The 144179-nt window shown below is 43.5% G+C and overlaps 1 protein-coding gene across 1 annotated transcript; it reads left to right on the top strand.

The window, feature by feature from the left end:
- The first annotated feature begins 58253 nt into the window (after positions 1-58253).
- Positions 58254-130519, top strand: LOC135932606 (uncharacterized). Its single transcript, XM_065470083.1, has 4 exons — positions 58254-58474; positions 113837-114016; positions 129838-130109; positions 130496-130519. The coding sequence occupies exons 1-4, from the start codon at positions 58258-58260 to the stop codon at positions 130517-130519; spliced, it is 693 nt and encodes a 230-aa protein (XP_065326155.1). The 5' UTR covers positions 58254-58257.
- The last annotated feature ends 13660 nt before the right edge of the window (positions 130520-144179 follow it).

The raw sequence follows: 144179 nt of genomic DNA, 5'->3' as shown, positions 1-144179 counted from the left end.
GTGAGTGACTGGCTGAGGAGGTCAGAGGAGGAGACAACATGCAGAGGTCCAAACCAAACAAGCCAACATGAGAGAGGACAGAGACTCAACGTTTACCCTGCTAAAGCTTTCAAACTGCTGGAGGATGAACAGGTGGACAGCTGATGGGGGAGACCAGGTGTGTCAGCAGGAAGTAAACCTGCCACCTTTGATACAGGAGCTAATATGTCACCTGTCACTGGGCTCTTTATCATGGGCCACTTTTCCATCCACAGCTCTGCAGCGTCTCCATGTCCCACCTGGGGGGTCACACCCCACAGTCTGAGAACCCAAACAGACAGAAAGCAGTGCATCAGACTCGTGTCAAAGTTTACAGCAGAAACAAACATGTTTGCAGCCTGATACACAAACTGTTCGGTGTCTCTTCATAACGCCTGTTTTTATATTAAAGTTTGCATTATTAGGGGCGTGGCCTTTCTGACTGACAGGTGGATGGTGACACAGGTGGCTGTAGCTGCTAGCTTCACCTGAACTGGACCTCTGGACTGTGTTTGTGCTTTTGGAGCATTTTTAATTTGACCAATAACGTGCCTTCTGTGAGGTTACTATAGTAACAGAGCGTGCATGAGGGCGGGGCTCCCTCACAGCTGTCAGCATATATAAAGTCAGTCTTTGGAGTAGTAATTAAAGTGTTTTATTGTGCATGTGTTTAATTATGTAACCTCATTAATCATTATTAGTTAATAAATTACAGCCCTGACATAAGCTCTGATTTCTATTCTAATATCTGTAGGTGTGCATATCATGGTATGTGTATTTATAAGAGAGACGTATTGTAAATACCATACAGTGGAGACACCAGGACAAAGTCATCATTTGTGTTCAAACCTGGGAATAAACGTGATTCTGATCCTGGCATGTCTCTATTTGCCAGATGTGCACAGATGTGTGTTAAAAACAGATGATTTCATGCCTTTAAATTGTGCATCACTGTTACCTATATTATTTGGGTGAGAGCACAGAGAGAGAGAGGAGCACAGAGAGTGGGAGAACGTAAGAGAGGATTACATGAATACAAGAACTATGACCTGTTAACTTGTGTCCAGGTGTGTGCAGTGTCAGTCTGCTGGTCCAGGGTCTGTACTGTAAGTGCTTGATGCTGGGCTGTCTCTCTGTGCAGAGGCAGAAACAACGTTGTGCACATTTTTCATCTTTTCTGCTTTGCTGCAAATCGTTCTTTAACTTTGTTGTAAAAATAATCACAATTGAGCCTTTGACCAAGTTTCATAATTAAAGGCTCTGCCCTGAAACACCACATTAAATAAACATCTGTAGTTATTGATTCTGGCTTATTCTTGGATATCCAGTTAATTATGTTGCTATAGAAACAAACACTGTAGTGTGACATGAGTGAGTTCAGCTCCAAGCAGACACTAAAGTGATTTATATACTTGTTTTCTTCAATTTTAAATTGGAATCCACTGCGTGCGTGATTGGAGCTGATTCCTCCTAAAGCTTAGATCCTGGAGCCGGCCCGGCCCTGCTGTGAAAGTGAAAGTAAACTGGTGATTATGCGTCTTTCTCTGGCTGTGTCTGCAGTCTGTCTGAGGATCAGATTGAACGGGACTTTGACTGCAGGAGGAAGATGGAGTTGATGCCGCTGCTCCTCTTACTCGGTAAGAAAGACGCTCTGATTCTCTGCATGCACACAGACCGATGTCTGCTCTCTGTGTCCTGATCAAACCTCTGCGGCTTTCATGCAGGGCGGATCAAACAGATCAGCCTCCATCAGGTCCTCAGCTTGTTCTGGACTCCACATTTAAAACAAACACCTCTGAGCTCAGTTTACGTTACACACAGACAGGAAACACTTATACTAACGAGGCTAAACACGAGAACCAGTAAGCTATCAGAGACACAGTTAGCTCACATTTTAGCTCCTGGCTGCTCCCCTGCTATCCTCACATCTCGACTTGCTGTGAATGCTTGAATTTTCCTGCGCTTCTCCTTTGAGTTTTATGGTAGTTGTTAATAGAATGTTAAATATAATGTCAGTATTACCTTTTAATTATATAGGTTTACTTATGGTAGAATGCTGCATGTAATCATTTGTGTTTAGAAGTATGTAGTTGATCCTGAAAGAATGCCTCATATTAGGAAGCTTGTGTGATTCCAGAGTGTTCTGGTTTTCACACCCACATCCTGGGAGCATGGGAGAGGTCCTACCTTCTTTTATTGTTTTATGGCAGGATAAAACATATCTATGTCTGTTTTACTCTAAGTGCATTTTGTTTAGATGAACTGCTGGACTTCCAGGCCAGCAGGGTTAGGAAGTCATTTTATGGAAACACACACACACACACACACACACCTAAACATCCACATTCCAATGTAAAGAACAAACACCCACTGATGTATAAATAAAGAACAGGGCAGTGGCATGGCGCGAGTCTCAGAGCCCGCACTTCTGTGCGAGTTCTGTGGCTGCCCTTGCTTGCAAGTAACTAACTGCAGTGTGTTTCTCCTCTCTGATTCTCAACTGAAGAAGTGTTTTAGAATAAATCTCTTGACAGTAGTGCATCTCCTCTCCTGATTATTGCTCGTGTCAAAAGATCAATCAGGCAGTAAATATCTTTTTATCATGTGTTACATGTGTGTGTTGTTTGTGTGTTTCGGAATCTGTGTATGCCAGTTCACCTGTGCAGGGGCTCGGCTGTAATTGGTGGACGGAAGGAACAGCCTGATGTAACTGGCTCCCGCTGTGGACGTAATCTATAAAAAGACGACGAAAGAGCCGCGCTGTGTGGGGGTTGTGGGAAAATTCCTGGGCATTTCCTCTAGTCCAGATGGAGCAGCCGCAGCTATTTTGTTAAATTCGGGCATGTAAGTGAAGTGCGGAGCAAGTAGGGCTGAGCTGCCGAATATTTTGGGAAGCTTTGTTTTCTCCTGTGTTGTTAGATCAGGGAGGTCAGACCGTGTCAATTCTTTTCTTTCTTTTCTTGAAGAGGTCAAAGGGGAACTGAAGTCCAGGTTGGGTTTTATTTGTTGTGTTGGCCTTAGCTCACCCTGAAATCATACACTCCCACTATCGTTGTACTGAGTGCCATTGACGTAAATAAATGATTGTTAAAAGCCCGATGCCGTGGCTGTGTCTGTTTAGGCGTGGGAAGTCGCGGGACACCCCACTCTTGTTGCGGTCCTCCTGAGCCTGTGGTCACAACACATGTGAAAGCTGTTTGAAGCACTGTTACATATCACACTTTATTTATTATAATTCAGTTTTATTTATTTATCACATCACACCAACAGTTTTATACTGTTATTAGACCCCATGATAATACAGAGAGCGGGGCATCTGCAATGCCTGGGGAGAGACAGGACAAAGACAGGCTGTGGAAGAAAGACAGACATTATTGATAAGTAATGATTAGATACAGAGAGGTGTACAAACACAGAGTGAGAGAAGAAGACACACTCATCATGGGAATCCCCCAGCAGGGACGTCCTGGACTGACTTTAGTTAAGAAAGAAAAATGTCAGCCTGTGTTTGTGACATGTGATCAGAGATGATATTGATAGTTGTACATCATCCTTCAGTGTCCTTTCATGTCAACACTGAGCACAGAATTTAAAGTGCTGTAACTACATGTGGAAACTGTTAAGGGTCCGAAATTGAGGACGGGAGTAAAACAATGATGGTCCAGAGAGCATGATCAAACAATTGATTTTAATGAATACACGCAGCGTGGGGAGATGTAAACTTCAGAACATCAGTTATAAATCTCCACCCAAAAATACACTTCAGATTGCTTTTATAATATCAGGGTATTATAACGCCCCCTCTTGCGTTTACAAGCACATAATTTGCATCTTAAGAACATTGTTTGCCTCTTTTACAGACAATGATCCATCTTAAGAGATAAATGAAGACACAGAAGTTCCCCTTTCTGGCATCCTCTTCCAAATATGGTGATGATCTCAGGCCTTTGAGGTCCCCATGGACTTGTCCTCCTTCTGTCACCTGTTGCTAGGCAAACTCAAAAGCAACAAGAAGCTGAATACATTCAGGCCTTTGCTCAGCTACTATTTTACTGTAACAATATACTCAGCATATAAGCTTTTAAGATTATAGATTTAACTCAACGATTTAAAGTGGTTATAACTGCACCTGTAATAAACATGTTAATATGTGATTATGATAACCCCTGTAATGCAAATTATAACATAATGCCAACAGCTTCAATAAATGCTTTGATGAAATGATAATTAATATAATGATAAAGATGATGGTTATGAACAGTAGCAGTAAAATAATTTCTTTAATTCTACTGATGGAGCGCAGTGATGTAACTACAGCACAGCTGATGGTCTGCAGGAGCAGAGAGAGTTTAACCTGTGTCTTCACCTCTGAAGGAAACATGAATCCAAACAGTGTTCCTTCATGTTCTGTACAGACTGTGCTGGATCGGGTTCTGTGGCTACAATAAACACAGTTTTCACAAAGAAAAGTTATCCAGGATCAACGTGCAGTGGTGACAGTGATTCCTGAGATTAGGGACAAAACAGGTTCTAATTTTCTAAAAAAAAAAAAGATTTTTCAAAAATGTATTCACATATTATTGTTACACAAAGTTCAGATTGTCTCAACATGTTTTGGTACAATCTCCCAGGTGTAACATGTTTTCATAATGTACATTTTTGTTGGAGAAGTGTGTAAGCTAGACACATATAATCAGTTTGTAGTCCAGAAAATCTCCCTATGTTGGTCATGCAGAAGATAATTCCGAACATTTGTCCATGAGATATTTGGTATATGTCCCAGGTTCTTCTTGTGTAGACTGGTGATGATGGTTCATTAAGATTAACTAAAACAGCAGCAAATGGTACAAAGCAGACATCTTGGCGTCCTTTTTTCTTCGTTGAAATCTGACATTTGGCCCATGAGGATGAAAAAATTCTACATGACGATCTTGATGCTCTTCATTAACTGTTAAAGCTTTAGGCAGCCATCAGTTTTGGTCATACATGACAACAAGCCAGTCTCCTCTATGAACATCACTTGACCCTACTGTAGTTGTAGTACCATCAGGTGCTCTACTGCGCTCTTTCTCCATTGCTTCCATCAAGATGACCAGAGGACTTTGTTTTGCAACAGCCCTCGAATTCTGATGTTCATCCGGAATCAAAAGAGTAAGCAACTAGACTGAAACACTGACAGATCTTTGGCTCACTGCAGAAACATGTCTGCGATGGATGACATTCCCCTGAGCTAACACTTGATGAATTTATCTTGTTCCTGTAATAGATTTCAAGGGTTGCATGAGTATATTGTTGTAAGACTGGAACTAGTCAGTGGTAACATAGTGTAGCTTGACAATGTATGGCAATCTGACATGAATATCTTTCAGGGCTTGATCCCTGGCTGCTGCATCCTGGTGCTTCGACTCTAAAATTGTGCTGGACCCTGCCTTTTCATGTTTGGTGTAAAACATGGCTGTGTGAAGAGTTATCTGTGGGAAGCTTTGTCCATAATGACAGGATTGCACTTCTCAGATGAATTTACATTTCCAGGCCTCAGACAAGTCAACATACATAATAATTGCTGTTTCATTGCAATTTCTTATCATGTTCCTGTACTCCCTGTTTTGACTTTGAACTAGGTGGAAATGGGTGGTTGTTTCACTTCTTGATTTGTCTTGGTAGACAACCATAAGCTCTGACAGAGTTTGGTGTGAAAATGAGCTCCATCTTCTGTTTGCTCTTTGATACGTTTCCACTGCTTCCACTCCACTTGCGTTGTCGCTTACTCTGGAGGAAGACTTTAATATTTGTTTAGACGTATTGAACAAGTACGTACTATGCAAGATTCATTAGCTGGAGAACAACACACAAGCTGGAATGACTCTTCAAGTTTGCTGGTTGACACAGCTTTGAATGACTTCAGAACCTCATACATCAGTTTTGTATTCTCGTGGTACTGGCATTGTCATGTTGTTTGATCTGACGCTCTAGGCGGTGTGATGTAGAATGGACGCAATGCACAGAAGGATGAATAACTATGTTAAATGTTTGGGTTTTGCTTGCAATAAATGCATTGTGAAGGTATTGCATAATCATTCTTTGACATTTTACTTTTCCTCTGGTGATGGTGTCTTGCTAATCTGTTGTTATTCAAGAATGGTTTTCAAAGAAACTGTGAACACTTGAAGAGATTGTCTGGAGGAAATTAAACATCTTTGCTTTGGTATGTTTTTCTCTCAGTGTTTTGTAACTCTTGCCAAACTTTCGACCCTTGTGCATCATGTGATATTTTTTGAGTATTCTGCCAGATAAAGACGACTTTGTTTAGCTCGTTTGTGAGCATGATGGGGATTTTTTCAGCTCAGAATTCAATGCATGGTGGAAGGGCAGCGCTCGTTTTATTAAAGGCTTTCTGAGTTTACTCCCTTGAATCATTTTCTGTGTTTGGGCTCAGGCTGAATCCTCCATCTTCTCACAGTGAATGGGCCTTCTGCCACACGATGATTCCTGATTTTTTTTTTATACTGGAGATGGTGTTGACAAAAATTCTGGACACGATTTTACTCACTTTAAAATGTACATGAAAATAAATGTTCGATTACATATTTTGATATTATATACATTATTGGCTTAATTACTTCATGACAAGAGCTGTAATTTTAATTTTTACATGACTTTTAATATTTCTTTTAGTATTTAATATTTTCACACCTGTTTCTGGACAATAGACCTTTAAGGTGCTGGTAATGTATTGTACCATTTCAAATGAATATATATGTATAAATGGTATTTGTTGTATAAATATTGCCTTAGTTTGTCTTTCAGTCAGTTGGGTTAACACTTTTATGTATATTTTTAAGCCCAAAATTGATGAATGTTTTGTCTCCTATCTCAAGATTCACTTGGTGAGTGTTCTAACTAGGTGTGCTGTCCATGCTGATTCCTTACTGCTGAACTGTTTAAAGAATTCAGAAACTCTTGAAAACTTGAATTTTTTGTTGGGTCACTTGTCTCTGCAGAAACTCACTAAAGATGTTATGGGATTGTCAAAGAATTGTTTCAGCAGGCAAAGAAAGACACTACTCAAACATGTATATACATGGGTGATCTCAGTGGAGACTCACACTGAGACATCAGTTCCCTCTTTATTTATACACTGCTCCTTCCTAAAATATGTCGGGGCGGCGCCCTTTGTGAGTAAAACCAACTCCTTACAAGGTGATAAGCATGAAACATATGTTCAAACTGTTAAAAATAGTAACTGGTCAAACTTATCTCAGCAAACTCAGCAAGGGGGGGGGGGGGGGGGGGGGGGGGGGGGGGTTCCTGTGGTATTTCCTCATGCAAGCTTTGTCATGAAACACTGTGAAATAAGAGTTTTAAATGAAGCTAAACTATTAAAGTTCTCCTAAGTAAAATAGAGCACAATATACATAAAAATCTTTTAACAAGGATATACACAGGTTATATATTAGTGATAAAAATAGGTGGTCGTGTGTGATGACCTGCTCTGCTCTAATGTCGTTCACATGGGTCTAACTGTCTCACATGCTGTGTGTCCTTCAGGTCCTTTGCAGGTCCAGGTATTCACTGATAGCCTTCCTGTGTTTGTGGTCCTCTTCTCTTTACCGGATTAGTTGGACAGATCACCTGTGCACTGACCTCATCTTTACATTATAAAGACTTTGACCTTTGACCTGATGTCAATGTGCATTTACATCCTCATTCCGTATCACCAACTCACAGCACTGCTTTATGGTTCTGTCCTCAGTTTCCCAGCATGCCTCAGCAGTGGAGGTGTATGAGGGGTCGGAGTCTGTGCATCTGCCCTGTCAGGTACCAGCTGATGTTGCCCTTGAGTCCACAGCAGCAGTGTGGGACCGAGAGGACCATAACAAATAGTTCACGTGCGTCTGCGGAGCAGTGATGATTTTAAAGAACAAAGTATTCGTTACACCAACCGAACATCAATGAGAGCTGATGCTCTGCAGACTGGAGACCTCAGCCTCACTCTAAAGAACCCTACAGTCTCTGACAGTGGAACCTACAAATGCACTGTCCGAAAATTTGGACGAGATCAGAGCAAGACTTATGTAGACCTCAAGGTCACAGGTCAGTGCTGCAGATAAAGGTTGAAGTTTAGAGAAGAAGTGAACTCTGATGTTAATTCATCAAAATCTGTTGCATGATGTTCAGGATGTTTGTGTTTGTGTTGATTACAGTACGTCCTCCTCCAGTCTGGCCCATAGTTCTCTTTGCTCTTCTGGTTCCTGTGGTTCTCCTGGCTGCTGCCTTTGGTGTCTTCATGTATCCCAGATATAAAATGTTGAAGATGAGAAAAGGTGAGTGTGTGACTGTTTGTGTTACAAAATCACACAGGCGTGATTTTGTCTGTGTGGAGAGGCACAGCAGTTGCAGCGGTCCTTAAATGAAACTACAAATGAAACAACAGCTGTTGAATGATCCGTGAGGCTATTTTTGCTAATGCAGGCTATGACTTTTGGTGCTTATTACTTTTATACTTTTTAAAGTATTAAGCTTTTAATGCATTTTCTGTCCCATTGAAATGAATGGAAAACTTCCAAAATTCTACTAAAACTTGCTTGTTTTTGAAACAGTTTTTCAGAGTTTCATGTAAATATTTCTGCGCTTAAGAGTAATATAATAATGGAATAAAATAAGTGCCCAGATTTGAGCCATGTCTAATACTTCATGGGGTGTGCCAGGTGGTTCTGGGACACCAAACACTGAGCAGCATTTAAGCTCCATGTTTTCATAAAATCATCCAAACACAGAGTGTTATTTATTCTTTGATATTATTATTTGAAGAAAAACACCTCAGAAAAATAACACCCTTACGTTAACACTACATGTGATTTGAATTATAATGTTGGAGTGCAGCTTAATATTTTTATTTATTCTTAAAACTCTTATATTGTTCAAAAGTCTTGAGCAACCTATAATTCCTCTGTATTTTGTGTAAGAGAGGCCAGACTTTCACCTAGTTTCTGTTTTTTTTAAAGTACTCTCTGGGTTTTATGAAAGTGTCGCAAAGTTGTTCGTTGGACATTAGCCTCTAGATTTGAAGACTACCATAAAATGCGGTCCATACTACTATGTCAATTCCATAAATTGAAGGTTGTCATATTTTTTATGCTGAAACCTTCAATTTGTTTCAAGGAGGAGAGTTCATGATCTCACAGTTTCCCCAAGATAAATAAGAGGCTGGTATTTTGATGTGTGAGTTTTCATGAATGCAGCTCTGCACGTGAAAGTGTTTCTGACTCAGACAAGAATAAACTAAACTGTCAAGGGTGTGTGACAGAGCAGGTCTGGTGGCCGGCCGTGCGGAAGGCAGTGGGGGCGAGGATACAGTTCAGAAGGCCGGCCACGAGGAAGGCAGCAACACAACTCAGAAGGCGGAGGTCTCTGCACACCGACCCGGACGGTGTGGATGTGTGAGACGAGCAGCATGTGGACATGCGGGCTGAGGAGGACGTGGACATGTGGGCGTGGAAGCCGCAGGACCAGACGAGGCAGGACCAGACAAGGGTGGTGTTGCAGGCGACAGCGTGGAAATCGCATGTGGTGGCGTTGCAGGCAATGGTGTGGGAGCCGCAGATGGTGGAGCAGGTGGTGGCACTGCAGGTGACGACCACAGCTGTCTTGATCACTGGAGCACAAATAGTCAGAGGAGCAGGCTCAGAGAAAACAGTCTTTGTGAGGTTTCTGCTCTGAGTGAACAGAAGAAAAATAGTCCTTTTCAGGCTGGCTGAGCTTCAGGACAACAGAGTCCCCTGGAGGAGCACCCTCCAGTACCCCACCCAGGGACTCCAAGAAGGCTGGGTACTCTGCACTGCCACTCAGTGCATAAGCGCTGATGGTCGGACCTGTTACCCGACCTGGAGGCGCAGGGAACAAACCCTCTTGTCCACTAGGAGAAACCCAACCTACAGGCAGCAAGCCAAGGGGATACCAAGATGCCCACCCCAGACTAAGACAAAGTCCAGACCCTCTCAAGGAGACTGGTTCCAGAGCCCAAGCCGTGCCTTGAGGTGAACCCGACTTTATCTAGCCAGTACCTCTCAACCTCACGCACTAACTCAGGGTCCTTCCCCACCAGAGAGGTGACATTCCATGTCCCTATTGCCAGTCTTGGTCGCCGGGGATCAGTCCGCCAGGGCCTCCTGGCCGCCGCCCGGCACACAATGAATCCGACCTCTACGGTGCCTTCTGCGGGTGGTGGAGCTACAGGAAGATGGGCCCATGGCCCTTTTTCGGGCTGTGCCCTGCTGGGCCCCATAGATTAAGTTCCAGCCACCAGACACTCACCCTCAGGCACCCTCCCCGGGCCTGGCTTCAGGGCAGGGCCTAGTAATCCTAGGTAATCCCGGTAAGGTCCCAGACAACATAGTCCCTGGGATCCCCTGGGACACACAAACACACAAACCCCTCCACCACGATGAGGTAGCGATTCACAGAGGGGTAAAACCCAAAAATTATTGTCAAAAAGATACAGAACACTTTCTAAAATAGATCAATCAATATCCTGCTCTATTGCAAAATGGGAAGCAGACTTATCAGTCAGCTTAGACCAAAACTTCTGGTCTTGGGTATTGTCATGGTCTGCGTGGCAGATGTGGGGATGTGGGGAATGAGGATCCAAACGCAGGACTCTTTATGATGAACAGTACGTTTATTTACAGTGCTGTAAATTGTTCACACAATAAATCCCGCGCTCCCCTGACTCCCGTGTCGTGTCTTCTTCCCAATAAGGCTGTGCCTCAAGCTCTCTGTTCCATGTGTCTGTACTCCCTGTGCTCGCTGCTCTCTGGCTTTCAACGCTCCTCCTGGGGGAAACAATAGAAACAGCTGTCAGGACACTAACTACTGTGAGCATACCCTCACTGAACTTGTCTCTCTAAAAACAGTGATGTGGCGTCTCACTCAACGATCCTGGGTCAGTGGGAGCTCCATCATACTCTTAAATAGCTCCCCCGATGCACCTGATCAGCAGCAGGTGTGTGGCATGGTCTCCATGTGTGGCCAGCCCCTAGCAGGGCCACACCCACCAGGCCTGCAGGTGCCTGTTACCTGGCCTGCAGGAAACAGCCGCGCCTGGTAGCCTTGATGCCCCTAGGTGGTCCGGGGCAGGCTTGGGTTCTGGGGGTGCTCCGCCTCTGGCTGGGTCCCTGGCTAGGCCCTGGGGGCTCGGCTCCTGGTTGGTATGTCGCTGGGGGCTGTGGGTGGGTGCGTGTACGGGGGCCCTGCCCTGGCGCAAGGGGCCTCTGGTCCAGCAGTGGAAATGGGGGCCTCTTCAACTGGCGGAGAGGTTGTCACATCCGTGCAGGAGGTCTTTGCTCTACAGGAGTCCACCTTGCAGGTGGGGGAGAAGCACAGGAGAAGCGGAGAATGAACTCAACCTGGCTGTGTTTTGTCTTATGTAGTCTGGTAGATGATTGGATGATGGGGTGGGTGTAGTTTCCTCTGCGGTGGTCAGATGGGGGGTAGGGCTATGGCTCCCCACACCCTCTAGCAGGTCGTTACATGGATAAATCTTTTGAACTCAGCTCACGCACACAGGTGTACACACGGGTGCTCACAGACATAAACTATATCTTCCTTTGCTGCTTCCTTAAAGCACATTGTGCGGTGTCGGTCCTGCGTGCTGCTCAGTAACATTCAATATTTAGTATTTACTGTTACTTACACGTCTCTAGGTTGTTGCTTTGATCTCTATATTGTGTCGTTCTCTTGTTGTTGGTTTTGTTTTTTCTTCTTTTAATAGGTGATCCAACGGATTTTTGCAGTGTCTTTTCTTACTGTCCTCCCTTCCCCTCCTTTTTCTTTCTTTCTTCCTTTCTGTCTAATTGTTTGTCCAATTTGTGATAACTTAAAATAAAATAAATAAACAATAATAATATAGATCAATCAAGTGGGCCAATATGACATTGACATCTTCTTGAAAAAATTAATCCGTTGGGCAGCCTTCCTGGAGACATCTATATAATATATTTAACGAAATGGTGTTAATAAAGTGTTTATTTATTTATTCTTTCCCACATTTTTCCTGGTTTACTCCCTACATTCAGGTTGAGGAGTTCTATGATGATGATGATGATGATGATGATGATGATGATGATGAGGCCTTGATTGCACAATTGCAAGAAATGATACAGACAGTGTTGGGGAGTAACGGAATACATATACCGCCGTTATGTATTTAAAATACAAAATATGAGTAAATGTACTCCATTGGGGTGGCTGTAGCTCAGGAGGTAGAGCAGGTCACCTACTGATTGGAAGGTTGGTGGTTTGATCCCAGGCTCCTCCAGTCTGCATGCCAAGTATCCTTGGGCAAGATACTAACCCCAAGTTGCTCTCCGATGCATCCATCGGAGTGTGAATGTGGTTAGACAGCAGTTTAGAGACAGTGCTGGTTTTGAGAATGGGTGTGAATGTGGCAAGTTGTATAGAGCGCTTTGAGTAGAATAGCACTATATAAGAATCAGTCCATTTACCATTACAGTTACCGTTTAAAAATGTTGTATTCAGAATACAGTTACTTTGTTGAAATAAATGGATTACACGGCAGTCTTTTCCTGTTCTATAGGTTCAGCTATGCCCTCTCTATTCTTTTGATAATTCCACGCCGGTGTAAACCCAAACAAAACTCGCATTAAGAGATTGAGACACATCTCGTGGCCCATGTCACCTCTACTTGCAGCCCAAATAATGACGTGAAGAAATATTTTTTAAAATTATTATCCATAAAAATAATTTAACCCTTTGAGGTCTACACCAAGAAAAAAAAGCAATGGAAAAATTTTTTTGTTTGCATTTCTTATTGATTTTGGGTGAGTAATAACCACAATCGAATTTTTTTTTTCAATAGGCCATGTAGTTTTTAAAATATTGATCTCTACCAAACTGTTGAGATGTCACTTAATGGTAAAAGTATGAAATGTCATGCAAATACAAAGTACATTAGATAATACAGTTGAAAAAATCAAATAAAGGGCCAAATTATAATATATAATAGCCTATAATATAATATATAATTAAATTAATAACAAAAACTACCCAGGGCATTAGATACAGTTTATTTCTAGTAGCATGCCAGTGACCATTGCTGGTTTTCATTCCATCAAAGGAAAGTATTATATCAAACAACAAAATGCATAGCTTTTTTCATCTGCAAATGTGAAAAATGTGCTACAGCACAAAATACTCACATTCAGGCCACTTCTGATTGAATGCTACTGTGCAAAATCATTTTTGTTTTAAAAACTAAAATAAAAACAGTGCAAATCAAGCACATCTGCTCCTGGTTTTGGTCGTTAGGGTTTTAGGTTGTAGCATTTATTCTGTGGTCTTGGAGAGCTGAATCATGGTTGTCCAACTCTAGATGCTGGCTTGTTAACTTGGTTCAGACACAGCCAGGTGGAAACCTTTTGAGAGCCATCAGTTTCTGGTCCAGTAGGTTGACACATCTCTTGTCAAACCATTTCATTGCAATCAGACCTTCATCATTAATAACAGGCTCCATGGCCCTTCTTCATCAGGTCTTTGTCTGCCATCAGGGGAGCTCCACCGGTGCAGTTTGGTCATACAGTACCAATGCACCTGACACCCAAGGAGGTGTGCAAGTTCTGGACCAAGCTGAAACTTGTGAAGAGCTGAATATCTTTTATGGGTTTACATACTGTTTTTTTTTTTGTTTGTTTGTTTTTACAACTTTGGCCCCTAGAGGTAGCTTCTGTTCCTTTTCACTGAGGGGAGCATTGAAGAATGTAGATCGCCCTTGATTCAGCAGCAAGTCGTGGATGATGCCAGATGAACTTGCTTGTCAGAACAATTTAAAGCCCCACTCATCTGGTTTGTTGGCAATATATTGGTGGAGAGTGCCAGCACTTGTGGCTTCACATGAAACCATGACCTCATACACACTGTGGTTGAAGGTGGATGGTATCATGCCCCAAAATGTATTTTGTAACGTATTCCGTTACGTTACTCAATGAGAGTAACATATTCTGAATACTTTGGATTACTTAATATATTATCAAGCTTTTTTACAACTACATGAATGTACTATTGCTGTGTGATTTATTACTTTTACTGAAGGTTATTCGCCATACCAATACCAACTAGATTTCAAATCTTAATATAAAATGAGTAACATTAGGTGGACATTAGGTAAGGCTGCACTTTTTGCAGTGATCTCGTGTAGAAAACTATTCCGCGCGTTTATATAACAGGTCTGTGGCTCAGAACCGTAAAGACATAAAACAGTAAAGGGACCTCTGGGTAATACGTCGGGTTCATGTCGGGCTCATAGCTGAAAACTAGCTTTACTTTGTTGTCTGGGTCAACTTTGCTTGCGAGAGACAGAGAGAGGCGTTGAAAGGTTTCTCCAACGGAACTTATTGTTTCCGGAGGAAAACACGAACACAGTGTACAGTTGAGTCTTAATAGCTTAGTTACAAATGGGCTCGTCTTGGCTGCTGTGGTTATTATTATATTTACATGCTTCCAGCTCCCGTTTTTGCTCGATGACAGCTCGTACTCTTCCACTCTCCTTTTTCTCCGTCCCTCGCTCACAGACACATAACGGGTATGGCAGTCCATTCTCCCTGCAGCACGGACTACACTGCCCATCAGGCTACATTCTTTATGGCTATGCCTGTAACACTCTGCCTGTTACCTTCATATTAAATAACTTTTTAAATAAAAACTTTAAAAAATATTTCTTCACGTCATTATGTGGGCCGCAAGTAGAGGTGACATGGGCCACAAGATGTGTCTCAATCTCTTAATGCCTATTTTGTTTGGGTTTCCACCGGCGTGGTATTACCAAAAATAGAGAGAGCATAGCCTAACATATGAAACAGGAAACACCGCCACGTAATCCCTTTATTTCAATAAAGTAACTGTATTCTAAATATCACCTTTTGAAACGGTAACTGTAACGGGAATACAGTTACTCATATTTTGTATTTTAAATATGTAACGGTGGTACATGTATTCCGTTACTCCCCAACACTGTGTATAAATAAGCCCCGTGTTTTCTCTCGCTTGTTACTGGTCCGTCCGTGTTTCTCCATGCTGTTCTTCCTGCTGGTCATTTTTCATGTTACATTCAGTCTCCGTCCCCTCATGTTCGGGTTTGTTGTTCAGTTCTTAGTTCAGTTTCTCGCCAGCCTCGCTTTTGGTTGTATGTCACTCTCCTTCAAAAAGAGCTCACTTACATCTCAGCTAGGGCCTGCTTTTTGGGTCCTTCATTCATACCTTAACATGGCTGTGACAGTTGAGCAGAAATTTTAGGCCATCAACTCTAAAAATGTCTTTTTAAAGTGAAACTTATGGATTTTTCTCATGAACGTCATGAGGAGCAGACAAGGACTTTGAGAACCAACATCTTATAGGAGGATCTGTTGGTACATGAAGAGCTCAGAATGTTTCTTCAGTAACTGATGTATTTACAGAGCTCACAGTGTTTGATGGCATTCTTTACTCAGCTGAGGAGTTTTTGGTCCAGGTGTATCTGAGGTGTTAGAACAGCTGTGTTAAAGGAGCAGAAATACAGAAAAGGACCACAGAGAAGCGGAGAACTCAGTGTGGACCTGAAAACAGGATCAAGCTGCCGGTTAAAGAGCAGGGGAGATGATGGAGGATCAACCTCACTCACTGACATCTGTTTGTCTCATTGTTCTCTCCTCAGATTACCCAGTGGAAATGGTGGAGGTGGAACAGGAGGAGAAGTCTGTCCTTTTGCCCTTTAAAGTCACTGAAGAAGATGATATTTCTCAGGACGTCAAAGTGGAGTGGAAACGCAAAAACATGACGGTCCATGTGTATCAGAACAATGAACACCAGCATCTCTTACAGGACCAGGATTACAGAGGTCGCACAGAGATGAATGAAGATCCTCCGAAAACTAAAGAGCTCAGTCTGAAACTGAAAGACCTTCAACTTAGTGACCATGGTGGCTACACCTGCACCGTCTACAACAAGGATGGATACATCCTGCTACAGAAAGTAGTGTTACTAAATATCACAGGTGAGAAAAGCAGCTGTTTGTGCAGCCTCACACATCAACACACAAGCAGTTCAGCTCCAAGTCAGAGAAACACTGAAAACAGGAGCTGCTGGTTACACAGCAGAGGACATGATGGAGGATCAACCTCACTGATGCCTGTCTGTGTTCTTGTTCTGCTGTCAGCTCTGCAGGTGGAGATGGTGGAGGTGACCCAGGGGGAAAAGTCTGTCCTGCTGCCCTTCAGAATCAAAGACGACCTGTCTTTGGATGTAACTCTGCTGTGGAGACGTGAGAATGTGACGGTCCACGCTTATCAGAGAGGCCAGAATCAGCCTGTCTTAATAGGGCAAGATTATGAAGGTCGCACAGAGATGAAGAAAGATCCACTGAACACTAAAGACTTCAGTCTGACCCTGAAACACCTCCGCCTCACTGACAGGGGAGTCTACACCTGCACCGTCCACAACAAGGATGGACACATGCTGCTACGGAAATCAGTGACTCTCAGTGTCAGAGGTGAGAGTAACATCTGTTTGTCCACAGTAACTGAAAACCAGGAGTTGCTGGTTACACAGCAGAGGAGATGATGGAGGATCACAGGAACTGCTGCTGTTTATTAAACATACAAACAGAATCACACATGGTGTAAGGACAGGTTTGGTATTTGGTGGTCAGCAGGTACAGTGCAGGTGTCCTGTTATATTATCAGATATTAAAAAGTTTATGGAACAATAACACTGTTGTAAAGCTAATAAACTCTCTTTGTTATTGATGCTCATCAGGGAAACACACAGACTCTGCAGCCTCCTACTCTCACTGCACTGCAGTTTATACTAATATATATAACACCAAATCACAACAACAGTCACCTCGAGCTGGTCTCTATTGTCAGGTAGAGATAATAGAAATAATAGAAAGCTCTGAGACATCCTCCATGAGTAATGACACTGTTGATTGGTCACTACACACTGATCTGTAATCTGGAACATAACCAGCTCTAGAGCAGGTTAGGTCTACAGCATCTGTTACCATGGTGATTTATCCCAGTAAGACGTGAACACCTCCATCGTACAGAGTGGAGCCTGAAGTTACCTGGATAAGAACACATCCTGTTCATAGTACAGATCTCTGAGGGTTACACAGCAGAGCAGACTCACAGTTTGTGACACAGACACACACAGACCGACTAAATAAACCACAGAGACACTTTAAAAGTCAAAGTGCATCAAAATCACAAACACAATCCAAACCCTGCTGGAGGCAACACAGCACAATAAACACACACAGGGACCATTGAAGGAAGTGGACATGATACAGGGAGGAAGTGAAACTCAGAGTAGAACTATCAAAATAAAACACCACAAAACTGATAAAAAAAAAATCATCACAGCAAGAACAAAGATTTCAGAGGTTATAACAAACACAGAAATCTAAAAATTAATACTTACTTACTTCATAATAACCTTAATAGCTGTAAAAAGAAACTCAAGAATCCCCACAAACCTCAGGGACCATGAAGGAAGCTAAACCTAAATCTAAAAATACATGCGAAGTAAACATTTTAGGTAAGTAAAATCAGTCACTGAAATTAAACTTAATAAAAAGGCCAACACTAAATAAAAACAATGAAAGTATCAAACTATAATAACTGTAGATGATGGAGGATCACCTTCACTGACATCTGTCTGTCTGTCTCACATTCTCCTCTCAGTTCCTGAGGTTCAGATGGTGGAAACAGTTAAAGGGGTTCAGTCTGTCCTGCTGCCATTTACAACTGATATCAAGCTTCAGGACGTCACAGCGGAGTGGAAACATGAAGACAGGAAAGTCCACGTTTATCAGAGAGACCAAAACCAGTCTTACATACAAAGTCGCACAGAAGTGAAGAACGAGCAAATAAAAAATGGAGACCTCAGTCTGACCCTGAAAGACCTCCAACTCACTGACAGTGGAGTCTATACCTGCACCGTCTACAACAAGGATGGACACATGCTGCTACAGAAATCAGTGACTCTCAGTGTCAGAGGTGAGAGTAACATCTGTTTGTCCACATTACAAATCCTCAATGAAAAAGATCCAATCAAACAGCCTGTGATGCATCATGGGAATGTGACATATGTAGAATCAGTGCAGGTTTGCTGTATGTGAGTTGAGCCGTACAGTGCAGGAGAGAGAGGGTGGCACCTGCCTCTGTTTTACAGTCCATGATTGTATAGAAGCTGTTCCAGAGTCAGCTCATGTTCACATATTTATGAAGTCTTACACTGGAAAGTCTGCTGTTGATCTCAGTAAATGAACGGGGTTTCCTCATTCCCTGTACACAGACTGGCAGATGTTGATATAAGAAGATGACGTGGTGCTCTGTAGGAAAACAGAACAAGTCCATCATCAAAGCAGACTGTTTTCTCAGTTTGATATGTAGGACTCTATCATAGTCTAATGTTTGTTTATACAAATATTTCATAATAAATGTTAAAGTTAGGGCACAAATAACCAGCGTGCACTAAGTGAAGAGATTATTTAAACATGCTTGAGGCAGATAGATGATGATAAAAATCTTATCAATTATCTTATGCCAAGTCTCATCTGTAATTTGTTGGCTCAGATCTCTTCCCCATCATTCCCTAAGTGATTGCAATGTGGCCAGCTTGTGATTACTTAACAGCTCATAATCATCACTCATAACTCGCTTAGTGTCTGGTTTAAGATCAAAGATTTTGTCCAAAAGAGACGGAGATGGGCAGGATGGAAAGCAATCAATGTTAGAAACAGCAAAAATACAGAGTTGAAGATACCTAAAAAAATGTGACTGAGGAATCTTGAACTTAGTCACCAATTGTCCAAATGAATAGAAGATATTGTCCATGAAAAGAGCATTCATTGAAGTTACACCGAGCTTTGTCCATATGTTAAATGCCTCGTCCATTAAGGATGACGGAAACATACAATGTCTATGCAGTGATGCAATAAGGAAGAGTTCACTCTGTTTAAAGTGCCTTCTGAGCTGGTACCATAACTTCAGTCAACGACTAACAAGAGGATTTGTGGTAAAGCTTTAGATGTCCTGCTAGAGGTAATCTGGCACACAACAAGGACAACAGGGAGCATCGATTCACTGACAACTTTTCCAGTGTTACCCATGAAAATAAATTATCATGATCTTTTACCCAGTACAATAATGCCCTTATGTTTGATGCCCAGTAATACAACAAAAAATTTGGGAGTGCTAATCCTCCTGGATGCTGTGGTCTTTGTAATATACTCTGTTTTAGCCTAGGTGGCTTTTTGTTGCAAATAAAGGAAGAAATTTGACTATTCAAATTGTTAAAAAAAGACTTTGTTAAAAAAAATGGAAGACATTGGAAAAAAATATTCAAATTTAGGAAATATACTCATCTTGATGATATTTATTCTATCACCCAGCGAAAGAAGATCTCCCATTTTACAAAATCCTCTTTTAGCTTAGACAATAAAGGAAGATAGTTAGTTTTATACAAGTATTTGTGGTTTTGTGTCAGCCAAATACCCAAGTATTTAAACTTGTTATGTATGGGTTTGAAAGGTGCTAAAATAGACGAAAATTCCCCAGTTGTCATACCTATAGGCATTGCCTCGCTCTTCCCAAAATTCACTTTATATCCAGAAATTGTCCCAAATTCCTTAAGTATAACCAAAATTTTGGGGAGGCTATTCGAAGGGTTAGAAATCAGCTAATTGGAAAATCAGACTGAGTGAAAGTGTCTTTCTTTCTCTTTTGACACATGATACTCTACATTTCATAAGAAACAACAGATACAGATGTCCGAAAGTCAGATATGTCTGACACAGGTCAGTAAACAGCTCACAGAGGTTTGTAAATTATTCACAGTAGTCAGTGAACGCATTACTGATGGGTCCATAACTGACATCTTTCTATTTCTGGAAAAGTACAACTTATTCCGACGCAAAATTGTTCTGTGATCATTTTGCTTGACCCTAGCGCAGCCTTCGATACCATTGACCACAAAATCCTACTCAACAGGCTGAAGGTTTTGGCTGGTATATCTGGATCCGCCTTCGACTGGTTTTACTCCTACTTATCAGACAGGACCTTTTCTATTAGGACTGACAGGTTTACCTCTAACATTGCCCCCCTAACCTGCGGAGTACCACAGGGTTCAGTTTTGGGTCCATTATTATTTTCTTTTTACATGCTTCCTTTAGTTGGCATTATTCAATCTTTTAGTGACATTTCTTATCATTTCTATGCCAATGATATTCAGCTGCATATGTCCTTTAAGCCTCATCAGCTGGATAGGCTGTCAACCCTAGTCCAGTGCTTAACTCGTGTTTCTGATTGGCTTTCTAGCAACTACCTTGTGTTAAACACGAACAAAACCGAGACCATGATCATAGCTCCTCCTGAACTACATTTTAAAATCAGTCAGGCTCTTGCCCCTTTCTGTTCTTCTGCCAAGTCAAATATTCGAAATCTGGGAGTAATATTTGATTCCTCTCTGGGCCTGGACTCACCTGTAAAATCTCTGTCTCGTTCCTGTTTCTTTCATCTAAGAAACATTTCTAAACTGCGAAAAATGGTCTCCTTAGCTGAACTGGAAAAAAATTGTTCATGCATTTGTGTCATCGCGTTTAGATTATTGTAATGCCCTGTTTACCAGCTTGGACAAATTATCTCTTTCTCATCTCCAAGCTATACAAAATGCAGCAGCCAGGCTACTAACTCGTTCTAGCAAGCGTGCTCACATTACCCCTATTTTATATTCTTTACATTGGCTCCCAATTGATTTCAGAATTTGTTTTAAAATTCTTGTTTTAACGTACAGAGCACTAAATGGCCAGGCCCCAGATTATTTATCCAAGCTTCTTACAAAATACACTGCTGCTCGTCGTCTCCGCTCACAGACTCAGAGTTTGTTGGTTGTTCCCCGTACACGACTGAAGACAAAAGGGGACAGAGCCATTCAGTCTGTGGCACCAAGGCTGTGGAACAGTCTACCACCACAACTACGTTTGGTTGGCTCTGTGGAATCCTTTAAAAAGTAGTTAAATACATTTCTGTTTAAACAATCCTTCTGTTAATCAACACTTTTTAAATTCTATATTTTTATTTACTTTTAACCTTTTATATTGTGTATGTTGTCTATTTTGTTACTTAACTTTCTGTTTATTTTAATCTTTGTGTACAGCACTTTGTGACAGCCTGTCTATGAAAAGCGCTTAATAAATAACCTTTAATTAATACTTACTTACTTGCTTACTTACTTATTTAGATCCAACAGACATAAAATATTAGTCCAAATAATAATAGCAGTAATCAGTCATCAGGCACATACAACCAATGTCAAGTACTTTGTTTCCATGCTGCCATAAAATGTCATATTCTATTCTGCTTCTCACCAGAGACGCCAGACACAGGTGTCCAAAAGACAGACACGTCTGACGCACGTAAGCAACTTCCTCACAGAGCTTGGTAAACACATCACAGAGTGATTCATGTGACATTAAACTGACACTTTGCAGTCATCAGGCAGCACCTCATAAGTGTTGGTAAATGATTCACAGTGGTCAGTTTCTCCGTCACAGTCTGATCTGTGGCTGACGTTTTATTTCTGTAAAAGTTCTTGGCTCATTACAAGAGAATTGCACAGATTGTACTGTGTACCATCAAAGACAGAAGGAACAGACTGGGTCCTCCATCTTTGTAGTTCCCTATTAAAGAGCTGCTTGTTACACAGCTGATTGGATGATCACACTTACTGATATCTGTCTGTCTTGACATATCGTTTTCAACTCTACATCTCAGAAAAACCATCAGAGGCAGAAGACCAAAATGGAGTCAAGTCTGAAACAGGTCAGGAAACACCTCAAACAGGTTGGTTTTTTCTTCACAGAGTCATGTCCTCTTCCTCCCCCCTTCCTCTGAGTCATGTCCTCTTCCTCCCCCCTTCCTCTGAGTCATGTCCTCTTCCTCCCCCCTTCCTCTGAGTCATGTCCTCTTCCTCCCCCCTTCCTTTTAGTCATGTCCTCTTCCTCTCTCCTTCTTCTGAGTGATGTCCTCTTCCTCTCTACTTCCTGTGACCCTGTTTGTCATGATACTCTGATCAACAGTATCAAGAGCAGAGGTGAGATCCAATATAAACAGAATGGTGTCCTCTCCAGAGTCTGCTGCCATCAAAATATCACTAGACACTCACCACACTCCAGGAAGGGAATCCAGTGAAGGTCTTTACAAAGGGAACTAACAGACAGAACATGGGAAGAGCAAAACTAAAAGCCATCTTCACTTACAAAATGGTTCCACAAACAATCAAGCCATATATGAGAGCCAGACACTACTTTAAAAAGCGGCTGCTGATGATATCATTAGTCAGTGTGTAAAGATCACAGGTTTGTAGAGTTGGAGGCGGGAGTAAAGAGAAAGACCCGCGCTGGAGTACAGACAACAATAAATAAACACAGATAGGAGAGGAGAAAGAGAAACAGAGGGAGAGAAAAGACCAAGCAGTTGGCATCAGCCGAGGAAGAATGAGGGATCATGCATTACCTCTAGTAACACTGTGAGGAACCTTGGAGTCATTTTTGACCAGGACATGTCCTTCAACGCACATATTAAACAAATATGTAAGACTGCTTTCTTCCATTTGTGCAACATCTCTAAAATTAGAAATATCCTGTCTCAGAGTGACGCTGAAAAACTCGTTCATGCATTTATTACTTCAAGGCTGGACTACTGTAATTCTTTATTATCAGGATGTCCTAAAAACTCACTGAAAAGCCTTCAGTTAATCCAAAATGCTGCAGCAAGAGTCCTGACAGGGACTAGAAAGAGAGAGCATGTTTCTCCTGTTTTGGCTTCCCTTCATTGGCTTCCTGTTAAATCCAGAATTGAATTCAAAATCCTGCTCCTCACATACAAGGTCTTAAATAATCAGGCCCCATCTTATCTTAATGACCTTGTAGTGCCATATCACCCTATTAGAGCACTTCGCTCTCGCTCTGCAGGCCTACTTGTTGTTCTTTTATCTTAAAATATAAAGTGTTTTGATGTGACTGTTGTTGTGATTTGTCATTATATAAATAAAATGTAAAATTAAAATTAGTTAAAACAATCTTTTGGCACTTATAAGTAAAAAGACATTCATCACATCATTACCTTTACCAGAAAGAAAAAAAAAAGTACTTTTGCATTAAAACAGAAACAGAGAAACAAATACACAAAATTCTACCCTGCCAGCATAATTAAACTTATAGTTGATTATATTCTCATTATAATTATGCATGATTATCTGCTAGCAACATCACATGTAGATATACTTTGCACCACGTTACGGACAGAAAAGCCTGGATGTTACTTCCTTTGATTCCATGGACTAGATGAAGATGAGCTTGGAGATCTTAATCTCATTGACTCTGCCAGCTTTGTTTTTTATTGTGATTTTATTTGCTGAACTTCTGACTCCTCATGTGATGATGCCCTCCACACTCCTTGTTTTGTTTCATCTTTGTGGATTAATTGGAAAACCCAAAGTGCAGTATTTTACACTCAGCTATCTAAACTGGACAGTGGACCGTTTGATTCATGTACAAACATAGTGACAGACAGCTGCTTTGTCCCTGCAGTCTCTGCTTTTCTCTGTTAACAAATTTCGCACGTGTGGGACTAATAAAGGTTATCTTATCTTATCTTATCTTATCTTATCTTATCTTAATATTGTCCTCATGTCCAGGGATGCTGCAGTCCTTTGGCTCTGCATGATGATCAGGTGTAGACTACCTGAGGGCTGAGTGGGATCACATGACATGGATGAAAGCTTCACTCACTTCTGTGTGAAACTGGAACATGTGATGTTACATGTGTGTCATTATGAAACTAGCCTGGATCCATCTGATGCTCTCTCTGACTCTCCTCTGTCTGCTCCTTCAGGACATCTGGAAAATGTTACTGGATGGGTGAGCCTGAAAATTCACCAGTTGATTGGTTCAAGTGGAGGAAGTGAAGTATGAAGAACAGACCCTCTGTCAGTTTGTCGTGGTTCATACAGTGTAAAGTATGTGATGTAACTTAAACATGAAAATGCAGCTTTGCTTTGCTCTTCCTCTGCTAACAATTGATTAAACTCAGCCAGATGTTTTCCAGCTGTTTCTCTAACATTAGAAGCTCATAATGATGATGATCCAGAGCGTGTTGTTCCTCAGTGCTGCTGTGCTGTTTCCTTGTGTTATGATGGTAGTTGGCTGTTTATATATCTGTGTGCTGAAGCCTGTGGTCTGAGTGTGTTATCCATATCAGTGTGACATTAACTGTAATCTGAATGTATTGTAATGGTTCATTAGAACAAACTTGCTGCATGTATTTATTTATTCATTGAGTATCAAAGTGTTGAACTGTGAGGTAAAAGGGAAACTTTAACCTTCAGTCCTTCTCTGTGTAAAGCTGGTGTCATATGTTGTCTTTATATAAAGTTTTAACATCAGATATACTCGACTGTACATGTTATTCTATGTGTTCTGTAACCATGGGGATAGATGACATGTTTATATAAATGACTTTGTGATGGTTGCTGCTGTGATATGTTGTTGTTTGACCCTCTGCAAACACAAAGACCACCTGTTTGTGTAGATCACTGTCTTCACATTAACCAATAAACGTGTAAATTCTGTATTTTAATCTCTTCTGCTGGAGTTCTTTATGGACATAACTGGAAGCTGATACCAAGAAAGTACTTTGGAACATTCAGCATCGTGTAAGGAGCTTGCAAAGAAAATTGCCTGGACTTCTTTAAGTTTCTTGAAGACGTTTCACCTCTCATCTGAGAAACTTCTTCAGTTCTAAAACAAGTGGTAGAGAGAACCTTCACAGACAACATTCAGCATCATTAATGTTGAGGCAGCCAGGAAGTGTGAATAATAAACTGTACATCGTCGGATTAATGAAAACCATATTACATTCAGAAATGTTCACCTTCTGAAACTCTGTTCATTTATACTCTCAGTACTTGGTTTGGGCTCCAGCACCATGAGTTACTGCATCAGTGTAGCGCAGCATGGAGGAGATCAGCTCCTGCTGAGGAGTCACTGAGGCTCAGGCTGGTCTGACTGTGACCTTCAGCTCATCCAGTGTTTCTCATCTTCATCTTAATAATAACAGATTCTCCGAGGTGTTCAGGTCAGGAGAGCTGGCTGACCAGTCAATCGCAGTAATAAGCTTTTGGTTTAGTGTTTCTGTGAGCAGCTCCTGAGTCTTGCTGGGAAAGGAAATCAGCATCTCCATGAAGTTTGTGAAGAGACTGAAGCATGAAGAGCTCTGAGGTCTCCTGGTAGATATTGTGTGAACTCTGGAACTGTTTAAAGCACAAACCTGCTGGTTTTCTATCTGCTGAGAGGCGTCCCAATGTCTCTGAGACTGTAGAGTCACACTAACAGTCTCTGCAGTGTCAGAGTGAGACAGGGGAAAACTGTTAATTACAAATAAAACACATCATGTATGAGGTGTGTTTATGGATGGAAACGGTGACTAATGGTTTTGTTAACATGGATCAAGTTAAATCACAGTCTGAAGTTCCCACCTTGCAGGTCTTCTCACTTTCATTGATTCAATCAAGTTTGGTTCCAAATCTTTACCAAAAATTTAGATCCTCTGTGTATGTTCCAGGAGTGTGAAAGTCAACGCAATAATTGTACAAAAGAAGCCATAGGAGGACGGCTAAACATGTAAAATAAAGATTACAATGTTATGTCCTTCTGTTGTACTGGAAACAGCAAATGTCACTATTTAAGATTACAATATCCAACACACAGCCAGGAGTCTCACAACAGTAAGTAATATCAGTGTGGTATTTTACTCTGCCCTATGAGAAGTATATGTCTGGTACCTTGGTTTGTTGACTGGGCACTGAGGATGCTACAAACAGAGAAGGGTTTCACTCTGCTTAGACAGGATGGAAGGATGACGGATGGATGGTCAGTACTCTGCGGATCTTGTGTGCTGTATGCCACACTGTACAACACTGTCCTTTATTTCATGTCTGAACCGAACTGTTAAAATTACATTTAGCACAAAATGGAAGAAACCTTGTGTTTGGTTATTTCCTTTTTGTATCTGTATTTCTTGGCAAAAGGTCCTACACTGTAAGAAAGTCTGTTCATTTCCTTTTAAATGGTGCCACAAAAAATGGAGGAACATGATGTTCAGTGATTAGTCCAGATTCTGTCCATGACAGTTGGATTGTACAGTCAAAGTGTGGTGAAGATGCTGTGAATGCTACCACCGGTTGTCTCAGAAGAGAACATCGATCCAAGGTCAGGTCATCACAACAGAGCAAGGGACTCAGCACAGTGTACATACACTCATCATGGCTGTGAATTTCATGGTATGCTTGGGCTTTGTTCCAAGGTGGAACCTTAAAATAAGAAGTGGCTGCACAGGTTTGAATTTATTTTGTCTAATCCACACAAAGTCACAAGTGTGCATGCAGACTCAAACATATACATATACCCCTCCATACATTTGGTTAAATGACCTTTAGAGAATTGCACTTCAACCAGATGCTTTTGGTATCCATCAACAAGATTGTGGCATAAATCTGGCTGCATCACTGGCCACTTCTCTTGGCGTGATTAGTAAAATTTAAAATTATATTTAAATTACAGTGACATTCATGCCCGTGATGAATGTAAACCTCTGACGAGCTTGGAAGTAAAAGTGACTGAACATTTTTAAGTTTCTTGAAGACATTTCACCTCTCGTCCGAGACGTTTAATCCCATCAATACATCCATGAATCTTCTTTGTGGTCCTCTTCTTTCCCTCCTTCCTGGCAGCTCCAGCTTCAACATCCTTTGTCTAATATATCTACTGTCCTTCCTCTCCACTTGCCTCTCTAGCCTAATGTCTCACGTTAAGCATAATTTCACTACTGAACTGATATATGACAATTATGAATAGCATTTGCACAATATATAGCAATTACACTTAGCACAAAAAGTAAGAAAACTTGTGTTTGGTTGGTTGGTTTCCTTCATGTGTAGAGTTGCATGTTGTCCCCATGTCTGTGTGGGACTCCCGCTTCCTCCCACAGTCCAAAGACATGCAGTCAGTGGGGTGAGGTTAACGGGTGATTTTTATGTTGCTTGAATGGCTGTCTGTCTCCATGTGTTAGCCCTGTGAAAGAGACTGATGACCTGTCCTACCCTGCCTCTCATCCAGTGCTAGCTCCACCCCCCTCAACCCTGAATTGGATAAGTGGAAGAAAATGAATGGATGGATTAATGAGAATGAGAGACATTCAATTTCTGGAGGAAGCCAGAGTACATGGAGAGAATATATATATATATATATATATATATATTAGGGGTGCAACGATACACAAAATTCACGGTTCGGTTCGGTTCGATACTTTGGTGTCACGGTTCGATATTTTTTCGATACAAAAAATGTTCATGCCTTTTTAATTTCTCATTTATTAAAATTATAAATATATATTTTAACTCAAAAGTACAGTTTTTAAATGTAATGTTGCTGAAACAACAAAATAATAATAAAAAAACAAAAAAATCTATCTGATCAAGAAATCACTCATCTCTGGAAAAGAGAGTTTATTACAGAGAAATGGCTCTTTCCAAAATAAAAGCTATACTATACCCTTCTTCTGGGGTATATTCTCAGCAGCATATTAAACATATCAGGTCCATAAGGACCATTAGAAGTCATAAACCAGAAGAGCAGAGACATTTTTGAAGAAAATGAATGTTAACAAAGCAGGTAGCAGCTGACGGCAAGCTGCACACACAGGCGCCGTCTTGGATTGAGAAAACTTTAAGCTGATTCTTCCTCAACTTAAATAAACCCTTGATATTAGAGTTTAGTGTTTTAAGGCATCTATTAAAAACAGTCAGTGATGGAGCTGCTTCCTCTCAGTCATTTCAACATCCTCTCTCCTTCCTTTGAGCATGATTATCATGACACCGTGATCAACAGTATCAAAAGCAGAGGTGGGATCCAACATAACCAGAATGGTGTCCTCTCCAGAGTCTGCTGCCATCAAAGTGTCACTAGACACTCACCACACTCCAGAGAGGGAATCCAGTGAAGATCTTTACAAAGGGAACAGACAGAGCACGGGAAGAGCAAAACTAAAAACCATCTTGGTTCAACAAACAATCCAGCCATATGTGACAGCTTTAAAAGTGGCTGCTGATGAGATCATTAGTGAGATTGATTCATATACAAACATAGTGACAGACAGCTGCTTTGTCCCTGCAGTCTCTGCTTTTCTCTGGAATATTGTCCTCATGTCCAGGGATGCTGCAGTCTCTGCACGATGATCAGGTGTAGACCACCTGAGGGCTGAGTGGGATTACACATAACATGAATCCCCCCATATATATATATATATATATATATATATATATATATATATATGTATATATATATATATATATATATATATATGTGTGTGTGTGTATATATATATATATACGCCATCTATAAAAAAATGCTATGAAGATCTGATGAATGTGAGCAGCAACATCTTGTACAAAGACTCCTCATTAGTCACCTGATTGTTTCCCCCAAATGAAATAATGAACGAAGTTCTGCTGCTGTGAAGCATATTTAGACATATTTCAGAGGAATTGTGCTCAGCTACATTTAAAATACCTTCTAACTGTCTGCTTCCATAACAGGATGATTTCCACACTCTCTGAGCCTCTAAAGCATTTATAGATTAAACTGAAAGGTCAGCTAGACCTCAGGACTGAAGGCCTCTGTGATTTTCATCAGTAAACTAAACAGACACAACACCATAAAATTGCTTTTTTTAATCTTTTTTATTTTAGTTTCATGTTCTGACGGCATGTTTTCCATTTCCATTTTGCCAGTTTTTCAGTTTATTCTTCTGAATCCACTTTATCAGTGTTGTCCTCTTAAATGAGCTCGTTCTTATGTGGTGCTTTTCTACTTTAGTAGTGTGCAAGTTGATTTTATGTTCCCAGTATGCTGATAGTGTTAGAGTGGTCCTGTGATATGTAAAAGTGTGACCAAACCTGAAAAGTCTTGTGGACCCAGAGCCAAAAAGAAAGCCAGACAGATCCTTTGAAACAGATGGCAGTCAGTGGCAATAGTGGTGTGTTTTTTTGTACTTTATATTTTAAGACAGTAAAGATTATATTAAAAATAATAATAAAACATGATGCAGGGAGCCCTGAAGCCAAAACAGACGTATGAAGACATTAATGGTCTAAGTAATAATGGTGACCTAAGCAAAAAAAAGACTAAAAAAGAGAAATAAATAACAATTACACAGCAGATACGCTGGCAAATGATTAAGGCCTATACACACAAGTGTGTCATGAAAAAACAACATGAAAGTCAGAATTTTCTGAATTTGTAGTGTGACGTATATAAACATGAACATGTTACGATTTAGTGAAACAGTTGATCTACACAAAAAAGGCACTTTGGACAGAAACGAAGTCGTTATAAAGCGATGATGATCAGGTCCTGTTTTTTCTCAATAAGAAAAGAGATTGTGTGTGTGTACGTGTGTGCACTCCTGTTAGTGTTTTCCTCCTCACTGTTCTCTTGAAGACAGATGACTAACAGCGCTGCTCCTGGTCCCACCCATGCCCCCTCGGTGAAAGTGAAACTGAAAGTAAAGAGGTGTTTGCCGCAGTCTCCGGGAGTGTCTGCTGAGTCACTTCTGTTCTGTCGCTGCTTCATGTGTCTGCAGTCTGGCTGAGCATCAGATTTAACGGGACTTTGCTGCAGGATGAAGATGCTGCTGCTGCTCCTCTTACTCGGTAAGAAAGCTGCTCTGCTCCTGTACAGGTTAAAAGATGTTTCTGTGAGAGCTGTGTGCTGGGTTCAGCCATCTGTACTTTGGGTGACGATCAACATTAATACCATTTTTTTCCAAAGATGATGTTACTGATGCTGATGTTACTGCTCACCTTACTTGTTAAAGCTGCTCTTATTTCTCACACAGTCGAAGATTTCTGTGCATTCTTAGTCAATATGTAGCAGGAGGTGACTGATTTCTGTTCAGTCATCACTGCTGCCACTCCTTATGTGCTTTTAATGCACATTATTTATGAACATAAATGTTTCATTTTTAATTTTAACACTCACATGACATGCTTTATGAACAATGTTATGAACTTTATAAATGATTTCTAGAAACCACGTGGCAAAATGTACATTAAAGCAGAATGCAATGATTTGCAGCTCACATATTTTATTCACAATAGAACAGATTGAAAAATATAGTGGCAGCAGTATGTGTCAAAACAATTATGACAGGGCAACAAAAGGCTGGGAAAGAACAGTAACAGGTCAGTGAAATGATTTTAAAAAGGTAGAGCTTTACAGAAGTAAAAATGGAGGTTGGTGTGGTTGTTAGGACTTTGGATATATCGTCATCTACACTTTATTATGTCATCAAAAGATTCTCACAATCTGGAAAATGTCTGTGTGGAAGGGACGAGACTGAAAATCTGTCACGTCCAAGTGGCCGTGGGGAGTATGGACCCAGATGCAGACAGCACTCAGAGGAAAAGTGTATGAGTGGAATCAGTGCTTTATTTACAGAATGTGTACTGTACAACACAATATTCAGAGACAAATGCGAAACACATAGCGTATTTACTATGAAATGAGAATGAGATTCAATAATCTCCCACAATGAACTTAAACTATGAAACTTAGACTATGCACAAAGCGTGAGCCATAAACTTAGTAGTAGAGTAATTCTAGGAGTCTTATTAGGATACACCATGAGCAGTAACTGTTTTAAGAGTGAGGCTTTAACATATACACAAGTCAAAAACCATGAGCTGAGAGACAGTCCAGAAAACTGTATTCGTTTAGTGAGAGCAGGAGTCGGGGAAACCAGATATCGGGTAACTGTCGGTACAGGAACCCATTAGCGACCGGGAACTGGGACACACAGGCGCTCAGAGTCTCTGTAATGAGAAAGACAGGTGTCAAGCTGGGATTCCAGGTGTTTAATCCAGGAGGAAAACAGGCAATTGTGAACAGTCTTACTTTTATCAGGCGGGGACAGACCATGGAGAGGGGGAGGTGGTCCGGGTGAGCCGTGTGAGTTATCCAGAGCTTTGATCCAAGCTTTCTCTGAGAGTAGGGAAGGGAGCCAATGAACCTGGCAAACAGACCAGCAATGGAGCTGAGAAGTATTATTGCAGGTAGGTAGTGGCGTCTGGAGGATTACTGTGAGCGGAAAGGAAACTCAGGTGAGTACAAGCAATGCTATGAATGCTTTAACATGAAACGGCCTGCACTAACAATCGTTAGCAGACATTCTGGCGAAGAGTGATTGTGAGAGTGAGGAGAGTGAGCACTGGTCTTAAAAAGCCAGCAGCTCAGATTATTCCCAGGTGCAGCCTGTCAACAGTGATGCGGCAGCTCTGCCAAGAGGTGGAAACGCCGGCACTGAGGAAAAAACCCAGCACCCACCCAGACCATGACAAAGTCAATAGTTTATGTCCATGATCTTTGAGCCATGAGGCAGCACTGCATTAAAAACAGGCATGGTTGTGTGATGTAAGTCAGGGTATGGGCTCAGGAGAAGCTGTCATGCAGAACGCATTTGTGAGTATGATTCAGAAACAAACTTAAACTGGACTAAAGCAAAGTGGGAAACTGTTCTGAGGTCAGGAGGTGAGGCTTTTATACCTGGATTGCCATTCTGTATCTCACCATCTGTTACAACATTACAGCACTAACCCGCTTCGTGTTTCTGTCCTCAGTTTCCCAGCATGCATCCGCAGTGGAGGTTTATGAGGGGGAGGAGTCTGTGCTGCTGCCCTGTCAGGTCCCAGATGATGTTGCCAAAGATGCCACAGCAGCAGTGTGGGACCGCAAGGAGCTCAGCATCCCAACAGTTCACGTGCGTCTGCAGAGCGGTGATGATTTTAAAGAACAAAATGATCATTACACCAACCGAACATCAATGTTCGCTGAAGCTCTGCAAACCGGAAACCTCACTCTCACTCTGAAGAACCCGACATTCTCTGACAGTGGAACCTACACCTGCACTACCCGCAAATATGGACGAGATCAGAGCAAGACTTATGTAGACCTCAAGGTGACAGGTCAGTGCTTCAGAGAAAGGTTGCCGGTTAGAGTAAAAGTGAATTCACCACAATGATTTTAAGGTTGTTTGTGTTTGTGTTGATTACAGAACGTCCTCCGCCTCCACCTACTCCTCCTCCAGTCTGGCCCAAAGTTCTCTCAGCTGTCCTGGTTCCTGTGGTTTTCCTGGCTGCTGCCTGTGGTGCCTTCATATTTTATAGATATAGAATGTTAAAGATGAGAAAAGGTGAGTGATTATCAGAATCAGAATCCTTTATTGCCATTAAACATCAGATGTTTGAGTCTGTTTGGGTATTATTAATGTTAATATCTAAACTGAAACTTAATGTGGTAACCATGGTAACCCTGATAATCTTTCACTCAATTATAAGTGATGCTTCAAACCCTCTAATGGTGATAGAAATAGAATGAACTGAAGCTTTTACTGAAGCACTTTTCATGAATCTTATAATTTAATTTCTTCAAAATCAAATACGACAGATTGATCAAATCAGACTGACAAAAGGTCACTTTCTTTTTCCTGAACTCGTTTTCCTTCCTCTGTCCTAAACTTTCATGTTCAGTTCATCAATAAATGTTTGCATGCATAATTATTAAAGCACCAACCAGACGACTCAGCAGGTCATCATGATGCTCATCAGATGCTCCAACATGGAAATGATCCAATAATCAACCTGATTGATGAGCTGCTGGAGAGGCTCCGCCCTCTCAGCCTGATGGAGACTCTTTATAATAACCATCAGTGATAAACAGTAACCTGCTAGTTATCTGAACTTTAGTAAGTACTTATTGTACTGTTACCAATGGAACTATAATAAATGATGTTTAATGCTTTGTTATTACATCAGTATGATTAATGATGTCACAGTGATTATGTCACAGAGACGTCAGAGTGACTCAAACAGTGAGTGGGTCTCAGCAGTGATGTTTGAACTCAAACCTCAGTCGTTCCCAGTGGCGGTCCTAGCCTGTTTGGCGCCCTGGGCGAACACTCCCTGGCCTCTAGCGTCTGTGGAAGTCGCTACACTCCTCCTCTTCTTTTCTCTTTTTTTTTAAACTGAGCACCTGATGGCTTTGATCTTTTCTTGTCCGTCTTGGTTTTAATTTTGCACTCCAGTATGAACACCCATCCACCAACCAGAGGATCACCACAACATAACCTAACAGACCTACACCTTAGTTCACAGATTCGCTTTGTCTAAGGTGTATTTCTGGGATTTTGCACAACCCAGGATTCAGATCATGAACACATAATGGGCTTGGATTTACATCATTATGAATGAAATGTGCTCTATTTGTGAGCAGCAGGTCTCCCTCCCCTTTCCACGGGTTGTGTGTGAGACTTTAAATCAACAAAATATAAAATATACATTTTAAATTGTTATTGATCCCTTTACCCCAAGTCCTAAATTGTATATTTATTTTTTTACTCTTAAATATTTATTGTTTGTTTACTTGCACTGCTGTAACTGGAGCCTCGTCGTCTCGTCTCTCTATATACTGGACTGTATGTAGCAGAGATGACAATAAAGTTTACTTTGACTTCAGCAGCGAGCAGGCGCACCGAGGGCTCTCGCGCTCAGTTTATAGAATTTGGAAAAAACATCGGTGCAAATTATAAGTCTGTATCATGCTGTCTGGTGTTTTCCTGTTGTTGGTTTGTTTTTATTTTGTTTTATTTTGCGAGTTGGTTATTAGATGCTGCTCCAGCCAGCCAGAGAATCCCACCCCCCACCCCCCCCGCCCCGCCCTCTCCTCCCTGTGCCTCAAGCAGCAGGCGCACCACGCAAACGGAGGGCGCCCTTACTCCCAGCAAATGGGTGATAGAAAACCGATCGGTGCCTATGCCATCCCTAATATGCGCTGGCTGATGTCGGGGCAGCATGAGTACGAGCAAATTTATTTATTTATTTTTTGCCCGTGGTGCCGCCCCCACCATGATGCCGCCCTGGGCAACCGCCCGTGTCGCCCGTATGTAAAACCCCTACTGGTCGTTCCCAAAGTAAACCAAGCACCCAGTGAAAGTGAAAGTACGAGAGTTCAAAGAAAGCTGAGCGATGAGACACTCTATGATTCATTACGCCACCTCCATCCACCTACCTGCTTACATGTGCTTTATAAGAACAATCACAAACATTAGAGATGTTTACAAAGGCATTTTTAAACTTGCTAAAGGTCACATTTGTGATGGACTGACATAAAATCTGTTCCCAGTGCTTCACATATAAATTCTTACAGGCTGTTAAAGGCTACAGGAGACTCAAAGGAGCTCTTGTTTTACAGTCTGCTCTAACTCAGTGAATAAAAACTATTCATTCATAATAAATGCTGCTCAGAACAATTTTTAAAGTAACATTTAAAAAGTTAACCAGAGTAAACAAGATTAATTAAACTAACTAATATTTTATTAATGAGTTGTACTCATGTACTGATGTAATGATTGTTAAAATAGTTGGTTTAGTGAATTTTTTTCATATTTTTCTAATAAAGATCATCAGATGCTGATGGAGGACTATGAAAGCAAACCTCTGTGATTTGAAACTCTTTTGGTACACGAAAACCTCGGATATGTTATTTATTGATTTACTTGTAGTACTTAACAGAGCTATGGTAAATATTTGACACTTCAGTCCTTTGTAATCACAGCTCTTCTGCCTCTGGACATCATCAAGTGGAATTAAGACACAGAAACATGATGAAAAGCAGCTTTGATAAAGGAGCAGACACACACAAATTAATGAAAAACCACAGAGAACTAGACACTGATGCTAATACAGGAGTGATGCACTGCTGGTTACACAGCAGAGGAGATGATAGAGGATCAACCTCACTGACATCTGTCTCATTGTTCTGTTTTCAGATTACCCTTTGGAGATGGTGGAGGTGACACAGGAGGAGACGTCTGTCCTGCTGCCTTTTATAATAGCAAAAGATGAACATGTTCCTCAGGACGTCAAAGTGGAGTGGAAACACCAAAACATGACGGTCCATGTGTATCAGAGCAATGAACACCAGCATCGCTTACAGGACCAGTATCACAGAGACCGCACAGAGATGAATGAAGATCCTCTGAGAAATAAAAATTTCAGTCTGAAACTGAAAGACCCCCAACTTAGTGACCATGGTGGCTACACCTGCACCGTCTACAACAAGGATGGATACATCCTGTTACACAAAGTAGTCTCATTAAATGTCACAGGTGAGAAAAGCAGCTGTTTGTGCAGCCTCACACATCAACACACAAGCAGTTCAGCTCCAACTCAGAGAAACACTGAAAACAGGATGAAGAGCTGCTGGTTACACAGCAGAGGACATGATGGAGGATCAACCTCACTGATGTCTGTCTGTTTCATGTTCTGCTGTCAGTTTTCCAGGCAGAGATGGTGGAGGTGACAGAGGTGGAGGAGTCGGTCCTTCTGCCCTTTAAAACCACAGCTGACCTTCAGGACGTCACAGTGCAGTGGACACACAAGAACATGAAGGTCTGTGTGTATCCAAGCTGGAGAGAACAACCAGACACACAGGAGCAGGATTACAGATGTCGCACTGAGATGAATGAAGATCCACTGACAACTAAAGACCTCAGTCTGACCCTGAAAGACCTCCACCTCACTGACAGTGGAGTCTACACCTGCACCATCTACAGCAAGGATGGACACATGCTGCTACAGAAAGTAGTGACTCTCAGTGTCAGAGGTGAGTGTAACATCTGTTTGTCCACATTAAGAGAAAACATGAGCGAAGAGCTGCTGGTTATAAAGCAGAGACAAAAACTCAGCTAAAGAGTAAACAAACAGCTGTTTGCAGAAAGTGCTTAGCGTGTCCACTATCCACTGACACTGAATCCTCACAGAAAAGCATTTCAGCTCCAAGTTTAACATTTCATCTGTTTTATCATTAAGATAATGTTTTCTTACTTCAGTTATTTATTTATTAATTTATTTACTGCTACAAACTGAGATGATCAAACACTGTCAGTAAAACCTGCCATAAACACTGTCATAACACAGAGTCAGTCTGATATCAGTCTGCAACTGATCAGAGTCAAGTTGGCAATTGCATTCAGTCTGTTTGCGATAATACAGCAGTTAACTTTGATAAAGCCTCAAAATTACATATCTGTTGTTGTCTGCATAGACAGCAATTCACATTTAACACAAACTCAACACACACAAGCTCTGGACATCAGTTTAGTCACCACAAGTGACCACTGAGCCATTAGCTTTCTCTGAATTATGACGTAGCTTTGTCAAGCTCAATGTGTCCAGAGTGGGACGACTTTTCAGCTGAGTTGATTTAAAGCAGGTTTTCTCAGTTAATGTTATTTCAGGATGGTGGTGTATGAGATAAGCTCTCTTGTTTATAGTATTAACAGAGTATTTTGGTTCATAAAATACTAATATTATTGGTATTATATTATATTGAGTTTTTCCCCAACCCCTGTAAGGATGATTGCAACCTAAGGTTGAAGGGGCGGTATATTATAAACAATTAAGTTTCATCAAACGACAGTAACCCCTCTGTGAATCTCTATCTAATTATGATAGAGGGCTGTGGGGTTTTGTCCTGAGTGAGGGACCAGAGAAAGAGCGATTCAAAAATCCCCATGAGTGAAAAATCTAGGGAACAGTTTAAACTGCCCAGGAAAGGGTTACCGGGCCTCCACCCTGAAGCCAATCTTTGGAAGGCTGCCTGTGGGTGAGTGCCTAGTTTGGTGGGCCCCTGCACCATCGGGTTGGGAAACAGATCCTGACTGTGATCATTTTTCTATATCTTTAACAACCCTCTTACAGGTGAAATGATAAAATCATGGAAAAGGTTACTTGTGTTTATTTTTTTCAGTGTTACTTCCTCACACTGACACAGAATAATAGGAATAATTTAAAATCATTATTCTCACATACGAATTCATGAACAATGAGCCCCTGTGTTATCTTAAAGATCTCATAGTTACGTTATCCTAACAGAGTGTGTTACTCTCATACTGAATGCTTATTTGTGGTTCATAGAGTTCTTAAAGTCGAACGGGAGACTTTGGACCATTTTCTATGGAACCAGGATTCAGAAGACACACATTGTCTCTACTTTTAAGAGTCGTTAAAATTTCCTTTTTTGTCAAAATTCATACTTAGGGCTGTGAGTTGTGAGTATGATCCATGCAGTGCAGCAGAGAGATGGTGGCTTCTGCTGCCTCTGTGTTCTGATAAGAACCACAAACACTTTATGTAGGCAGAATCATTGTTCCTATGTGGATAACCCTGTGAGAGATTTATAAAGGTCCAAGTGGGTCCAACAAGTGGTAAACAGGCCAGTACAAGAACTCACATATAAAACCACACAGTCTCCTCTGGTCCATCTGTCAGCTCTGTACAGTATAATATTTGGTCGTGTGATTTTAAGGGTTTAATTTTAGTGTTCAGAGAGTTTGAGAGTGTAGTTATTTCTGTTTGGAGGTCAAACTGTGTTCTGAGTGAAGCAGCTGGACATTTATGAAACATCCTGATCAGATGCTGAACCACCTCAGCCGTCCCCTTACAGCCTCTCTGAGCTGCTGAAACCTTCTCTGCTCATTAAATGAGAGAGAATTAAATTGTGAAACAGATGGATGAAGCTTCAGAGTCACTTTGATCTTTCTCACATTTTAAACTGTAAATGTCCCCAGAATGAGCTGGAGGTCATCTCTCAATGAAGCCAACAAAACCACATCATCTGCAACAAGACATGAGATCCTGACACCACCAAACCCAACACCCTCCACCCCTCACTGCACCTAGAAACTCTATCCATAAAAGTGATGAACACAGTCAGTCACAAAGTCAAACAGCAACCAGGAAGAAGTCTGACTGATTACCAGCAGAAAGCTGCACAGCTGTTTGTGCAGCCTCTCACATCAACACACAAGCAGTTCAGCTCCAAGTCAGAGAAACACTGAAAACAGGAGCTGCTGGTTACACAGCAGAGGACAGGAAGGAGGATCAACCTCACTGATGTCTGTCTGTGTTCATGTTCTGCTGTCAGTTCTGCAGGTGGAGATGGTGGAGGTGACCCAGGGGGAAAAGTCTGTCCTTCTGCCCTTCAGAATCAAAGACGACCTGCCTGTGGATGTAACTCTGCTGTGGAGACATGAGAATGTGACGGTCCACACGTATCAGAGAGGCCAGAGTCAGCCTGACATACAAGGGCGCACTGAGATGAACAACGACCCACTGACAACTAAAGACCTCAGTCTGACCCTGAAAGACCTCCACCTCACTGACAGTGGAGTCTACACCTGCACCGTCTACAACAAGGATGGACACATGCTGCTACGGAAATCAGTGACTCTCAGTGTCAGAGGTGAGTGTTACAGCTGTTTGTCCACCGTCCAAAATAGGTATAGATTTATAAGTAACAAAACAGAATTTAGAGACTAAAACTAAGAGTTCACGTAATAAAAGTTAAACAAAAACTAAACATTTACACACAATGAAAACAAAAGTGAAAGAAGCAAAGCAACTCTGGAAACTCACAGAAACTAAACTGAATTCAAAAGAAAAGGCCAACACTAAATAAAAACAATGAAAGTATCAAACTATAATAACTGTAGATGATGGAGGATCACCTTCAATGACATCTGTCTGTCTGTCTCATATTCTCCTCTCAGTTCCTGAGGTTCAGATGGTGGAAACAGTTAAAGGGGTTCAGTCTGTCCTGCTGCCATTTACAACTGATATCAAGCTTCAGGACGTCACAGTGGAGTGGAAACATGAAGACAGGAAAGTTCCACAAGGACGAGCAGAGATGAAGAAAGACCCACTGACAACTGGAGACCTCAGTCTGACCCTGAAAGACCTCCACCTCACTGACAGTGGAGTCTACACCTGCACCGTCTACAACAAGGATGGACACATGCTGCTACAGAAAGCAGTGACTCTCAGTGTCAAAGGTGAGAGTAACATCTGTTTGTCCACATTACAAATCCTCAGTGAAAAAGATCCAATCAAACAGCCTGGGATGCATCATGGGAATGTGACATATGTAGAATCAGTGCAGGTTTGCTGTATGTGAGTTGAGCCGTACAGTGCAGGAGAGAGAGGGTGACTAATGCCTCTGTTTTACAGTCCATGATTGTATAGAAGCTGTTCCAGAGTCAGCTCATGTTCACATATTTATGAAGTCTTACACTGGAAAGTCTGCTGTTGATCTCAGTAATGAACGGGGTTTCCTCATTCCCTGTACACAGACTGGCAGATGTTGATATAAGAAGATGACGTGGTGCTCTGTAGGAAAACAGAACAAGTCCACCATCAGAGCAGACTGTTTTCTCAGTTTGATATGTAGGACTGTGTCACAGTCTAATGTTTATTAATTCCAATATAAATGGTACATGGCCTCTATTTGTATAGCGCTTTACTCAGTCCCTAAGGACCCCAAAGCACTTTACACTACATTCAGTCATTCACACACAGGTGACGGGAAGCTACATTGTAGCCACAGCTGTCCTGGGGCGCACTGACAGAGGCAAGGCTGCCGGACACTGGCGCCACCGGGCCCTCTGACCACCACCAGTAGGCAAACATGGGGTTTGTATCTTGCCCAAAGATATTTGGGATGCAGCCAGGAGGTAGCCTGGGATTGAACCACAGACCTTCTGATTGGTGGCGGACCTGCTCTACCACCTGAGCTACAGCCACCCCTATATGTATACATTTTAAATTGATAGCTCTTTGTGCTCTTTCAGTTTGAGCTTGTTTTATATTTAATGTTGAAGTTATGGCACAAATAACCAGAGAGCTCTAAATGAAGAGAGGATTTGAATCTTTCTTAGGCTGTTTTAGAGGAAAGTCAAATAGGGGAACATATAACGTCTAAAAGAAAATTGAAAACCATAACTAGCGGAACATGGAACTTGGAAATACACTGGGCTGAAAGAAATAGAAGAAATACAGCAGAAGTACATGAAGAAAATTCACTGAGAAGTAGAGTTGATGTTTTGACCAGGACTGAGAGAAATCAGCACTATATATACACACAGAGAAGGGTAATCAGGGGAGTAGAGACAGTTGGGAAAATGAGACACAGATGTAAAAGAACAGATAATAAGATGAGGGAAGTAAAACTCACAGTAAAGAGCAAGGGATGAATAACTATCCAATAAAGCAGGAAGTGAGAAGTGATAACTAAACATGGAAATGCAGACACACAAAAAATGGAACAAGAAACACTGAGAGAAAAACTAAACTCTAATACAACCCAGAACTAAGAAGTAGACTAAAAACACTTAAGAAAAGTACAATTATAAAACATAAACACTAAAAACACACAAATGAAGAACCAAACAGAATATTTAAATAAAAACTTTACAAATGACATGACTGCTAAAAGACTTAAAAACCCTAGGTCAAACAGCTCAAGGCCATGACAAAGATAGACTAACAATCACAAAATTAGGGAAGCATTTCCAACTAATGAAGAAGCCAAAATTATTACTGGCTCATGTAATGAGAGAGAAGAGTCTGATGGTGCACAACATTGTGGGGATGAGGGCTTTGAAGATCCATCTTCTAGTAGCTCATTGGTCCCCAAATCTTATACTCAGTCCTTTAACCGGTACAAGATTTGGATCTATCAAAGGAAGTGTCTGATTTTGTGGGTCTGGCCTCAGTCAGAAAATCTCCTGGCTCCAGGAAGTTCAGACCTGACGTCTCTACAATGAGTCATCTAGATGTAAAGGATGTTGTCTCTCTGACTATGTTCTCCTCTGTTTTCTCTTTAGAGTACCAGCTGGAGATGGTGGAGGTGACACAGGGGAAGGAGTTTGTCCTGCTGCCCTTTCAAATCAAAGAAGGCTTCACCCAGGATGTCAAAGTGGAGTGGAAACACAAAAACAAGATGGTCCATGAGTATCAGATTGGTAAAGACCAGTGTCACTTAAAGGGCCAAGATCAGAAACAGCGCACTGAGATGAAGAAAGACCCACTGAACACTAAAGACCTCAGTCTGACCCTGAAAGACCTCCACCTCACTGACAGTGGAGTCTACACCTGCACCGTCTACAACAAGGATGGACACATGCTGCTACAGAAATCAGTGACTCTCAGTGTCAGAGGTGAGTGTTACAGCTGTTTGTCCACCGTCCAAAATAGGTATAGATTTATAAGTAACAAAACAGAATTTAGAGACTAAAACTAAGAGTTCACGTAATAAAAGTTAAACAAAAACTAAACATTTACACACAATCAAAACAAAAGTGAAAGGAGCAAACCCACTCTGGAAACTCACAGAAACTAAACTGAATTCAAAAGAAAAGGCCAACACTAAATAAAAACAATGAAATATCAAACTATAATAACTGTAGATGATGGAGGATCACCTTCACTGACATCTGTCTGTCTGTCTCATATTCTCCTCTCAGTTCCTGAGGTTCAGATGGTGGAAACAGTCAAAGGGGTTCAGTCTGTCCTGCTGCCATTTACAACTGATATCAAGCTTCAGGACGTCACAGTGGAGTGGAAACATGAAGACAAGAAAGTTCCACAAGGACGAGCAGAGATGAAGAAAGACCCACTGAGAACTGGAGACCTCAGTCTGACCCTGAAAGACCTCCACCTCACTGACAGTGGAGTCTACACCTGCACCGTCTACAACAAGGATGGACACATGCTGCTACAGAAATCAGTGACTCTCAGTGTCAGAGGTGAGAGTAACATCTGTTTGTCCACATTACAAATCCTCAATGAAAAAGATCCAATCAAACAGCCTGTGATGCATCATGGGAATGTGACATATGTAGAATCAGTGCAGGTTTGCTGTATGTGAGTTGAGCCGTACAGTGCAGGAGAGAGAGGGTGGCACCTGCCTCTGTTTTACAGTCCATGATTGTATAGAAGCTGTTCCAGAGTCAGCTCATGTTCACATATTTATGAAGTCTTACACTGGAAAGTCTGCTGTTGATCTCAGTAAATGAATGGGGTTTCCTCATTCCCTGTACACAGACTGGCAGATGTTGATATAAGAAGATGACGTGGTGCTCTGTAGGAAAACAGAACAAGTCCACCATCAAAGCAGACTGTTTTCTCAGTTTGATATGTAGGATTGTGTCACAGTCTAATGTTTATTACTTCCAATATATTTTAAATTGATAGCTCTTTGTGCTCTTTCAGTTTGAGCTTGTTTTATATTTAATGTTGAAGTTATGGCACAAATAACCAGAGAGCTCAAAATGAAGAGAGGATTTGAATCTTTGTTAGGCTGTTTTAGAGGAAAGTCAAATAGGGGAACATATAACGTCTAAAAGAAAATTGAAAACCATAACTAGCGGAACATGGAACTTGGAAATACACTGGGCTGAAAGAAATAGAAGAAATACAGCAGAAGTACATGAAGAAAATTCACTGAGAAGTAGAGTTGATGTTTTGACCAGGACTGAAAGAAATCAGCACTATATATACACACAGAGAAGGGTAATCAGGGGAGTAGAGACAGTTGGGAAAATGAGACACAGATGTAAAAGAACAGATAATAAGATGAGGGAAGTAAAACTCACAGTAAAGAGCAAGGGATGAATAACTATCCAATAAAGCAGGAAGTGAGAAGTGATAACTAAACATGGAAATGCAGACACACAAAAAATGGAACAAGAAACACTGAGAGAAAAACTAAACTCTAATACAACCCAGAACTAAGAAGTAGACTAAAAACACTTAAGAAAAGTACAATTATAAAACATAAATGTAATGTATGTTTGCACTGATTGCCGATCACGCTTCAACTGAGTCGTTCTCGGTCAGAAGGAATGGCACTCCACAGTGACGTAGTTCGAATAACTTTAATAAGGAGGTGGCAGATGACATCAACAGGATGTATAGCGTTGGTGGGGAGGCGATTGCCTTACAGTATTCACATGCAGGTAAAGGGAGTGTGAGTGTGTATATGAGGGTGTGTGTGGTCATCTGTAAACAGAAAGAACAAACATTTGTATTAACCACTATGGATAGCAATGTACCCCTTCTGCAGTACTGTGGGTTTCCAGCGTAATGTTATACAATCTGCCATAACCTCATGGCCACTAGATGGCACCCTAAGACCATAAATGAATTTCTAGCTGGTATATACATTGGCAAACAGGACCTCTACAGATTACAACGATTCAGATAATAAACACAGTAAATAGTTACATCCACCTCCAACCACAATGCTTGACAGTAAGTCGTATATGAATGAAAATGAGATATCAGCTGCAACCAAGGCTGCCTGTAGTAGGCCAAAAAAAACGCAGCTTAGCGATAGCAACGGGACTAGCTTCTTACGTAGCAAATTACACAGATAAAGTCAAACAAGCATCACTCTCATCTTATAATACTCACATGATAAGCACGCACACAGGGTTAACTAACACAGGAATGCAAGTAAAAACGTTAATCCTCCGACACACCTCTCATCTGTGCAGAACTGCGCTGAACACGTTCCCAACCAGAAGTACAGATACCGAGGTGCATCATGGGTAACGTAGTCTAAACCAGTTACAGTGAACAAGCGGACTTTTAACAGCCACCCCTGTATTTGTATGCAAATACACTCATGCTAAAGTCATTCTATTTTGAGACAGTGTCATTTGAGTCCTCAGGAACTTTGGGAAGTTCCACCAGCTTAGTGACCGGGCGAACATAGGTACTGTCTTTAACTTTGACCTCGGCAGCTCGAACAATACCATCAATCCCTGGGAAAACTTTGGAAATGGTACCCACAGGCCAAAGGCCTCTAGGCAGATTAAAGTCCACAATCATAACAGTTTGTCCCACAGCCATGTTGTCAGTGGACTTCCTCCATTTCTGTCGGAGCTGCAGTCCTGGGAGGTAGTTCTGTATGAACCGCTTCCAGAGGTGGTCGCTGATGACCTGACTGTGTCTCCATCTTCTGTTCGAAAGAGTGCCTGAGGGGACGTAAACTGCCTGGGGCAGTGCCGAATTCAATTCAATTCAATTCAATTCAATTTTATTTATATAGCGCCAAATCACAACAAAAGTCGCCTCAAGGCGCTTTATATTGTACTGTAGATAGCACAATAATAAATACAGAGAAAAACCCAACAATCATATGACCCCCTATGAGCAAGCACTTTGGCAACAGTGGGAAGGAAAAAATCCCTTTTAACAGGAAGAAACCTCCGGCAGAACCAGGCTCAGGGAGGGGCGGCCATCTGCTGCGACCGGTTGGGGTGAAAGAAGGAAAACAGGATGAAAGACATGCTGTGGAGGAGAGACAGAAATTAATAACAGATATGATTCGATGCAGAGAGGTCTATTAACACATAGTGAGTGAGAAAGGTGACTGGAAAGGAAAAACTCAATGCATCATGGGAATCCCCGGCAGCCTACATCTATTGCAGCATAACTAAGGGAGGATTCAGGGTCACCTGGTCCAGCCCTAACTATATGCTTTAGCAAAAAGGAAAGTTTTAAGCCTAATCTTGAAAGTAGAGATAGTGTCTGTCTCCCGAATCCAAACTGGAAGCTGGTTCCACAGAAGAGGGGCCTGCAAACTGAAGGCTCTGCCTCCCATTCTACTTTTAAATACCCTAGGAACAACAAGTAGGCCTGCAGAGCGAGAGCAAAGTGCTCTAATAGGGTGATATGGTACTACAAGGTCATTAAGATAAGATGGGGCCTGATTATTTAAGACCTTGTAAGTGAGGAGCAGGATTTTGAATTCAATTCTGGATTTAACAGGAAGCCAATGAAGGGAAGCCAAAACAGGAGAAATATGCTCTCTCTTCCTAGTCCCTGTCAGGACTCTTGCTGCAGCATTTTGGATTAGCTGAAGACTTTTCAGCGAGTTTTTAGGACATCCTGATAATAATGAATTACAGTAGTCCAGCCTGGAAGTAATGAATGCATGAACTAGTTTTTCAGCGTCACTCTGAGACAGGATATTTCTAATTTTAGAGATGTTGCGCAAATGGAAGAAAGCAGTCTTACATATTTGTTTAATATTAGCGTTGAAGGATATGTCCTGGTCAAAAATGACTCCAAGGTTCCTCACAGCATTACTGGAGGCCAAGGTAATGCAATCCAGAGTAAGAATCTGGTTAGATACCATATTTCTAAGATTTTCAGGGCCAAGTACAATAACCTCAGTTTTATCTGAATTAAGAAGCAGAAAGTTAGCGGCCATCCAGGTCTTTATGTCTTTAAGACATTCCTGCAGTTTAACTAATTGGTGTGTGTTACCTGGCTTCATGGATAAATAGAGCTGCGTGTCATCTGCATAGCAGTGAAAATTTATGCTATGTCTTCTAATGATGCTGCCTAAGGGAAGCATGTATAATGTAAATAGAATTGGTCCTAGCACCGAACCCTGAGGAACACCATAATAGACCTTAGTGTGTGAAGAGGACTCTTCATTTACTTGAACAAATTGGAGTCTATTAGATAGATATGATACAAACCACTGCAGCGCAGTACCTGTAATACCTACAGCATGTTCTAATCGCTCTAATAGGATATTATGATCAACGGTATCAAACGCAGCACTAAGGTCTAGCATGACAAGCACAGAGATGAGTCCACTGTTAGAGGCCATAAGAAGATCATTTGTAACCTTCACTAAAGCTGTTTCTGTGCTGTGATGAGCTCTGAAACCTGACTGAAACTCTTCAAATAAGCCATTCCTCTGCAGATGATCTGTTAGCTGTTTGACAACTACTCTTTCAAGGATTTGTGATATGAAAGGAAGGTTGGAGATTGGCCTATAATTAGCTAAGACAGCTGGGTCTAGAGATGGCTTTTTAAGTAAAGGTTTAACTGCAGCCACCTTGAAGGCCTGTGGTACAAAGCCGATTATTAGAGATAGGTTGATCATATTTAAGATTGAAGAATTAATTAATGGCAGGACTTCTTTAAGCAGTGTTGTAGGAATGGGGTCTAAAAGACACGTTGATGGTTTGGAGGAATTAATTATTGAAGTTAACTCAGAAAGATCAATTGGAGAAAAAGAGTAACTTAACATTGATGGTACTAAAAGTAGCTGTAGACAATATTACATCTGTGGGATGATTATTGGTAATTTTTTCTCTAATGATAAAAATTTTATTTCTGAAGAAGTTCATGAAGTCATTACTAGTTAAAGTTAAAGGGATGGTTGGCTCAGTAGAGCTCTGACTGTTTGTCAGCCTGGCTACAGTGCTGAAGAGAACCCTGGGGTTGTTCTTATTTTCTTCAATCAGTGATGAATAGTAAGATGTTCTGGCTTTGCGGAGGGCTTTCTTATAAAGCAGCAAACTATTTCTCCAGACTAAATGATGATCCTCTAAATTTGTGACACGCCATTTCCTCTCCAGCTTACGAGTTATCTGCTTTAGGCTACGTGTTTGAGAATTATACCACGGAGTCAGGTACTTCGGATTTGAGGCCTTAGTTTTCACAGGAGCTACAGTATCCAGAGTCGTACGTAGTGAGGAGGTAAAATTATTAACAAGATAATCGACCTCTGTTGGAGTAGCGTTCAGATAGCTGCCCTGCTCTCTGTTGGTACAGGGCATTGAAGATGATATCAGTGGGCGGATTATATTCTTAAACTTAGTTACAGCACTTTCAGAAAGACATCTACTTTGATAAAGTCTACTCTCCATTGCTGTGTAATCAATTATTGTAAATGTAAATGTTATCAGGAAATGATCAGACAGCAGAGGGTTTTCAGGAAACACTGTTAAATGTTCAGTTTCTATGCCATATGTTAAAACAAGATCTAGAGTGTGATTAAAGTGGTGGGTGGGTTCTTTTACATTTTGAGAGAAGCCAATTGAGTCTAATAACAGATTAAAAGCTGTGTTGAGGCTGTCATTTTTAGCATCTACATGGATGTTAAAATCACCCACAATAATTATTTTATCTGAGCTGAGCACTAAATCAGATAAAAAGTCTGAGAAATCAGAGAGAAACTCTGTGTAAGGCCCAGGTGGACGATAGATGATAACAAGTAAGACTGGTTTCTGAGTTTTACAGCTGGGGTGGACGAGGCTAAGCATCAGGCTTTCAAATGAATTAGAAGTCTGTCTTGGTCTTTCGTTAATTAATAGACTGGTGTGAAAAATTGCTGCCACACTGCCCCCTCGGCCTGTGCTTCGAGGTTTCTGGTAGTTAGAATGACTCGGGGGTGTTGATTCATTTAAACTAACATAATCATCCGGCTGCAACCAGGTTTCTGTAAGGCAGAGTAAATCGATTTGTTGATCAATTATTAAGTCACGTACTAACAGAGACTTGGAGGAGAGAGACCTAATATTTAATAATCCACATTTCACTGTTTTACTCTTTGGTTCAGATGTGGATACTGTATTGTTCTTTCTTTTTGATTTTTTATGTTTAAGTTGTTTATTGCTGGTTTTTGGTTTGTTTTTTGTCTTTTTGGGAGCTGACACAGTCTCAATGGAGATGGGTTTTTGGGGGGGTAGCAGGAGGAGAGAAGCTGCAGAGAGGCGTGTAAGACTGCAACTCTGCTTCCTGGTCCCAACTCTGGATAGTCATATTTTGGGGGCTTTAATAAATTGGTCCATATTTCTAGAAATGAGAGCTGCTCCATCCAAAGTGGGATGGATGCCGTCTCTCCTAACAAGACCAGGTTTCCTCCAGAGGGTTTGCCAATTATCTATGAAGCCCACATTGTTTCTGGAACACCACTCAGACAGCCAGCAATTTAAGGAGAACATGCGGCTAAACATGTCACTCCTGGTCTGATTGGGGAGGGGACCAGAGAAAACTACAGAGTCCGACATTGTTTTGGCAAAGTTACACACCGATTCAATATTGATTTTAGTGACCTCCGATTGGCGTAACCGGGTGTCATTACTGCCGACGTGAATTATGATCTTACTGTATTTACGTTTACCCTTAGCCAGCAGTTTTACATTTCCTTCAATGTCGCCTGCTTTGGCCCCTGGAAGACAATTGACTATGGTTGCTGGTGTCTCTAGCTTCACATGTCTGAGAACAGAATCACCAATTACCAGAGTTTGACCCCCGGCGGGTGTGTCGCCGAGTGGGGAAAAACGGTTAGACACATGAACAGGTTGGTGGTGTACCTGGGGCTTCTGTTTAGGACTATGCTTCCTCCTCACCGTCACCCAGCCGCCCTCTTTCCCCAGCTGCTTGGGGTCTGCCGGGGAACAGCTAGCGGGGCCTACGCTATCTTCGGCTGCACCAGCTGCAGGGGCCTGGCTAGCTACGGATGAATGAAGGGTGCGAAGCCGAGTCTCCAATTCAGTAATCCTGGCCTCCAGAGCTGCAAATATGCTACATTTGTTACAGGTATCATTACTGCTAAAGGAGGCCGAGGAGTAACTAAACATCTGACACAATGAGCAGGAAAGTGCAACAGGGACAGGTGAAGTAGCCATGGTGCTAACGAGTCGGCTACGAGCTAAGCTAAGGTAGCGAAACAGTAAAGAGACAGTGAGTGAATACTTTGGCTATAAATTAGGTAGTGAGCACACAGAAAGGGTGATTTAGATGAAGCACGTTAAGGTTATACTATGAAAAAGGGATGTATCGCAATACAGTTAAAAATTATACATAGAATGCATATATCCATATTTCGCAGACATCAGTATAATCCTACCTTTTCACCCATGTGCCTCAAATGCAAGACAGAAATTGGTACCTTAACTCACAGCTTCTGGTCATGTTTGAAATTGCAAGAATATTGGTCTAATGTGTTATCTGAAATGGAGAAGATTTTCTGTTGTGAATTGGAGATGGACCCTATGTCTCTCATACTGGGCCTCCCCAGCCGGCGGTTAATATCCAAGAATAATAGGAGATTGTACTGTGTTCTCACCTATGCGGCGAGGAAGAATATACTACTCCAATGGATTAATGAAAAAGCACCAACTATTAAAGGTTGGCAAAGAGTAGTGTTGGATCTATTGCCACTGGAATATCTTACATGTGTACTGCATTCAAAAACAGATCAATTCTTTAAGGTGTGGGAACCATACTTGAATTATGTGGAACCTGATGTTTCTAATATTATGTTACAAGGATTCTCTTGAGTGTTCAAATTTCAATGTACTACTGGGACTACAGGTATTGCACTGTATTGTATTCTCTTTTTATTTATTTATTTATTTTTTAGATGGACGTGAGCTGGTGTTTTGTGCTTAGTTGTCAGTTTGTTTATTTGTTTGTTTTTGTTCTGTTTTGTTTATTTGTTTGTTTATGTTTTTAGTTATTTATTTTTGGTTCTGAATTGTATACTTTATTATGTTATGCAATTATGTACTATTTTTGAAAAAGGAAAAAACTAATAAAAAAACAAATTAAAAAAAAGAAAAAAAGAAAAGAAAAAGGGATGTATCAAAAGATTTTTAATTAAATTGCTAAGCAGAAAAGCTACTCGGAAACACCACTGTGAATCATGCTGCCCCAACAAGAGAAGATTTGGTGTGATGGGATCTGGGTCAGCTATGTCACCTGATGCATAGCCAAGCGGTTTTGAGTTCAAAATGCCCTCAACCTCTATTAGAGCTGTGAGTAGGACTTCTTCTGCCACAACTTGGTCCTTCAGGACTACTTGCAGAGCTGACTTCACTGCTCTGATTTCCCTTTCCCAGGCTCCTCCGAAATGAGGAGAGTGTGGGGGATTGAAGCAGAAGTTGATAGTCTGCTTGGGTAGTTGCTGCTTGAGGTCAGGCTCCGTGTTTGACCACCTCTGAAATTGGTTCCTCAATCAGACCACATCTCGTATGGCTTTCCTCGGCGTGCAATAAATCTGCGTAATGACATAAGGAAGGAATCGCTGTCAAGGCTAGTGAGGAGATCCAGGTGTACGCATCTGGTTGTGAGACACTTGTAGATAATTCCCCAGCGTTTCTCTCTTCTACGACCTATCTTTATCAAGTATGGCCCAAAACAGTCTACGCCCGTTGACCAGAACGGGGGCTTATAGAGTCTCAGCCGTGATGAAGGTAAGTCAGCCATTTTGGGTGTAGAAGGTGAGGCGCGCCATCTCCTACAGTCCACACACTGGTGCTGATGTTTCTTAATGGCTTGACGTCCTCTGAGAATCCAATAGGTGCGCCGTATTTCCGCAAATAGCCTCTCTGCACCTGGATGAAGGAGCTGGTCATCATAAGTTTTTATGATGAGCTTGGTCAGGGGATGTTCAGCTGCTAATACGATGGGATGAATACTGTCTGGATCTAAGTCTGCAGCTCGACGGAGGCGGCCTCCGACTCTGATGAGACCGGTAAGACTGTCATATTCAGGGGACAGCACGCTAAGATGGCTGTCTGAGCAGACTGGGTGACTGATCTGGAGGGCTTTGGCCTCCTCTGCGAAGCTGTCAGTCTGAGCTGAGCGAAGCAGCATGGTCTTGGTTTCTAGTTGCGCCGCTGCTGTGATAGCAGTGTCGGCCGCCCCGTGTAGGGTCCGGTATGTAGCACCAATCAGCTCATCTAGCGTGGCATACTGTGTTGGATCCGGTAAGGTCGGGGATACAGAAGCGTGCCCACAGAATGCAGTTTTCCTGAGCTCTGCCTCACTGCATGCCGGGAACTCTGTGGGCAACTTAGGCCAAGTGTCAGCAGTTTGTGACATGAAGGGTGGACCATGTGACCAACAATTGGGGACTGTTAGGTCGGCGAGATGTGGTGATCTCATCAGCGGGATTGAGGTCAGAGGTCACATACCGCCACTGTTCGGGAGATGTCAGCTCCTGTATTTCACAGATTCTAGTCCCCACAAATACCTTATAGCGACAGGAACTAGATTGGATCCACTGCAGCACCGTTGTAGAGTCTGTCCACAGGTAGATCGACTGCAGGAGAATGGTGAGCTCTGCCTAGAGTAATTTGGCCAATTGGGCTCCTGTGAGTGCTGCGCAAAGCTCCAACCGGGGCATTGACACCTGTTTCCGTGGGGCCACTCTGGAGCGAGCCATCAGGAATGATGTGGCGATGGGCAGTTGTTGCTCGATTACTCGAAGATAAGCCACAGCCCCATAAGCCTTTTCTGATGCGTCACAGAATATGTGAGCCTTGTATGTCACATTGCTGGAGTTGTGAGGAGGAGCGTAGCAGCAGGGAAGGGTGACATGCTGAAGGTGTGACAGTTCACCTTCCCACTCAAGCCAGGACTGAAGTAGATTCCCTTCGATGGGCTCATCCCATCCTCTTTCTGTGCTCCACAGGGCCTGCACAATCAGCTTGGCCCTTGTAGTGTAGGGACAAAGATAACCTAGTGGATACTGGGTGGCTAGTACCTTGTACACATTGCGCAGCGTGACCGTGGAGTAGGTTATAGGGCGGTGCTTATATCCCAGGACATCTGTCGGGCAGTGCCAGCTGAGCCCTAATGTTGACTCTTGTGGGTCGAGGCTTTTGAAGTTCAGCCAAAGTTCGCAGCTCTCTGATCTAGCTGAAGCGGGCAGATGAGCAACTACTTCGGGCACGTTGCTCGCCCACTGTTGTATCTCGAATCCTCCTTGAATGAGTAAATCTCTCATCCGGTCAATGAGCTGCTTTGCCTCTTCTGGGTTGGACAGGGACTGTAAACAGTTATCCACATAGAAGGCTGTGTGGACAGAGTCACAGATGTCCTTGTGGGTGTCTTTGTGCTCCCTTGCATGTCTCTGTAGGGCGAAAATAGCACAACAGGGGCTACATGTCGTTCCGAAGGGCAAAACTCTCCACTCATATATGTCTGGAGGCCGGTCAGTTTCACAATCCCTCCACAGAAACCGTAGCAGAGGACAATCCTCTGGGAGCAGCCAAATCTGATGAAACATGGCTTTGATATCTCCACTCACGGCTACAGGGTGTTGGCGGAAGCGGAGTAATACCCCCAGCAGAGTGGGCCCCAAGGGAGGTCCTGGTAAGAGGTAGTGGTTCAGGACGGTCCCCTGAAACTCAAATGAACAGTTGAAGACCACCCTGGCCTTATTGTTGTGATGTACCATGTGGTGGGGTACATACCATGACTCGGAAGAGCTATGTGTCTCATCTGGGCTCAGCTTAACAACATAACCAGAATCTACTAACCTGTGGATCTCCTGGCTGTATGTGAGGGTCAGATCAGGGTTCTTGGCCAGCTTACGTTCGGTAGATCTGAGGAGGCCTTTTACTGCTTCAGGAGAGACACACATGCGTGGAAAGTCCCTTCTTCTCAGCAGCGGAGTGGCGTATCTCTCGACACCATCTACTGGGACTCTGATAGTCTTTGTTACCAACATAGCTACTGCCTCTCTGTCCTCCTTTGACCGTGTGACCTCCTTCTCTGTCCTGTAGGGGGGAGCATCTAGTTGACACAAACGCTTCACATCTTGATGCAGGGCCTCTGCAGGAGAAAGGCACATGTTCAGGCACTGCAGGTCCCTCTCAGATGTAGGCATACTACTGGCCGGCCCCTGGATGGCCCATCCGAGCCTGGTGCAGATGGCTACTGGCCCTTTGGATGACCCCCGAAGGACAGGACGGACAGGGGTGATGAGATGAGCGTTATCTGAGCCAATCAGCACCAAAGGTTGGACCTGGTTAAATCCTTCAAGATGGACATTCTGCAAGTGAAGATACTTCTTCTTCAGCTGTTCAGCTGGACATGACTGCGTAGCTAGACTCAGCTGGTCGGCTGTGAAGGCATGTGTTACTTTGTACCTCACTTTGGGCTTAGCCCTTGGTGACACCTGAAATGAGACAAAGCCTCCCTTCATCTGGATTACATCTCGACGGATAGTTCGCAGTGCGAGTGTTGCTTCCTCCTGCTCCAAACCTAGAGATTTAACTGCCGCAGGAAGCACAACAGTCTTCTCTGAGCCGTCATCAAGCACAGCAAATGTGTCCAGAGATTTGCCACCATGATGTAGTTGAATTGGTACTACTTTAAGCATAACTCGACCTGAGTGACTTGAATAGTCTAGGTAAACCATACTAGTACTCACAGTTAGTATGTTAGGGTCCCGCTTCTTGGCCTCAACCAGGTCATGGAGCACCGACAAATGCTGGTCACCACAGGTGCTGCACGGCTTCTTCAGAGTACACTGCTCTGGAGAATGTTTACGGCCACAGCGCCAGCATTTGGCCTTCTCTGTAATCCAGGTAGCCATAGCTTTGAGGTCTAGCCTTCTGAATCCATCACAGCCATTCAGATAATGCTCTGTCCCTTCGCAGTATGGACAATAAGGTTTGAACTTCTGTCTCTTCTTAGGTTGGACTGTCGGATCTGGAGCTGTAGATTCTCCCTCTTGTTTTAGCTTGGCTTGGGCTGGATTTGGGCCGTAATAGATGGAAGCAGATTTGTTGTGTGGCTTGAGCCCTGCTGAGGCTTTGAGGAGGTTCTTCTCTGGACGTGGCTTGTCAGGGGGCATTTGAGAGGCTTGTCTAGATAGCTGAAGGACTTGGGATTTCTGTTCGAGCCATTCTGAGAAGTCGTACATATTGTACGCTGGCTGCTGCCAGTGCGGATGATCCCCCGGGTGATACAGTACTTGATGAAGCTGTCTCTGTAGTTCAGGGGAAGTTTGGTAAGCAGTCTGTCCACATGTGAACCATAATGGAGCTCACTGGCTGCTACTTCATCCATGGTACTGAGAAGCCCGACCAGGCTGGACACAGACAGGGACAGGTCTCCAATAGCTTGAGAGTCTCCAGTTCTAATAGGGGGGCAGTTTAATATAGTGCTAAGCTCACTTTGGACTAACTGCCTTGGCTGTCCATACCTCTGCTCTAGCGCCGTCATCGCACTAGTGTAGGGAGTGCGGTCGTGAATGTAGCGCTTGACTACCTGTAGGGCACTGGGATGCTCTAGATGATCTAGTAGAACCTGATACTTGTAATCTTCTCCCAGATGAGAATGTGGCCCTAATGTGCTGTCCAGCCCTTTCTTTAATAAGGCGAAGTCACTCTCTCTGCCCGACCTGAAGATCACCAGCTTAGGCTTTGGAATGCCATATGAAGATGCTACCATCATCTCCATCAGGTTTGGTAGAGGCGGTCCTGCTGGGTAAGTTGTGGCAACCTGTGGATTATGGTGTTCAGCAGAGGAAGATGATGAATAGTTACTTCCTGAGGGATAAGGAACATAGTAATTGCCAGTTGGATCAGGCAAAGCTTCAGGATGCAGTATGTTGGGCACAGGGCGATGTGCTTCTGCCCACTGTGATGGCTGGGTCACAGGTTCTGGTGGACGTGAAGGTTGGTAGGTAGGATCAGCAGGACGTGGTGGTTGCTGCAAGTACGCAGGATTAGCTGGATGTCTGGCTTGGAAGACGGGAGCAGCGGGATGTGACGTCTGCTGCAGACTCACTGGGTCCACAGCCTGTGATAGCTGGTGTACTGAAAGATGAGCATGTTGTAGTGGCTGATCAGCTGGGGCTGCAGGATGTAATAGCTGCACCTGGCCTGGCCTGTTTATAAGGAGATGATGTTCCGATCGCTGATATGAGAAGGGTTCAGCAGTGCATCGTCCAGGTCTCCTGAGTGGTGTCGATGCGGCTACATAAGTGGCAGGGTGCAGTACTGGCTGAGTGTGAAGGCTCACTTTACGTGGAGGTGATGGAGCGGATGTTTCCACTGGCGTCAGCATGTTCACAGGTGTTGTGGTGTCCTGCTCTGGGGGTATTACTGGTACAGGTAGTGGCTCTGTGGTATGATGTACCACCTCATTGCTAGGTTGTCGTGGTGCAACTTCTGATATGGAGGAAATATGTTAGGATTGTTCTAACGCTCCTGTTTCTGTGGGAAGAGGACTGCTAGGTTTAGAAGCTTGCTCCAAACGCTCCACCCGCTTTAGTAATGTTCCATGAGTTTCCTCCATAGACACTTGCAGTTGAGTCATGTGTTGGAGGACACTGTTCCAAACTGATTCCATCTTCTGCCATCTCTCTTCCTCTTCATAGTCAGAGCTGCTTGAACTACTTGGAGCTCTAGATGGCTCGGGTGGCTCAGTTAGGTTGTGCTCATAGTCCACCACATGTCCCGGAAGTTTCTTCTCCCGCTTTGGACGGGGGCTACTTGATGCACCTCTATCCTGAGGGTTTGCCATCTCATTAACTCAGCCAAGGCGAATCCGGCTCGAAGGACCACTTGTAATGTATGTTTGCACTGATTGCCGATCACGCTTCAACTGAGTCGTTCTCGGTCAGAAGGAATGGCACTCCACAGCGACGTAGTTCGAATAACTATAATAAGGAGGTGGCAGATGACATCAACAGGATGTACAGCGTTGGTGGGGAGGCGATTGCCTTACAGTATTCACATGCAGGTAAAGGGAGTGTGAGTGTGTATATGAGGGTGTGTGTGGTCATCTGTAAACAGAAAGAACAAACATTTGTATTAACCACTATGGATAGCAATGTACCCCTTCTGCAGTACTGTGGGTTTCCAGCGTAATGTTATACAATCTCCCATAACCTCATGGCCACTAGATGGCACCCTAAGACTATAAATGAATTTCTAGCTGGTATGTACATTGGCAAACAGGACCTCTACAGATTACAACGATTCAGATAATAAACACAGTAAATAGTTACATCCACCTCCAACCACAATGCTTGACAGTAAGTCGTATATGAAATGAGATATCAGCTGCAACCAAGGCTGCCTGTAGTAGGCAAAAAAAACGCAGCTTAGCGATAGCAACGGGACTAGCTTCTTACGTAGCAAATTACACAGATAAAGTCAAACAAGCATCACTCTCATCTTATAATACTCACATGATAAGCACGCACACAGGGTTAACTAACACAGGAATGCAAGTAAAAACGTTAAACGTCCGACACACCTCTCATCTGTGCAGAAATGCGCTGAACACGTTCCCAACCGGAAGTACAGATACCGAGGTGCATCATGGGTAACGTAGTCTAAACCAGTTACAGTGAACAAGTGGACTTTTAAGCCAAATTTTTTACTGGCTCATGTAATGATAGAGAAGAGACTGATGGTGCACAACATTGTGGGGATGAGGGCTTTGAAGATCCATCTTCTAGTAGCTCATCGGTCCCCAAATCTTATACTGAGTCCTTTAACCGGTACAAGATTTGGATCTATCAAAGGAAGTGTCTGATTTTGTGGGTCTGGCCTCAGTCAGAAAATCTCCTGGCTCCAGGAAATTCAGACCTGACGTCTCTACAATGAGTCATCTAGATGTAAAGGATGTTGTCTCTCTGACTATGTTCTCCTCTGTTTTCTCTTTAGAGTACCAGCTGGAGATGGTGGAGGTGACACAGGGGAAGGAGTTTGTCCTGCTGCCCTTTGAAATTAAAGAAGGCTTCACCCAGGATGTCAAAGTGGAGTGGAAACACAAAAACAAGATGGTCCATGAGTATCAGATTGGTAAAGACCAGTGTCACTTAAAGGGCCAAGATCAGAAACAGCGCACTGAGATGAAGAAAGACCCACTGAACACTAAAGACCTCAGTCTGACCCTGAAAGACCTCCACCTCACTGACAGTGGAGTCTACACCTGCACCGTCTACAACAAGGATGGACACATGCTGCTACAGAAAGCAGTGACTCTCAGTGTCAGAGGTGAGAGTAACATCTGTTTGTCCACATTACAAATCCTCAATGAAAAAGATCCAATAGCCTGTGATGCATCATGGGAATGTGACATATGTAGAATCAGTGCAGGTTTGCTGTATGTGAGTTGAGCCATACAGTGCAGGAGAGAGAGGGTGGCTCCTGCCTCTGTTTTACAGTCCATGACTGTATAGAAGCTGTTCCAGAGTCAGCTCATGTTCACATATTTATGAAGTCTTACACTGGAAAGTCTGCTGTTGATCTCAGTAAATGAACGGGGTTTCCTCATTCCCTGTACACAGACTGGCAGATGTTGATATAAGAAGATGACGTGGTGCTCTGTAGGAAAACAGAACAAGTCCACCATCAAAGCAGACTGTTTTCTCAGTTTGATATGTAGGATTGTGTCACAGTCTAATGTTTATTACTTCCAATATATTTTAAATTGATAGCTCTTTGTGCTCTTTCAGTTTGAGCTTGTTTTATATTTAATGTTGAAGTTATGGCACAAATAACCAGAGAGCTCAAAATGAAGAGAGGATTTGAATCTTTGTTAGGCTGTTTTAGAGGAAAGTCAAATAGGGGAACATATAACGTCTAAAAGAAAATTGAAAACCATAACTAGCGGAACATGGAACTTGGAAATACACTGGGCTGAAAGAAATAGAAGAAATACAGCAGAAGTACATGAAGAAAATTCACTGAGAAGTAGAGTTGATGTTTTGACCAGGACTGAAAGAAATCAGCACTATATATACACACAGAGAAGGGTAATCAGGGGAGTAGAGACAGTTGGGAAAATGAGACACAGATGTAAAAGAACAGATAATAAGATGAGGGAAGTAAAACTCACAGTAAAGAGCAAGGGATGAATAACTATCCAATAAAGCAGGAAGTGAGAAGTGATAACTAAACATGGAAATGCAGACACACAAAAAATGGAACAAGAAACACTGAGAGAAAACCTAAACTCTAATACAACCCAGAACTAAGAAGTAGACTAAAAACACTTAAGAAAAGTACAATTATAAAACATAAACACTAAAAACACACAAATGAAGAACCAAACAGAATATTTAAATAAAAACTTTACAAATGACATGACTGCTAAAAGACTTAAAAACCCTAGGTCAAACAGCTCAAGGCCATGACAAAGATAGACTAACAATCACAAAATTAGGGAAGCATTTCCAACTAATGAAGAAGCCAAAATTTTTACTGGCTCATGTAATGAGAGAGAAGAGTCTGATGGTGCACAACATTGTGGGGATGAGGACTTTGAAGATCCATCTTCTAGTAGCTCATCGGTCCCCAAATCTTATACTCAGTCCTTTAACCGGTACAAGATTTGGATCTATCAAAGGAAGTGTCTGATTTTGTGGGTCTGGCCTCAGTCAGAAAATCTCCTGGCCCCAGGAAGTTCAGACCTGACGTCTCTACAATGAGTCATCTAGATGTAAAGGATGTTGTCTCTCTGACTATGTTGTCCTCTGTTTTCTCTTTAGAGTACCAGCTGGAGATGGTGGAGGTGACACAGGGGAAGGAGTTTGTCCTGCTGCCCTTTAAAATCAAAGAAGGCTTCACCCAGGATGTCAAAGTGGAGTGGAAACACAAAAACAAGATGGTCCATGAGTATCAGATTGGTAAAGACCAGTGTCACTTAAAGGGCCAAGATCAGAAACAGCGCACTGAGATGAAGAAAGACCCACTGAACACTAAAGACCTCAGTCTGACCCTGAAAGACCTCCACCTCACTGACAGTGGAGTCTACACCTGCACCGTCTACAACAAGGATGGACACATGCTGCTACAGAAAGCAGTGACTCTCAGTGTCAGAGGTGAGAGTAACATCTGTTTGTCCACATTACAAATCCTCAATGAAAAAGATCCAATAGCCTGTGATGCATCATGGGAATGTGACATATGTAGAATCAGTGCAGGTTTGCTGTATGTGAGTTGAGCCATACAGTGCAGGAGAGAGAGGGTGGCTCCTGCCTCTGTTTTACAGTCCATGACTGTATAGAAGCTGTTCCAGAGTCAGCTCATGTTCACATATTTATGAAGTCTTACACTGGAAAGTCTGCTGTTGATCTCAGTAAATGAACGGGGTTTCCTCATTCCCTGTACACAGACTGGCAGATGTTGATATAAGAAGATGACGTGGTGCTCTGTAGGAAAACAGAACAAGTCCACCATCAAAGCAGACTGTTTTCTCAGTTTGATATGTAGGATTGTGTCACAGTCTAATGTTTATTACTTCCAATATATTTTAAATTGATAGCTCTTTGTGCTCTTTCAGTTTGAGCTTGTTTTATATTTAATGTTGAAGTTATGGCACAAATAACCAGAGAGCTCAAAATGAAGAGAGGATTTGAATCTTTGTTAGGCTGTTTTAGAGGAAAGTCAAATAGGGGAACATATAACGTCTAAAAGAAAATTGAAAACCATAACTAGCGGAACATGGAACTTGGAAATACACTGGGCTGAAAGAAATAGAAGAAATACAGCAGAAGTACATGAAGAAAATTCACTGAGAAGTAGAGTTGATGTTTTGACCAGGACTGAAAGAAATCAGCACTATATATACACACAGAGAAGGGTAATCAGGGGAGTAGAGACAGTTGGGAAAATGAGACACAGATGTAAAAGAACAGATAATAAGATGAGGGAAGTAAAACTCACAGTAAAGAGCAAGGGATGAATAACTATCCAATAAAGCAGGAAGTGAGAAGTGATAACTAAACATGGAAATGCAGACACACAAAAAATGGAACAAGAAACACTGAGAGAAAACCTAAACTCTAATACAACCCAGAACTAAGAAGTAGACTAAAAACACTTAAGAAAAGTACAATTATAAAACATAAACACTAAAAACACACAAATGAAGAACCAAACAGAATATTTAAATAAAAACTTTACAAATGACATGACTGCTAAAAGACTTAAAAACCCTAGGTCAAACAGCTCAAGGCCATGACAAAGATAGACTAACAATCACAAAATTAGGGAAGCATTTCCAACTAATGAAGAAGCCAAAATTTTTACTGGCTCATGTAATGAGAGAGAAGAGTCTGATGGTGCACAACATTGTGGGGATGAGGACTTTGAAGATCCATCTTCTAGTAGCTCATCGGTCCCCAAATCTTATACTCAGTCCTTTAACCGGTACAAGATTTGGATCTATCAAAGGAAGTGTCTGATTTTGTGGGTCTGGCCTCAGTCAGAAAATCTCCTGGCCCCAGGAAGTTCAGACCTGACGTCTCTACAATGAGTCATCTAGATGTAAAGGATGTTGTCTCTCTGACTATGTTGTCCTCTGTTTTCTCTTTAGAGTACCAGCTGGAGATGGTGGAGGTGACACAGGGGAAGGAGTTTGTCCTGCTGCCCTTTAAAATCAAAGAAGGCTTCACCCAGGATGTCAAAGTGGAGTGGAAACACAAAAACAAGATGGTCCATGAGTATCAGATTGGTAAAGACCAGTGTCACTTAAAGGGCCAAGATCAGAAACAGCGCACTGAGATGAAGAAAGACCCACTGAACACTAAAGACCTCAGTCTGACCCTGAAAGACCTCCACCTCACTGACAGTGGAGTCTACACCTGCACCGTCTACAACAAGGATGGACACATGCTGCTACAGAAATCAGTGACTCTCAGTGTCAGAGGTGAGAGTAACATCTGTTTGTCCACATTACAAATCCTCAATGAAAAAGATCCAATCAAACAGCCTGTGATGCATCATGGGAATGTGACATGTGTAGAATCAGTGCAGGTTTGCTGTATGTGAGTTGAGCCGTACAGTGCAGGAGAGAGAGGGTGGCACCTGCCTCTGTTTTACAGTCCATGATTGTATAGAAGCTGTTCCAGAGTCAGCTCATGTTCACATATTTATGAAGTCTTACACTGGAAAGTCTGCTGTTGATCTCAGTAAATGAACGGGGTTTCCTCATTCCCTGTACACAGACTGGCAGATGTTGATATAAGAAGATGACGTGGTGCTCTGTAGGAAAACAGAACAAGTCCACCATCAGAGCAGACTGTTTTCTCAGTTTGATATGTAGGACTGTGTCACAGTCTAATGTTTATTAATTCCAATATATTTTAAATTGATAGCTCTTTGTGCTCTTTCAGTTTGAGCTTGTTTTATATTTAATGTTGAAGTTATGGCACAAATAACCAGAGAGCTCTAAATGAAGAGAGGATTTGAATCTTTCTTAGGCTGTTTTAGAGGAAAGTCAAATAGGGGAACATATAAGGTCTAAAAGAAAATTGAAAACCATAACTAGCGGAACATGGGACTTGGAAATACACTGGGCTGAAAGAAATAGAAGAAATACAGCAGAAGTACATGAAGAAAATTCACTGAGAAGTAGAGTTGATGTTTTGAGCAGGACTGAGAGAAATCAGCACTATATATACACACAGAGAAGGGTAATCAGGGGAGTAGAGACAGTTGGCAAAATGAGACACAGATGTAAAAGAACAGATAATAAGATGAGGGAAGTAAAACTCACAGTAAAGAGCAAGGGATGAATAACTATCCAATAAAGCAGGAAGTGAGAAGTGATAACTAAACATGGAAATGCAGACACACAAAAAATGGAACAAGAAACACTGAGAGAAAAACTAAACTCTAATACAACCCAGAACTAAGAAGTAGACTAAAAACACTTAAGAAAAGTACAATTATTAAACATAAACACTAAAAACACACAAATGAAGAACCAAACAGAATATTTAAATAAAAACTTTACAAATGACATGACTGCTAAAAGACTTAAAAACCCTAGGTCAAAAAGCTCAAGGCCATGACAAAGATAGACTAACAATCACAAAATTAGGGAAGCATTTCCAACTAATGAAGAAGCCAAAATTTTTACTGGCTCATGTAATGAGAGAGAAGAGTCTGATGGTGCACAACATTGTGGGCATGAGGACTTTGAAGATCCATCTTCTAGTAGCTCATCGGTCCCCAAATCTTATACTGAGTCCTTTAACCGGTACAAGATTTGGATCTATCAAAGGAAGTGTCTGATTTTGTGGGTCTGGCCTCAGTCAGAAAATCTCCTGGCTCCAGGAAGTTCAGACCTGACGTCTCTACAATGAGTCATCTAGATGTAAAGGATGTTGTCTCTCTGACTATGTTCTCCTCTGTTTTCTCTTTAGAGTACCAGCTGGAGATGGTGGAGGTGACACAGGGGAAGGAGTTTGTCCTGCTGCCCTTTGAAATTAAAGAAGGCTTCACCCAGGATGTCAAAGTGGAGTGGAAACACAAAAACAAGATGGTACATGAGTATCAGATTGGTAAAGACCAGTGTCACTTAAAGGGCCAAGATCAGAAACAGCGCACTGAGATGAAGAAAGACCCACTGAACACTAAAGACCTCAGTCTGACCCTGAAAGACCTCCACCTCACTGACAGTGGAGTCTACACCTGCACCGTCTACAACAAGGATGGACACATGCTGCTACGGAAATCAGTGACTCTCAGTGTCAGAGGTGAGTGTAACAGCTGTTTGTCCACCGTCCAAATAGGTATAGATTTATAAGTAACAAAAAAGAATTTAGAGACTAAAACTAAGAGTTCACGTAATAAAAGTTAAACAAAAACTAAACATTCTGTCACGGTTCGCCATGGCAGACTGTGGGGGTATGGGGAAAAGGACCCAGGCGCGGAGCTCTGAATAACAACAGTGCGTTTATTTACAGTGTAGTAAATAACGATGTACAATTATTCCCCGTGCTCCCCAAGACTCCCGTGTGTGTCTTCCAGTGGCGTCCGTGTTCGTGCTCCCCGCTGTCGTGACTCTGCACACCCTGTGCGTGCTGTCCTTCCTCTCCACGCTCCTCCTGAGGGGAAAACAATGGAAGCAGCCGTTAGACACTGACCCCTGCGGGCAAACACGATCAGAACTTCCTGCACTAACACACTGACTTGGGAGTCTAACTCAATGATCCCGCGTCGGTGGGAGCTCCAAGACTCTCTTAAGTAGCTCCCCCGATGAGGCCTGATCAGGAGCAGGTGTGTGGCTTCGCGTGTGGCCAGTCCGCCAGCAGGGCCACACCCACCAGGCCTGAAGGCGCCCGCAAACCGGCGCTGGCAGAAACACGTATATACACACACACACACATCCACAAACAGAGAGTAGAGGGGCAGCAACACCAAATATACATACAATAACACAAGTCTATAACTGCTCAGGGATCCTGGGTCGCTCCTACCCAGGACCCTGACAGTACCCCCCCTCTAAGGGTCGGCCCCTGACGACCCAAAACAAAACCAAACAAAAACCACAGCACAACCAACCCAGGGCGGGTGGCGGGGGGGTCCAGGACGGAGGGCCAGAACCAAAACAAGCAAAAACAAGAAAAAACAAACCCTCCCAGGTCACAGTCCCAGAGTCAGACCGCGCATCCCGCAGCCGCACAAAAAAGAAAAACGCCACAAAACAGTCTCAGGCGGCCCATCACAAAGGAGTTCAGGTGGCCTACCTTGGGTACCGTGATGGCAGGTGGACACTTTAGGAGGCCGACCTCGGCGCTGCTCCTCCGGCGGCCTGCCTCGGGTCCGACGGCAACGACGCTGCTCCGGTGAGCAACAGCGAGGAGTGGCATAAGGTCTATGAAGCGCTGATCGCTGACGTGGATGCGCTGGACGTGGATGGCGTGGAGGGCATGCTAGAGGTGGGCGGCGTGGAGGGCGCGCAAGACGTGGAGGTCCCACCGGCACACTGACCTCCAGTTCTGGCTGAGCAGGTCCCTCTGGACATCCGAGCTCCTCTGGCTGCGGCGCGGGTTGCTCCTGCTCGCCACGCTCCTTCCGCTTGCCGAGCTCCTCTGCTGGCAACACTGGTCCCTCCGGCTCGTTGAGGTCCTCCAGCAGCGGCGGCGCTGGCTCCTCAGCTGGTGGCTCGCAAAGCTGCTCCTGCTCCGGCTCCTCAGCTGGTGGCTTGCAGAGCTGCTCCTGCTCCGGCTCCTCAGCTTGTGGCTCGCAGAGCTGCTCCTGCTCCGGCTCCTCAGCTGGTGGCTCGCAGAGCTGCTCCGGCTCCTCAGCTGGTGGCTCGCAGAGCTGCTCCGGCTCCTCAGCTGGTGGCTCGCTGAATGGCTCCTGCTCCGGCTCGATGAGCGGCTCCTGCTCCGACTCCGGCTCGCTGAGCTCCAGCTCCTGCTCCGGCTCCTTGGCTTGTGGCGCGGGCTCCTCCCACTCGCCGAACTCCGGCTCTGGCAGCGCGAGCTCCTCCGGCTCGCTGAGCTCCTGCTCGAGCGGCGCGAGCTCCTCCGGCTCGCTGAGCTCCTCCGGCTCGGGCCGAGCAGGTATGGGTGGCGTTGTAGCAGGAGGCACTGCTACAGATGGTGAAGAGGTGAGCGGTGAGGAGATCGCTGAATGAGGCGACGCTAGTTGTACTGTTGGCTGGTTTACAGCAGCGTCAGCGGCGTCACCATCCACTATAAACAAAGAAGCAGATGGGGTGAGAAATGAAAAAGTGTCCTTATTACTCACCACAACCGGCTCTTGAGATGTCCGGGAAGTCAGCTGCGGTGAGGAACGCCGGCGGCGCGAACGTCGTTTCCGGGTAGACGTCGGGGCCGGCGTGTCAGGCTGTGCATCCACCAGCTGACCGGGCTGGTGAGCAGCCTTAGTAGCTCCCCCGACGAGGCCTGATCAGGAGCAGGTGTGTGGCTTCGGGTGTGGCCAGTCCGCCAGCAGGGCCACACCCACCAGGCCTGAAGGCGCCCGCAAACCGGCGCTGGCAGAAACACGTATATACACACACACACATCCACAAACAGGGAGAAGAGGGGCAGCAACACCAAATATACATACAATAACACAAGTCTATAACTGCTCAGGGATCCTGGGTCGCTCCTACCCAGGATCCCTGACACATTTACACACAATCAAAACAAAAGTGAAAGGAGCAAATCCACTCTGGAAATTCACAGAAACTAAACTGAATTCCAAAGAAAAGGCCAACACTAAATAAAAACAATGAAAGTATCAAACTATAATAACTGTAGATGATGGAGGATCACCTTTACTGACATCTGTCTGTCTGTCTCATATTCTCCTCTCAGTTCCTGAGGTTCAGATGGTGGAAACAGTTAAAGGGGTTCAGTCTGTCCTGCTGCCATTTACAACTGATATCAAGCTTCAGGACGTCACAGCGGAGTGGAAACATGAAGACAAGAAAGTCCACGTTTATCAGGGAGACCAAAACCAGTCTTATATACAAAGTCGCACAGAAGTGAAGAACGAGCAAATAAAAAATGGAGACCTCAGTCTGACCCTGAAAGACCTCCACCTCACTGACAGTGGAGTCTACACCTGCACCGTCTACAACAAGGATGGACACATGCTGCTACAGAAAGCAGTGACTCTCAGTGTCAAAGGTGAGAGTAACATCTGTTTGTCCACATTACAAATCCTCAATGAAAAAGATCCAATCAAACAGCCTGGGATGCATCATGGGAATGTGACATATGTAGAATCAGTGCAGGTTTGCTGTATGTGAGTTGAGCCGTACAGTGCAGGAGAGAGAGGGTGGCTCCTGCCTCTGTTTTACAGTCCATGATTGTATAGAAGCTGTTCCAGAATCAGCTCATGTTCACATATTTATGAAGTCTTACACTGGAAAGTCTGCTGTTGATCTCAGTAAATGAACGGAGTTTCCTCATTCCCTGTACACAGACTGGCAGATGTTGATATAAGAAGATGACGTGGTGCTCTGTAGGAAAACAGAACAAGTCCACCATCAGAGCAGACTGTTTTCTCAGTTTGATATGTAGGACTGTGTCACAGTCTAATGTTTATTAATTCCAATATATTTTAAATTGATAGCTCTTTGTGCTCTTTCAGTTTGAGCTTGTTTTATATTTAATGTTGAAGTTATGGCACAAATAACCAGAGAGCTCTAAATGAAGAGAGGATTTGAATCTTTCTTAGGCTGTTTTGGAGGAAAGTCAAATAGGGGAACATATAACGTCTACAAGAAAATTGAAAACCATAACTAGCGGAACATGGAACTTGAAAGAAATAGAAGAAATACAGCAGAAGTACATGAAGAAAATTCACTGAGAAGTAGAGTTGATGTTTTGAGCAGGACTGAGAGAAATCAGCACTATATATACACACAGAGAAGGGTAATCAGGGGAGTAGAGACAGTTGGGAAAATGAGACACAGATGTAAAAGAACAGATAATAAGATGAGGGAAGTAAAACTCACAGTAAAGAGCAAGGGATGAATAACTATCCAATAAAGCAGGAAGTGAGAAGTGATAACTAAACATGGAAATGCAGACACACAAACAAAAGTCACACAAAAAATGGAACAAGAAACACTGAGAGAAAAACTAAACCCAGAACTAAGAAGTAGACTAAAAACTGATAGGTTTGTAGCATAAACCTATTCACTGGAACGTTCAGGAGAATTTGCTACACGGCAAGAATAAGACACAAGTAGGTAACATTCTTAGTGTTACTCATGCATGAGGAGGCCTGTCTCGAGCCAAATGTCGTTCCAACCACTTAACCTCCGTCAGACTCTCAGCCAGGTTCCCCATAGCACTCCTTTTATTGTGGTTACATGAATATGCATAGGTTCATTAACATATAACATCTTACATAGGTATACATGTGAACAAAGAATACCCTGTGTGTGTGTGTGTGTGTGTGTGTGTGTGTGTATGTGTATGAACCCATAAATGACTTCCTAAACCTGCTGGCCAGCAGTTCATCTAAACAAAATGCACTTAGCCTAAAACAGACATAGATACGTTTATCCTACCATAAAACAATAAGAGAAGGTACGACCTCTCCCATGCTCCTAAAATGTGGGTGTGAAAGCCAGAACACTCTGGAATGCACACAAAGCCTTTTACAGCCTACTGAAGATCACACATCCTATCACTACACAATCGATTATACACCTCTAAGCATATATGGTTAAATATTTCTTAATACAAATTGTTTTGGAGGAAGGAAGGCTCAGGGTTTAAGTAGTCATTATCATGGGCTCATCCGATTAGAATGAGATTAAGCAGTCATCAGTCATTTGCAGGTTTTGTCCTTTTATTGGATAATGGGTAAAGGAAAGACACACATGGACTGCTATCTCTCAGCTGCCGCCCAATGTGGAAGTGAAGAAAGAGTGAGGGGTAGGTGGGTGCAGTCCTTATATAACGAGTGACAGGTGAGTGCAATTAAGGCCAAGCACCACACCCAATCAAAGGTGAGGAAAGGAAACAAGGTGCATCTGTTGAAGTGAATGTGCTGAAAGGTGAGCCTTTACAACAGCCGCCCCCATATTTCTACTGAGAAATATGTTCAAAGGATTAGAGTTGTTCTTTTTCACAAAGCGGGGGCAGAGAAATCAGACATGCTACAGGTCTGATATAGGTTTGGGGGGTCGACCTAGAGGTTGACAACGCAGGCCAGACAGTTCAGGGGGCCGACCATGTAGCCAGCAGTGGCGGCAAAGCAGGTCCAAATGCCAACCGCGTGGGATGCAGCTGCAGGCCCAGACCTGCAGACCGTCGGGCAGTTTTGCAGGTGCTGGGGGCAATTTACGGGACTTAGCAGGGGCAGGACCAGGTGATGCAGGAGCAGGCGGTGCCCTGACCACTGGCGGAATGGCAGCCACAGGTGGTGGAACTGGTGATAGCGGCACTGCCGGTGACGACGTAGGTACTGCTGATGGTAGAGTAGGAGGTGGCTGAATGAATTCAGAGCCATCAACGGACATGAGGATGTGCTGGAGCGGTTCTCCTGAACCTGAACTGGAAGATGTGAACAAACATTGGGCATGCGTGAAACTGCTCTGGGGTTGGAAGTCTGTGATCGGACCTTGAAGTGTCCATCTTAATCGGGTTTTGACTGCTGAAGGAGATCCAAATGGTCCATGTCTAACTGGTGCAACAGGCGTAATAAGGTGGGTATGATCAGAGCCTATGAGCAGTAGTGGAGCTGCTTTGTTAATAAAGGTTAATGGGATACCTTGAAGATGGTTGTATCTCCGTTGAAGAGAGGATACAGGGTAGGTGTGGTCTGAAAGTGCTAAGTGACTTGTAGCGAAGGCATTATTAACTGTGTAAGTTTTCTCTGGATGTGCAATGGGAGAAATCTGGAAACTTACAGAAGAACCTTGAATAGTTTCAACTTCTTGATGGACAGTTCGGAGTGATAATTTTTCAGCTTTCCCAGTTAGGTAGAGATGCTGAGCTGCTGATGTCAGAAGCATGGTGCGTTGGGAGCCATCGTCAAGTACGGCATATGTTTCAAGAGTTCTTTTGCCATTTCGCAGGAGCACTTTCACAACTTTTAATAGTACACTGGGACAGTCACTAGGTTTATCAAAGTACAGTGTCCTCACTACAGGATTAACTTCAGTTCTAGGTCTCTGATTCATCTCACACAGGATCTGTAGATGTCGTCCCATGCAGGTAGCACAGTCTTTTCTCAAATCGCACTTTGCAGCCTGATGAGTTCTTGCACAACGCCAACACCGTTTGTTTCTCTTTATCCAGTTTATTTTCTCATCCTTTGTCTTGTTAATGAACTCAGGGCACTTGCTAATGTGGTGTTCAGGTGAGCAGCAATATGCACATCTTGCCTTAGTCATTATGATGGGTTGTGTTGCCTGTACAGGATCGGATGGATTTGTCCCATGTAATATTGTTGTGAGTGGAGAGGTGTACTTACAGGCAGGTCGTGGCTGGTTAAAGGATGAAACAGGACTGTCCTTTCTTGGTTGACACTTGCATTCCATTTGCAACCAGGACGAGAACAAAGGTAAGTCATACATCATATCTCCTTGTTCCCTGTAAATGTGCCGTTTGAAGCGACTGGAATGCTCTGCGGGCAACTTTTCAAGTAGGCGATCGACATGGGAGCCACAATTTAGTTCTGTCTGTCCTTGATCACCCATAGTGCTAAGCAAACCAACTAAAGCTTGCACACGAAGAGCAAAGTTATCCAGAGTCCGACCATCACCTGCTCTGATAGGAGGAAGCTCCAGTATATTCCGTAGCTCTTTCAATGCTAGCTGTCTTGGTTGCCCATAACGCTCATCAAGGGTTTTGATGGCTTGAGTGTATGGGTCAGGAGCATAGGAAAAGGAAATAGCTAACCGTTTAGCTTGGTCTACTTTCAGATGATCGAGAAGGACATGATATTTAAAGTGCTCTGTCTCATGAGGGTCAAGAAGGTTAGTAAGGGCCATTCGTAACAGCCTATACTGGATTTCATCTTCACTGGTAAGGTCTGGGAAAGAAGGACCCTCAAGCTTATACACGTGTGTTCTAATGCTAGAGGAGTGACCCAAGCTAGCAGTAACAGGTACCAAAGGTTTCTGTTCATGTAAGCCATTGGATGTAGCTGGTTGCTGCTTTACAGGAGGGTGCTGCCTTGGTTCTGGAATGCAAATGAGGGGTTGAGCGGGGTCTTCATCTAGAGGAACAGCAGGTTGAACACATGAAATCTGGTGGGGACCTTGCAGTGGTGTGGCCAGGAAATTAAAAGGAGTCTCGTTTGGTGTAGGAAAAACTGGTCTAGGCAAACCACTTGAAGGAACTGCAGCATCTCATATTGTTGAATTAGGGACAGGAGGGCTAGCAGCCGGAACTGCACCAGAGTGACGGCTAACCTGTGGGGGCTGAGAGGGTGACTGACATGTTGCTGGATCAATCATTGGGAACTGCTCATGTTGCTGATGTGTTTGGGGAATGGCTTGTAAACCGCATACAGAGGATTTGCTTTCATCAGATGAGACAGTGTGAATTGAAGATCTGGAGGAACTGCAAGAATGGGGAGGAGATAATTGAATCATGAGTTGCCTAATCTCCCTCATCGTCATCAGGAGTTCCCTCATCACCTCATCTTGATTGGTGGGTAAAGGAGCAGGGGATGTCTCTGGTTGTCTTTCTGACTCCCCGTCAGGATCCTGCAGCCCATGTGTGTCTGTGTCACTATGCTGGCATTCTGTTTAACTCCCTGTATCACATCTAGCACTTCTACTTCCAGGGTACTGAACGTCATACTGCTGCAGGTGGGTAGGAGGTCGACTATCACGACTGGAACGTCTCAAACCTTCAGTCAATGGCTGCTGTGAATCCATGATGATAACACTACTCCGGCTCGGAGGACCATGTTTTGGAGGAAGGAAGGCTCAGGCTTTAAGTAGTCATCATCATGGGCTCATCCGATTAGAATGAGATTAAGCAGTCATCAGTCATTTGCAGGTTTTGTCCTTTTATTGGATAATGGGTAAAGGAAAGACACACATGGACTGCTATCTCTCAGCTGCCGCCCAATGTGGAAGTGAAGAAAGAGTGAGGGGTAGGTGGGTGCAGTCCTTATATAACGAGTGACAGGTGAGTGCAATTAAGGCCAAGCACCACACCCAATCAAAGGTGAGGAAAGGAAACAAGGTGCATCTGGTGAAGTGAATGTGCTGAAAGGTGAGCCTTTACAACACAAATGACAATAATAAAATCTAAACCCATCATCTCCACCCTGTATTGTCATTTTTTAAGGCTATACGGCGTATATATATATCATCAGCTCTACACCACTTGTCAACATTTTCAGTGCAGGCTTCATTTCATACACACACATTAGCCTTAGCATCCATGTCACTCTGCTGCAACAGTATGTAGTTGGTAAAAGTGTTAGCAATCATTTTATTCACCATCGATCTTACACATGGCAGGATGCAACCTGTAACCAAGCAAAACAACGCCAACAATGTAAGAATGGGAGTCAAAACTTTAAGAACATATTCCACCATGGTCCAGATGTCAACCAGGCTATCCAGCCTTGTGACGCGTCTCCTCCTGATGTGTGGTCCGCCACATATCTCTGCAGAGCAGTTAAGTTCTGCAGTGCTTCATAGATGTCTCCTCCAGTCGTGTATCCATCTGGGATAAACGTACAACATGTCTCTCCAATCAGCTTACACACTCCTCCTTGTGATGCCGTTATGAAGTCCAGGGTCAGCCTATTCTGCAGTACCATCGTTCTGATGGCCTTTTGCTCCTCCGCTAAGGCTGTCCCCAGAGTCTTAGTGAGATTAATGTGTCGCAGTAGGGCATACCGGTTGATCTCCACGTGATCCCGCACCTCTGCAACTCCAATGTTTGGGATCAGACTTTGGAAGAACTTTGCTCCTCCACTCCAAATGCGGAATTCCCGCGGCACTCCAGTGTCTACTGTCACTCCAAAAGAGTTTGGTGAGGCTATATCCACCTCACGCTTCCGTCGGTTGCTAGGGTGATGTTCAACTCTATCCATGAAGAAGATATGATCCGACAACTTCACCAAGGCACATACTCCTCCCCATCCCTCAGGGAGTGATAGATAGGCTTTATGTCCACACATAAAATACCAATCAGCCAACACTCTTGTTCCTTTACTACTCGGCGCTGTCCTCGCACAGCCTGTCCAATTCGACCTCTTTGCTTCTACTGGTATTCTGTAAGCCAGGTTGAACTTGCATTCAGTCCTCCTCAATGTCAAGCTCTCAGCACACTTTGCACTGGTCAGGCATTTCATACACCTGCTCTCATTCTCCAGAGGGCAGTAGGTGTATATCTTTCCACATAAGCGAAGCGGCAGCTCTCCCACTGACAGTGTTCCATTGTTCATCACACACACCGGCAGTTGAGCTGCGTTCAGCTTGTTCAGCAATATTATGTCTGGCAGTGGGTCTGACACTTGAGGCCAGGCCAATAAGTCAGTTCGCCCAGAACAATTCACGTTCAGAAGTGGCGACTTACTCCAGGTTGTTATAACCTCAAGATAAAAATGCTCGGAAACTCAAGTGCCAATTTCAGGTGGTTTACTGACCACTTTTTTAAACAACCACAGCTAGTCGCAACACATACAGGAAACTGTCCCACACATAACATTCCGGCAGGGAGGACCCTGAAAAACCTCTGAAGGTTCCGGGGTGCAACGCCCCCAAACATTCATTAACAACAACACTGTCTATAACACTTCCCTCCCCTTAAGCAAAAACCCACAACATAGTATTATGTATACGTACGAAAAGAGAGGGAGAATTCAACACCACATTATTTTAACAATTCAGTCTTTCCGGGGGCTTGTGCTGCCTCTTTGACCTTCTCAGTCCTGCTGCTGGGTTCTCCAGGCTAGGAGCCTGCTGAGCTCCTGTGGCTGGGTTCGGCTCAGGTGACTTAGATTGCTCCACCAGCCCTTCTGGTGATACTGAAGAACCAATCCCGATCTCAGGGGCTGCTGACACGACTTCCCCTCCGGGTGAACCACTCTGAGGCCCCACAATGTCCACAGCCCTGTTTCCACCATGTGCGTGCGAACCACTCTGAGCCCTCTTCTCAGCTCCGTCCGTGCGGGCTCTCACATGATCCTTGTGCCTGCGAACTCGTCTGCCATCCAATAACTCCACCACAAAAGATACTGGTCCCGAAGTGTGGTGAATGACGCCAGGCAGCCACTGTGAGCCACCCGTAAAGTTTTTGACATACTCCCTGCTTGAAAACACAGCCTCTGGCATGTAGATCATGTCTCACCTTCTGCCCACTTTGTGACTGTGTGACTCTGGCTCCCACATCTGGGCGAAGAAGATCCAGATGAGATCTGGGCTTCCTCCCCATCAGCAACTCTGCTGGGGACAAGCCTGTGGTTGTATGAGGCGTGATGCGATACTGAAACAGGAAACGGCAGAGCCTCTTTTCTATTGAAAGACCTGGCACTTTTTTCAGACTGTCTTTCAGTGTCTCCACGGCGCGCTCCGCTAAGCCATTGGAGGCAGGGTGGTAGGGTGCGGTGCGGATATGTCGGATCCCATTTCTCTCCATAAATTCTTGGAAAACCCCACTTGTGAACGTGGGCCCATTGTCCGTGACCACTGCCTCAGGTAATCCATGGGTTGCAAAGATTCTCCGGAGTGTATCTGTGACAACTGGGGCTGTGATGGTTGGCGTTATGTGGGCATCTAACCATTTTGAATGCGCATCCACCAACACCAGGAACATGTGGCCCAAAAAGGGGCCGGCAAAATCTAGATGAATCCTGGACCATGGACGGCCAGGCCACTCCCATGGGTGGAGTGGGGCAGGTGGTGGCATTTTTTGGTTTGACTGACATTGAGAACAGGCTTTTACCTTGTCTTCCAAGGCACTGTCCATTCCCGGCCACCACACGAATGACCTTGCCAGACTTTTCATTTGAGAAATCCCTGGATGAGCCTCATGCAACACTTCAATGATATGTGACCGACCTGGAGGCGGAACAATGACTCGGGAACCCCACAGGATGCAGCCATCTTGAACATTGAGCTCCTGCTGACGCTTGGCATACGGTTTGAGCTGATCCTGCTCCACTGTTGCTGGCCAGCCCTGCAACAGCCACTGTTTAAGCTGAGATAACTCTGGATCCTGTTCAGTCCATGCTTTGATGTTTTTAGCACAGACCGGAGTGTTCGCCAGCCTGTCCAGCAAAAACACAGTTTCTGGGGGCATGTTCGACTGGTCAGGGACCTCCGGGAGGGGGAGGCGGCTGAAAGCATCTGCATTCGCATTTTCAGGTCCCGCCTTATAAACAATGCGATACTGGTATGCCGACAGTGTTAATGCCCAGCGCTGAACCCGGGCTGAAGCCATGGGTGGGATGCCTTTTGTTTCACTAAAGAGACTCAGGAGGGGCTTATGGTCTGTAACAACAGTAAATGGGCAGCCATACAGGTACTGATGAAATCGTTTCACAGCAAAAACTATTGCTAAGCCTTCCTTCTCAAGCTGTGAATAGCCCTTTTCTGCTGCTGTGAGCGTGCGTGACACATATCCGACCGGTTTCTCTTCCCCCTCTTCCATGCGATGTGAAAGAACAGCTCCTATGCCATACGGGGAGGCATCACAGGACAGGACCACCTCCTTCTCCGGATCAAAATGCACCAGGAGCGGTGCCGATTGTAACAGTTCTTTTATCTGTCTGAAGGCCTTCTCCTGTGCTTGGGACCACCTCCACTGACTGTCTTTGTGCAGTAGCCCATACAGGGGAGCAAGCATGCTGGAGAGGTCAGGCAAAAACTTCCCATAATAGTTCACTAAGCCCAAGAATGATCTTAGTTCAGTTACATTCTTTGGACTCGGGGCTTCCTTTACTGCCCTCACTTTCTCTTCCAGCGGGGACAGGCCCTGAGCAGAGATGCGATGACCCAGGTATGTCACGCTAGGGGCTTGGAAAACACACTTACTGCGCTTCAAACGCAACCCTGCTTCTGAGAGCTTCTTCAACACCTGCTCAAGGTTACGCAGATGCTCCTCTTCTGTTTTACCCGTAACTAAAATGTCATCCAAGTAAACAGCAACACCAGAAATGTTTTGCAGAAGATTGTCCATGGTGCGCTGAAAGATAGCCGGACTGGATGCAACGCCAAACACGAGGTGGTTGTACTTGAACAGCCCCTTGTGTGTGTTTATTGTCACATATTTTTTTGATTCCTCATCCAGCAGCAACTGCTGGTAAGCATGACTCATATCCAACTTTGTGAATGTCTGACCACCTGCCAGTGTGGCAAACAGGTCATCCACTCGAGGCAGAGGGTAGGCGTCGAGCCGAGAGGCTTGGTTTACTGTCAGTTTGTAATCACCGCATATACGCACCCCTCCATCCTCCTTCAACACTGGTACAATCGGGGCTGCCCAGTCCGAGAACTCTATTGGCTCAATGACCCCTATCTTTTGTAGTCTCTCCAACTCCGCTTCCACCTTGGCCTTCATGGCGTATGGTACAGTGCGTGGTTTGAAAAAGCGTGGCCGGGCAAAAGGATCCACACACAGCTTCACAGTGGTGCCCCGGAGAGTGCCCAATTCATTCTTGAACACATCTGCATACCTTCCCAGTAATTCTGCTATTACAGTTACATACCTGATTTCCCTCCAGTTCAGGCGGATTTTCTGCAGAAGGTCACGACCCAGCAGACTAGGCCCCTCCCCTTTCACCACCAGTAGTGTTGCTGCAGCTTCCTGACCCTGATATGCTGCATGCACCTCTATGGCACCAAGCAGGGGAATGCATTCACCCGTGTACTGTCTCAGGCTTATCTCAGTCGCTTGGAGAGCTGGTGCCCCGCCCGAGTGCCACAAGCTGTGGTAGGTGGCTTGGCTGATCACGGAAGCTGAGGCCCCTGTATCCACCTCCATTTGTAGCTCCTTCCCATTTACCTGGATATTGGCATAGATGGGCTCCGCACGGCACTTATCAAAGCCAACCAGATTAAACATGTTGAAAACACCGTCATCCTCCTCATGCGCCATGCTCTGCAGGTGATGTGTGTTTAGTTTGTGTTTTGTCTTCCAGTCCTTCTTTGAGTTCTCCTTAGTGCCCCTGCATTTCTTGGCTAAGTGCCCCTTTTTCTTGCAGTTATGGCAGGTACTGTCTTTGAAAACACAGTCCTTTGCAAAGTGTGCTCCCCCACACTGGTAACACTCCAAAAGCTCCCTCGGTTTTCCCCTCACACTCTGAGATACATGATGCACCTCGGTTGAGTGCATATTGTTGTTAGCTTTCTGAATGTCTTTAGTGTTATTAGCTGCCGTTTCTATTGCCTGAGCAATTTCCAAAGCTTTCTTAAAGTCCAGTGTGGGCTCCCCTAACAACCGACGCTGCATGCCATCATCATTTATACCACACACCAACCTGTCGCGGAGCATGTCATCCAGCATGCCTCCAAATTCACAGTGCTCCGACAGCTGTCTCAGCTCCGTCACATACGCAGCCACCGAAACTCCCGGCTTGCGTGAATGAGTGTGGAATTTGAACTGCTGAACAATCACGGAGGGTTTCGGGCAGTGATGATTTTGCACCAGCGTCACCAGTTCTTTGAAACTGAAGTCCCCGGGTTTCCGAGGCGTCATCAGGTTACGTATCAACTTGTAGGTCCTCGCTCTACACGCACTGAGAAGAACTGACCTTTTTTTCCCTTCGTCCGAAATGTCGTTTGCCAAGAAAAAGTGCTCCAGCCTCTCGGCATATTCAATCCAGTCGCCGTCCCCCTCGGCGAACTCCGTGAGCGATCTGATCGTAGCCATAGATGCGAAGTGGTAGTCCGACGGCAAAATCTATAGCAAAAACTCAAAACTGTCCGCATTCGCCTTTTGTCCTCGTCGCCAAAAAGGTGTTATAACCTCAGAATAAAAATGCTCGGAAACTCAAGTGCCAATTTCAGGACATTTACTGACCACTTTTTTAAACAACCACAGGTAGTCGCAACACATACAGGAAACTGTCCCACACATAACATTCCGGCAGGGAGGACCCTGAAAAACCTCTGAAGGTTCCGGGGTGCAACGCCCCCAAACATATATTAATAACAACACTGTCTATAACACAGGTGATGTTCAGAGGTGTACTATAGTTGGCCTCGGACATGGGGACTGTTGCCAGGATGAGTTGCTAAGCCTAACAGACTCAGCATTTTAATCATCCAGTCTGCTAGTGTGTTTTCTTCTTCTGCTTTATCATTATCGGTACAAAACACTGGAACTCTAAATGGCCTGCCATATATTATTTCAAAGGGAGTTAGGCCATTATCAGCTGGCGTGATTCTCATATACATTTTCACTAGCTCAATGCAGTCTACCCATGTTCTGCCTGTTTCCTCCATTGTCTTCCTGAGTCTCAGTTTTACTGTGCCATTAGTTCTTTCAACCAGCCCTGCACTTTGTGGGTGGTATGAGCAGTGGTTTTTCAGTGTTATCCCCAGATGCTGTGACATTTTCTCAGTTACTTCATTCACAAAATGAGGACCATTGTCACTGTATATAGTCTGGGGGATCCCATGCTCTGGGATCACATTTTTGCATATTGCCTTAGCCACTGAAATAGCATCTGCTTTCTTAGTGGGGACAATTTCTACCCACTTTGAGAACGGGCACACAACTACCAGGCAGTACCTGTAGGTGTTACAGTTAGACAACTCAATGAAATACATATGGATTACTTCAAATGGGTGGCTGGGTCTGGGAAACCTTCCTCTTCTAGGTCTGAGGTTCCCCTGAGCATTATGTTTACAACATATTAAACATACTTTACAAAAATGTTTTGAATAAGCATTGAATCCCAGTGTGAAAAACTGCTGTTCGACTGCTGCCACCATCCCGGCTGTGGAGACATGGCAGAGCCCATGGCTCAAAATTGCAGCAGTCCTATATAAGTTCTTAGGCAATATAGGTTTATCACAAAGATAATAGACATCACCTCTCAGGCTCGCTCCTTTAGTGAGCCACAGCTGCTTCTCAGCTGGAGGTGAATGTGACTGCATGTCTGCTAACACATCATGTGTAATGAGCACAGTTTGCTCCTGAGATGCCAGAATATGAACCCCATGTGTTCCAAGGGCCGCTTCCTTTGCAATTTTATCTGCAAAGGCGTTGCCCAATGCAACAGGGTCAGTGCCACGTGTGTGTGCTGCACATTTACAAACCGAAACTTTACTGGGCAGTAAGACTGCTTTCAACAGGCTCTGTAAAAGTGTTGCATGCTCCACAGGTTTCCCTGTTGATGTTGTCATGCCTCGTCTTGACCACTGAGTGGCAAAGAAATGAAGTATGGCATAGGCATATTGACTGTCTGTATATATAGTCACTGCCTGCCCCTCAGCTGCTTTGCAGGCTTCCGTCAGAGCCACTATCTCAGCTGCTTTGGGAAACATGGAATGCGATAACTGCCCAGCACGGATGACCTGCACATCATCCACAACAGCAAAGCCTGTTTTAGTCTTTCCCTCTGCCGTTTTAAAACTTGAACCATCAACAAACCAAACCTTGCCCTCAGTGAGTGGTATGTCTGTTAAATCACTTCTAGGTTTACACTGTGTTTCCACATGCTCACGACACACATGTGGTGTACCCTCTTCCTCTGTGGGTAACAGTGTAGAGGGATTCAAAGTTGTACACCGCTTAATAGTTATGTGTGGCTGGGAGAGCAACAATGACATTAAAGATAAGTGTCTTGCAGGTGACAAGAATGTCATTTTTGTCTGCAGCAATAAAACATCCACCTCATGTGGAACTAACAGGGTCAAGGGGTGAAACAAAACAATTTCACCAGAACACTTTACGGCTTCAGCAGCTGCACACACAGATCGCACACAGTGAGGTAAGGCACAAGCCACTGAATCCAGCCTCTTAGAATAATAAGCCACTGGCTTCATTCTACCTCCACATTTTTGCGCTAATGTGACCAAGTGGTCGGCGGGGTTATAAAAGAAATAATAAAATGACAACGCCACCTAGGGGAATTTCACCCCCAGGAAATATATGTTTAAGAAAAATAGATAAAAAGGAATAAAAGAGGCCGCACAGATTCAAGGATGCACACTGAGGCAGGTTGGCTCCAATATTAAAACAGTTTTATTTATAGTAAAAGAAATAAAGAATAAAATATTAGAAGAACAAAATGTAGCGTCTTTGTTGACAGTGTCCTAAAAGTACAATAAAATAATCATGGAATTTGGACTTACCAGCAGCCGTGGACCCAAGAGAAAATCACACAAAAAAAAGAGAATCACTGCAGCCCACCCAGTGCTGTACAACAGAAAGTGTGAAAACGACCCGCCACCTGAGGTCCCAGGGCCACTGGCACGTCCTCCGTTCACTGAAATAAAACAGAAAAATACATTAAATGAATAAAAGGACACTGAGCGTCTGGCTCGCTACAGATCATAAAAAACTAAAACACACTTTAATAAAAGAAATCGCACATGCACACACACACACACACACACACACACGAAGGCTTATGCCCCACGGGTCAAACTACCACTCATGCTGGTAGTAATTGTCCAAGCCTCAATCGCAAGGCAGTCTGGCTCCCCACAGGCTGAGACCGGCAACTGAGGCAATTTAAAATTCCCGGCACGACACTCGGGCAAAGGATTGCTTCAGCCCGATCACAGAAGCGTGGGCACACGCAACAGTCCAGAGATAAAATAAAATAAAACCAGGCGAACCAGGAAATGGTAGGCCTACTTAATAAAACCAGTCTCACGAGAAGATAAAACAGAATAAAACAAAATAGACAAAACAAGACCAGACAAGACAAGACAGCAGGCTCCACCGAGGAGGAGCCCTCACAACAACGGCTAGGCAGGCGTCTTGATTCTTCAATTAAGGCTGTGCGAGTTGCCACAGAGGTGAAAGCAGCGATCAAACCCCCAGGACCGGAGGCGCTATACTCTCACTGGTGGGGATCACACGAGCACCTCTCTCCACAACGCCGGAATAAAACAAACTGCCGCGCTGTGGCTGTCATATGATCTACTCTTGCTGATCAGTCCGTCGCAGAGTACCAGCATTTACTGCTGCTTTGCACTGAATGCATGGGAGGAATAATCCAGAGAAACACCGGCTTAGCTTTATACGGACTGATGCCACCCTGCAATCAATATGCAGGTGGGTTCCCAATTAACCTAGTTGTGCAGTGAGAGCGAGCGCAGGAGAGAGCAAGAGCAGTAGAGCGAGCGAGCGAGAGAGAGAAAAGAAAGGCGAGTAGCCCATCCGGCTACACTAACATGGATGTCATAAAATGCCCTTTACAATCAACAGTTTGAACAAAAGGCTTGTTATAATCTGGAAGACCTAGAACTGATGCTCCTGTCAGCATCTGTTTCAGCATGCACAGAGCTTGCTCCCCCTCGGGGGTCCAACTCAGACTTTCTGACATAGCTAAAGGTTTACTGTACATCATATCTAATAATGGCTGCGCAACTTCAGTGTAATGGGGCATCCACGATCGACAGAAATTTAGCAACCCTAGAAATTGTATCATGCGTTTCTTTGTCTCTGGCCTAGGTGCTGCCAAAATAGCTGTTTTCCTCTCTGGATGTATGCTCTTCCCTGCAGCACTAAGCAGATGTCCTAAAAATTTCACTTCTGTCTTTACCCACTGTAGCTTTTAAAGTGAGGCCTTGTTACCTGTTTCAGCTAAGTGAGTTAGCAATGCCAATGATATGGCCCTACAGTTCTGCTCTGAATTGGATGCAATTAAAATGTCATCGACATATACAAACATCTGTGAATGTGATGGAACTACAAAATCAGACAGACAATTTGTAATATTCTGTGTGAAAATTGTAGGACTATCACAAAAACCTTGCGGCAATCTGGTGTATGTGTATTTTTTGCCTTGATACGTGAAACCAAACCAGCCTTGTGAATTCTCATGCACTGGTATGGAAAAGAAAGCATTACTCAAATCCACCACAGTGAAGTGTGTCTTGTCTGGTTTAACCTCCTAGGACCTGCCGTCCACATATGTGGACATCACATTTTTGGTTATTTAGACCAAAATACTCAATTTTGCTCTACATGGGCCTGATATCCACTTACGAGGACATTATACTGCTACTGTTCTATCAAAATTTTAAATGAATATCCTCATTTGTGGCTCTCATTTTTCTTAAAAACAAAAATAAGGTAAAAAAAAAAAAAAATCTGGAAATTCTTTGTTTTTACATTCATCAGGCCCCAATGTGCCCAAATATCAAAGAGAAATTAAAAATGCATGTCGTGGAAGAGTTCGGGTCTTAGGAGGTTAAGCTGGTTTAACAAGGTGTGGGGGTCGGGGACGCATGGAGCTGTACTCTCCACTGCCTGATTTACAGCTCTTAAATCTTGAATCATGCGCCATGACTGTGAATCAGCCTTTCTAACTGGGAAGATGGGTGTGTTACATACTGCCTGTGGAGCTTCAACTAGTATTCCTGCTTTAATCATGTCCTCTATTACTGGTTTAATGCCTTCCACTGCATCAGGCTTCAAGGGATATTGCTTCACTCTTGGCCTAAAAGACGTTTTGGGCTTTATAACTACTGGACTCGCTGTAGTCATTAACCCCACATCAGTCTTCCCAGTAGACCAGAGCTTCTCTGGAACCTGTTTAAGCTCCGGGTGATCTCTGACATCTACAACATATCATTCTGTTGTGTCATTCTCACCCCCCTTTAAATGTGTTTGTGGTGTAGTATGTGTCACCCATCCCAGCGTTTTACGAAAGATGTTGTACTGCATGTATGATTCCTAACCCCCTCCAGCTTGCTGCCACATTCCAACACTCTCCCCCTGCCTCACTAGAGATGCTAAGTCTGTCCACTCAGCCATGCCACTCTTTGTCAGTGAAACATGTGGTGTCTGCCCTGTAAAAAGTTGTTGTGCAGCTTCAGAAAGGATCACACTACATCCAGCCATGGTTTCACCATCAGTATATATTGCTTTTATGGTGATTCTCTGTGGCCCTAATTTCAGCACTTTATCTGTGTAGGCCTCATCAGGCCCAAGCGTGGTCTTAAATCTCAGTGTGACATGCAAGTCTTCTGGCGCCTGTGTGTCGTGGCTGGTTGTCAACATTTCCTCAGCTGCAACTAACAGTTTACAGTTTATTTGATCAGGTCTGGAGGCTGACAGGTCAAGTGTCCAGCAATAATGCAAATCCCCACTGTCCTGATGAACCATTGTCTCAGCAATTTCTCCTTTCCCTGCAGCTATCATCCCAATGGATGTTGGAATTATTGAAATTCCAAGTTTCATCATCATATCTCTTCCCAAGAGGTTCACCGGACAAGTTGGGCACATTACAACTGGACCCTGAGCTGCTTCTCCTGTGGTAGGATCTCTAATCCACACTGGTTTAGAGATTCTATGCTGATTTAACTGACCATTTGCAGACTTCACATAAATTGTGCCACTTGAAGGGTCAACTCCTGACACATGATCTTTTAAAACAGTTTTATCTGCACCTGAATCACACAGAAATTGAACAGTTTTTCCTTGCACAGTCAACGTGCAAACTGGTTTTACTTCTTTCCCTGACAAATTTAACAATACTTCAGTTAAATCTAGAGTCTGAAACACAGGCTGTTGTAAATTCTGGGAAACTAAGGGATCATTTGTACATGTGTGTGTGTTAGCAGTGTCAACAGGTGCTAGTCATTTATTATAATAAGGGTTTCCTGCATCAGGACGTCTATACTCTTCAGGCATGCGATCAGGGCACTCTCTTGCGTGGTGCCCCGTTTCCCCACATGCATAGCATATATCATTCTTTTTGCCACGGTTCCCCCTAAATTGCCATGAGCCCTTATTTCTCCTACTCCTGCCTCTATTTTGCTCTCTTCCAGCCTGTCCCTGAAATAAAATTTCACCTGCTAAAAAGGTAGCGGCCGCAGAACTTTGTGACTTCTTTTTTTTATTTTTAATGACTTCCTGCGCATGGCGGGCCCAGTTCATGCATTCAACGGACCCGTCAGTGTTATGACTAACATTTTGTTTTCTGATGAAATCAGCAATGGGTGAATGAAAGCCATTCATCAAAGCATGTTTTAACTGCTGCTGATATGGGCTGGCCTTCTCCGCACTCTCTTCAAGGCCGCTATGTACTTTGAAAACTTCCTCTAATCTCGCCCTGAATTCATGAACATCCTCTGCTTCTTTCTGCACACCTTGGGCAATTTTGTTGTAATCTACAGAAGCTTTAAAGGTAGTTCTAAGACGCTCATAGACCCCATCAACTTGGCCTTTTAAATTGTCATGGCCATAGGGTAGGATGGTATTACCATCCCTCCCTGTGTAGTTGCCTCGCACCCGAGCCCAGTTATATGTGAGACACTTCCTAAAAGTGGCTTCTGTTTCCTGACCGTTTAAGCGGTACGAGGAGCAGAGTTGCTTGTGTCGGGCGATAAATTCATCAACATTAGTCAACGGGTCTCCTAAACCTTTACATGCCTCTGCACATTCAGATTCAGTCCATGGCCTGTAAACACAAATAACACGGCTTGGGTCACCTGCAACACCAAAATGGGGATTCGCGACCTCCACCATGGGAAAGGTATCTGCTGCATAGACAGGGTAGACAGGTATACCAGCTGCACCCGTCTCATCCCTTTTAGTTTTGGCTCTAGTGTTATAAGGGCTTAAATATTGTGCTGCGGCATCCCCAAACTCCTGTCGCATTCTATCCTCCTCCTCTCTCGCTCTCTTTTCCTGCTCCTGCTTTTCTTCCTCCTCTCTGGCCTCTCTCTCCCTCTCTAATGCTGCTCTACGCTGTTGGTCTCTTAACATCAGCACCACTGAAGTAGACTGCACCGTCTCATCTTCAGGTTTCACAGCTAATGCCTGCAGAGCTGCTCTCTTCGCGTTCCCTGCCTCCTGTCTTTTCTGCGCCTGCTCTAACCACAGTTTAGGGGACGCCAGCTGTAACTCTCTCTCCTGTTTCAATTTCCCTTTTGCACAAGCTGCCTTTACTGTCAACTGCTCTACTAACATTCGATATTGTCCCACAACCAGTTTACCTTCAAAATCATATTTCTTGCGCCAATGTCCTAAATACTTTGTGCTTCTAGGAGCGAATTTCATCATAAACCCTCTGACGCACTCTTGGTTGCTTGGGAACCCATAATAATAACAACAGCTGACGTCACAGACCACGTGTCTGCTCACACCCACTCACACAAACACACTCACACAACAACAACAACATAAAATAGGCCTATTGTCCAGCACAGTCTGGACCCCGCGGAACTTCTCAATGCCTCACAAAGTGGCGGAGGACTCACTACAGTACCTCACAAAGTGGTCTGTACCTATCGCTCCACAAAGTAGCGAAAAACACTGTACTTAGAACCACAAAGTGGCTAAGGGTCAACACACTCACACGGTTATAGAGTCGGGCTCTTCGAACTTACATGGTGTTGCTCATTGCGTGCAGCATCAGTCCCGTCAGATCCCGTCAATCGTCATCCATCGAGGAGAAAAACAGACAGCTAATCCACCGGCCCGATGACGAATTCTCACGCCTCGGGGCTTTGCTGCAGGACCTCTATAAGTCCTGGCCGACGTCAGTCTTGTGGCGTGTCCCTTTTCCCCTCGGTGAACGTCGATTCCAAGGATCCGGCTCAAGAAGGACCAATTAATGATAGGTTTGTAGCATGAACCTATTCACTGGAACGTTCAGGACAATTTGCTACACAGCAAGAATAAGACACAAGTAGGCAACGTCTTTGTGTTACTCATGCATGAGGAGGCCTGTCTGGAGCCAAGTATCGTTCCAACCACTTAACCTCCGTCAGACTCTCAGCCAGGTTCCCCATAGCACTCCTTTTATTGTGGTTACATGAATATGCATAGGTTCATTAACATATAACATCTTACATAGGTATACATGTGAACAAAGAATACCCTGTGTGTGTGTGTGTGTGTGTGTGTGTGTGTGTATATGAACCCATAAATGACTTCCTAAACCTGCTGGCCTGGAAGTCCAGCAGTTCATCTAACCAAATGCAATTAGCCTAAAACAGACATAGATACGTTTATCCTACCATAAAACAATAAGACAAGGTATGACCTCTCCCATGCTCCCAAAATGTGGGTGTGAAAGCCAGAGTGCTCTGGAATGCACACAACGTGTGTCTACAGACTACTAAGGATCAAACCTCTATTAATCTACAACTAATTATAAAACTCTAATACAACCCAGAACTAAGAAGTAGACTAAAAACACTTAAGAAAAGTACAATTATAAAACATAAACACTAAAAACACACAAATGAAGAACCAAACAGAATATTTAAATAAAAACTTACAAATGACATGACTGCTAAAAGACTTAAAAACCCTAGGTCAAACAACTCAAGGCCATGACAAAGATAGACTAACAATCACAAAATTAGGGAAGCATTTCCAACTAATGAAGAAGCCAAAATTTTTACTGGCTCATGTAATGAGAGAGAAGAGTCTGATGGTGCACAACATTGTGGGCATGTGGACTTTGAAGATCCATCTTCTAGTAGCTCATCGGTCCCCAAATCTTATACTGAGTCCTTTAACCGGTACAAGATTTGGATCTATCAAAGGAAGTGTCTGATTTTGTGGGTCTGGCCTCAGTCAGAAAATCTCCTGGCTCCAGGAAGTTCAGACCTGACGTCTCTACAATGAGTCATCTAGATGTAAAGGATGTTGTCTCTCTGACTATGTTCTCCTCTGTTTTCTCTTTAGAGTACCAGCTGGAGATGGTGGAGGTGACACAGGGGAAGGAGTTTGTCCTGCTGCCCTTTAAAATCAAAGAAGGCTTCACCCAGGATGTCAAAGTGGAGTGGAAACACAAAAACAAGATGGTCCATGAGTATCAGATTGGTAAAGACCAGTGTCACTTAAAGGGCCAAGATCAGAAACAGCGCACTGAGATGAAGAAAGACCCACTGAACACTAAAGACCTCAGTCTGACCCTGAAAGACCTCCACCTCACTGACAGTGGAGTCTACACCTGCACCGTCTACAACAAGGATGGACACATGCTGCTACGGAAATCAGTGACTCTCAGTGTCAGAGGTGAGTGTTACAGCTGTTTGTCCACCGTCCAAAATAGGTATAGATTTATAAGTAACCAAAAAGAATTTAGAGACTAAAACTAAGAGTTCACGTAATAAAAGTTAAACAAAAACTAAACATTTACACACAATCAAAACAAAAGTGAAAGGAGCAAACCCACTCTGGAAACTGACAGAAACTAAACTGAATTCAAAAGAAAAGGCCAACGCTAAATAAAAACAATGAAAGTATCAAACTATAATAACTGTAGATGATGGAGGATCACCTTCACTGACGTCTGTCTGTCTGTCTCATATTCTCCTCTCAGTTCCTGAGGTTCAGATGGTGGAAACAGTTAAAGGGGTTCAGTCTGTCCTGCTGCCATTTACAACTGATATCAAGCTTCAGGACGTCACAGCGGAGTGGAAAAATGAAGACAAGAAAGTCCACGTTTATAAGGGAGACCAAAACCAGTCTTACATACAAAGTCGCACAGAAGTGAAGAACGAGCAAATAAAAAATGGAGACCTCAGTCTGACCCTGAAAGACCTCCACCTCACTGACAGTGGAGTCTACACCTGCACCGTCTACAACAAGGATGGACACATGCTGCTACAGAAATCAGTGACTCTCAGTGTCAAAGGTGAGAGTAACATCTGTTTGTCCACATTACAAATCCTCAATGAAAAAGATCCAATCAAACAGCCTGTGATGCATCATGGGAATGTGACATATGTAGAATCAGTGCAGGTTTGCTGTATGTGAGTTGAGCCGTACAGTGCAGGAGAGAGAGGGTGGCTCCTGCAAACTCAAGCCTCAACTCTTGCGACCCGATACCAAATGAATCACAGACTGGTACTGGTCCAGGACCTGGGGGTTGGGGACGGCTGTGCTTGTAGCTTAAGTGAAGCAGCCACATTACTTAACAATATTTTAGCTTCCTTGAATCAAGGAATGGATTCAAGGTGCAAGAGGGAATTCGGCAAGCATGTCCTGTTTCCCCTAAGCTTTTTATATTGGTAACTCAGTTGTTAACACTATTAATCAAAAATTCTAACGACATACAAAGAATATAAATTTTTAATAAAGACTTCAAAATAAGTCAATTCGCAGATGATACATCTATTTTTTTTAAAGAGAAATATGTGGCCGAGAAAACTAAATTTTCTCTAAAGCTTCTCGTTTATCTCTCAGTATCAAAAAATGTGAACTACTCCTAGAGCTGGGCGATATAAGATTTTTTCATATCACGATATGTTTTTTTCATTTCAGGCAATAACGATATATATTACGATATAAGCCAAATAACTATATTTGTAAGATTTAAATGTGCCGTTGCTCACAAGTAAAATGTGAAAGAATTAGCAGCTTGTTTCAATTAAAATATTTATTTCCCCTAATAAGTTCAACAGGGCAGATGTACTTAAGGAACATGAGACTTCAGTTTCAGATAAATAAAGGCAAATATTGCAAACTACACAAAAGGCAGCCGCTAAAGTGTTTAAGTTTCAAAATAGAACAAACAAAACAGACCACTAAATTGTCAATTCCACTTAGAAACAAAATATTAATTCTAAAAATAAATCTTAGGTCGTTTTACAGAAGAACAGACAAAATTGACTAACTTTTGTCAATATCAAATAAACTGAGAACTAAAAGGAAATTCTCAATCTCTCCTTGTTGTATAGCTTAGCTTTTCAAACAGTTTTAACAATTACTTTAGTCTGACAAAAGCCGAATGACGAATTAGCGCTTTCAGTCAGAGATTGAGCATGCACCGCTTTATTGTATTTCCAGACTTGCATTCGGCACAATTTACAGTGCGCGCTACTTTGTTTTTTGTCAGACTTGAAATAGCCGAAATACCTTCACACTACGGAACTTCTGTGGCCCTTCCGTTCGACAAGCTCTCCGGCATTGGAACCATCATCTATTTTTTCTTCGGTAACCTTCGCTCACGCTCTCGGTTGATTTTTCTCTAGTCGGCAAACTCCTTTCCTTCATTACCCGGGCTGCACGGCTGCAAAAACAAATACACAAGTGCGCCTTGGTGCTTGTGCTGTACGTAACAAGTCACGTGACGTGACGCTGCGGCTGTGATTGGTTCGGCTCTGCGCTACTTAATTTGGATTGGCTGTTCTTTTTTTTTTTCTTTTAATAGGACAAGAGAGGTGAGGCCTATCGCAATAGTTTAATTTTTCTATTGAGAAAAAGTTATTTCGCAATACATATCGTTATCGTTTTATCGCCCAGCTCTAACTACTCCCGATTCATACAAGCTCTGACTCCTCAATAGCTTTGGTTAGAGTCCAACCTAAAGTTAAATATATAGGGCTGATAATATCTAAAAAAACCAATTAGCAGAGAAGACACTGATATTTCTAACTGTATCATGGAGATGAAGAAATCACTTAGCCAGTGGTTAACCAGAGACCTCGCTATTATTGGCAGAAACATCCTATCTAAAGCTGAAGGCATCTCCAAATTGATTTATCCTTGTCACTCTCTATATATCTCCTCTAAAAACATTAATAAGGCTAACACAGTTATTTTCAAATTTTTGTGGAGGAATAAAACCCATTACATTGAAACATCTCAGAAAAATATTGTCTAAACTGTCCTCAAAGAGAATATAACAAATTTTGTGAACTGGTCCCACTGCCTCTGCTTCATTTGATTAAAAATGTTATGATATACAATAAGTTCCCATCTGTGCTCCCAAATTTATTGCTAGGGCAATGTCAGCTGTTTGATAAAAATGCAATAATAGATTTATTAGTAGTTTCTTCAAAGACAAAATATTTCATAGTTACAACAGAATGGTTACATTGCATGGTTCTAATTGAGTTATTTCATATACTGGATAAAGCATACTAAAAATTTATGAAATAGCCTATTCTACCTAAAGTTGAAGAAACACTCTTAAAGTAATAAACAAAATTAATCCTGTGGCAGAATTACTAAAAAAGAGATTTGGTTTTGAGGTGGATCAATGTTCTTTTTGTACTGATGGAAATGAAACCCTAGAACATCTTTTTTTCTATGCCCTATCACGCAATGCATATGGTGCAACTTAAAAAAATTGGATTTCCCTAAATATTAATGACGTGCCACTATTTGAATTACATCATAATTTTTTTTATATGGATCATCTAGCATTGGGTGTCATCATCATACTTTTGAGTAAATATCATATTCATTGTGCTAAATGGAGGAACGCTAAGCCTTCTCTCCCTGGTTTTATTAATGATTTTAAGATATTTTTTCTTTGCTGAAAAAGACAAAAAGCACATAAAAAAATTAACCAGGATAATGCCCGTCTGCTATTCTAAATTTTGACTTATGCTGAGGCTTATATATTGTTAAGTAATGCAGCTGCTTCACTTAGGCTACTAGCAGGTTGCTGAGTAGACATCTGTGTAGTGGTTTGTTTGAAATCTACCACTTTTCCCTTCAGTTTCCTTGTCAAGAAACAACTTCCTGTTCAAATGAAACACCTTCCTGTTTAACTGAAACGCCTTCCTGTTCAACTGAAATGCCTACCTGTTCAACTGAAACGGCTTCCTGTTTAACTGAAATGCCTTCCTGTTCAACTGAAACGCCTTCCTATTCAACTGAAACGCCTTGGTTTTTCAGTAGTGTGTGTGAGACCATTTCAGTAGTGTGTGTGAGAGCGTTTCAGTAGTGTGTGTGAGAGCGTTTCAGTAGTGTGTGTGAGAGGTAAAATTTCAGTAGTGTGTGTGAGAGCATTTCAGTAGTGTGTGTGAGAGCATTTCAGTAGTGTGTGTGAGAGCGTTTCAGTAGTGTGTGTGAGAGGTAAAATTTCAGTAGTGTGTGTGAGAGCATTTCAGTAGTGTGTGTGAGAGGTAAAATTTCAGTAGTGTGTGTGAGAGCGTTTCAGTAGTGTGTGTGAGAGCGTTTCAGTAGTGTGTGTGAGAGCGTTTCAGTAGTGTGTGTGAGAGCGTTTCAGTAGTGTGTGTGAGAGCCTTTCAGTAGTGTGTGTGAGAGCGTTTCAGTAGTGTGTGTGAGAGGTAAAATTTCAGTAGTGTGTGTGAGACCATTTCAGTAGTGTGTGTGAGAGCATTTCAGTAGTGTGTGTGATAGCGTTTCAGTAGTGTGTGTGAGAGGTAAAATTTCAGTAGTGTGTGTGAGAGCGTTTCAGTAGTGTGTGTGAGAGTGTTTCAGTAGTGTGTGTGAGAGGTAAAATTTCAGTAGTGTGTGTGAGAGCGTTTCAGTAGTGTGTGTGAGAGTGTTTCAGTAGTGTGTGTGAGAGGTAAAATTTCAGTAGTGTGTGTGAGAGCGTTTCAGTAGTGTGTGTGAGAGTGTTTCAGTAGTGTGTGTGAGAGGTAAAATTTCAGTAGTGTGTGTGAGAGCATTTCAGTAGTGTGTGTGAGAGTGTTTCAGTAGTGTGTGTGAGAGGTAAAATCTCAGTAGTGTGTGTGAGAGGTAAAATTTCAGTAGCGTGTGTGAGAGGTAAAATTTCAGTAGCGTGTGTGAGAACATTTCAGTAGTGTGTGTGAGAGTGTTTCAGTAGTTTGTGTGAGAGGTAAAATTTCAGTAGTGTGTGTGAGAGCGTTTCAGTAGTGTGTGTGATAGGTAAAATTTCAGTAGTGTGTGTGAGAGCGTTTCAGTAGTGTGTGTGAGAGCGTTTCAGTAATAATGTCCCTTACGGCACCTCATAAATTCCAATATATTTTAAATTGATAGCTCTTTGTGCTCTTTCAGTTTGAGCTTGTTTTATATTTAATGTTGAAGTTATGGCACAAATAACCAGAGAGCTCTAAATGAAGAGAGGATTTGAATCTTTGTTAGGCTGTTTTAGAGGAAAGTCAAATAGGGGAACATATAAGGTCTACAAGAAAATTGAAAACCATAACTAGCGGAACATGGAACTTGGAAATACACTGGGCTGAAAGAAATAGAAAAAATACAGCAGAAGTACATGAAGAAAATTCACTGAGAAGTAGAGTTGATGTTTTGACCAGGACTGAGAGAAATCAGCACTATATATGCACACAGAGAAGGGTAATCAGGGGAGTAGAGACAGTTGGGAAAATGAGACACAGATGTAAAAGAACAGATAATAAGATGAGGGAAGTAAAACTCACAGTAAAGAGCAAGGGATGAATAACTATCCAATAAAGCAGGAAGTGAGAAGTGATAACTAAACATGGAAACGCAGACACACAAACAAACATCACACAAAAAATGGAACATGTTAAGGTTCAATGTAGGGGACTCAAACGCGGGACTCCTGAAATAGCTGACCACGGGGATTTATTTACAGATGTCACCAATGTGTATATACAGAGAGTGCGGGGTAGTGCTATGTACAGAAATGTGAGGGACGGGCTCTAGGGAAATCCAAGGGGGGGAAACACTCGTTCTCCAACTCTCCACATTCACAACGGCTGTCCTCTTCTTTCACACTTGACGCACAGATTCACACGAGAGGGGTGGTCCAGGGGGTCTGTAGACAGGAGACAGGAATGAGACCGATATTCACAGAAAACTCTTGACTTATCTTGCACTGAAGTTCGACTTTCACTAACGCGTGGCAGACAACGATCCAGCAACGACCAGCAGTCCTCTCCTGGCTTAAATGCCGTTCCCCTTGATGGACGTCAGGTGTGATGATCTCCGTGGGCGTGGGCTGAGGGCGTGAACCCGCAATGAGTTCCGCCCCGGCGACAGAGAGAAGGAGAGAGAGAGAGAGAGCACGAGAGAGAGAGAGAAAGACAGGAGAGGTCGATCAGCATCTCGCCGATCCCCCAGGCTGTGACAGTACCCCTCCCCCAACGGGAGCCTCCCGGCGACCCCCAGGCTTGGCAGGATGGGCCTCGTGGAACGCCCGCACCATGCGATGGTCCAGCATGGCAGCCCGCGGAACCCAGGACCGTTCCTCCATCCCGTAGCCCTCCCAGTCCACCAAATACTGCAGGCCACGATCCCGGCGCCTGACGTCCATGATCCGAGAGACAGTGAAAGCCGGGTGGCCATCGATGACCCGGGCGGGTGGCAGGGGCCTGGAAGGAGGGCACAAAGGACTGGACAGGCAGGGTTTCACTTGAGACACATGAAACACGTTATGGATCCGCATATTTCGGGGCAACTTGAGACGGACAGAAATCGGGTTAACCAGAGAGTCTATAACAAACGGACCAATGAAGGTGGGAGATAGCTTCTTAGACTCAGCCCGGAGCGGAACAAATCGGGTTGACAGCCAGACCTTTTGTCCCGGGGCGTAGGTGGGTGCGGGGGTCCGGTGACGGTCCGCCAGGCGCTTATTGCGATCAGCTGTGCGACGAAGGGCAGCCCGGGTGGCTCTCCAGGCGCGTCGACACCTCCGTAGCTGCTGCTGGACAGAGGGGACAAAGTGCTCACCTTCGACGGCCGGAAAGAGAGGTGGTTGGTAACCCAGAGAAGCTTCGAAGGGGGACACCCCGGTGGCTGAGGAGGTAAGACTATTGTGAGCGTACTCAATCCACGGGAGTTGCTCACTCCAAGTTGTCTGATTGGTGGATGCCAAGCACCGGAGGGCCGCCTTGAGTTCCTGATTGGCTCGTTCTGTCTGGCCGTTAGTCTGAGGATGGAAACCAGAGGAGAGACTGACCTGCGCTCCGAGGGCGTTACAGAATTCTTTCCAGACCCGTGATGTGAACTGCGGCCCCCTATCAGAGACGATGTCCGCGGGGATTCCGTGGAGGCGGAAGACATGGTTTGTCAGGAGTCGAGCTGTTTCTAGAGCAGTGGGGAGCTTGGGAAGGGCGACAAAGTGAGCAGCTTTCGAAAAACGATCAATGAATGTAAGGATGACTGAGTTACCTGATGAGGACGGGAGGCCCGTGATGAAGTCCATTGCAATGTGTGACCACGGGCGGCCAAGGGTCGGTAGGGGTTGGAGAAGGCCGGAAGATGGCTGGTTGACGCTCTTGTTTTGAGCGCATGTAGGACAGGCAGCAATGTATTCTCGGACGTCCTTAGGTAAAGATGGCCACCAGGCAAAGCGTTGGAGGAAGGTAACGGTGTGGTGGACCCCAGGGTGGCAGGTGAACTTGGCCGTGTGAGCCCAATGCAAAACTCGTGATCTGACTGTAGAGGGAACAAAGAGTAGGCCTGGGGGACTCGTACCAGGGTCTGGTTCAGTTCGTTGAGCGTCTCGAATAGCTGACTCGATCTCCCAGGTTAGGGCCCCGACTACACACGTGGAAGGAAAAATGGGGACGTCCTGGGCAGCGTCTTCAGAGGCGGCAAATTGGCGTGAGAGGGCATCGGGTTTGACATTACGGGAGCCGGGTCTGTAGGTGATTGTGAATTGGAATCTGGTGAAAAACAGGGCCCACCTAGCTTGCCTGGCGTTGAGTCGTTTTGCGGACCGAATGTATTCCAAGTTTTTGTGGTCTGTCCAAACCACGAACGGTTGGGCAGCTCCCTCCAACCAGTGACGCCACTCTTCAAGGGCCAGCTTGATGGCCAATAGCTCTCGGTTCCCCACGTCATAATTCCTTTCTGCAGGAGAGAGACGACGAGAGAAGTAAGCACAAGGGTGAAGCTTACCGCCTTGTCGCTGGGAGAGCACCGCCCCCACTCCTGCGTCCGAGGCGTTCACCTCCACGACGAAGGGTTGACTGAGGTCGGGTTGGACGAGGATGGGTGCAGAAGCAAAGCGTTCCTTCAGGCACGAGAAAGCCTGGCGAGCCAGTTCATCCCAGCGGAAGGGGACCTTAGGTGAGGTGAGACGAGTCAGGGGTAGAGCGAGCTGGCTATAGTTGCGGATGAAACAGCGATAAAAGTTAGCGAAACCCAAGAAACTCTGAAGCTGTTTGCGATGGGAAGGAGTGGGCCAGTTTAACACAGCCTGAACTTTGGCGGGATCCGCTCTCAGGTCACCTTGTTCAATGACATAGCCCAGAAAAGAGATTGTGGGGGTATGAAACTCACATTTTTCCACCTTCACGAAGAGACGGTTTTCCAGGAGGCGTTGGAGAACCTGCCTGACATGGCGTTCATGTTCAGAGACAGAATGAGAGAAAATGAGAATGTCATCCAGATAAACGAAGACGAAGTGGTTGATGAAGTCCCGGAGTACGTCGTTTACCAGGGCCTGAAAAACAGCTGGGGCATTGGTGAGACCAAACGGCATGACAAGGTATTCAAAATGACCAGGGTGAGTGTTGAAGGCTGTTTTCCATTCATCCCCCTCCCTTATTCTTACCAGATGGTAGGCGTTGCGCAGGTCCAGTTTAGTGAAGATGGTGGCCCCCTGAAGGAGCTCGAAGGCAGAATTTAAAAGAGGGAGTGGATACTTATTCTTCACTGAGATGTTGTTAAGGCCCCGATAATCAATACAAGGTCGTAAACTCTTGTCTTTCTTGGTGACGAAGAAGAAGCCGGCGGCCACAGGAGAGGTCGAAGGGCGAATGAGACCCGTGGCGAGTGATTCATTGATGTATCTTTCCATGCTTTCGCGTTCGGGCTGAGACAGACTGTATAGGCGGCTGGTAGGGAGAGGTGCGCCTGGAAGAAGATCAATGCCGCAGTCGTACGGCCGATGCGGAGGAAGAGAACGTGCCCTATCCTTGCAAAACACTTGTTTGAGATCATGGTAGACGGGTGGCACGGAGGAGAGGTCCGGCGGCTCGGAGAGAGAAGAATTGGTTAGCGGTTCAGAAAAGGGGGTGGCAGCTTTAAGACAGGACATGTGACAAGCCTCCCCCCACCCCACAATGCTCTCCTTTTTCCAATCGATAACAGGATTATGGTGACGCAACCAAGGGTAACCCAGAACTAGCGGTGAGAGCGGAGCTTGGAACACATATAGTTGTATGGTCTCGGAATGATTACCTGAGAGAGTCAGTAAAACGGGCTCAGTGATATGAGTGATGTTAGGAAGCCACTGGCCACTGAGGGCGATGACCTGGAGTGACCGTGGCAAAGGCTCAGAGTTCAGATTTAATCGTTGGGCCAGCGAAGCGTCAATAAAGTTCTGTTCCGCCCCTGAATCGATTAGAGCCTTAAGAGCGTGGACCTGAAGCTGCACCGTTAATTTAGCTGCTAGCATGAGCCGTGGAGGAGACTGTGAAACAGAGACCTCGCCCACCCGTATTCCCCTCTCTACTGGCGAGCACGGCCTTTTGGCAGTGACGGACAAACATTGGCGATATGACCCTTACGGCTGCAATAAAAACACTCACCGGCCCTCCACCGACGGTGCCATTCCTCGGGTGAAAGGCGAGAGCGACCCAGTTGCATAGGTTGCTCACTCTCCTCCATGTTGTGCAACTCCGAATCTCTTCCGCCACTCGTGGCGCTTCAATTCAATTCAATTCAATTCAATTTTATTTATATAGCGCCAAATCACAACAAAAGTCGCCTCAAGGCGCTTTATATTGTACAATAGATCGCACAATAATAAATACAGAGAAAACCCCAACAATCATATCATATGACCCCCTATGAGCAAGCACTTTGGCGACAGTGGGAAGGAAAAACTCCCTTTTAACAGGAAGAAACCTCCGGCAGAACCAGGTTCAGGGAGGGGCGGCCATCTGCTGCGACCTGTTGGGGTGAAGAAGGAAAACAGGATAAAGACATGCTGTGGAAGAGAGACAGAAATTAATAACAGATATGATTCGATGCAGAGAGGTCTATTAACACATAGTGAGTGGCTGGAAAGGAAAAACTCAATGCATCATGGGAATCCCCGGCAGCCTACGTCTATTGCAGCATAACTAAGGGAGGATTCAGGGTCACCTGGTCCAGCCCTAACTATATGCTTTAGCAAAAAGGAAAGTTTTAAGCCTAATCTTGAAAGTAGAGATAGTGTCTGTCTCCCGAATCCAAACTGGAAGCTGGTTCCACAGAAGAGGGGCCTGAAAACTGAAGGCTCTCCCTCCCATTCTACTTTTAAATACTCTAGGAACAACAAGTAGGCCTGCAGAGCGAGAGCGAAGTGCTCTAATAGGGTGATATGGTACCACAAGGTCATTAAGATAAGATGGGGCCTGATTATTTAAGACCTTGTATGTGAGGAGCAGGATTTTGAATTCAATTCTGGATTTAACAGGAAGCCAATGAAGGGAAGCCAAAACAGGAGAAATATGTTCTCTCTTCCTAGTCCCTGTCAGTACTCTTGCTGCAGCATTTTGGATTAGCTGAAGACTTTTCAGGGAGTTTTTAGGACATCCTGATAATAAAGAATTACAGTAGTCCAGCCTGGAAGTAATGAAGGCATGAACTAGTTTTTCAGCATCACTCTGAGACAGGATATTTCTAATTTTAGAGATGTTGCACAAATGGAAGAAAGCAGTCTTACATATTTGTTTAATATGTGCGTTGAAGGACATGTCCTGGTCAAAAATGACTCCAAGGTTCCTCACAGCATTACTGGAGGCCAAGGTAATGCCATCCAGAGTAAGAATCTGGTTAGATACCATATTTCTAAGATTTTCAGGGCCGAGTACAATAACCTCAGTTTTATCTGAATTAAGAAGCAGAAAGTTAGCGGCCATCCAGGTCTTTATGTCTTTAAGACATTCCTGCAGTTTAACTAATTGGTGTGTGTTACCTGGCTTCATGGATAGATAGAGCTGCGTGTCATCTGCATAGCAGTGAAAATTTATGCTATGTCTTCTAATGATGCTGCCTAGGGGAAGCATGTATAATGTAAATAGAATTGGTCCTAGCACTGAACCCTGTGGAACACCATAATTGACCTTAGTGTGTGAAGAGGACTCTCCATTTACTTGAACAAATTGGAGTCTATTAGATAGATATGATACAAACCACTGCAGTGCAGTACCTGTAATACCTACAGCATGTTCTAATCGCTCTAATAGGATATTATGATCAACAGTATCAAACGCAGCACTAAGGTCTAGCAGGACAAGCACAGAGATGAGTCCACTGTCAGAGGCCATAAGAAGATCATTTGTAACCTTCACTAAAGCTGTTTCTGTGCTGTGATGAGCTCTGAAACCTGACTGAAACTCTTCAAATAAGCCATTCCTCTGCAGATGATCTGTTAGCTGTTTGACAACTACTCTTTCAAGGATTTTTGATATAAAAGGAAGGTTGGAGATTGGCCTGTAATTAGCTAAGACAGCTGGGTCTAGAGATGGCTTTTTGAGTAAAGGTTTAACTACAGCCAGCTTGAAGGCCTGTGGTACATAGCCGATTATTAGAGATAGGTTGATCATGCTTAAGATCGAAGAATTAATTAATGGCAGGACTTCTTTGAGCAGTTTTGTAGGAATGGGGTCTAAAAGACACGTTGATGGTTTGGAGGAATTAATTATTGAAGTTAACTCAGAAAGATCAATTGGAGAAAAAGAGTCTAACTTAACATCGATGGTACTAAAAGTAGCTGTAGATAATATTACATCTGTGGGATGATTATTGGTAATTTTTTCTCTAATGATAAAAATTTTATTTGTGAAGAAGTTCATGAAGTCATTAAAAGTTAACGTTAAAGGGATGGTTGGCTCAGTAGAGCTCTGACTTTTTGTCAGCCTGGTGAAGCGAGATCATTCAACTGCAGATCAGACAACAAACGACGGAGGCACCAGACAAGTGCAATCAAACGATGAGTTTATTGACAACGGAGAACAACCATCAGCATATGGCCTGTTTTGCTCTGACAAAAATACACTGGGTTCTGGTTTTATAGCATAGAGGATCACGCCCCCACGTACACGTCAATACAAGTCAAAAATACATTGTGTACAGTCATTGTTTACAGACAAGGGTAGATCTTGTACATCTTAATAACTATAAACAGACATATAACTTCTCTTTTTGATAACACCTTCCTTTTAAGGTAACAACTTCAAGCTTCAGGGCCTCTAAGGGCTAATAATTGACCCTCGTCCTCAATCTCTAAGCAGACTGAATTGGCGCAGGTCTCAAATAAGAAGCAGAAGACACTCGGGCCTTCGCTCAGGCCTGCTACTAGATTTATGTGTATTGTAAGCATGCATGCAATTAACCTGCTATGTTCTCATCTTCCCTCAACATGTATCACCTGGACACTCTCACCAGTGAAGCTTAAAACCCTCTTGGATAGAACATCAACTCTAAACAAGCACAGATATGCAATGTGTATAAAATGAACTCTTCCTGTGAATAGAATGAATGTGATGACAAACCTATTCAATGCAATATGAACCCTGTAAACAATATTACTGATAAAATAATACTGTAAAACATGCCATCAATGCATTTATCATAAGACAGATTATATGATAACAATAAAAGAATCTCAAAATCCCAACATTCCCTCTTTTGACATTCCAACAAGGAATGTCACCACACTTCATGTTGTATCACTCCCTGCCCCACTCTATGGGTTCTAAGTTCATCTGGTAAATGCCCTCAACCCAGCCAGAGTTCGCAACCCTCGCCATTACTTTTACCAACAATCCTCTGAGACAAGGAATGATACAACAACCAGCGATGACCAGTATTCCCAAAAGTACAGTCAAAGAAAACATCACTGACATAGCCACACTTTTCCATTGTCCAAACACAGATGTCATCCAGGACGCCAGCAGATTTTCGATACCTGAGTGTTCATGCATAGTTTTAGACAAAGTTTTCAGGCCCTCCAGAGCTCAGGTTACTGAGCCATCTGGGGCAGTATTAATAGGGATAAAAGTGCAGCACATGTCTCCGAACATGGCGCATACGCCTCCCCTCTCATGTCAAGGGCCATTTGATTTTGCACTCCCGTCAGTGAACTCGGACCCGATTGTTCTGCGAACCCCATCATGGCGTCCCTGGTTAGGTTAGAGAGTCTCAGCAGGTTGTAATGAACATAGTTAATGCGATCAACATTCTTATTAGGCGTTACCCAAAGAAATATACTTTCAAATCCTGCGGCTATCGGATTTACCAGCTTGTACTCGTCTGGAACTCCCCTGGGGACTCCTATGGAGTCTATCCAAGTCGGTGAGTTCAGGCGAGGATCATAAGCATGTGTACCCTGGGTCCCTCTTTTGGCCAGAATATGTCTCTTACGTCTGGCTGCTAAGGTACGTGTGTTGTGTTCTGGAATGGACTTTACCTGGTTCCCAATAAGCATGAGCGGAGCTCCTAGTCGCACCATCGCACATGTCCCTACGCTTCCCATAGGAACACGAACTAACAGAGTGTTTTCCCCACAATAATAATACAGCCCACTTCTTGACCATGTTCCCATTACCATGCTAGAGTCGCTTACATTGTTGGTGGTTCGTCCCGTGAGTGTGACAGCACACCCAGTTGGGTCGATCTCTCCCACCTTGTACTTTTATAGTTATCTCGTTTTGGCATAAATGGTCCCACTGTTGTCTGCTTTGAAACAGGAGGGAAAAGTCTGGACAACAAAGTACAGTTGCCAGTACTCACCGCATTCCTTGTTAGCTGCAACATACAATCATAGCCCCACTTATCTTCTAAATGCAACGGTGCGGGCTCTGTGAACAACCGTGGACTAGCTGACGCACAGGCAACACAGTCAGATACATGTTGTTCTCTAGCTTTTTGAGCCACCCAATCAAGCCAGAGGTTACTGTCCTTGAAACAATCAATCTCTCTTTTGGTTCCTGTTCCTTTTGAGCTACTGTTCCCGAAGTTACCATCTGATCAGTCAGAATGGTGATTAAGCTTTCTGCGAGCGGCTTAGACTTTGCATCAACTAAATTTACCCTAAGCATATCATGGGGTCTTTTGCAGACCCATACATCATACGCTCTCCAGCTACTGCTGGCTCCTGTACACTTAATGACGTCACACAAATCAAACGTGAATGAGCTGGTAGACCCTTTAACATAATTCAAATCTATGCCATTATTCATGCTGAGACACTCATCACCGTTACCTGACACCTCGCGCTTTTGTCTTTTTTACCGATCCCGTTTTAGCAACTACAGTCTCAGGAAGCGCTGTGCTGGACTGGCCTCTGTGTTCAGACAAGTGGTCCGAAGTGCCCTGCTAAATATAGACAATAAACAACACAGCCATAGTTAATATCATTGCATACAATAAACATGTAGTTGTAAGGAACATTTTAATCAGTTTTCTCATTACGTGTCTCTGATTCGTGTGTTTGCATCATGTTATATAAACTTTATATCCTGGAATGAAACTCCCCTGCTTTTGTGGAGTCCTCAACTTGTCACCGCTCCTTTCTGCTGGCGTGGCGACCTTCTAAGCTGCTGCTCTTCTTTCTTCGGCCTCCCAGGTGGACTACTGGTTGGCCCGTTGCACAGGTGAGAGGATTTATTTTGCCTCTGCTCGTTACCACCTGTGTTGGATGTAGAGGAGTTTTCCTCTACTAAACTCTCATGTGCTGGCGCACACTGCGACCAATGATACCAGGTATCGCCTTTCCCTTTCAGTTGAACTGCTGTGGTTGTTCTGGCAACGACCTCATAAGGACCCGTCCAGCATGGCTCCTTCCACTGCTGGAGTTCCTCGTGGGCTCAAATTCAGTTCCTTGTTTGCAGACGATAGCATAGCCTGCTTTCGATCCTTCTTCATCACGATGACAGCAGCCATCTATGAACCAATCCTCAGCTCCAGGGATAGGTTCTGCTTTTAAATCTTCCCTGACTTTCCCTTCAACTTCTGCTTTCTTAGTACAATCATGAGGTTCTCCTGATCCCATTAAATCTGCCATATTGATTCCTTCATGTGTAAATGTCAGATTTGGAGCATCTAAAACTTTACTCAGTCTCTATTGTGCTAATGATGTCATAGTGAACGCCTGCGAGTTCACATATGCCACCACACCGTGTGTAGTCAGAACTTTTAGTGGGTGTTCTCTCACTACATGTGCTGTTTTCTATATTATTTTGGCAACCCCTGCTGCATGCTGTATGCATGTAGGGTGCCTGTCTTTCTTTATTCAATCATCTTCCGGGGGTGAGAGACCTCTGCACAGCTGAGACGCCAGTTGCAAGAGGTCTTCTAACATTAGAATCATCAGCTGTGACTTATATGGTGTTATTTCGGTACTTTACACGTCACACAGGCTTGAACGTTGTTTATATGGGGAGTTCCTCTTTTTTGTGTCTATATCTATTAATATGCCTTGTGCACTAAAACTTCCTGTTTTTCAATCTGGCTGAGCACTTGTTTGTGAGTCAAAGGTGGCCTTGCTCTACAAGCCTTCATTATTAAAGTACATAAAACAAGATAATGAGCAGGTACACATTACACATTAAAAAATATTTCTTTTATTCCTAACACCAGTCCCCCTTTTTCATTTCTCACTTGAGAAATGAACTAATTCCTAATTTATCACATTTAAGTTTACTTCAATACAATCCAATTGAATTTTATTTATATAGCGCCAAATCACAACAAAAGTTGCCTCAAGGCGCTTCATAGATACAGAGAAAAACCCAACAATCTTGTGACCCCTTATTGAGCAAGCACTTTGGCAACAGTGGGAAGGAAAAACTTCCTTTTAACAGGAAGAAACCTCCGGCAAATAACTTAAGCTGTGTGACAGCACCTTGCGTTTACGCCAGGCTGTGAGCTGCCCTAAATCTACTTGCTACACCCCCTTTTCACCTAGTTTAATTTTTTCAATCCTAATTTAAACTATTCCTGACTTCCCTCAGTGCACACTGTAAAGTGTAAAAGATACAATTAGCTTTCTCCTGGTAAAAGGTCCTACATTATTTTCCCAACCTTTGGAAACATCCTCTATCGAGTTAACCCATTTCATCTTTCAAACTTAGGCCTGATTTCTTCGCCCCCTTTAACGGGTAGCGCATATCCGGTCTGAACACTGTGTTTGGGCAATTTACGAATTGTTGCAGGATTTCTATGTTATGTAAAGTTCCTCTCATCCCTTTTATGCTTCCATTATAACCTATGTCTAACAAGCTTTTGATCTTCTTTGCAATATAAACAACTAGGTGTCTTTGTGCTCTGTTTTTCTCCTTTCTCTGGTTGGTTCCGTTCGATCTCGGGCTTCCAGGATTCTCGCCACCCCTGTGGTTGCTGTGGTCCTGAAATCTTCTCCTGTAAAGGATAGAAAACAAAAAGCCTCTCTCTGCTACACCTCACTAATCTACTGTGTTCATCTAAGGTTCCTTTAATCATTCAAAGTTGTTTCACCATATCATGTTCTGGGCTCTGTCCTTCATATTAACTTTACTTAATCTCCATGGCCTTCATGTGTGTGAGCAACACTGTCAGCCTTGTTAAACACACCCAGGGTAAGATATAAACCATCACCATCTGAGCATAAAAACAGATCGAAAAGAACATGAAAATAACAATTTCTGCCTCAATTTTACCATATCTAAATTATCAAAAACCCCAAACGTCATAAAACGATCCTAAAACCCATTTCAAATTAAACCTTAAATCCTATAACTCCCCCCTTTTGTAACACATCTTATGTGTTACAAACTCAAAATCCTTCACTCGAGCTTAGAAAATTAAGAGAAAAAGGTTAGTCATATCATATTAGGTATACATGCTCCGGCCCTTCAAACCTGTGTTTAAGGAATGAAATCAAATTATTCATCATGTCAAATCTTTTCTTGGCTCCATCCACAGCCTGCATCCTTGGAACTTCCTAGAAACAAAACCTGTGTGTTAACCAAAACTTCACATTTCATACTCAGTTTTTTCCCACTTACGATCCAATCTGTGTTATGAGAAAGGAAACTTAAAACAGAACAGTTATCAGTCATGTGTCTAACCTTAGTCCAGTCTTTATCTCAGTGTCCAGTCGGTCCAACCTATGGTCTGCCTCGTCCATCCAGTCACCATCCATTTACACACATTCACTCACATGCATTAACATCAGGTATTGCTGACAGTGGAGACTATCTCGCAAATAATCAGTCTTCACTCTCAGCAACATCAACTCATTTTTTGTTTTATTTTGTTTTTAGGGAAATAATTCTTTCTGCTTTTAGACTGGATTGGCTCGCGGCAATCTTTTAGACAGAGACTTAGCCTTCTCCTCTGCCCATTGTAATCTGGAGAAGGTCACCTTATATTTGTTCTCCCGAGAATTTTCAACGCTGTTATCCACTCTTTTTCAGGCCTGCTTAGAACAAAAATGAGAAGAAGAGAGCTGATTATTAGCTCATCAAAACACAAAACAAAATCACCTGACAGGTTTTTCTAAGTGCACTGTTACAAAAATGATGGACCCCCTTAGACATGTGCATGTTTGATAAAACTCCCTCTATTAAAATAAGAAAACAACACAAATCTAACCGATAGAAGTAACCCATCACTACAACAACAACCTCAACAATCTTAAACACAGAACATTTTGCCACAAGTTCTTCAGGGTCCTGACACTCTCAGGTCAACTTAACATAATTTCACCTGCTCAAAACACAGAAAATCTCGTTAAACACCACACAACTTGCACACCATCATCACTAAATTCTAAATTTTCTCTTCTGAAAACTACTACACACTAAGCGAGTTGGACAACATGATAAACAGACTCCTATGCTAAACCTGCTATCTGATCTTCATGAACTCTTTTGTATTCTAAGGTTAACGCATTTTCTATTTGTGTGTGTGATTGTGTATATGTTTCTTTTCGTGTTTTTTCAGACTCCCTCACAAGGTTCCACTTAAACAGTCAGTTTTTCTCTTTCCCAAATTTCTCCCTTTTTAACAGCATTCCTTGTCCTCAGCCAGAAGTTAGAGCTTGATTTCAGGTTCAGGGAACAATTCACCCTGAAAGACAGTGAGTGTCTCCCCTCTTTGGCTCATCACTCGTCATTGTTAATGACATGTTTGTTTAGCATTTCCCCCTCTGCCCCAGCGGCTTTACCCTTGAAGTCCCGTCTCCGCCAGTGAGTCCAAGCTCACTTAGGGACTTAGGTTCAAGCAATCGTGACTGCGCCTTGCCTTAGGTTGTCCCAGGGTTTCGAGGTGGGATCTTACCCGTCATGGGCTGTCCAGCCTTCCATGCTCGCCTGATACGGGGGCCAATTGGGCACGAGTGCTATGAGGGCAGGGGACACACTGACTCTGGAAATTAAAGGAGTGTAAGCTGCTTTCTTCATTGCCTGGGTGTATTAAACTATCCCACTTCTGATTGTTTCCAACAATAATTTCACCTGTAGCAATTTGTGTACGTGCGTTTTCTATTCATTAATGTAAATGTCAGTTCATGTATTTTATTTTCTCGGTCTTTGTCTTTTCTAAAACATGTAATTAATATAATTTTATTACTTTTTCTTAAGACATTCAGTCTCTAATTCCTCTGTTTTCATGCTGCAATGTCTCTCTAACTCACAAGCTATAATCAGACTTCCTGTTTGATGCACACAGTTCTCTCTCAGGCCTCCTCTATTCACGCACTCTCCTATGAGTTATTATTACTTATTTATTATTTTGTACAAATCACACAGAATCATTCAAATCAAGTACTCACAACATTCACACACTTAGAAGCACTCAAAATACGCTTTCCTAAGAGTATTTTATCAAACATGCTTGCTTAGAATCAGAAAGAGGAAGTAGACAACACTCAGTGACTGCGTCTGTCCTCTTAAAAAGAAGAGAAATAAACACATCTGGGACAATTCTCCCCATCTTAGACAAAATGTGACCTTAAATGTCCGTTTCTAAGTCATGTTCTTCTCTACACACGACTCTTGGCCTCCAGGGCATAAAACTTTGAGCATAATCTTTTACTTTACCAGAACTAGTACTTTACCAGAACCCTCATACGTGCAATAAGACTGCTATATGTGCAATTCTTTCTTTGACAAAATTGTATTTTGTATTTTCTTACTCAGCTGTATATAGTATTGGTATTCTATTTTATTCTATTGTATATATTATTCTATTCTACTTTATTTTATTGCATTCCAGTGTTTTCTAATTTCTGCTGAAATTCTAGTTCAATGCACACATGTGTTGCAGTTTAAAATTAAAAGAGGAAGTAACTCACACCCAAGAACTGTGTGTGTGTGTTAATGTCTGTGTCCCTTTAAATGAAAAAAGGTGAACACATGTTTTAGGAAAATTAAATTTAAATTTAAAGGGACACATGTGGTGAGTTTTCCTCAATTTACACAAAATATGACATTAAATATCCTTTTGTAATTCCTATTCTTCTTTAAACACCATGAATGACCTCCAGGTCATAACCTTTGGACTTATAACTCTAATATAAGTCCACACAGCGCACCAAGCACAGAGAAAATTCAACCTCAGTGCTTCAGAATTCTCCTCAAAATTCAGAAACTGTTTCTGTCATTTATCTGCCCAAGAACTTCATCATATGGACCTCGCCGGGTCCAGTAATCTTCAGCACATGTACATCACTGCAGCCAGTGAAGATTTAAAAACAGTTTCTTGTCTCAGTTTACCCAGTATTCACTTATCAGATGGACCGCAGCCGATCCATCCATATCAACACAATTGTGTGTCCACATTTACACAACTTATTCTTCACCTAGTAATATCATCAGAATTACTTCAACATGGTAAACATTGATTTTCCTTTAGAATCAACTTACCATTAGAACTCAAGATCACAGCTGACTCGATTCTCTGAAATCCTGAGTCAGTTAACACCTTGCTCAACTCACGGTGTCTTTTTCTCGGACTCCCTCGTCTGAGCTCACTCTTTTTACCCCGGCATCTCCCCCGGAATGTTACGAGATCTTCATAGACCCAAAAGTAAGCATATTATTTACCTAGTCAAAAGTGAAGCCGTTCTTCACACAGTAATTCTTAATCCAACAGCCTTTGTGTTTTGAAACTAAAAAGAGGAAGGAACAGGGCCCAATTTTAAACTGCGCATGTTGTCACTGAACAACACACACACACAGACACAGACCCAGGGCAATTCTTCCTGGATCATTTACCAACACAGTCCGCATTGATTATTTTCTGGACCTCAGCAGATCCACCAAAATTCATATAAATATATCAGCCATTAACCGATTTATTTCTTTTCCTCAGACCACGCTGGATCTATTAATATCAACAACGCTGCACACTCAGAATTGTGCAGCTGATTCTTCCCGTCAGACCGCGCCGGATCTGTTACTTTAGCACAATAAACACTGATTTTCCTTCACAATCAGTTTACCAAGAGCCACAAAACCATTTCTGACTCGCTTTTCTGAACTTCTGTGTCACTTAAACATCCTGACAGCACCAGGTGTTTCTGTCGGACTTCCTCGTCCGAACTTAATCCTTTTACTTACAAATAAGCGTCTCCCAAATGCCCACGCCGGAGCTCCTCTTTGAAGTCTCAAAGAGGTACAGGAGTTTGACACTTATTAAACCATAATCTAACCAATAACTCTTATATTCTTTTTTATTCTTAAACATACATTGGTCTCTTTTTCTCTTTTACCATGAAATACCAAATAACCTTTTAACTCAGTACTGTCTGTTTCTCAAAGTTTCATTATCCTTGCTTCAAAGCTTCTCATTACTTCAAAGTTTCTCATTCATTACTTCAACGTTTTGCTTTATTCTCAAGAATTCAGTTTTACCACTACTGCGCCAATTTAGTAGTTAAGATCATCTACTCAGCGAACAGATAATTTAGAATTCAGCCAATTTGCACAAATTTGCTTATTGAACAGGTTTGTGCGTACCTTTTAATCTTTTTAGACCGGTCCTCTGTTCGCCTCATATCAGATCCAACCTTCGGCCACATTTGTTTTACTGATCGGCTCGCGGCTGACTTGAATTCTCTTAAATCATATATCAACACCTCGGACCCTTCGCGTCCGGTATTTATTCTCTTAGAAACATGTATCAAATCCTCGGACCTTCTCGTCCGGTATTTATTCTCTTTCTCTTAATTAAGTGTCTCCCTAACAATGATCCTCTGCGATCACCAGGGCTATATCTGAGGCCACAAAATCTCAGTGGGGCCCTTCCCCCAGTTTAATACCCAGGAAACGTCTTTCCCGGGGGTGGAGTCCTCCGGCTCCGTGACTTTTAGACACTTATAATCTCTTTATTCCTCAATCACAGCTCAATCTCTCTTCTCTCTATTTTCTTAACACAACATCTCAAATTACTTTTAGCTCAGTAGTGCTTTTTCCGAGCGACCGTGAACACAACACTCAAATTACTTTTAGCTCAGTACTGCTTTTTCCGAGCGACTGTGAACACAACACTACTCTTAAGTTTCACTTTCGTTGCAACAAAGGTTTTCGTTTCAAACAAAACTCAAAACAGAGATCAACGGATGACCACTTGACTACATATTCTAGAATTATAATCCAATACAGCACAATTTCAGTTTAAGAGGTTTGTGCCTTACCTTTTTGCGGGCCCAATAGTCAAGCGATCACCGTGACGTATGCCGTTCGATCACCTGATCTGGCCTCGACCTCCGCCTCGACAACAAACACCTGTACTTCTTTCTGCTGATCTTTAGTTGCCCGCATCCTCCACCAAATGAAGCGAGATCATTCAACTGCAGATCAGACAACAAACGACGGAGGCACCAGACAAGTGCAATCAAACGATGAGTTTATTGACAACGGAGAACAACCATCAGCATATGGCCTGTTTTGCTCTGACAAAAATACACTGGGTTCTGGTTTTATAGCATAGAGGATCACGCCCCCACGTACACGTCAATACAAGTCAAAAATACATTGTGTACAGTCATTGTTTACAGACAAGGGTAGATCTTGTACATCTTAATAACTATAAACAGACATATAACTTCTCTTTTTGATAACACCTTCCTTTTAAGGTAACAACTTCAAGCTTCAGGGCCTCTAAGGGCTAATAATTGACCCTCGTCCTCAATCTCTAAGCAGACTGAATTGGCGCAGGTCTCAAATAAGAAGCAGAAGACACTCGGGCCTTCGCTCAGGCCTGCTACTAGATTTATGTGTATTGTAAGCATGCATGCAATTAACCTGCTATGTTCTCATCTTCCCTCAACATGTATCACCTGGACACTCTCACCAGTGAAGCTTAAAACCCTCTTGGATAGAACATCAACTCTAAACAAGCACAGATATGCAATGTGTATAAAATGAACTCTTCCTGTGAATAGAATGAATGTGATGACAAACCTATTCAATGCAATATGAACCCTGTAAACAATATTACTGATAAAATAATACTGTAAAACATGTCATCAATGCATTTATCATAAGACAGATTATATGATAACAATAAAAGAATCTCAAAATCCCAACACTGGCTACAGTGCTGAAGAGAAACCTGGGGTTGTTCTTATTTTCTTCAATCAGTGACGAATAGTAAGATGTTCTGGCTTTGTGGAGGGCTTTCTTATAAAGCAGCAAACTATTTCTCCAGGCTAAATGATGATCCTCTAAATTTGTGACACGCCATTTCCTCTCCAGCTTACGGGTTATCTGCTTTAGGCTACGTGTTTGAGAATTATACCACGGAGTCAGGGACTTTGGATTTGAGGCCTTAGTTTTCACAGGAGCTACAGTATCCAGAGTTGTACGTAGTGAGGAGGTAAAATTATTAACAAGATAATCGACCTCTGTTGGAGTAGCGTTCAGATAGCTGCTCTGCTCTATGTTGGTACAGGGCATTGAAGAAGATAACAGTGGGTGGATTATATTCTTAAACTTAGTTACAGCACTTTCAGAAAGACATCTACTTTGATAAAGTCTACTCTCCATTGCTGTGTAATCAATTATTGTAAATGTAAATGTTATCAGGAAATGATCAGACAGCAGAGGGTTTTCAGGAAACACTGTTAAATGTTCAGTTTCTATGCCATATGTTAAAATGAGATCTAGAGTGTGATTAAAGTGGTGGGTGGGTTCTTTTACATTTTGAGAGAAGCCAATTGAGTCTAATAACAGATTAAATGCGATGTTGAGGCTGTCATTTTTAGCATCTACATGGATGTTAAAATCACCCACAATAATTATTTTATCTGAGCTGAGCACTAAATCCGATAAAAAGTCTGAGAAATCAGAGAGAAACTCTGTGTAAGGCCCAGGTGGACGATAGATGATAACAAGTAAGACTGGTTTCTGAGTTTTACAGCTGGGGTGGACGAGGCTAAGCATCAGGCTTTCAAATGAATTAAAAGTCTGTCTTGGTCTTTCGTTAATTAATAGGCTGGTGTGAAAAATTGCTGCCACACCGCCCCCTTGGCCTGTGCTTCGAGGTTTCTGGTAGTTAGAATGACTCGGGGGTGTTGATTCATTTAAACTAACATAATCATCCTGCTGCAACCAGGTTTCTGTAAGGCAGAGTAAATCGATTTGTTGATCAATTATTAAGTCATGTACTAACAGAGACTTGGAGGAGAGAGACCTAATATTTAATAATCCACATTTCATTGTTTTACTCTTTGGTTCAGATGTGGATACTGTATTGTTCTTTCTTTGTGATTTTTTATGTTTAAGTTGTTTATTGCTGGTTTTTAGTTTGTTTTTTGTCTGTTTGGGAGCTGACACAGTCTGAATGGAGATGGGTTTTTGGGGTGGTAGCAGGAGGAGAGAAGCTGCAGAGAGGCGTGTAAGACTGCAACTCTGCTTCCTGGTCCCAACTCTGGATAGTCATATTTTGGGGAGTTTAATAAATTGGTCCATATTTCTAGAAATGAGAGCTGCTCCATCCAAAGTGGGATGGATGCCGTCTCTCCTAAAAAGACCAGGTTTCCTCCAGAAGGTTTGCCAATTATCTATGAAGCCCACATCGTTTCTGGGACACCACTCAGACAGCCAGCAATTTAAGGAGAACATGCGGCTAAACATGTCACTCCTGGTCTGATTGGGGAGGGGACCAGAGAAAACTACAGAGTCCGACATTGTTTTGGCAAAGTTACACACCGATTCAATATTGATTTTAGTGACCTCCGATTGACGTAACCGGGTGTCATTACTGCCGACGTGAATTATGATCTTACTGTATTTACGTTTACCCTTAGCCAGCAGTTTTAAATTTCCTTCAATGTCGCCTGCTCTGGCCCCTGGAAGGCAATTGACTATGGTTGCCGGTGTCTCTAGCTTCACATGTCTGAGAACAGAATCGCCAATTACCAGAGTTTGACCCCCGGCGGGTGTGTCGCCGAGTGGGGAAAAACGGTTAGACACATGAACAGGTTGGTGGTGTACCTGGGGCTTCAGTTTAAGACTATGCTTCCTCCTCACCGTCACCCAGCCACCCTCTTTCCCCAGCTGCTTGGGGTCTGCCGGGGAACAGCTAGCGGGGCCTACGCTATCTTCGGCTGCACCAGCTACAGGGGCCTGGCTAGCTACGGGTGAATGAAGGGTGCGAAGCCGAGTCTCCAATTCAGTAATCCTGGCCTCCAGAGCTGCAAATATGCTACATTTGTTACAGGTATCACTACTGCTAAAGGAGGCCGAGGAGTAACTAAACATCTGACACAATGAGCAGGAAAGTGCAGGAGGGACAGGTGAAGTAGCCATGGTGCTAACGAGTCGGCTACGAGCTAAGCTAAGCTAGCGAAACAGTACAGAGACAGTGAGTGAATACTTTGGCTATAAATTAGGCAGTGAGCACACAGAAAGGGTGATTCAGATGAAGCACGTTAAGATTATACTATGAAAAAGGGATGTATCAAGAGATTTAAATTAAATTGCTAAGCAGAAAAGCTACTCAGAAACACCACTGTGTTTGAGCAGGAACAGGAAGTGATACTATACCGCAGAGCGAGCGAACACCAAGCTTCCGCCCGATGCTGCCTCGCCGCGGCCCAGAGACCTCTGGGAAACGTAGTCCTCAGTTCTGCGGCATGCACGTAAATGCTCGTCCACCTTCACACACAACGTTATCACATCAGACAAAGTTTTAGGTAACTCTCTCATAACTAGTTCGCCCTTTAACTCATCACACACATTATTCAGCAAGGTGCTTATCAATGCAGGCTGCCCCCACCCGGTCTCTTCGGCCAGCGTCCAGAACTCAATGGAGTATTCCGCCATACTTCGTCTTCCCTGCTTAAGATTCAGTAAACGGTGAGCTGCTGCGTCAGCCCCAGTACCTCTCTCAAACACACATTTAAATTTAGCAAGAAAATCCTGGTACGAGATGCTGGCGTCCGTTCTCAAAACAGCTTGAGCCCAGTTTAAAGCCAGTCCGCGTAACAGCTGGACAAAAAAGGCAATCTTAGCGTCATCGGTTTCATATGTCCTCCGTAACTGTCTAACCTGTATGGTTATTTGGGTCAGAAAACCGGCACACTTGTGAAACTCACTCGCGAAGAGTTCAGGTGTTGGCAATGCTTGCTCCGGGGGCTCCAAGGGAGTGTGATGAGGCAAAGCCAAAGATCCGGGTGCCGAAGGCTCAAAAGCCGGTAACTGTGAGGAGACAGAGGGAGGAGAGGCTGCTGGGCTTACCAGGGGTATGCACTCAGCAAAAGCCTGCGTTAGAGTGGCCAACTGCTGATTGAGGAGCTGCAGCATTTGCTCGTGGCATTCCAAAACCTCCTCGGCCGTGGGGGTGCGCTGCTGGGCGGCAGAGTCCGCTGAGTCCATATTCTGGCTGGATCGTTATGTTAAGGTTCAATGTAGGGGACTCAAACGCGGGACTCCTGAAATAGCTGACCACAGGGATTTATTTACAGAGGTCACCAATGTGTATATACAGAGAGTGCGGGGTAGTGCTATGTTCAGAAATGTGAGGGACGGGCTCCAGGGAAATCCAAGGGGGGAAACACTCGTTCTCCAACTCGCCACATTCACAACGGCTGTCCTCTTCTTTCACACTTGACGCACAGATTCACACGAGAGGGGTGGTCCAGGGGGTCTGTAGACAGGAGACAGGAATGAGACCAATATTCACAGAAAACTCTTGACTTATCTTGCACTGAAGTTCGACTTTCACTAACGCGTTGCAGACAATGATCCAGCAACGACCAGCAGTCCTCTCCTGGCTGAAATGCCGTTCCCCTTGATGGACGTCAGGTGTGATGATCTCCGTGGGCGTGGGCCGAGGGCGTGAACCCACAATGAGTTCCGCCCCGGCGACAGAGAGAAGGTGAGAGAGAGAGAGAGCACGAGAGAGAGAGAGAGAAAGACAGGAGAGATCGATCAGCGTCTCGCTGATCCCCCAGGCCGTGACAGAACAAGAGACACTGAGAGGAAAACTAAACTCTAATACAACCCAGAACTAAGAAGTAGACTAAAAACACTTAAGAAAAGTACAATTATAAAACATAAACACTAAAAACACACAAATGAAGAACCAAACAGAATATTTAAATAAAAACTTTACAAATGACATGACTGCTAAAAGACTTAAAAACCCTAGGTCAAACAGCTCAAGGCCATGACAAAGATAGACTAACAATCACAAAATTAGGGAAGCATTTCCAACTAATGAAGAAGCCAAAATTTTTTACTGGCTCATGTAATGAGAGAGAAGAGTCTGATGGTGCACAACATTGTGGGCATGAGGACTTTGAAGATCCATCTTCTAGTAGCTCATCGGTCCCCAAATCTTATACTGAGTCCTTTAACCGGTACAAGATTTGGATCTATCAAAGGAAGTGTCTGATTTTGTGGGTCTGGCCTCAGTCAGAAAATCTCCTGGCTCCAGGAAGTTCAGACCTGACGTCTCTACAATGAGTCATCTAGATGTAAAGGATGTTGTCTCTCTGACTATGTTCTCCTCTGTTTTCTCTTTAGAGTACCAGCTGGAGATGGTGGAGGTGACACAGGGGAAGGAGTTTGTCCTGCTGCCCTTTAAAATCAAAGAAGGCTTCACCCAGGATGTCAAAGTGGAGTGGAAACACAAAAACAAGATGGCCCATGAGTATCAGATTGGTAAAGACCAGTGTCACTTAAAGGGCCAAGATCAGAAACAGCGCACTGAGATGAAGAAAGACCCACTGAACACTAAAGACCTCAGTCTGACCCTGAAAGACCTCCACCTCACTGACAGTGGAGTCTACACCTGCACCATCTACAACAAGGATGGACACATGCTGCTACGGAAATCAGTGACTCTCAGTGTCAGAGGTGAGTGTTACAGCTGTTTGTCCACCGTCCAAAATAGGTATAGATTTATAAGTAACAAAACAGAATTTAGAGACTAAAACTAAGAGTTCACGTAATAAAAGTTAAACAAAAACTAAACATTTACACACAATCAAAACAAAAGTGAAAGAAGCAAAGCCACTCTGGAAACTCACAGAAACTAAACTGAATTCAAAAGAAAAGGCCAACACTAAATAAAAACAATGAAAGTATCAAACTATAATAACTGTAGATGATGGAGGATCACCTTCACTGACATCTGTCTGTCTGTCTCATATTCTCCTCTCAGTTCCTGAGGTTCAGATGGTGGAAACAGTTAAAGGGGTTCAGTCTGTCCTGCTGCCATTTACAACTGATATCAAGCTTCAGGACGTCACAGCGGAGTGGAAACATGAAAACAAGAAAGTCCACGTTTATCAGAGAGACCAAAACCAGTCATACATACAAAGTCGCACAGAAGTGAAGAACGAGCCAATAAAAAATGGAGACCTCAGTCTGAGCCTGAAAGACCTCCACCTCACTGACAGTGGAGTCTACACCTGCACCGTCTACAACAAGGATGGACACATGCTGCTACAGAAATCAGTGACTCTCAGTGTCAAAGGTGAGAGTAACATCTGTTTGTCTGCATTACAAATCCTCCATGAATAAGAGCTGGAACTCCCATCACTAATACATACAGTGCAGGAGAGAGAGGGTGACTCCTGCCTCTGTTTTACAGTCCATGATTGTATAGAAGCTGTTCCAGAGTCAGCTCATGTTCACATATTTATGAAGTCTTACACTGGAAAGTCTGCTCTTGATCTCAGTAAATGAACAGGGTTTCCTCATTCCCTGTACACAGACTGGCAGATGTTGATATAAGAAGATGACGTGGTGCTCTGTAGGAAAACAGAACAAGTCCACCATCAAAGCAGACTGTTTTCTCAGTTTGATATGTAGGACTGTGTCACAGTGCAATGCTTTTTGAGACAAATCTTTTGTATTAAATGTTGAAGTTGTGCCACAAATAACCAGAGAGCAGCAAATGAAGAGAGGATTTAAATATTTCCTGTTAAATGTTTTGTGTTGTTACCTTTGATTGGATCACCTGTGGTTAAAGAGGAAAACATGGAACTGAAAATACTGCATTAATACAGTAATTTAGTTAAAATCATAAGTACATAGCTGTATTACTGTTTCCAATGACTGACAGATGAGATCAAGCTGTCATGGTTTGTCTGACTGGACTCAAACGCAGGAGTCAGGAATGAAAGTTCATTGAGTTTATTTACAGTGTTGGTGCAGTAGTGCTCTATGCAAAGTCTTTTTGAAGTGCTCAGTTCAAAATTCCAATATGTACAAAATCCAATAGAAGGAAGGCTCCACATTTGCATTGTGTATAAAGAAAATCATTAAAACAGCTTTATTTAATAATTTAAATACAATATCAAAGATTTCTAACCCTAACAGAACCCTGAACCTTCCTAATAAACTCATTTGGGCATGTGCAGTGCTTCCACTCTCTCTCTCTCCCCTTGCTAACATTTTCTGTGCTTCATAAATGTTCTATCAAAGTCCATGTATAAATACACACCCATCCATCCATTCGCTTCCACTTATGCTTTTCAGAGGGGCTGGAGCCTATCCCAGCTGTCACAGGGCGAGAGGCAGGGTACAGCCTGGACTGGTCGCCAGTCTGTCACAGGGCTAACACACAACCATTCACACCTATGGGTAATTTAGATTAGTCAATTAACCGATCCCCTTTCTTTAGGCTGTGGGAGATAGGCCACACAAACACATGGAGAACATGCAAACTCCACACGGAAAGATCCCGGCCTGATGGTGGAATTGAACTGACGTCTCTCATTGCTTCTGTCTGTACAGCTCATGTTCTGCTTTGTTCTCCTCACAGACTACCAGTCAGCAGTGGTGGAGGTGACACAAGGTCAGAAGTCTGTCCTGATGCCGTTTAAAATTACAGGTGAGCTTCCTCAGGTGATCAAAGTGGAGTGGAAACTCACTCACCCTGAAGAAAAGATGGTTCACTGTAACGACAGCAGTCAGAAACAGGATCAGCTTTATGTAGGCCGCAGTGAGATGAACAAAGACCCACTGAACACTAAAGACCTCAGTCTGACCCTGAAAGACCTCCACCTCACTGACAGTGGAGTCTACACCTGCACCGTCTACAACAAGGATGGACACATGCTGCTACAGAAAGCAGTGACTCTCAGTGTCAAAGGTGAGAGTAACAGCTGTTTGTCCACATTACAAATCCTCAATGAAAAAGATCCAATCAAACAGCCTGTGATGCATCATGGGAATGTGACATATGTAGAATCAGTGCAGGTTTGCTGTATGTGAGTTGAGCCCGTACAGTGCAGGAGAGAGAGGGTGGCACCTGCCTCTGTTTTACAGTCCATGATTGTCCAGAGTCAGCTCATGTTCACATATTTATGAAGTCTTACACTGGAAAGTCTGCTCTTGATCTCAGTAAATGAACGGGGTTTCCTCATTCCCTGTACACAGACTGGCAGATATTGATATAAGAAGATGACGTGGTGCTCTGTAGGAAAACAGAACAAGTCCACCATCAAAGCAGACTGTTTTCTCAGTTTGATATGTAGGACTGTGTCACAGTCTAATGTTTATTAATTCCAATATATTTTAAATTGATAGCTCTTTGTGCTCTTTCAATTTGAGCTTGTTTTATATTTGTCAGGAGTTTTCCTGCAGTGCAAGTCAGGTCGGAATAAATGACACTCAGACTTCCATGTTGCACTGGGTCGCCAGTAGAAGTAACCATTCCTCTATTCTGCCAAATTTTTGCAAAATAATGTAGAGCTGCAAAGACATACTGGCTGTCAGTGTATATGTTTATGTCTTGTCCTTAATGCAGTTGACAGGCACGTGTAACAGCTGTAAGTTCTGCGCTCTGTGCAGAGTGTGAGGAAGTTAGTGCTTTTGCTTCTAAAATTGTGTCTACTGTGGTTACCGCATAACCTACACAGTTCCGCCCAAGGCTATTTTTGGACGCTGAACCGTCTACAAAGATGTTAACCAGCTTGTGGTGTGCTGTAAAGGTCAGCGCGTGGTTTTGTTTCCTCATCTAGCTTCTTTATACAGCAGTGTGCGTCACCATCTTGCAAAGTAGGGAGAAGTGTGCTGGGGTTTAACTGTCCACACTTCTCAATTCTGATGTGTGACTGTGAAAGCAAAATGCCTACATAGGAAAGTTGTCTTGCATGTGTCAAACTTCTAAGTTGGGAAAAACTTTGCATTGCTTACAGTTCATAGCTCACAGCTCTAAAACTAGGCATCAACAAATCATATGCCTAATCATTATGTGTCACTGTGATCCACAAGTATGATCACAAATTTGTTTTTCAAACTTACAAAACAAACAAACAAAAAACAAAACAAATTGCCTATGGCACCAAGGCTTTGCGTTCATATTAATTGAGTGTAAGCTGCTTTCTTCATTGCAAGTGTTTGTTACAATAAGGTTTAATTCATGCATCTTATCACTGAGTTCTAAATTCAAACTATCTCACTTCTGACTCTTTCCAAAAATAATTTCACATATAACAATTTGTGTATGTGTTGTCTATTCATTAATATAGTTGTCAATTATTTCTGTCATTATTTTTACCTTCTTTTGTTTATGACATGGCAGACATCTCTAAACAATCATGAGTTCAGCCTTCAATTTCAACCCAATTATACCCTGTATTCTCGCACTCGAACTTGTCCTGCTTCACCTCCCATCAGTCCTCGTCCCTCTTTTCACAGTGTCCTTGTGTCGCCTTCAAAGCTCCAACAAACACAGTCTGCAAAATATCATGTTCAGTGCCTTTTTCTCAGGGTCGAGGACAAAGTGGGAGGTCAAGCTATAAAATTCTAGCCAAAAGTGGCTTATTTTCCCAATTAATCTATGCTTTTGTCGCTGTACTCAAGGTTCCAGGTTGAGAGAAATCCACCTGTACTGACACACTAAAGCATACAATTAATATCATTTTCATTACTTTTCTTAAAACATTCATTCGCTTCATCTTCTTAGAGTTTAACTCGTCTGTTTCTCTCTGTGAGCTGTCTTTACACACCACAGGCACACATATTTCCTGTTTCTGCAGACTAATCGAACTCTTTTGTTTTTCTTTGTATTCATAGTCTATACCTTGATAGTCTAAACCTTGATCTAAAACCAATACACCTTTATGCCACGCTCAGACATCAGGAATCATCACACACACTGCCTTTTCTCTCAAACTTCCACTTGTTCACTCACTCTACTATGAACCTTTGTAGTGTTATTATTACTTATTTTTTTATTATTTTTGTACAAATCACACCCAATCACTCAAAACCTACTACTCACAGCATTCACACAGTTAAAATCACTCAAAATATGCTTTCATATGAGTATTTCAGACATGCTTTTCATAATCAGAAAGAGCAAGTCAAATAAAAACAACTGAAACCTCTAATCATTCTCACAGCACACACATAAACTGGAGAAAAAACTAAAACACACCGGCATTTATTGCTCAAGAGAGGTTACTACTGAAAGATATATAGTGGTCACTTACTATACATCCACAGTAATGAATTCAAACTCTATTTATACAATTGTAGTGAGCAAAACCAGCGTCTCAGTCACAGGCATTTAGCAACATTTGCAAACAATAGTTATAAAGCTCAATAACCCTCTAAACCGAAAGCAACAATCTCCATGCGCGTCACCGCTCCTCATCAGCTTGGTAGTGTCCACATATTTAATTCAGCTTCTCAATCTTGTAGCTTTAGCTGTTGTATACAGGGTTTGGCTCATTAGTTGTTAGTATAGGTTTGCTCTTTATCTCAACAAAGTCTCATCTAAGATGACAGGTTTACAAGCAGGTCAAGTGTCTCTATGCACTTGATTAGATTTGGTATTTTCCTTATTTTCTTCATCTCATATATCATTGTACTGAGTTTGAGCAAACCTTAAGCTTGATTTAGACTACTTTTAACAATCATCCACCTCACATCATAACTGACTGAGGTGCCTCTTCTTATTAACAGTATGTCATTATTAATGTTATCATTGTATTGTTTTTTCCTTTTTTATAACAGCAATAGTATATTACAATACACTACTTTACTACTAATATACAATAGTGTATTATTTTATATTTTATTATGTATCCATCGTGGGCCTGTGCGAATCTGTAGCTTCACACCTTCCCAAGCTGGAGACATACTTTCCTTGGCTGAACAATGACACAGCCGTAATATACCTTATGCATCTCTCTTTTTTATTTGATATATTTTCGTGTGAATTATCTGGTTTCATGCATTCTATTCATTCTAGGCACGGTCGTCATGCCAACTATGTTTCATTGTTAATACCAGTTTAGGCAAGGCAAGGCAAGGCAAGTTTATTTATATAGCACAATTCAACAACAAGGTGATTCAAAGTGCTTTACAGAGACATTAAAAACAAAATAGATAAAAAGCATGATTTAAAATTGATTAAGACAAGGAAACAAACAAACAAACAAACAAAACAGTATATAAAATCAAAAATCAGAACAGTAGATAAAATCAGAACAGTAGATAAAATCAGTAGTTAAAATGTAAGTTTTAGAATTTAAGCTTAAAAGTGTGGATTTGGTGCTTTATTCAAAAGCAGCTGAGAACAGGTGAGTCTTCAACCTGGATTTAAATAAACTGAGTGTTTCAGCTGATCTGAGGCTTTCTGGGAGTTTGTTCCAGATATAAGGAGCATAAAAGCTGAATGCAGCTTCTCCGTGTCTGGTTCTGACTCTGGGAACTGATAAAAGACCAGATCCAGATGACCTGAGAGATCTGGAAGGTTCATACTGGGTCAGGAGGTCAATGATGTATTTTGGTCCTAAACCATTCAGAGCTTTATAGACCAGCATCAGAACTTTAAAGTCTATAGTTTACAGGTTGTTATCCTTCCTATTATTAGTTTGAATACATAAGCTCTAATTTAATTTAACCTTTTGTTTATTCCACTTCATTCCTCTTTCCATGCTTTAAGATATTACAACTCTTGTGTACGCTTTGTTTTCTTTTTAGCATCCTTTTCAGTATTTATTTCTGCTTGGAGGGTTTCTTTTAATTTAGTCAATGCGGATGGGCTACATTTTCCCTCCCATGTGGGACATTTAGGTTTTTTGGGGGTTTTTTTTTTGGATTTCTCCATCTACATGCACTAATTTGTCCGGCGCCTGGACATTTTTTCTCTAACCACTGCTCGTCAGCAGTGAGTTTTGAAGCTTCGTTACCCATTTTAATCCTTTACAACTACACAACTGCGGCACCTTCTCTGGCACGAGAATCGAGAGAGGTAGTTGACACGGCCTTCTACTTTCAAGCTATTCTTGAAAGCGGTGTCAGCTTTATGTGATGAAACACGACCTTTTTCTCTTTTCACCAGTACTTGGGTGGCCTACAGTAAACAAATTAGTGGAATAGTTCAGCCTCCTTATTGTGCTGTAAAATCAACTTATTCCACCAACAAAAATAAAACAATAAATACCTTTATACGCGTGCTACCTTTACCCACTACGGGGGAGCTACCAGTCCCAGACGAGCTCTATTTTATTTTAAGATGCTACCAGCCCCTCTCGGGCGAGCCTACTTTACCAACTACAGGGGAGCTACCAGTCCCAGATGAGCTCTATTTTATTTTAAAATGCTACCAGCCCCTCTCGGGCGAGCCTACTACGATTTTTCGCAACGTGTTTCAGAGTGTCAATATTCACCTGTTTGCTGATTGCCGGGTTGTCAGGTCCCCCTCATCGACCCCCACCGTCGTGGACCACTTTTAAGAACGCTGGCCAGAACCCGAATTCACGTCTCTGGTCTCTATCCTGTACCTGGACAGGAGCTGTCGACAGACTTCAGCGCGGGCTTCTCACGACGTCAGGACTCGATGAGGTTTTCCCGTGGGGTCACACAAAAGTGTTATGTCCCATCCGGCTCGAAGGAAAAGAAATGTCAGGAGTTTTCCTGCAGTGCAACTCAGGTCGGAATAAATGACACTCAGACAGGTTTGCAAGTTTAACGTGCACACGGGTGAGAACTCAAAGGAGACTCACACCCTGCAATAGTTGTCAGCCTTTATTTATACTTCAAGCATATTTGTGTAGCAAGTCCTTCTCAGAGACGTACAAGAAGAGATAAAATAGAACTGTGCTGCGTGCAGGCTTCCTGTGGTGCTTGCACAGAGTAACTTCTCTATTTGAGCTGAATACTAAAAGAGCAAACACATCTAGAAAATGAAATGTACTTTTAAGCATAAACATAATAAAATCTTTTGACAATATTTAATGTTGAAGTTATGGCACAAATCACCAGAGAGCTCTAAATGAAGAGAGGATTTGAATCTTTGTTAGGCTGTTTTAGAGGAAAGTCAAATAGGGGAACATATAACGTCTAAAAGAAAATTGAAAACCATAACTAGCGGAACATGGAACTTGGAAATACACTGGGCTGAAAGAAATAGAAGAAATACAGCAGAAGTACATGAAGAAAATTCACTGAGAAGTAGAGTTGATGTTTTGACCAGGACTGAGAGAAATCAGCACTATATATACACACAGAGAAGGGTAATCAGGGGAGTAGAGACAGTTGGGAAAATGAGACACAGATGTAAAAGAACAGATAATAAGATGAGGGAAGTAAAACTCACAGTAAAGAGCAAGGGATGAATAACTATCCAATAAAGCAGGAAGTGAGAAGTGATAACTAAACATGGAAATGCAGACACACAAAAAATGGAACAAGAGACACTGAGAGAAAAACTAAACTCTAATACAACCCAGAACTAAGAAGTAGACTAAAAACACTTAAGAAAAGTACAATTATAAAACATAAACACTAAAAACACACAAATGAAGAACCAAACAGAATATTTAAATAAAAACTTTACAAATGACATGACTGCTAAAAGACTTAAAAACCCTAGGTCAAACAGCTCAAGGCCATGACAAAGATAGACTAACAATCACAAAATTAGGGAAGCATTTCCAACTAATGAAGAAGCCAAATTTTTTTACTGGCTCATGTAGTGAGAGAGAAGAGTCTGATGGTGCACAACATTGTGGGCATGAGGACTTTGAAGATCCATCTTCTAGTAGCTCATCGGTGCCCAAATCTTATACTGAGTCCTTTAACCGGTACAAGATTTGGATCTATCAAAGGAAGTGCCTGATTTTGTGGGTCTGGCCTCAGTCAGAAAATCTCCTGGCTCCAGAAAGTTCAGACCTGACGTCTCTACAATGAGTCATCTAGATGTAAAGGATGTTGTCTCTCTGACTATGTTCTCCTCTGTTTTCTCTTTAGAGTACCAGCTGGAGATGGTGGAGGTGACACAGGGGAAGGAGTTTGTCCTGCTGCCCTTTAAAATCAAAGAAGGCTTCACCCAGGATGTCAAAGTGGAGTGGAAACACAAAAACAAGATGGTCCATGAGTATCAGATTGGTAAAGACCAGTGTCACTTAAAGGGCCAAGATCAGAAACAGCGCACTGAGATGAAGAAAGACCCACTGAACACTAAAGACCTCAGTCTGACCCTGAAAGACCTCCACCTCACTGACAGTGGAGTCTACACCTGCACCGTCTACAACAAGGATGGACACATGCTGCTACGGAAATCAGTGACTCTCAGTGTCAGAGGTGAGTGTTACAGCTGTTTGTCCACTGTCCAAAATAGGTATAGATTTATAAGTAAGAAAAAAGAATTTAGAGACTAAAAGTAAGAGTTCACGTAATAAAAGTTAAACAAAAACTAAACATTTACACACAATCAAAACAAAAGTGAAAGAAGCAAAGCCACTCTGGAAACTGACAGAAACTAAACTGAATTCAAAAGAAAAGGCCAACACTAAATAAAAACAATGAAAGTATCAAACTATAATAACTGTAGATGATGGAGGATCACCTTCACTGACATCTGTCTGTCTGTCTCATATTCTCCTCTCAGTTCCTGAGGTTCAGATGGTGGAAACAGTTAAAGGGGTTCAGTCTGTCCTGCTGCCATTTACAACTGATATCAAGCTTCAGGACGTCACAGCGGAGTGGAAACATGAAGACAAGAAAGTCCACGTTTATCAGAAAGACCAAAACCAGTCTTACATACAAAGTCGCACAGAAGTGAAGAACGAGCAAATAAAAAATGGAGACCTCAGTCTGACCCTGAAAGACCTCCACCTCACTGACAGTGGAGTCTACACCTGCAGCGTCTACAACAAGGATGGACACATGCTGCTACAGAAATCAGTGACTCTCAGTGTCAAAGGTGAGAGTAACATCTGTTTGTCCACATTACAAATCCTCAATGAAAAAGATCCAATCAAACAGCCTGTGATGCATCATGGGAATGTGACATTCCCATGATGCATTTATTAATTCCAATATATTTTAAATTGATAGCTCTTTGTGCTCTTTCAGTTTGAGATTGTTTTATATTTAATGTTGAAGTTATGGCACAAATAACCAGAGAGCTCTAAATGAAGAGAGGATTTGAATCTTTGTTAGGCTGTTTTAGAGGAAAGTCAAATAGGGGAACATATAACGTCTAAAAGAAAATTGAAAACCATAACTAGCGGAACATGGAACTTGGAAATACACTGGGCTGAAAGAAATAGAAGAAATACAGCAGAAGTACATGAAGAAAATTCACTGAGAAGTAGAGTTGATGTTTTGACCAGGACTGAGAGAAATCAGCACTATATATACACACAGAGAAGGGTAATCAGGGGAGTAGAGACAGTTGGGAAAATGAGACACAGATGTAAAAGAACAGATAATAAGATGAGGGAAGTAAAACTCACAGTAAAGAGCAAGGGATGAATAACTATCCAATAAAGCAGGAAGTGAGAAGTGATAACTAAACATGGAAATGCAGACACACAAACGTCACACAAAAAATGGAACAAGAAACACTGAGAGAAAAACTAAACTCTAATACAACCCAGAACTAAGAAGTAGACTAAAAACACTTAAGAAAAGTACAATTATAAAACATAAACACTAAAAACACACAAATGAAGAACCAAACAGAATATTTAAATAAAAACTTTACAAATGACATGACTGCTAAAAGACTTAAAAACCCTAGGTCAAACAGCTCAAGGCCATGACAAAGATAGACTAACAATCACAAAATTAGGGAAGCATTCCCAACTAATGAAGAAGCCAAAAATTTTTACTGGCTCATGTAATGAGAGACAAGAGTCTGATGGTGCACAACATTGTGGGCATGAGGACTTTGAAGATCCATCTTCTAGTAGCTCATCGGTGCCCAAATCTTATACTGAGTCCTTTAACCGGTACAAGATTTGGATCTATCAAAGGAAGTGTCTGATTTTGTGGGTCTGGCCTCAGTCAGAAAATCTCCTGGCTCCAGGAAGTTCAGACCTGACGTCTCTACAATGAGTCATCTAGATGTAAAGGATGTTGTCTCTCTGACTATGTTCTCCTCTGTTTTCTCTTTAGAGTACCAGCTGGAGATGGTGGAGGTGACACAGGGGAAGGAGTTTGTCCTGCTGCCCTTTAAAATCAAAGAAGGCTTCACCCAGGATGTCAAAGTGGAGTGGAAACACAAAAACAAGATGGTCCATGAGTATCAGATTGGTAAAGACCAGTGTCACTTAAAGGGCCAAGATCAGAAACAGCGCACTGAGATGAAGAAAGACCCACTGAACACTAAAGACCTCAGTCTGACCCTGAAAGACCTCCACCTCACTGACAGTGGAGTCTACACCTGCACCGTCTACAACAAGGATGGACACATGCTGCTACGGAAATCAGTGACTCTCAGTGTCAGAGGTGAGTGTTACAGCTGTTTGTCCACTGTCCAAAATAGGTATAGATTTATAAGTAAGAAAAAAGAATTTAGAGACTAAAAGTAAGAGTTCACGTAATAAAAGTTAAACAAAAACTAAACATTTACACACAATCAAAACAAAAGTGAAAGAAGCAAAGCCACTCTGGAAACTCACAGAAACTAAACTGAATTCAAAAGAAAAGGCCAACGCTAAATAAAAACAATGAAAGTATCAAACTATAATAACTGTAGATGATGGAGGATCACCTTCACTGACATCTGTCTGTCTGTCTCATATTCTCCTCTCAGTTCCTGAGGTTCAGATGGTGGAAACAGTTAAAGGGGTTCAGTCTGTCCTGCTGCCATTTACAACTGATATCAAGCTTCAGGACGTCACAGCGGAGTGGAAACATGAAGACAAGAAAGTCCACGTTTATCAGAGAGACCAAAACCAGTCTTACATACAAAGTCGCACAGAAGTGAAGAACGAGCAAATAAAAAATGGAGACCTCAGTCTGACCCTGAAAGACCTCCACCTCACTGACAGTGGAGTCTACACCTGCAGCGTCTACAACAAGGATGGACACATGCTGCTACAGAAAGCAGTGACTCTCAGTGTCAAAGGTGAGAGTAACATCTGTTTGTCCACATTACAAATCCTCAATGAAAAAGATCCAATCAAACAGCCTGTGATGCATCATGGGAATGTGACATTCCCATGATGCATTTATTAATTCCAATATATTTTAAATTGATAGCTCTTTGTGCTCTTTCAGTTTGAGCTTGTTTTATATTTAATGTTGATGTTATGGCAAACATAACCAGAGAGCTCTAAATGAAGAGAGGATTTGAATCTTTGTTAGGCTGTTTTAGAGGAAAATCAATTAGTGGAACATATAACGTGTACAAGAAAATTGAAAACCATAACTAGCGGAACATGGAACTTGGAAATACACTGGGCTGAAAGAAATAGAAGAAATACAGCAGAAGTACATGAAGAAAATTCACAGAGAAGTAGAGTTGATGTTTTGACCAGGACTGAGAGAAATCAGCACTATATATACACACAGAGAAGGGTAATCAGGGGAGTAGAGACAGTTGGGAAAATGAGACACAGATGTAAAAGAACAGATAATAAGATGAGGGAAGTAAAACTCACAGTAAAGAGCAAGGGATGAATAACTATCCAATAAAGCAGGAAGTGAGAAGTGATAACTAAACATGGAAATGCAGACACACAAACGTCACACAAAAAATGGAACAAGAAACACTGAGAGAAAAACTAAACTCTAATACAACCCAGAACTAAGAAGTAGACTAAAAACACTTAAGAAAAGTACAATTATAAAACATAAACACTAAAAACACACAAATGAAGAACCAAACAGAATATTTAAATAAAAACTTTACAAATGACATGACTGCTAAAAGACTTAAAAACCCTAGGTCAAACAGCTCAAGGCCATGACAAAGATAGACTAACAATCACAAAATTAGGGAAGCATTCCCAACTAATGAAGAAGCCAAAAATTTTTACTGGCTCATGTAATGAGAGAGAAGAGTCTGATGGTGCACAACATTGTGGGGATGAGGACTTTGAAGATCCATCTTCTAGTAGCTCATCGGTGCCCAAATCTTATACTGAGTCCTTTAACCGGTACAAGATTTGGATCTATCAAAGGAAGTGCCTGATTTTGTGGGTCTGGCCTCAGTCAGAAAATCTCCTGGCTCCAGGAAGTTCAGACCTGACGTCTCTACAATGAGTCATCTAGATGTAAAGGATGTTGTCTCTCTGACTATGTTCTCCTCTGTTTTCTCTTTAGAGTACCAGCTGGAGATGGTGGAGGTGACACAGGGGAAGGAGTTTGTCCTGCTGCCCTTTCAAATCAAAGAAGGCTTCACCCAGGATGTCAAAATGGAGTGGAAACACAAAAACAAGATGGTCCATGAGTATCAGATTGGTAAAGACCAGTGTCACTTAAAGGGCCAAGATCAGAAACAGCGCACTGAGATGAAGAAAGACCCACTGAACACTAAAGACCTCAGTCTGACCCTGAAAGACCTCCACCTCACTGACAGTGGAGTCTACACCTGCACCGTCTACAACAAGGATGGACACATGCTGCTACGGAAAGCAGTGACTCTCAGTGTCAGAGGTGAGTGTTACAGCTGTTTGTCCACCGTCCAAAATAGGTATAGATTTATAAGTAACAAAACAGAATTTAGAGACTAAAACTAAGAGTTCACGTAATAAAAGTTAAACAAAAACTAAACATTTACACACAATCAAAACAAAAGTGAAAGGAGCAAACCCACTCTGGAAACTCACAGAAACTAAACTGAATTCCAAAGAAAAGGCCAACACTAAATAAAAACAATGAAAGTATCAAACTATAATAACTGTAGATGATGGAGGATCACCTTCACTGACATCTGTCTGTCTGTCTCATATTCTCCTCTCAGTTCCTGAGGTTCAGATGGTGGAAACAGTTAAAGGGGTTCAGTCTGTCCTGCTGCCATTTACAACTGATATCAAGCTTCAGGACGTCACAGCGGAGTGGAAACATGAAGACAAGAAAGTCCACGTTTATCAGAAAGACCAAAACCAGTCTTACATACAAAGTCGCACAGAAGTGAAGAACGAGCAAATAAAAAATGGAGACCTCAGTCTGACCCTGAAAGACCTCCAACTCACTGACAGTGGAGTCTACACCTGCACCGTCTACAACAAGGATGGACACATGCTGCTACAGAAATCAGTGACTCTCAGTGTCAGAGGTGAGAGTAACATCTGTTTATCCACATTACAAATCCTCAATGAAAAAGATCCAATCAAACAGCCTGTGATGCATCATGGGAATGTGACATATGTAGAATCAGTGCAGGTTTGCTGTATGTGAGTTGAGCCGTACAGTGCAGGAGAGAGAGGGTGGCTCCTGCCTCTGTTTTACAGTCCATGATTGTATAGAAGCTGTTCCAGAGTCAGCTCATGGTCACATATTTATGAAGTCTTACACTGGAAAGTCTGCTCTTGATCTCAGTAAATGAACGGGGTTTCCTCATTCCCTGTACACAGACTGGCAGATGTTGATATAAGAAGATGACGTGGTGCTCTGTAGGAAAACAGAACAAGTCCACCATCAAAGCAGACTGTTTTCTCAGTTTGATATGTAGGACTCTATCATAGTCTAATGTTTATTAATTCCAATATATTTTAAATTGATAGCTCTTTGTGCTCTTTCAGTTTGAGCTTGTTTTATATTTAATGTTGATGTTATGGCAAACATAACCAGAGAGCTCTAAATGAAGAGAGGATTTGAATCTTTGTTAGGCTGTTTTAGAGGAAAATCAAATAGTGGAACATATAACGTGTACAAGAAAATTGAAAACCATAACTAGCGGAACATGGAACTTGGAAATACACTGGGCTGAAAGAAATAGAAGAAATACAGCAGAAGTACATGAAGAAAATTCACTGAGAAGTAGAGTTGATGTTTTGACCAGGACTGAGAGAAATCAGCACTATATATACACACAGAGAAGGGTAATCAGGGGAGTAGAGACAGTTGGGAAAATGAGACACAGATGTAAAAGAACAGATAATAAGATGAGGGAAGTAAAACTCACAGTAAAGAGCAAGGGATGAATAACTATCCAATAAAGCAGGAAGTGAGAAGTGATAACTAAACATGGAAATGCAGACACACAAAAAATGGAACAAGAGACACTGAGAGAAAAACTAAACTCTAATACAACCCAGAACTAAGAAGTAGACTAAAAACACTTAAGAAAAGTACAATTATAAAACATAAACACTAAAAACACACAAATGAAGAACCAAACAGAATATTTAAATAAAAACTTTACAAATGACATGACTGCTAAAAGACTTAAAAACCCTAGGTCAAACAGCTCAAGGCCATGACAAAGATAGACTAACAATCACAAAATTAGGGAAGCATTCCCAACTAATGAAGAAGCCAAAAATTTTTACTGGCTCATGTAATGAGAGAGAAGAGTCTGATGGTGCACAACATTGTGGGGATGAGGACTTTGAAGATCCATCTTCTAGTAGCTCATCGGTGCCCAAATCTTATACTGAGTCCTTTAACCGGTACAAGATTTGGATCTATCAAAGGAAGTGCCTGATTTTGTGGGTCTGGCCTCAGTCAGAAAATCTCCTGGCTCCAGGAAGTTCAGACCTGACGTCTCTACAATGAGTCATCTAGATGTAAAGGATGTTGTCTCTCTGACTATGTTCTCCTCTGTTTTCTCTTTAGAGTACCAGCTGGAGATGGTGGAGGTGACACAGGGGAAGGAGTTTGTCCTGCTGCCCTTTCAAATCAAAGAAGGCTTCACCCAGGATGTCAAAATGGAGTGGAAACACAAAAACAAGATGGTCCATGAGTATCAGATTGGTAAAGACCAGTGTCACTTAAAGGGCCAAGATCAGAAACAGCGCACTGAGATGAAGAAAGACCCACTGAACACTAAAGACCTCAGTCTGACCCTGAAAGACCTCCACCTCACTGACAGTGGAGTCTACACCTGCACCGTCTACAACAAGGATGGACACATGCTGCTACGGAAATCAGTGACTCTCAGTGTCAGAGGTGAGTGTTACAGCTGTTTGTCCACCGTCCAAAATATTTATAAGTAAGAAAAAAGAATTTAGAGACTAAAACTAAGAGTTCACATAATAAAAGTTAAACAAAAACTAAACATTTACACACAATCAAAACAAAAGTGAAAGAAGCAAAGCCACTCTGGAAACTCACAGAAACTAAACTGAATTCAAAAGAAAAGGCCAACGCTAAATAAAAACAATGAAAGTATCAAACTATAATAACTGTAGATGATGGAGGATCACCTTCACTGACATCTGTCTGTCTGTCTCATATTCTCCTCTCAGTTCCTGAGGTTCAGATGGTGGAAACAGTTAAAGGGGTTCAGTCTGTCCTGCTGCCATTTACAACTGATATCAAGCTTCAGGACGTCACAGCGGAGTGGAAACATGAAAACAAGAAAGTCCACGTTTATCAGAAAGACCAAAACCAGTCTTACATACAAAGTCGCACAGAAGTGAAGAACGAGCAAATAAAAAATGGAGACCTCAATCTGACCCTGAAAGACCTCCAACTCACTGACAGTGGAGTCTACACCTGCACCGTCTACAACAAGGATGGACACATGCTGCTACAGAAATCAGTGACTCTCAGTGTCAAAGGTGAGAGTAACATCTGTTTGTCCACATTACAAATCCTCAATGAAAAAGATCCAATCAAACAGCCTGTGATGCATCATGGGAATGTGACATATGTAGAATCAGTGCAGGTTTGCTGTATGTGAGTTGAGCCGTACAGCGCAGGAGAGAGAGGGTGGCTCCTGCCTCTGTTTTACAGTCCATGATTGTATAGAAGTCCACTATCAAAGCAGACTGTTTTCTCAGTTTGATATGTAGGACTGTGTCACAGTGCAATGCTTTTTGAGACAAATATTTTGTATTAAATGTTGAAGTTGTGCCACAAATAACCAGAGAGCAGCAAATGAAGAGAGGATTTAAATATTTCCTGTTAAATGTTTTGTGTTGTTACCTTTGATTGGATCACCTGTGGTTAAAGAGGAAAACATGGAACTGAAAATACTGCATTAATACAGTCATTTAGTTAAAATCATAAGTACATAGCTGTATTACTGTTTCCAATGTCTGACAGATGAGATCAAGCTGTCATGGTTTGTCTGACTGGACTCAAACGCAGGACTCAGGAATGAAAGTTCATTGAGTTTATTTACAGTGTTGGTGCAGTAGTGCTCTATGCAAAGTCTTTTTGAAGTGCTCAGTTCAAAATTCCAATATGTACAAAATCCAATAGAAGGAAGGCTCCACATTTGCATTGTGTATAAAGAAAATCATTAAAACAGCTTTATTTAATAATTTAAATACAATACCAAAGATTTCTAACCCTAACAGAACCCTGAACCTTCCTAATAAACTCATTTGGGCATGTGCAGTGCTTCCACTCTCTCTCTCTCCCCTTGCTAACATTTTCTGTGCTTCATAAATGTTCCATCAAAGTCCATGTATAAATACACACCCATCCATCCATTCGCTTCCACTTATGCTTTTCAGAGGGGCTGGAGCCTATCCCAGCTGTCACAGGGCGAGAGGCAGGGTACAACCTGGACAGGTCGCCAGTCTGTCACAGGGCTAACACACAACCATTCACACCTATGGGTAATTTAGATTAGTCAATTAACCGATCCCCTTTCTTTAGGCTGTGGGAGATAGGCCACACAAACACATGGAGAACATGCAAACTCCACACGGAAAGATCCCGGCCTGATGGTGGAATTGAACGCAGGACCTTCTTGCTGAGTGGCAGCAGTGCTAACCATCGTGCCACCGTGCTGCCTGCACATTCTTGGCATATTTCACAATCAGGCTCAGCAGTTCCTCTTTCTATCTCAGCATGCATAAAATTAAAGGCAAAGTTTAAACATTACCCAAGTTTCATTTTTTCATCCCTTATATTTCATTTCACTCGCTGGGCCCACGTCCTCATTTTAAGTTTGACAGCATTTTAGTAGGTAAAAGTGAATGCTTTGACATGAATTGAGCTGCGGTTTGGGGAAGGCCTCTGGCGATGGCTCACGGACCTGGCAGATCCCCATGTAATAAACAGAAATGAAGAAGGTGAAGAATGGAGAAGAAGGATGGAGGGAGGGTGGGGCACGTAAACGAGAATGATCAGCTTGCGGAACTGGGGGGAACCTATATAGATGGCAGCCGGAAGGAGCGTGTTTGGAGGCGTGGTCCCGCTCCTGAAATTCCATACATAATAGATTTAGAATAGATTTATGCATGACTAACTATTAGCAAAATATTCTATTATAGCACTCTGTATGTCTGTAGCTATAAAAGGCTGGATGTTCAGTCTCATCTACTCTTTCTAATAGATGAGCCAGAGGATCTCAGTCCCCTTGATCTTCAACCAAACTGAGTCTGTCATGCTGACGTCTCTCATTGTTTCTGTCTGTACAGCTCATGTTCTGCTTTGTTCTCCTCACAGACTACCAGTCAGTAGTGGTGGAGGTGACACAAGGTCAGAAGTCTGTCCTGATGCCGTTTAAAATTACAGGTGAGCTTCCTCAGGTGATCAAAGTGGAGTGGAGACTCACTCACCCTGAAGAAAAGATGGTTCACTGTAACAACAGCAGTCAGAAACAGGATCAGGTTTATGTAGGCCGCACTGAGATGAACAAAGAACCACTGAGCGCTAAAGACCTCAGTCTGACCCTGAAAGACCTCCACCTCACTGACAGTGGAGTCTACACCTGCACCGTCTACAACAAGGATGGACACATGCTGCTACGGAAATCAGTGACTCTCAGTGTCAGAGGTGAGTGTTACAGCTGTTTGTCCACCGTCCAAGATAGGTATAGATTTATAAGTAAGAAAAAAGAATTTAGAGACTAAAACTAAGAGTTCACATAATAAAAGTTAAACAAAAACTAAACATTTTGTCACGGTTCTGGGTCCGTTGGACCCAGTATTTTGAGTTGTTATGTTTTGGTGTATTTTGCATTTGTGATTCTTTTCTTATGATGATGATTATCAATCTATGTTTTGGTTATTCTTGTTTAGGTATTAGTTCGTAGGGTTTGTGTTCTCATGTTTATTGCAGGTTTAGTTCAAGTTCCATGTGTCTTCCTCTGTCTGTCTCTCAGTGTCAGGTCTGCATCTTGGTGTAGTGTTCTTGTTTCCTGTTTTATTGTGAAGGTCTGCGTCTCATGTGAGTGTGTTCAGTTTACCTCCCTTGTCTCGTCTCGTTAATTACTCCCAGCTGTGTCCACCACCTGTGTGTAATCTCCCTGTGTTTCTTTGTGTATTTAAGTCATGTCTTCAGTCATTGTAGTTGCTGGTCCGTCTGTGTGTCCACCATGTTTCTTCCGTGTGTTCCCTGCTGTCACCATCTTGTACCGTTGTCCACCTTGCTTTATGTTCAGGTTCGTGTTCTTGTTCATGCTCTGTAGTTTAGTTGTCCCAGTATAGTTTAGTTCTCCGTTTTGTCGTTTGCCTCTCTATATTTTTTGTGTCAATAAATCACCTTCACACCTTCACGACTGCCTGCGCTTGGATCCTCCTTTACCTTTTCCACACGACTCATCTCACTCGCCGTGACAGTACGGACCAGCCTGCTCCTCAGCTGGCGGCTCGCTGGGCTCCTCAGCTGGCGGCGCGGGCTCCTCCCGCTCTCCGAGCTCCCGCTCCGGCTCGCAGGGCTTCGCAGCTGGCGGCGCGGGCTCCTCCGGCTCGGGCTGAGCAGGATCGGGTGGTGAAGAAGAAGGTTGAGTAGTGGCTGTAGGGAGATGAGACAGCGGTGGCACTATAGCTGCAGATGGTGATGCAGCGAGTGGTGTGGAAACCGCCAACCGAGGTGGTGCTACCTGTGCGTACGGCTGGCTTACAGCAGCGTCAGCATCCACTACAGACACAAAAACAGATTGTGAGAGAAATGAAATATTGTCCGTGTTACTCACCACAGCCGGCACTTGAGATGACCGTGAATTCGGCTGCGGTGAGGAGCACCGGCGGCGCGAACGTCGTTTCTGGGTAGACGTCGGGGCCGGCGTATCAGGCTGCGAATCCACCAGCTGTCCGAGCCGGTGAGCAGCCTGAGGAGGAGAGTGGAGGTGGAGGGTTGAGAGGAGGAAATCCAGGACGACTGCATTGAGGGAGTCCATCAGCCAGGGAAACTTAAAAAGCGTATCCTGCAGCAACCTCTCCACGGCGCGACGCAACATTTCCGCGGGCTTCTCCCACCACAATTCACACAGTCTATAAACTCTGTCCATAATCTCCCTCCTGAGCCTCTCCTCAGAGACCGCTGGGTCCATGCTTGGCGGGATCATTCTGTCACGGTCTGGCTGGCAGACCGTGGGGGGTGTGAGGAATGAGGACCCAGTCGCGGTGCTCTGTGTGTAAACAGTGCGTTTATTTACAGTGGTAAGGAAAACAATAGTTAATCCACTGTGCACTCCCGACTCCCGTGACGTGTCCTTCTCCCAGTGTCAGTGTCCCCGCTCCTTGGTGTCTGAGCACCCCGTGCTCGCTCGTCCTCTTGTCTCCCTGCTTCTCCTGGGGATATGACAAACAGACAGCCATAAGACAGACACACAATGCGGGAGGACAATCTGACTGACTAGCCGGGAGACTAACGTCAAGTCACGCAATGATCCCGCGTCGGAGAGAGCTCCACCACACTCTCAAGTAGCTCCTCCAACGAGGCCTGATCAGCTGCAGGTGTGACATGGTCTTCAGGTGTGGCCAATCACCTGCCAGGGCCACACCCACATACACACACACACCCACACCCACACATATGCAGGGAGAACGAGGGACAGCAATACAAAATACATACATTATAATATAAGTCCAAAACTGCTCAGGGTCCCTGGGTCGCTCAGACCCAGGACCCTGACAAGACTAAAACTAAGAGTTCACATAATAAAAGTTAAACAAAAACTAAACATTTATACACAATCAAAACAAAAGTGAAAGAAGCAAACCCACTCTGGAAACTGACAGAAACTAAACTGAATTCAAAAGAAAAGGCCAACACTAAATAAAAACAATGAAAGTATCAAACTATAATAACTGTAGATGATGGAGGATCACCTTCACTGACATCCGTCTGTCTGTCTCATATTCTCCTCTCAGTACCTGAGGTTCAGATGGTGGAAACAGTTAAAGGGGTTCAGTCTGTCCTGCTGCCATTTACAACTGTTATCAAGCTTCAGGACGTCACAGCGGAGTGGAAACATGAAGACAAGAAAGTCCACGTTTATCAGAAAGACCAAAACCAGTCTTACATACAAAGTCGCACAGAAGTGAAGAACGAGCAAATAAAAAATGGAGACCTCAGTCTGACCCTGAAAGACCTCCAACTCACTGACAGTGGAGTCTACACCTGCACCGTCTACAACAAGGATGGACACATGCTGCTACAGAAATCAGTGACTCTCAGTGTCAGAGGTGAGAGTAACATCTGTTTATCCACATTACAAATCCTCAATGAAAAAGATCCAATCAAACAGCCTGTGATGCATCATGGGAATGTGACATATGTAGAATCAGTGCAGGTTTGCTGTATGTGAGTTGAGCCGTACAGTGCAGGAGAGAGAGGGTGGCTCCTGCCTCTGTTTTACAGTCCATGATTGTATAGAAGCTGTTCCAGAGTCAGCTCATGGTCACATATTTATGAAGTCTTACACTGGAAAGTCTGCTCTTGATCTCAGTAAATGAACGGGGTTTCCTCATTCCCTGTACACAGACTGGCAGATGTTGATATAAGAAGATGACGTGGTGCTCTGTAGGAAAACAGAACAAGTCCACCATCAAAGCAGACTGTTTTCTCAGTTTGATATGTAGGACTCTATCATAGTCTAATGTTTATTAATTCCAATATATTTTAAATTGATAGCTCTTTGTGCTCTTTCAGTTTGAGCTTGTTTTATATTTAATGTTGATGTTATGGCAAACATAACCAGAGAGCTCTAAATGAAGAGAGGATTTGAATCTTTGTTAGGCTGTTTTAGAGGAAAATCAAATAGTGGAACATATAACGTGTACAAGAAAATTGAAAACCATAACTAGCGGAACATGGAACTTGGAAATACACTGGGCTGAAAGAAATAGAAGAAATACAGCAGAAGTACATGAAGAAAATTCACTGAGAAGTAGAGTTGATGTTTTGACCAGGACTGAGAGAAATCAGCACTATATATACACACAGAGAAGGGTAATCAGGGGAGTAGAGACAGTTGGGAAAATGAGACACAGATGTAAAAGAACAGATAATAAGATGAGGGAAGTAAAACTCACAGTAAAGAGCAAGGGATGAATAACTATCCAATAAAGCAGGAAGTGAGAAGTGATAACTAAACATGGAAATGCAGACACACAAACGTCACACAAAAAATGGAACAAGAAACACTGAGAGAAAAACTAAACTCTAATACAACCCAGAACTAAGAAGTAGACTAAAAACACTTAAGAAAAGTACAATTATAAAACATAAACACTAAAAACACACAAATGAAGAACCAAACAGAATATTTAAATAAAAACTTTACAAATGACATGACTGCTAAAAGACTTAAAAACCCTAGGTCAAACAGCTCAAGGCCATGACAAAGATAGACTAACAATCACAAAATTAGGGAAGCATTCCCAACTAATGAAGAAGCCAAAAATTTTTACTGGCTCATGTAATGAGAGAGAAGAGTCTGATGGTGCACAACATTGTGGGGATGAGGACTTTGAAGATCCATCTTCTAGTAGCTCATCGGTGCCCAAATCTTATACTGAGTCCTTTAACCGGTACAAGATTTGGATCTATCAAAGGAAGTGCCTGATTTTGTGGGTCTGGCCTCAGTCAGAAAATCTCCTGGCTCCAGGAAGTTCAGACCTGACGTCTCTACAATGAGTCATCTAGATGTAAAGGATGTTGTCTCTCTGACTATGTTCTCCTCTGTTTTCTCTTTAGAGTACCAGCTGGAGATGGTGGAGGTGACACAGGGGAAGGAGTTTGTCCTGCTGCCCTTTAAAATCAAAGAAGGCTTCACCCAGGATGTCAAAATGGAGTGGAAACACAAAAACAAGATGGTCCATGAGTATCAGATTGGTAAAGACCAGTGTCACTTAAAGGGCCAAGATCAGAAACAGCGCACTGAGATGAAGAAAGACCCACTGAACACTAAAGACCTCAGTCTGACCCTGAAAGACCTCCACCTCACTGACAGTGGAGTCTACACCTGCACCGTCTACAACAAGGATGGACACATGCTGCTACGGAAATCAGTGACTCTCAGTGTCAGAGGTGAGTGTTACAGCTGTTTGTCCACCGTCCAAAATATTTATAAGTAAGAAAAAAGAATTTAGAGACTAAAACTAAGAGTTCACATAATAAAAGTTAAACAAAAACTAAACATTTACACACAATCAAAACAAAAGTGAAAGAAGCAAACCCACTCTGGAAACTCACAGAAACTAAACTGAATTCAAAAGAAAAGGCCAACGCTAAATAAAAACAATGAAAGTATCAAACTATAATAACTGTAGATGATGGAGGATCACCTTCACTGACATCTGTCTGTCTGTCTCATATTCTCCTCTCAGTTCCTGAGGTTCAGATGGTGGAAACAGTTAAAGGGGTTCAGTCTGTCCTGCTGCCATTTACAACTGATATCAAGCTTCAGGACGTCACAGCGGAGTGGAAACATGAAGACAAGAAAGTCCACGTTTATCAGAAAGACCAAAACCAGTCTTACATACAAAGTCGCACAGAAGTGAAGAACGAGCAAATAAAAAATGGAGACCTCAATCTGACCCTGAAAGACCTCCAACTCACTGACAGTGGAGTCTACACCTGCACCGTCTACAACAAGGATGGACACATGCTGCTACAGAAATCAGTGACTCTCAGTGTCAAAGGTGAGAGTAACATCTGTTTGTCCACATTACAAATCCTCAATGAAAAAGATCCAATCAAACAGCCTGTGATGCATCATGGGAATGTGACATATGTAGAATCAGTGCAGGTTTGCTGTATGTGAGTTGAGCCGTACAGCGCAGGAGAGAGAGGGTGGCTCCTGCCTCTGTTTTACAGTCCATGATTGTATAGAAGCTGTTCCAGAGTCAGCTCATGTTCACATATTTATGAAGTCTTACACTGGAAAGTCTGCTCTTGATCTCAGTAAATGAACGGGGTTTCCTCATTCCCTGTACACAGACTGGCAGATGTTGATATAAGAAGATGACGTGGTGCTCTGTAGGAAAACAGAACAAGTCCACCATCAAAGCAGACTGTTTTCTCAGTTTGATATGTAGGACTTTATCATAGTCTAATGTTTATTAATTCCAATATATTTTAAATTGATAGCTCTTTGTGCTCTTTCAGTTTGAGCTTGTTTTATATTTAATGTTGAAGTTATGGCAAAAAATAACCAGAGAGCTCTAAATGAAGAGAGGATTTGAATCTTTGTTAGGTTGTTTTAGAGGAAAATCAAATAGTGGAACATATAACGTCTAAAAGAAAATTGAAAACCATAACCAGCGGAACATGGAACTTGGAAATACACTGGGCTGAAAGAAATAGAAGAAATACAGCAGAAGTACATGAAGAAAATTCACTGAGAAGTAGAGTTGATGTTTTGACCAGGACTGAGAGAAATCAGCACTATACAGTGGCTTGCAAAAGTATTCGGCCCCCTTGAAGTTTTCCACATTTTGTCACATTACAGCCACAAACATAAATCAATGTTATTGGAATTCCACGGGAAAGACCAATAAAAAGTGGTGTACACGTGAGAAGTGGAACGAAAATCATACATGATTCCAAACATTTTTTACAAATAAATAACTGAAAAGTGGGGTGTGCGTAATTATTCAGCCCCCTGAGTCAATACTTTGTAGAACCACCTTTTGCTGCAATTACAGCTGCCAGTCTTTTAGGGTATGTCTCTACCAGCTTTGCACATCTAGAGACTGAAATTCTTGCCCATTCTTCTTTGCAAAACAGCTCCAGCTCAGTCAGATTAGATGGACAGCGTTTGTGAACAGCAGTTTTCAGATCTTGCCACAGATTCTCGATTGGATTTAGATCTGGACTTTGACTGGGCCATTCTAACACATGGATATGTTTTGTTTTAAACCGTTCCATTGTTGCCCTGGCTTTATGTTTAGGGTCGTTGTCCTGCTGGAAGGTGAACCTCCGCCCCAGTCTCAAGTCTTTTGCAGACTCCAAGAGGTTTTCTTCCAGGATTGCCCTGTATTTGGCTCCATCCATCTTCCCATCAACTCTGACCAGCTTCCCTGTCCCTGCTGAAGAGAAGCACCCCCAGAGCATGATGCTGCCACCACCATATTTGACAGTGGGGATGGTGTGTTCAGAGTGATGTGCAGTGTTAGTTTTCCGCCACACATAGCGTTTTGCATTTTGGCCAAAAAGTTCCATTTTGGTCTCATCTGACCAGAGCACCTTCTTCCACATGTTTGCTGTGTCCCCCACATGGGTTGTGGCAAACTGCAAACTGACTTCTTATGGTTTTCTGTTAACAATGGCTTTCTTCTTGCCACTCTTCCATAAAGGCCAACTTTGTGCAGTGCACGACTAATAGTTGTCCTATGGACAGATTCCCCCACCTGAGCTGTAGATCTCTGCAGCTCGTCCAGAGTCACCATGGGCCTCTTGGCTGCATTTCTGATCAGCGCTCTCCTTGTTCAGCCTGTGAGTTTAGGTGGACGGCCTTGTCTTGGTAGGTTTACAGTTGTGCCATACTCCTTCCATTTCTGAATGATGGCTTGAACAGTGCTCCGTGGGATGTTCAAGGCTTGGGAAATCTTTTTGTAGCCTAAGCCTGCTTTAAATTTCTCAATACCTTTATCCCTGACCTTTCTGGTGTGTTCTTTGGACTTCATGGTGTTGTTGCTCCCAATATTCTCTTAGACAACCTCTGAGGCCATCACAGGGCAGTTGTGGAGCTGTTTTGCAAAGAAGAATGGGCAAGAATTTCAGTCTCTAGATGTGCAAAGCTGGTAGAGACATACCCTAAAAGACTGGCAGCTGTAATTGCAGCAAAAGGTGGTTCTACAAAGTATTGACTCAGGGGGCTGAATAATTACGCACACCCCACTTTGCAGTTATTTATTTGTAAAAAATGTTTGGAATCATGTATGATTTTCGTTCCACTTCTCACATGTACACCACTTTGTGTTGGTCTTTCACATGGAATTCCAATAAAATTGATTCATGTTTGTGGCTGTAATGTGACAAAATGTGGAAAATTCAAGGGGGCCAAATACTTTTGCAAGCCACTGTATATACACACAGAGAAGGGTAATCAGGGGAGTAGAGACAGTTGGGAAAATGAGACACAGATGTACTAAAGAGATAATAAGATGAGGGAAGTAAAACTCACAGTAAAGAGCAAGGGATGAATAACTATCCAATAAAGCAGGAAGTGAGAAGTGATAACTAAACATGGAAATGCAGACACACAAAAAATGGAACAAGAAACACTGAGAGAAAAAGTAAACTCTAATACAACCCAGAACTAAGAAGTAGACTAAAAACACTTAAGAAAAGTACAATTATAAAACATAAACACTAAAAACACACAAATGATGAACCAAACAGAATATTTAAATAAAAACTTTACAAATGACATGACTGCTAAAAGACTTAAAAACCCTAGGTCAAACAGCTCAAGGCCATGACAAAGATAGACTAACAATCACAAAATTAGGGAAGCATTTCCAACTAATGAAGAAGCCAAAATTTTTACTGGCTCATGTAATGAGAGAGAAGAGTCTGATGGTGCACAACATTGTGGGGATGAGGACTTTGAAGATCCATCTTCTAGTAGCTCATCGGTCCCCAAATCTTATACTGAATCTTTTAACCGATACTGTCACGATCTGGTTGTAGGGACTCAAGCGCAGAGCGGTTAGATGTCTCCAAATAACAGTTTATTTACGGCACCAGTGCACAATATATACAGTGAAGGGAATCCAAAACTCCAGGGAATAACAGGGTAGCTCTCTCACACTCGCTCACGTCTTCTTGCCCACACTCACACACGTTCACACGGCAGGGAGGTCGCAGGTCCGGGGGGGGAGGTCCTAAGCAGAAGAGAAGGGAAGTCACAAACTAATCACAAATCACGAAGCACAAGTTCACAGGAGCTGTGAGAACACTAACGTCAGTAGTACAATCATCCAGCGACGAGAGGATCTGTGTTCCAGCCTCAAATAGTGCTCCCGGTGATGACAGGTGATTGTTGTCAGGTGTGTGGGCCAAGGGCGGGAGCCCACAGTGAGCTCCGCCCAGGTAGAGAGAGAGAAAGAGAGAGAGAGAGAGAGAGAGAGAGAACCGAAACAGCAAATGTAGCCTTGTGGGGCCGGCCGGCAGGCACGGAGACCATGACAGTACCCCCCCCCTCAACGGGAGTCTCCCGGCGACCCACCAGGCTTACCTGGATGCCTGCGGTGGAAGTCCCGGAGCATTGCCTTATCCAGGACAGCTGCTCGAGGCACCCAGGAGCGTAACTCTATCCCGTAGCCCTCCTTGTCAACCAGGTACTGAAAACCCCTACCCCGGCGTCCCGAGTCCATGATGCGGGTGATGTTGTAAACCAGCTGACCATCCACGAGCCGGGGGGCGGCGGGGCCCTGGAGGGAGGGCACAACGGGCTGGAGAGCACTGGCTTGACCTGAGACACATGGAAGACATTGTGAATGCGCATGTTGCGCGGCAGTTTGAGGCGGACAGACACAGGGTTCACAATGGCGTCAATGGGAAAAGGGCCAATAAACTGAGGGGACAGCTTCTTCGACTCAGTCCGTAGCGGCACAAAACGGGTAGACAGCCATACCTGTTGTCCGATGGCGTACTCAGGGGCTGGTGTCCGGCGACGGTCAGCGAGGGCCTTGTTCCGCTCCTTAGTACGGAGTAGGGCAGCCCGAGTCGCATGCCAGGCACGACGGCACCCGCGGAGGTGAGCCTGTACTGAGGGAACGGAGTGCTCAACTTCGATGGCCGGGAGCAAAGGCGGTTGATAGCCCAGGGATGCTTCGAAAGGAGATTTGCCCGTGGCGGAGGATGTGTGGCTGTTGTGGGCGTATTCGATCCATGGAAGCTGTTCACTCCAGGTTGATTGGTTGTGCGAAGCGACACAGCGGAGGGCAGCTTCCAGCTCCTGGTTGGCCCGCTCCGATTGCCCGTTACTCTGCGGATGGAAACCGGAAGAAAGACTGACCTTGGCCCCCAGTGCGGAGCAGAACTCCCTCCAAACTCGGGACGTGAATTGTGGCCCTCTATCTGAGACGATGTCCTCGGGGATCCCGTGAAGTCGGAACACATGTGAGGTGAGGAGCCGGGCCGTCTCCAAGGCAGAGGGGAGCTTTGGGAGGGCGATGAAGTGTGCAGCTTTGGAAAAACGATCAATAATGGTAAGTATGGTGGTGTTACCTGCAGAGGGCGGCAGACCCGTGACAAAGTCCAAAGAAACGTGGGACCATGGTCGGGCTGGTGTAGGGAGAGGCTGCAGAAGACCCGGTGGAGGGCGGTTCGAAAGCTTGTTCCGGGCGCAGGATGACAGGTGATTGTTGTCAGGTGTGTGGGCCAAGGGCGGGAGCCCACAGTGAGCTCCGCCCAGGCAGAGAGTGAGAGAGAGAGAGAACTGAAACAGCAAATATAGCCTTGTGGGGCCGGCCGGGCAGGAACGGAGATCATGACAGAAACAAGATTTGGATCTATCAAAGGAAGTGTCTGATTTTGTGGGTCTGGCCTCAGTCAGAAAATCTCCTGGCTCCAGGAAGTTCAGACCTGACGTCTCTACAATGAGTCATCTAGATGTAAAGGATGTTGTCTCTCTGACTATGTTCTCCTCTGTTTTCTCTTTAGAGTACCAGCTGGAGATGGTGGAGGTGACACAGGGGAAGGAGTTTGTCCTGCTGCCCTTTAAAATCAAAGAAGGCTTCACCCAGGATGTCAAAGTGGAGTGGAAACACAAAAACAAGATGGTCCATGAGTATCAGATTGGTAAAGACCAGTGTCACTTAAAGGGCCAAGATCAGAAACAGCGCACTGAGATGAAGAAAGACCCACTGAACACTAAAGACCTCAGTCTGACCCTGAAAGACCTCCACCTCACTGACAGTGGAGTCTACACCTGCACCGTCTACAACAAGGATGGACACATGCTGCTACAGAAATCAGTGACTCTCAGTGTCAGAGGTGAGTGTTACAGCTGTTTGTCCACCGTCCAAAATAGGTATAGATTCATGAGTAAGAAAAAAGAATTTAGAGACTAAAACTAAGAGTTCACGTAATAAAAGTTAAACAAAAACTAAACATTCTGTCATGGTTCGGCATGGCAGACCGTGGGGGTATGGGGAAAAGGACCCAGGTGCGGAGCTCTTAATAACAATAGTGCGTTTATTTACAGTGTAGTAAATAACGATGTACAATTATTCCCCGTGCTCCCCAAGACTCCCGTGTGTGTCTTCCAGTGGCGTCCATGTTCGTGCTCCCCGCTGTCGTAACTCTGCACACCCTGTGCGTGCTGTCCTTCCTCTCCACGCTCCAAAACAAGCAAAAACAAGAAATAACAAACCCTCCCAGGTCACAGTCCCAGAGTCAGACCGCGCATCCCGCAGTGGCGCAAAAAAGAAAAACGCCACAAACCAGTCTCAGGCGGCCCATCACAAAGGAGTTCAGGTGGCCTACCTCGGGTTCCGTGATGGCAGATGGACACTTTAGGCGGCCGACCTCGGCGCTGCTCCTCCGGCGGCCTGCCCCGGGACCAGTGGCGGCGGCGCTGCTCCTCCGGCGGCCTGCCTCGGGTCCGACGGCAACGACGCTGCTCCGGTGAGCAACAGCGAGGAGTGGCATAAGGTCTATGAAGCGCTGATCGCTGACGTGGACGCGCTGGACGTGAATGGCGTGCAGGGCGTGCTAGAGGTGGGCGGCGTGGAGGGCACGCAAGACGTGGAGGTCCCACCGGCACACTGACCTCCAGTTCCGACTGAGCAGGTCCCTCTGGACCTCCGAGCTCCTCCGGCTGCGGCGCGGGTTGCTCCTGCTCACCACGCTCCTTCCGCTCACCGAGCTCCTCTGCTGGCAACACCGGTCCCTCCGGCTCGTTGAGGTCCTCCAGCAGCGGCGGCGCTGGCTCCTCAGCTGGTGGCTCGCAAAGCTGCTCCTGCTCCGGCTGCTCAGCTCGTGGCTGGCAGAGCTGCTCCTGCTCCGGCTCCTCAGCTGGTGGCTCGCAAAGCTGCTCCTGCTCCGGCTCCTCAGCTGGTGGCTCGCAGAGCTGCTCCTGCTCCGGCTCCTCAGCTGGTGGCTCGCAGAGCTGCTCCTGCTCCGGCTCCTCAGCTGGTGGCTCGCAGAGCTGCTCCGGCTCCTCAGCTGGTGGCTCGCAGAGCTGCTCTGGCTCCTCAGCTGGTGGCTCGCAGAGCTGCTCCGGCTCCTCAGCTGGTGGCTCGCAGAGCTGCTCTGGCTCCTCAGCTGGTGGCTCGCTGAATGGCTCCTGCTCCGGCTCGCTGAGCTCCAGCTCCTGCTCCGGCTCCTCGGCTGGTGGCGCGGGCTCCTCCCGCTCGCCGAGCTCCGGCTCTGGCAGCGCGAGCTCCTCCGGCTCGCTGAGCTCCTGCTCGAGCGGCGCGAGCTCCTCCGGCTAGCTGAGCTCCTCCGGCTCGGGCCGAGCAGGTATGGGTGGCGTTGTAGCAGGAGGCACTGCTACAGATGGTGAAGAGGTGAGCGGTGAGGAGATTGCTGAATGAGGCGACGCTAGCTGTACTGTTGGCTAGCTTACAGCAGCGTCAGCGGCGTCACCATCCACTGTAAACGAAGAAGCAGATGGGGTGAGAAATGAAAAAGTGTCCTTATTACTCACCACAGCCGGCTCTTGAGATGTCCGGGAAGTCGGCTGCGGTGAGGAACGCCGGCGGCGCGAACATCGTTTCCGGGTAGACGTCGGGGCCGGCGTGTCAGGCTGTGCATCCACCAGCTGACCGGGCTGGTGAGCAGCCTGAGTAGGAGAGTGGAGGTGGAGGGTTGAAAGCAGGAAGTCCAGGACAACTGAATTAAGGGAGTCCACCAGCCAGGGGAATTTAAACAGCGTCTCCTGCAGCCGCCTCTCCACGGCACGACGCAACCCCTCCGCGGGCTTCTCCCACCATAATTCACAGAGTCTGTAAACTTTGTCCATTACCTCCTTCCTGAGCCTCTCCTCAGAGACCGCTGGGTCCATGCTTGGCGGGATCATTCTGTGACGGTTCGGCATGGCAGACCGTGGGGGTATGGGGAAAAGGACCCAAGCGCGGAGCTCTGAATAACAACAGTGCGTTTATTTACAGTGTAGTAAATAACGATGTACAATTAATCCCCGTGCTCCCCAAGACTCCCGTGTGTGTCTTCCAGTGGCGTCCGTGTTCGTGCTCCCCGCTGTCATAACTCTGCACACCCTGTGCCTGCTGTCCTTCCTCTCCACGCTCCTCCTGAGGAGAAAACAATGGAAGCAGCCGTTAGACACTGACCCCTGCGGGCAAACACGATCAGAACTTCCTGCACTAACACACTGACTTGGGAGTCTAACTCAATGATCCCGCATTGGTGGGAGCTCCAAGACTCTCTTAAGTAGCTCCCCCGACGAGGCCTGATCAAGAGCAGGTGTGTGGCTTTGGGTGTGGTCAATCCAACAGCAGGGCCACACCCACCAGGTCTGAAGGCGCACGCAAACCGGCGCTGGCAGAAACACGTATACACACACACACACACATCCACAAACAGGAAGAAGAGGGGCAGCAACACCAAATATACATACAATAAAACAAGTTTATAACTGCTCAGGGATCCTGGGTCGCTCCGACCCAGGATGGTAAATGGCCTGTATTTATATAGCGCTTTTATGGTCCCTAAGGGACCCAAAGCGCTTTACATATATAGGCATTCACCCATTCACGCACACATTCACACACTGGTGATGGCAAGTTACGTTGTAGCCATAGCCACCCTGGGGCGCACTGACAGAGGCGAGGCTGCCGGACACTGGCGCCACCAGGCCCTCTGACCACCACCAGTAGGCAACGGGTGAAGTGTCTTGCCCAAGGACACAACGACCGAGACTGTCCGAGCCGGGGCTCGAACCGGCAACCTTCCGATTACAAGGCGAACTCCCAACTCTTGAGCCACGATCCCTGACACATTTACACACAATAAAAACAAAAGTGAAAGGAGCAAACCCACTCTGGAAACTGACAGAAAATAAACTGAATTCAAAAGAAAAGGCCAACGCTAAATAAAAACAATGAAAGTATCAAACTATAATAACTGTAGATGATGGAAGATCACCTTCACTGACATCTGTCTGTCTGTCTCATATTCTCCTCTCAGTTCCTGAGGTTCAGATGGTGGAAACAGTTAAAGGGGTTCAGTCTGTCCTGCTGCCATTTACAACTGATATCAAGCTTCAGGACGTCACAGCGGAGTGGAAACACGAAGACAAGAAAGTCCACGTTTATCAGAGAGACCAAAACCAGTCTTACATACAAAGTCGCACAGAAGTGAAGAACGAGCAAATAAAAAATGGAGACCTCAGTCTGACCCTGAAAGACCTCCACCTCACTGACAGTGGAGTCTACACCTGCACCGTCTACAACAAGGATGGACACATGCTGCTACAGAAATCAGTGACTCTCAGTGTCAAAGGTGAGAATAACATCTGTTTGTCCACATTACAAATCATCAATGAAAAAGATCCAATCAAACAGCCTGTGATGCATCATGGGAATGTGACATATGTAGAATCAGTGCAGGTTTGCTGTATGTGAGTTGAGCCGTACAGTGCA

This window comes from Pelmatolapia mariae, linkage group LG3_W, assembly GCF_036321145.2.
Source record: "Pelmatolapia mariae isolate MD_Pm_ZW linkage group LG3_W, Pm_UMD_F_2, whole genome shotgun sequence".
NCBI lineage: Eukaryota > Metazoa > Chordata > Actinopteri > Cichliformes > Cichlidae > Pelmatolapia > Pelmatolapia mariae.
Note: the sequence above shows the minus strand (reverse complement) of the source record. Positions and strands in the feature narration are given on the sequence as shown.

Bases quoted from the DNA above. Each gene is read 5' to 3' on its own strand.
- LOC135932606 (XM_065470083.1), top strand. From the start codon at position 58,258: ATGGTCCATGAGTATCAGATTGGTAAAGACCAGTGTCACTTAAAGGGC. The intron at 58,475-113,836 runs GTGAGAGTAACA...TTCTCCTCACAG, and splicing joins AGTGACTCTCAGTGTCAGAG to ACTACCAGTCAGCAGTGGTG. The intron at 114,017-129,837 runs GTGAGATGAACA...TTCTCCTCACAG, and splicing joins TCAGCTTTATGTAGGCCGCA to ACTACCAGTCAGTAGTGGTG.